Raw genomic sequence first — 127175 nt, forward strand, 5'->3', positions numbered from 1 at the left:
AGTGACCTTACCTTGGGAATGTTCTGAACCTCTCTGTGCCTCAGTTTCCCCCATGTACAAGATAAAGATGATAGCATTTCCTCCCTTAAGCATGGCTGTGAGAATTCACACATGCGTGCACACATGCGCACACACACACACGCACACACATGGCTTAAAACAATATTTGTCATTACCATAACAAAATCTTCTGTTATTTTCACAGCCACCCTCTGAAACAGGCAATGTTGACCTAATTTGACAGAAGAAACTGTAGTCCAAAAAATACAGAAATTCATCTAGGATCACAATTTAGTCCTGAGAATAATGATCAAAGGGACAAAAGGGGGACAAATGCCCCAGGCTCCCAGGTCTTCAAGCCCATGTCCCCCCCTCGGGGAACACTCTCCATAACCTCTCAGCTCATGCCCCTTAGATGGTCCCTAAAAATACTTCTGCCACGCAAGGATCTCCCCAAATCTGTACCCCAAGTTACCCTTTCATTCCTTGAAATTTATTTTCCATTAAGTCCCATAGTGTTTTTTTTACAACTTCTCTTTCTAGTTATAGATTGTAAATTTTTCCTTTGCTGAGTCTTGGAGCTGACCAACTGTTTTTTATTATATTTGTAGGGCTCAGAGGGAAAAAGAAGGCAATTCCTTTATTTGAGAATCCTGACATTTATTAGCATAATAAAACTCTCAAGATGAAATTGCAGTTTTTCAGACAGTAATTTCATTTGCAGGACAACTTACAAGGGATTTATTTTAAAGCCAGGTAAAAAGGTAAAACCTAAAATATATGAGACATGCAGAAATTGCAGGCCCCAAATAAAATGAAATAAATGTGTTAGGGATGGAAAACCCAGCTGTTGTCTCTCACATATTAATTAGGGGTGACAGGAACAACAGCCCAGGGATTCAGGGCCTCAACCCATCTTGGTCTGCTTTCAAAGCTGCTGTTAGTTCTTGGAACAAAAGTTTCTTCCAACACCTTGAAAATCATCACATCGTATCCCCCAACACATCATGGCTAAGCACTAAATTGTTGTTGTTATTGTGGTTGTTGTTAGAAATACCTTTTTCATTTGGACAGAGCTTTCATGTTTATCATTTAACTGACCTGCAAAAAAACTTAGTGACGGCCATACAGAAAATTCCCTTTTCAGTCATACTGAGGTTTACTGAAGTTAAATGACTTGGACAAAGTCACATAGTTGGTAAATCAGAGAGCCAAAACTAAAACATCATTCCTCTGAGTCCATAGAAATAAGGCAATTTTAATGATAATTTTAATGATAATCAATTAAGGCATGTTAGAGTTCAGAAAGGAGGTTCCTTCCATCATTTCACTTTATGCATGCAGTGAGACAGGCAGACCTGGGAAAGCCACAGAGCTGAGTTGCAAAATTGGTATTATTGAACACTTCTCTATGATGGGTTCTTATCCTGGATTCCCCAAAAGGTAGAGCCTGTGGCAAAAGCTTACAAGCTGCTACTTCATTCAGAAGTGCAATCCCAGAGCAACAGGAGACAGCAGGGCAAGGCAGAGAAGAAGGAACAAACAGGAGCAGGGGGGTGTCATACTGATCCAGCCACCACATGGTTTCATCGTGACTGGTTGCCCAATCTTGCAGGACTATCTTCTAAAAGACCATTCAAACAGATGCCTCTCAGAATAGTTACTACAGGAGGAAGAAGGGGGAAAAAGCGATCTACCAGCCTGTGACTCCCATTCATCCCAGATTCACCTCATGGGGCATTCACTTCCCATCTCTTCTGTCTTATGCCTCTGCAGCAACGGGAGACAGGATATGTGGCAAGCTACCACTGGCTTATGCTCACATGACACTGATCAACATAGGGAGGAAGAGCAGAACCCACGCAAAACTGGTTACAGTGCTGGTGGCTTGTGGTAGAGAAGTGACCAAGAATCTAAGGAACAGGTGAGGCAAGAGAAGAAGAGGGGCATAGGAGATGTTTGATACAGCCACCAAGTAAAGTAAATTGTTCCCTAGCATCCCTAGAGTCCCTTCATTATTTCCCTCTCACCAAACACAATGCTGCAAGCATTATAATGCTAATAAGTCCAGGGTGAGGATCTGAACCCAAGTTTTCTTGACTGTAAAGACTGTAATCTTCTCTTCATCATATACTACCTCTGTATATATGGCCATAACTGTGGAACACAAGTATGCACCAATAGACACCATCACTGAGAGGTATTGAGGAGTTATTGGGTGAGTCTTCTTGTTAATATAAGGAACATACTGAGATTAAGTTGACAAGGGAATTAAAAGGACAATGAGGACAGAGCTAATCATTGGAGTTACCTGCATAAAGAGGACCACATCCCAGAGAGCAGAGCCACATCAGATTTCTCAAAATCATTCTTGCATTTATAACTCACCCCAGGTCTTGAAGACATCTGTAGGATTACATAAAACCATTGCAAAAGCAGGGCCAAGATATGATTCAAAGATAGAGGAGAGTGACAAAAGAAGAGGTTAAATAAGGAAGGCAGGACAGTGTCAATCAGCTGCCCTGGAAACTGGGGCTCGCCTTAGATAATTCCAATGATAACATCAATAGGGTAATAATGGAGATTATGAAAGATGCAGCATTTATGTCCTCCATAGAAATCCTTCATAATCTTCCATTATTGCCATGATTTTATAGAGTGGCAAGTAGGAAATAATTTACGAGAAACCACTGCCAATTTGTGTTGGAAAACTTTTAGAAGATGTGCATTCATTAACAAACATTTACTGAATGTCTACCATATGTTAAATTTAGGGTTCGGCACTGGAATTATTTTGGATTATTAAAACATGGTCCACGCACTGTAAAAGCTCAGTTTCTGGAAGCCATGACAAACAGGCTTTGTCTTGTAAGGTCATATAGCTAAGCTCCTCATGAAAGAGTTGCATGAGCTATTAGCAATTTCTGTCCTGATCACTGGGATGAGACCAGTAGCCCTATGCCATAGATGTCATATCCCTTGAGACATATTAATCTACTTTTTCCTCTGGATAGTGGTGGATCTTCCAGAAGGCCATAGAATTTGAGTTGAGAAGTTCTTAAGCTCAGTTCAAAACAGTATGCCCAAAGGAATCCAACTGATAAGGAAAAAAATATTATTCAAACAATGGATGGTAATCTGGTGGGCTGTCCCTCTGTCCGCAGGGTTCCTGAAGTAACTCTCCTCCTGAAACAGTGATAATTTCCTCCTAAAAGAGAAAAAAAGGAAAATCCATTTATCATCAAGACAGGGAAATACACATCTATGGGAGAGAGAGAGTGGTTCAAGACAGAGAAACTAAGAATATGCATCTGTCTCCCCTCATTCAGATTGCTAGAAATGACATTTAAAAAATTTGCCTTTAAAAAGAAATGAATTCATAAAAAGTACTAGAAAATAAAAAGAAATGCCATTGACAAAGTGAAACATATTGAAGAATCCTTGAAAAACAAAAGACATGCAGGAGGGGCTTGTCAGAGGAGTCAATGTGGGACACCAGTTACAGCAAGTTGAGGAAGGGTCGAGGGACTCCAGTAGGTGTTTGCCTCAAGCAAGTCGGGGAATGAGGAAATGCACACAGTTCCTTGGAAGCCCCAAGAGACCCAAAAAGTTCAGACAGTCCCATGCCCAAAAGATGAGCCACTCACAGTCAGCTCCAACCCCTACAGCATGAAGACACTGGATTTGAGGAAACAAAACTATATTCACTCATGATAGACAGAAAATTCAAAGTTGGAATATCGCTTCATAGCCTAAAATGTATAGGCATTCAAGCAAAATTATAACCATAAAAGAAAGATGCTGAACTCAACAATAGAAATGATTTCCAGGAAAATATCAAGTCTATAAAGCAAACAGAAGAGGCTTTAAGAGATGTACATTAATCTCTCCTCGGCGGAATAAGAAATAAGTCATCCATGAAACGAGAATGGGCATTATTAAAAAAAAAAGAACCAATTAAAGAACCTGGAAACCAAAAGCATGACCATTTAAATTAAAAGGAAAAAATTTCAGAAGAACTGAATAGCAGAATGCTCATAACTAAAGAGCAATTCAGCAGCTGAGAGAAATGTCACATCAAAAAGAAAGAGACATCCTAATAGAAAAATGGACAAAGGATATGAAAGGGCGACTCACAGAAGAAATCCAAGTGGCCATGAAACGTGTGAAAAGATCCTCAGCATCAGTGGTAATCAGACAAATGCAAACTAAACCACAGTAGATTCAGTGTCTGCCCATCTGATGGAGAAAAATGAAATGACTGATAGGCCCCAGTGTTGGCAGCAGTGCAGGGAAACAGCCTCACATAGTTTTGGCAGGAGACTGAACTGGCGCCACACTTTTGGAGGGCAATCTGGCAGATCTTTCCTACTTAAAATGTGCATACTCTTCTCTCCAGCAATTCCAGTTCCAGGACCCATCCTAGAGAAATACTGCACATGTATCCATAGTGACACACACAGGGAAGTCTCTGCGGCACTGTTCAAGATCACAAAAAATCGGAAGCCAGATAAGAGTGGCCATCAAAAGGAGAATGGGTAATTAAACTGTAATATGCATCCATATCATGGAATACCACACAGCATTTACAAGGTTTGGTATACGGATTAACATAGGAAGAGCTCATAGAAATATTTGAATGACAGTCAGCATGTCCTGAAATTACAAGTGTCAGATATATTGTTTCAGCACTTCACACAGTGATGTTTCATTAAAACCTTACAGTGACCTGAAGAGTTGAGTGCTACTATTAAACCCACTTTACTAAGATGGAAACTAAGGTGCAAAAGCTAAATAGTCGTCCAAAGTCAAACACATAAGTTAGAATTTAAAACTCAGCAGCCTCATTTTAGGGACCATGCTTTTTAAAACTGCATTCAATTATTTAGTAAGCATGTTAAAAAATCAAGTCACTCATTTATATGTAAGGAAATATACAACTCGGGCTGGGTGTGGTGGTGCGTGCCTGTAGTCCCAGCTACTAGGGAAGCTGAGGTGGGAGGATCACTTGAGCCCAGGATATTGGGGTTACAGTGAGCTATGATCACACCACTGCACTCCAGCCTAAGCAACAGAGTAAGACCTTGTCTCAAAAAAAACTACACAACTTATGTGAAAAATAACAAAACTATATATTTCCTTATGTACATAAGTTTTTATGTTACTGCTCAGGAGATATTTAGATAAGATACATGGCAAACTGATAAAGTGGAGGACAGAGATAGAGATTTGAAATGAATGAGGATTTCACTTTGTATTGTGCTTGATTTTTCTTAGAATGTAATCATGAATTAATTGTATAATTGAAATTTTAATTTGTAGATGTTGGCCACCAGATCTCCACATTGGCATAAATGATATTTCTCCTTACTGTTAGAAATGAAATTGCGAGTCTCAAAGGTTTGATTTGGAAGAGAATAAAGATCTTCAGACATCTCTGGTTTAGCCTTTCTCTGGAACCTGTCCTGAGTGAGGGGCAGTTATCCTTTGCTTGAAACACTTCCAGGGACAAGGAGCTCATCATTGCTAAAGCAGCTCCTATTATACAGGAAAAGCACACAATGTGGTTTAGTGGAAAAAGTACATCCTTTTTTTTTTTTTTTTTTTTTTTTTTTTTTTTGAGGCGGAGTCTCGCTCTGTCGCCCGGACTGGAGTGCAGTGGCCAGATCTCAGCTCACTACAAGCTCCGCCTCCTGGGTTTACGCCATTCTCCTGCCTCAGCCTCCCGAGTAGCTGGGACTACAGGCGCCCGCCACCTCGCCCGGCTAGTTTTTGTATTTTTGGTAGAGATGGGGTTTCACCGTGTTAGCCAGGATGGTCTCGATCTCCTGACCTCGTGATCCGCCCGTCTCGGCCTCCCAAAGTGCTGGGATTACAGGCTTGAGCCACCGCGCCCGGCCGGAAAAAGTACATTCTTTAGAGGCAAACAGTCTGAGGCTCAACTCCTGGTCCTAACCATGAAAACTTAGCCCTGGTTTCCTAATCTGTGGAATGGGGCTAAGATGCCTCCCTCAGGCATCTGCCACTGCGGAGGCTTGAGTAGGTAAACAAAGCGGATGGAAAAGCTGGAGCTGGGCAGAGCCCCCTGCAGCTCAGCAAGGCCTGGTGCCTCTGTAGAGTCCACCTCTGCGGGCAGGGCATAGCTGAACAAAAGGCAGCAGAAACTTCTGCAGACTTAAACATCCCTGTCTGACAGCTCTGAAGAGAGCAGTGGTTCTCCCAGCATGGTGTTTGAGCTCTGAGAATGGACAGACTGCCTCCTCAAGTGGATCCCTGACCCCCGTGTAGCCTAACTGGAAGACACCTCCCAGTAGGGGCCGACTGACACCTCATACAGGCGGGTGCCCCTCTGGGATGAAGCTTCCAGAGGAAGGATCATACAGCAATATTTACTGTTCTGCAATATTTGCTGTTCTGCAATATTTGCTGTTCTGCAATATTTGCTGTGCTGCAGCCTCCACTGGTGATATTTAGGTAAACAGGATCTGGAGTGGACCTCCAGCAAACTCCAACAGACCTGCAACTGAGGGACCCGACTGTCAGAAGAAAAACTAACAAACAGAAAGGAATAGCATCAACATCAACAAAAAGGACATCCACACCAAAACCCCATCTGTAGGTCACCAACATCAAAGACCAAAGGTAGATAAAACCACAAAGATGGGGAGAAACCAGAGCAGAAAAGCTGAAAATTCTAAAAACCAGAGCACTTCTTCTCCTCCAAAGGACTGCAGCCCCTTACCAGCAACAGAACAAAGCTGGACAGACAATGATTTTGACGATCTGACAGAAGTAGGCTTCAGAAGGTCGGTAATAACAAACTTCTCCAAGCTAAAGGAGGATGTTTGAACCCATCGCAAGGAAGCAAAAAACCTTGAAACAAGATTAGATGAATGGCTAAGTAGAATAAATAGTGTAGAGAAAACCTTAAATGACCTGATGGAGCTGAGACCCATGGCAGGAGAACTATGTGACACGTGTGCAAGTTTTCAATAGCCAGTTTGATCAAGTGGAAGAAAGTGTATCAGTGATTGAAGATCAAATTAATGAAATAAAGTGAGAAGAGAAGTTTAGAGAAAAAAAGAGTAAAAAGAAACAGAGCCTCCAAGAAATATGGGACTATATGAGAAGACCAAATCTACGTTTTATTGGTGTACCTGAAAGTGATGGGGAGAATGGAACCAAGTTGGAAAACACTCTGCAGGATATTACCCAGGAGAACTTCCCCAACCTAGCAAGGCAGGCCAACATTCAAATTCAGGAAATACAGAGGATGCCACAAAGACACTCCTCATGAAGAGCAACCCCAAGACACATAATTGTCAGATTCACCAAGGCTGAAATGAAGGAAAAAATGTTAAGGGCAGCCAGAGAGAAAGGTCAGGTTACCCACAAAGGGAAGCCCATCAGACTAATAGCAGATCTCTCAGCAGAAACTCTTTACAAGCCAGGAGAGAGTGAGGACCAATATTCAACATTCTTAAAGAAAAGAATTTTCAACCCAGAATCTCATATCCAGACAAACTAAGCTTCATAAGTGAAGGAGAAATAAACTCCTTTACAGACAAGCAAATGCTGAGAGATTTTGTCACCACCAGGCCTGCCCTACAAGAGCTCCTGAAGGAAGCACTAAACATGGAAAGGAACAACCGGTACCAGTCACTGCAAAAACATGCCAAATTTTAAAGACCATCAATGCTAGGAAGAAACTCATCAACTAACGAGCAAAATAACCAGCAAACATCATAATGACAGGATCAAATTCAAACATAACAGTATTAATCTTAAATGTAAATGGGCTAAATGCCCCAATTAAAAGACACAGACTGGCAAATTGGATAAAGAGTCAAGACCCATCCACGTGCTGTATTCAGGAGACCCATCTCATGTGCAGAGACACACATAGGCTCAAAATAAAGGGATGGAGGAAGATCTACCAAGCAAATGGAAAGCAAAAAAAAAAGCAGGAGTTGCAATCCTTGTCTCTGATAAAACAGACTTTAAACCATCAAAGATCAAAAGAGACAAAGAAGGCCATTACATAATAGTAAAGGGATCAATTCAACAGGAAGAGCTAACTCTCCTAAATATATATGCACCCAATATGGGAGCATGCAGATTCATAAGGCAAGTCCTTAGAGATCTACAAAGAACTTAGGCTCCCACACAATCATAATGGGAGACTTTAACACCCCACTGTAACATTAGACAGATCAACGAGACAGAAGGTTAACAAGGATATCCAGGATTTGAACTCAGCTCTGCACCAAGCAGACCTAACAGACATCTACAGAACTCTCCACCCCAAATCAACAGAGTATACATTCTTCTCAGCACCACATCGCACTTATTCCAAAATTGACCACATAGTTGGAAGTAAGCACTCATCAGCAAACATAAAAGAACAGAAATCACAACAAACTTTCTCTCAGACCACAGTGCAATCAAATTAGAACTCAAGACTAAGAAACTCACTCAAAACTGCACAACTACATGGAAACTGAACAACCTGCTCCTGAATGACTACTGGGTAAATAATGAAATGAAGGAAGAAATAAAGATGTTCTCTGAAACCAATGAGAACAAAGACACAACATACCAGAATCTCTGGGACACATTTAAAGCAGTGTGTAGAGGGAAATTTATAGCACTAAATGCCCACAAGAGAAAGCAGAAAAGATCTAAAACCAACACCCTAACATCACAACTAAAAGAACTAGAGAAGCAAGAGCAAATAAATTCTAAAGCTGGCAGAAGGCAAGAAATAACTAAGATCAGAGCAGAACTGATGGAGATAGAGACACAAAAATCCCTTCAAAAAATCAATGAATCCAGGAGCTGGTTTTCTGAAAAGATCAACAAAATCGATAGACCACTAGCAGGACTAATAAAGAAGAAAAGAGAAAAGAATCAAATAGATGCAATAAAAAATTATTAAGGGGGTATCAACACTGATCCCACAGAAACACAAACAACCATTAGAGAATACTATAAACACCTCTATGCAAATGAACTAGAAAACCTAGAAGAAATGGATAAACTCCTGGACACATACACCCTCCCAAGACTAAACCAGGAAGTAGTTGAATCTCTGAATAGACTAGTAACAGGTTCTGAAGTTGAGGCAATAATTAATAGCCTACCAACCAAAAAAAGTTCAGGACCAGACGGATTAACAGCCGAATTGTACCAGAGGTACAAAGAGGAGGAGCTGGTACCATTCCTTCTGAAACTATTCCAATCAACAAAAAAAGAGGGAATCCTCCCTAACTCATTTTATGAGGTCAACGTCATCCTGATACCAAAGCCTGGCACAGACACAACAAAAAAAGAGAATTTTAGACTAATATTTCTGATGAACATTGATGTGAAAATCCTCAATAAAATACTGGCAAACCGAATCCAGCAGCACATCAAAAAGCTTATTCACCATGATCAAGTCGGCTTCATCCCTGGGATGCAAGGCTTGTTCAACATATGTAAATCAATAAATGTAATCCATCACATAAACAGAACCAATGACAAAAACCACATGATTATCTCAATAGATGCAGAAAAGGCCTTCGACAAAATTCAGCAGCCCTTCATGCTGAAAACTCTCAATAAACTAGGTACTGATGGAACATATCTCAAAATAATAAGAGCTATTTATGACAAATCCACAGCCAGTATCATACTGAATGGGCAAAAACTGGAAGCATTCCCTTTGAAAACTGGCACAAGACAGGGATGCCCTCTCTCACCACTCCTATTCAACACAGTGTTGGAAGTTCTGGCCAGGGCAGTCAGGCAAGAGAAAGAAATAAAGGGTATTCAATTAGGAAAAAAGGAAGTCAAATTGTCCCTGTTTGCAGATGACATGATTGTATATTTAGAAAAAAAAACCCCATCGTCTCAGTTCAAAACCTCCTTAATTCGATAAGCAACTTCAGTAAAGTCTCAGGATACAAAATCAATGTGCAAAAATCACAAGCATTCCTACACACCAACAACAGACAAAACAGAGAGCCAAATCATGAGTGAACTCTCATTCACAATTGCTTCAAATAGAGTAAAATACCTAAGAATCCAAATTACAAGGGATGTGAAGGACCTCTTCAAGGAGACTACAAACCACTGCTCAACGAAATAAAAGAGGACACATATGGAAGAACATTCCATGCTTATGGATAGGAAAAATCAATATCATGAAAATGGCCAGACTGCCCAAGGTAATTTATAGATTCAATGCCATCCTCATCAAGCTACCAATGACTTTCTTCACAGAATTGGAAAAAAACTACTTTAAAGTTCATATGGAACCAAAAAAGAGCCTGCATTGCCAAGACAATCCTAAGCAAAAGAACAAAGCTGGAAGCATCACGCTACCTGACTTCAAACTATACTACAAAGCTACAGTAACCAAAACAGCATGGTACTGGTACCAAAACAGAGATATAGACCAACGGAACAGAACAAAGTCCTCAGAAATAACACAACACATCTACAACCATCTGATCTTTGACAAACCTGACAAAAACAAGAAATGGGGAAAGGATTCCCTATTTAATAAATGGTGCTGGGAAAACTGGCTAGCCATATGTAGAAAGCTAAAACTGGATCCCTTCCTTACACCTTACATAAAAATTAATTCAAGATGGATTAAAGACTTAAACGTTAGACCTAAAACCATAAAAACTCTAGAAGAAAAGCTAGGCAAAACCATTCAGGACATAGGCATGGGCAAGGACTTCATAACTAAAACACCAAAAGCAATGGCACCAAAAGCCGAAATAGACAAACGGGATCTAATTAAACTAAAGAGCGTCTGCATAGCAAAAAAAACTACCATCAGAGTGAACAGACAACCTACAGAATGGGAGAAAAATTTTGCAATCTACCCATCTGACAAATGGCTAATATCCAGAATCCACAAAGAACTTAAACAAATTTACAAGAAAACAACAACCCCATCAAAAAGTGGGCAAAGGATATGAACAGACACTTCTCAAAAGAAGACATTTATTTGGCCAGCAGACACATGAAAAAAATGCTCATCATCACTGGTCATCAGAGAAATGCAAATCAAAACCACAATGAGATACCATCTCACACCAGTTAGAATGGTGATCACTAAAAAGTCAGGAAACAACAGATGCTGGAGAGGATGTGGAGAAATAGGAACGCTTCTACACTGTTGGTGGTAGTGTAAACTAGTTCAACCATTGTGGAAGACAGTGTGCCAGTTCCTCTGGGATCTAGAACTAGAAATACCATTTGACCCAGCAATCCTATTACTGGGTATATACCCAAAGGACTATAAATCATGCTACTATAAAGACACATGCACATGTATGTTTATTGCAGCACTATTCAACAATAGCAAAGACTTGGAACCAACCCAAATGTACATCAATGATAGACTATATTAAGAAAATGTGGCACATATACACCATGGAATACTATGCAACCATAAAAAAGGATGAGTTCATTTACTTTGCAGGGATATGGATAAAGCTGGAAATCATCATTCTCAACAAACTATCACAAGGACAGAAAACCAAACACCGCATGTTCTCACTCATAGGTGGGAACTGAACAATGAGAACACTTGGACACAGGGTGGGGAACCTTACACACCGGAGCCTGTTGTGGGGTGGGGGGCAGGGGTAGGGATAGCATTAGGAGAAATATCTAATGTAAATGACGAGTTAATGGGTGCAGCAAACCTACATGGCACATGTATACCTATGTAACAAACCTGCATGTTCTGCACATGTATCCTAAAACTTAAAGTATAAGAAATAAAATAAATAAATAAAAAGATGCCTCCCTCACAGATCTATTGGTAAGATTAAATAAGAGCATGGATGCAGAGCAACAGGGTCAGTGCTTGACACAGAGAACGTGCCAATGTCCTCACATCCCCTCCCTTTCTCTTTCCTCTGTTTGTTAGAAGGCTCTTCCCAACACGTAGAAATCGACCTTGATCCTGGTTAGTCCAGTTTCCAGGCAGTACTCCACACCCAGTGCCCGAGTATCTATGAATGGGTGATTCTCCATGGGTATTATTCATAAGGTCCAGGGCTGTCCCTGAAGTTCTAGGGACCTCCATGAAGAGACGAAGAGAAAGCAATACAAACCTAAGAGTCCCTATTATAGCAAAACCCCAGTGAGACCGTCAAGTCATTCTGTGAAACGATCTACACCCGCAAAACTTGGTTAGATGTCGGACGCCTGAGCTACCACCACTCTGCCCCTCGGAATCCTTCGTCCTGCCCTTCCAGGTCACTGAATTCCACCTCTGGCTTTCTCCCAGTTACTAATAATGCCAACCGCCACACGAACATAAACGTTGCTTCTTACTACATACACTGCTTGGAAGACAACATCTTTCCCAGTATAGAGTCCATGGCGGGAGGACAAATAACAAAAAGAATGCTGAGAAACAACACTTTCCATAAGCACTTCACAGTCACAAAGTGCTGCTATGTACTTGACTTCATTTAATGTTCACAGGGTCTGAGCTAAAGTATTATTTACATCCATTTGACTGGCTAGGACACTTATGCTTGGTGAGCCTAAGGTGCTGGCTAAAGGTCACACATATACTAAGTAAGTGGTTAAGCTGGAGTCCAAATAAGGGACGCGGTAACTCCACCACTGGAAAAGCTTCTCTAATCACAGTGTTGCCTACTGCACTTCTGCTAACTCTCAGAAGCTGCTAAAGGCCTGGCTTGGAGGTCTTCATGAGAGACGTTCTAGGGAATGAGTTGGAGATGAGACCCAGGCTTCGAGAAAGGGATGATCATCCAGTCCTTGTGTTAATAGGAGGGAGCACTCAGGTAACCAAGGTGAGAAGAGGCCTGAGGACCAGGGTAAGAGGTGCCCGCATGCCCCAGAGAGTGAAGCAGAGAGCAGAACAGTGGGCCCTAGGGCCTGGTGGGAACAACCTCTGGTCTCTTCTGCCCTACTGCTCTACATCTCTGAGACCTTCCAGCCCCACAGCCCAGAGCCAGCAGCCTTGCTTCTCTTGCTCTAGCTCTCTCTTCAGCTCGAGTTTCCACCAGTTTCGCCCCCACCACCCGCCCGGATTAGTATCCCTATGAGGGATACCTTATGGAAATCAACGAGATCCGTGAGCGTTGCATGACGATTGGGATCCACACCCAGGAAGCTGTAAAAATCTCCAGAGGCATCCACAAGAAAGTGCTTGAACCCTTTCTGCAGGCGGTAGGAGAGGGTGTAACCCCAGATTTTCTCACTGACCCGGACCAGGAACGCTCCCTCAGTCATGTTCTCCAGGAGATCTTCTGCATCTTCTCGGCTAATAATTCCTGATTTAAAATAGGAAAAACAAAAAAAACAAAAAAAAAAAACACAGCAGGTTCTGCAACTGCCTCCCCATGATCCTCCACTCCTCCCTGCCCCTCACCCTGGGGCTCGGTGCACATGCCATCCACACAGTCCAGGGTGCCAGGAAGGAAACAGCCCCAAGGGCTGGCCAAGCACATGCCTCCTTCCAAAGAGAGGGCATCTTGGCCCAGCACCACCGCCATGAGCTTGGGGGCAGAGTTTCTACTAGGACCTGAATTAAGCGTGCTTTCCTCCACATTGAGCCATGCTGATTTGGATTAATTGGGTAAGCAACGAATTAGTAGTGAGCTGTGATTATAGCATTATTGATTATAAACGTAAGTCAACAGGCTTGTGAAAAGCCTTAAGAGGCCTGCTTTAAAGACTAGTCCAGAATGGCTGCTGATGACTAACTCACTTATTTCTCTAGCACCATAAATGAGCACCTAAAAACAGGGTTTTCCCTTAAAAACTAAAAAGACTTCTTCCAAATACCTGTGAACACCAGGCAAAAAGTTTTTTAATAGGGGTATAGAATCAAGCTTCACTTCAGCTCAAAGATCAAAACTTTCTAAGGACTTGCAGTCCTACACAATGTGGTTTCATCACAGTTTGGAAGTCTAGTTGGCCTTGGAGTCATTGATACGCTGGTAGCAATCCCCTGAAATGCTCTGAGGGAGCTGCTGTTATCGGGTGATGTAAGAGGGGTGATGTAGAGCAGGTTCCAGAGGCAGGTAGGTGGGAAGAGGAGGGGAAGCCATAAGACCTGGGTTACGCCCACCCCCGACCTCTGCCAACCTGGCTATGGAATTTTCAGCCAAGCCCTCAACATCTCCAATGTCCTTTGACATTTAGATGATCATAACCCAAATCCTTAAAAGGTATGTTATGACTTTCAAGTTGAATAAAGGACTCAAACTCATTTCATACATGGAGAATAGCTGTGGAGATGCTGAATCCTGTTATCACCTGTTATTCTGGAGGAGAGGTGAATTGCAACACATTGTCCCTTTGCTTACCTATGGACTTACCCTTTCCACACTGTCAGTGATAGGCATGGGGATAAAGTGGCCGAGCTGCCTATCTCCACGACCCTGAGAGGCTCTGTACACCTGTGACTTCTCCCCAGTACCCAATGCCACTCCCGAGCCAGTCACAGTCAGGCTCCCCTCCCATCAATCTCTGGCCTCACAGGGCACACTCGAGACTTCCCTTGGGCCCAAGGCAGAGGACACAGAGGCAACCACACTGCCAAATGATCTACCCTTTAAAGACAGTTGGTGCAATCAGGGGTCACCTATTTCCTCCTTGACCAGGACTTACAGCAAGAGGCATCTAAGCCACCCACCCCTTCCCAGTCAAGCTCTAGAAGCAGAAAAGGAGGAAGAGTAAGAGAAGGAGGGAAGTGAGAAGCCCTGTCACCACAGGGTGCCTGAAAAATAAACAGTGCCCCATGCAAGAAGGAGGATGCACCCCAGTGCTGCCCTCCAAAAGGCCTTGGGGGCTTCATACAGAAAAGCTGTGACAGCCAAAAGAGGACCAAAAGGGAAAGTCCAGGATCCTTCAAAACTTCCTTCACCTACCTCCCTGCACTGTCCTTCATCTACCTCCCTGCCCCAACACCAGAACACCTGGGCCCTAAAAGAGGCTGCAGCAGGGAGATAAGTAAGGGGAGCTAGAGGCAGGGCCAGGGCCTCTGAGGAAGAAGGACCAGAAGACGTCACCCTCATCCCCACCCCAAGCACCTCAAGCTGAGGCACAGATAGGGCTAGGGTTGGAGAGGAGGGGAGTGTTACTAGGGTGAAAGACTACAGTCAAATTAAATACAATTCAACTTTTTTTTTCTTTTAAACGAGTGTCTTTATTGCAATGTTTATTACTTTCTCATTGATAAATAAAAATTGTACATATTTATGGTATACATGACATTTTGATATATGTATGCACTGTGGGATGGCTAAATCAATCTACTTAAGATTAACATATGCATTACCTCACATACTTACTTTTTGTGGTGAAGACACTTAAAAATCTACCCTCTTGGCTGGGTACAATGGCTCATGCCTATAATCTCAGCACTTTGGGAGACCGAGGTGGAAGGATCAATTGAGCCCAGTGTTCAAGACCAGCCTGGGCAACATAGTCATAGTTGTTGTCTCCACACTTTTTGTGGAGACAACCATCTCCACAGAAAATTTAAAAATAATTTGGGCATGATGATGCACACCCACTTGGGAGGCTGAGGCAAGAGGACCATTTACACTCAGGAGTTCAAGGCTGCAGTGATCTGTGATCATACCACTGCACTCTAGATTGGGTGACAGAGCAAGATCCTGCCTCAAACAAACAAACAAAAACTGTCTTGGCGATTTTCAAGTATACAATATATCATTAATTGTAGTTACCATGCTGTACAATAGATCTCTTGAACTTATTCCTTCTGTCTAAATGAAATTTTATGTCCTTTGACCAACATCTCCCCAGTGCCTGCCTCTCCCAGCCCCTGGTAACCACCATTCCACTTTCTGCTTCTGGAAGTTCAATGTTTTTAGATTCCACATATAAGTGAGATCATGAGGTAGTTGTCTTTCTTTCTTTTTTTTTGAGACGGAGTCTCGCTCTGTCGCCCAGGCTGGAGTGTAGTGGCCGGATCTCAGCTCACTGCAAGCTCTGCCTCCCGGGTTTACACCATTCTCCTGCCTCAGCCTCCCGAGTAAGCTGGGACTACAGGTGCCTGCCACCTCGCCCGGCTAGTTTTTTGTATTTTTTAGTAGAGACGGGGTTTCACCATGTTAGCCAGGATGGTCTCAATCTCCTGACCTCGTGATCCGCCCGTCTCAGCCTCCCAAAGTGCTGGAATTACAGGCTTGAGCCACCGCGCTGGGCCGAGGTAGTTGTCTTTCTGTGCCTGACTTACTTCACTTAGCATAATGTCCTCTAGGTTCATCCATGTCGTCACAAATGACAGGATTTCATTCTTTTTAAAGGCCAAATACTATTCCATTGTGCACATATACCACATCTCTTTACCCATTCAACTATTAATAGACACTTAGGTTGGGCCTGGTGTGGTGGTTCATGCCTATAATACCAGCACTTTAGGAGGCCAAGGTGGGAGGATCGCTTGAGCCCAGGAATTAAAAACCAGCCTGCGCAACATAGCAAGGCCCTGAATCTACAAAAATTTTAAAAATTAGCTGGGCATGGTGGCACATGCCTGTGGTCCCAGCTACTCAGGAGGCTGAGGTGAGAGAATCACATGAGCCTGGGAATTCAAGGCTACAGTGAGCTACGATCATGTCCACTTAGTGGACAACAGAGTAAGGCCCTATTTCAAAATAAATAAATAAATAAACAAATACTTCCCTTGATTCCCTATCTTGGCTATTATGAATAATGCTTCAATCAACATGGCAGTATAGATATGTCTTTGACATACTGATCTCATATCCTTTGGATAAATATCCAGTAATGGGGTTGCTGAGATGATGGGGTACTTCTATTTTAATTTTTTTTTTTTTTTTTTTTTTTGAGACAGAGTCTCGCTCTGTCACCCAGGCTGGACTGCAGTGGCCGGATCTCAGCCCACTGTAAGCTCCGCCTCCCGGGTTCCCGCCATTCTCCTGCCTCAGCCTCCCGAGTTGCTGGGACTACAGGCGCCGCCACCTCGCCCAGCTAGTTTTTTGTATTTTTTAGTAGAGACAGGGTTTCACCATGTTAGCCAGGATGGTCTCGATCTCCTGACCTCGTGATCCACCCGTCTCGGCCTCGCAAACTGCTAGGATTACAGGCTTGAGCCACCACCCCCGGCCTCTATTTTAATTTTTAATTTTTAAGTATTTTCATACTTTAAGAGAATGTGCAAAGGGTCTCTTTCCTCCAACACTTGCCAACACATGTTATTTTGGAGACTTGACTTTTTAACATGCCAAAATGACCAGTAACACCAAAGTGACAATGTCATGTGTCTCACCCACCTAATACCCTTGAGCAGCTTCCCCCGACTTCCAGCAGAGCCCAGGCTCAGGCACAGCAGACAGCAGGCTCTATGCCCCGCCTGAACCTACCCCTCTGGGCTCATCGCACTGTTCGGTACTGGCTGCTCCCCACAAGCCAACTTTGGACTGAGGCCACATCCCAGCCCCCTACACTCCAGCTGACCCTGATTCCTCACCGAAAGCCCCATCCTCTTCTCTCCCCAGAATCATGGGCTATGGGCAGCCTACACTCTACCCTTTGTGCAAGTTAGGAAAAGATGACCTTCTGAGTAATTGAATTAGAAAAACATGCTTCTCTGGGCCAAACCCACAAAGCCTACAGCTTGACTGAGAAAGGCAGTGCCTGCACATCAATCCTCTGCTCTCCCCAACTATCCCCAACCCTCAGGTCCCCCTGCTCAGTGTGCAGCCTGCTCAGCTGACCAGGAAATCCTTTATCTCCCAGGAGATTCTCTTGGATATCCCATATTTGGGTTTTTGTAACATCCTGCCAAAACCTTACAGTAGATTAGTAAATAGGCTGTGAGCAGCTCAAGGCTGGGGCCTGTGGCTGCCATGGGAGCAAGCTGCCCAGGCCTCCCTCCAAGACAGAGACCTGTTGCTGGGAGCAGCATCGTGCCCTTCAGGATCCTCCATGGGTTCATGCTCTCCGCAGGGTGCTTCCAGCCAAGGGCAGGGCACAGGGGTGCTAGAGCCACCATTCCTACCCAAGGCAGGACTCCTCGAGCAGGCAGTCTTTGCTCTGGGGCTCTCAATCAGCCTGGCCAAGATTGTTCTCTGAGCTGCACTCCAGGAGCAGGCTCCCTCACCAGTCATCCTTCTTCCCTCTCTCCCTCCACAGGTGTCAGATGTGTACCATGTTCTGAAGACTCTCCCTACCTTCTCCCACACCCTCCCCCTCTTTGTCTTTCACAGGCATTTCCTCCAATCAATCTCTTCCTCTTCTGCTTCAAGGAAGACCTGACAGACACAGACACCTCATCTTTACATCCTCCATGCCTGGGACATTGGCAGGGATTCTGGAACAGTGATCAAGAGCACGGACACAAATCATAGCCCAGGGACTTATTCCATGGGTGGTCTTAAGAGCAGGTGACTTCAACCTCTCTGAAACCAAGTTTGATGTCCCATCTATTAAGTGGTAGTGATATAACAGCTACATCTTAAGGCTGTTTGAGAATTAATAAGTTAATGCATGAACATGTTTAGTACAGTGCTTAAAAATCACAAAAAATAAATAATACAATATAACTAGCTGCACTGGATGCACTAACTATTCTACACATGTGTTAGTGTTGCAGACTGCCTGGTGCTGGTAGCTGCAGTGGTCATAGGACTGTCAGGCTGTGTCCTCCACGCCCCACAACCCAACACACACACAGTCAATTCTCTCAAACATGGGCTGCTGAAGGTGACTTCCTCCTAGGGGGCCCCAGCCTGTGCCATAAACTTAGCCGGGCCATTTCTGGGAGACTGTCCAGGTCTCTGTGAATTCTGCCTCCTCTTTGATATTGCTGATATAGTTTGGATGTGTGTCCTCTCTAAATCTCATGTTGAATTGTAATCTGCAGTGTTGGAGGTGGGGCTAGTGGGAGATGATTTCTCATAAATGGTTTAGCACCATCCCCTTGATGCTATCCTCAGGATAGTGAGTGACTTCTTGTGAGATCTGGTTGTTTAAAAGTCTATAGGATCTTCCCCCTCACTCTCTCTCTCTCTCTTGCTCCCCCTCTCGCCATGTGATATGCCGGCTTCTCCTTTGCCTTCCACCATGGATTGGAAGCTTCCTGAGGCTTCACTGGAAGCCAAGCTGATGCTAGGGCCATACTTCCTGTACAGCCTATAGAACTGGGAGCCTATTAAAACTCTTTTCTATATATTAATAAATTACCCAGTCTTGGGTATTTCTTTTTTTTGTTTTTTTTTTTTTTTTTTTGAGACAGAGTCTCTCTCCGTCATCCAGGCTGGGGTGTAGTGGCGCGATCTCGACTCACTGCAACCTCCGCCTCCCAGGTTCAAGCAATTCTCCTGCCTTAGGCTCCTGAGTAGCTGGGATTACAGGCGTGCACCACCATGCCTGGCTAATTTTTGTATTTTTTGTAGAGACCGAGTTTCACCATGTTGGTCAAGCTGGTCTCAAACTCCTGACCTCATGATCCACCTGCCTCAGCCTCCCAAAGTGCTGGGATTACAGGCATGAGCCACCGTGCCCGGCCGAGTATTTATTTATAGCAATGCAAGAATGGCCTAACACATTTGCCTAGAAATCAAAATTGCAATTTGGCACAAAGCCAAAGGTAATATAACCTCATAGTTCAGGATAGCAAACAGCATTCCACAGAAAACCCAACCCCTCAAGAGAATTAGTGTAGGATGCTTGCAAGGAGAAGCTATGTTTTCCTTCCCCATTCACTTTGCCCTCTGTATGAGTCCGTTTTCACACCCCCGATAAAGACATATCTGAGACTAGTCAAACTAAAAAAGCTTATCGAACTTACAGTTCCACATGGCTGGGGAGGCCTCACAATCATGGCGGAAGGCAAGGAGGAACTCACATCTTACGTGGACAGCAGCAGGCAAAGAGAGGAGCTTCTGTAGGGAACCTCCCCCTTATAATACCGTCAGATCTCATAAGACTTATTTGCTATCACGAGAATAGCACAGGAAAGACCTGCTTCCATTATTCAGTTACCTCCCACTGGGTCCCTCCTGAACACGTGGCAATTCAAGATGAAATTTGGGTGGGGACACAGCCAAACCATATCACCCTCTCATCTCTCTCTCCCCCTGGATTGCCTCTCAGCCAACTGCAGAGTGTCTGGGAAATAAGCATGAATCATCACCCACCTCTGCTTCTTCTGAGCACTCTACAACCTCCTAGCTGAGGAAACAGGGGAGGGCCCCACCTCACCCCTTCCAGCTAGGGAGCTAGCATACTGTCAGAGTCCTTGAAACTTTCTCACTCTACTAATGAGTGGGCCTGGCTAAGGGATGCAGCCTAACCAGCCAACACTCCAGGGTGACAATTTTAGAATGAATATTGGAGAATGCAACTGAAGATTGATTCTGAGCCAGTTCTCATTCCCAGACAATGGTAAACATTGTTTCTCCTATAGTTTTCAGGAACATTTTCTCTCCCCACTTCCTTCCTTTTCTTCCTTTTCTCCTTCCTCCCTTTAATAAATATGTATGAAGTGTCATCTAGAAGCCGGGCCCCAAGCTGGGCACCTGGGAGTCAGCAGTGAATGAGAAACAGTTCTTGCCTTCCAGAAGCTCTGACTATGGACAGAAATGAAGACTGATGGGAATTTTTTAATATAAACATAAAAGGCTTACCTGTGAGCAATGGTGATAAAGGCCACATAAGCTGTTGAATCAGGCACTGTGGCTGTACCTAGGGGAGGCACACCACCCAGTTCTGGAGCCCAGGGGCAGAAGTGATGGTTTAGACTGAGTCCAGAAAGGGACAAGAGTGAGCAAGGCAAGGAGGGAAGATTGCAAAAGTCATTAGCACATGGCTCTTTGTGGCTGGAGCGGGGGGTTAGGTGGGAGCTGGGCAGTGGCCAGAGGTGTAGGAGAGACAGCAGTCAAGCTCCAAAGGGCTCTCCATACTACTGAAAGGATTAATTCTGAAGGCAGTGGACAGCCACTGATGTTTCCTATACAGAAGAAAGACACAAGAATGTTCAAGTGTAGAATATGGATTTAAGGATTATGGTTCAGAGCCAAGGATTTCAGCTCAGTGAGGGCTTCCTCACTTAAGAATTGCTTCATGGCTACATTTCACAGTGTACCATTGATATCTGGCTCTCTGACCCCTACCCTCCCAGAAATGGCTTCCATTTTGAGGCATAGAGGTAAAAGGACACACTGAAGCTCCTGTGAGATGCTTATGTCACAGCCAGCACTGGGCACCATCTGGGGCCTCTGTGACCCTTCTCCTTTGGTCTTCCTACCAACCCTCATCACCAGTTCACAACTGAGGACACTGAATGTCAGGAAAAGAAGGGATTCACCCAAAATCACAGAGCTTAATAGTCACAGAGAATCTATTGAGTGGTGGAGGCAGATTTGAACACAGGTCCTCGGACTCCAAGTCCAGTGCTGTCTCTGTTCTATACCATGTTGTCTCATGCAAAGGATGGTAAATGCTGTGAAATAAACAAGGAAGAGGTTGAGAAATCAGGGAAGGCTCTGTGGAGGCACTGAACGGGAATGTGAGGTGGGCCTTGAAGGTCGGATAGATTCTGTGTAAGCAGTGAGGAGTGGTAATGAGATGTGAGGGAGAAGAAGGGACAAGATGAGTGAAGAGTCAGAGTGAAGACCAGAAATGACACATCCATGGGGCATTTATATAAATCTAACATGAGAGAAGCTTAATCTAAATCTCAGGAGGTTAAGACACATGGCAGATGGAATGGAAACTCTGTAGAATCCAAACCCCACAGGAGAGGAGAGGAGGCAATATTTTAAGAGTGACTAGTTAACAATTACCACAGACACATACTATAAAACTAGTCAAAGATATTCAATTCTTCTTTTGTCAACCAGAGAGAAAATGCAAATCACTACAAAGAATAAATAATTAGCCTTACAGCAGACTTCTCAGTTGCAACCATAAAAGCCAGAGAACAATGGAATAAAAGTTTCAGTATGCTGAGAGAAAAATAACTGTGTTTAATGAAACTACCTTTCAAAGAAAAGGAAAAAATAAAAAAACTTCAGAAAATAATTTGAGCTGGTTGATTTCTAAAGGAAATTCTAAAGGATGTACTTCAGGAAGAAAAAAAATTATCCTGGATAGAAAATCTGAGATACCAGAACAAATGATGAGCACAGATACTGTAGGTCAATCTAAAAAAGTTGACTTACAAAACAATAATAATAATGGATAATTTGAGGTTTTGAAAAAGATGGAACCATAATACTAGATGATATCTTAGCAGTAGGGAGTAGGAGTTTCAAAATTCTGTTTAGGGAGAGGGTAAAGATATATAGAGTCAGCCCTCCCTTTCTGTGGGCTCTGCATCTGCAGATTCAACCAAGTGCAGATCAAAAATACTCAAAAACAGGCTGGGCGCGGTGGCTCACACCTGTAATCCCATCACTTTGGGAGGCTGAGGTGGGCAGATCACTTGAGGTCAGGAGATTGAGACCAGCCTGGCCAACATGGTGAAACCCTGTCTTTGCTAAAAAAATACAAAAATTAGCCAGGCATGGTGGTGCAGGCCTGTTGTCCCAGCTACTCAGGAGACTGAGACAGGAGAATCGCTTGAACCCAGGAGGTGGAGATTGCAGTGAGCCAAGATCACACCACTGCACTCCAGCCTGGGTGTCAGAGTGAGACTCTGTCTCAAAAAAAAAAAAAAAAAAAAAAAAACAATTCAAAACCAAAAATGAATAAAAAACAAGAAAACAATTTTAAAAATACAAGTAAAAAGAATACATTACAACAACTATTTACATAGCATTTACATCATATTAGGTATTATAAGTCATCTATAAATAATTTAAAGTGTAGGAGGATGCACCTACGCTATATGCAAATGTTATGCCATTTTACATAAAGAACTTAAGCATCTGCATATCTTGGTATCCACAGGGGTTCCTGGAACCAATCCCCCAAAGAAACCAAGGGACAACCACATTAACTTTAGAATCTACTAAGTGTACATATTAAATCGTCTAAATTAACTACTGGAAGATAGACATTGAGAGTGGTAAAATCTCCAAATAACAGAGGTGGAAAAATGGAAGGAGAAAAAAATGTTTTCAATGAAGCATGAGAAAAGCAAATAACTGAAAAATAAATACATTGTTACTCCATTTATATTAGGTTGAAAAGCTCACAATGCTAAACATTTGGAGATTACTATATAGCAATAAATGAAGCAAAGAAATAATGGACAAAATATTCAGCATAGGGATCATATCTGTTAAAGAGAGAAGGTTACAATGGAGAGAAGCACACAGGTGAGTGATTTAGGATTTGGTGCTATTCCCACTTAAGCTTTATTTATGCCCTTCACATATGTATATATATATGGTAAATATTCAATAGTTAATATTAAAAATAATTTAATATTGTTGGTCTGCAGCTTCTCACACATTACTGCTATGGCATTCATTCAAAATTGGTCAATGTCCTTTGGAGGCAGGGCAGGTTACCACCTAGAACAACAACAGAGTCACTAATGAGTTTTCAGTTTCCATGCTGGCTGTCTTGTGTCCCTGAAGTATGGTTCTCAGCCTTGGCTGATGCCCAGGTCCCACCTAGAGTGAGTTTGGTTAATTCATTTGGGCTACATCAAGCAGTGGTATGGTTGAAAATATTCTCAGTTGATTCTAATACGTAGCCAGATTTGAGACTTTGGGCTAGAAAGTCAGTAGTCTTGCAAGCCAGGAATGGCAGAGATATAAAAAGTGACTCTCACATTCTAGAAACTCCCTCTATATTCAGAGCAATACTTGGAGACCTGAACATAGAGTTTTATAGACCTATTCTAGAGGGGATATAGGATAGGTCCTGTGAAAGTCCCTGCCAGACAGGAAAGAGAAGGAAAGACCTTTTTCTAGACTACAGCTGGGAAGAGGTACAGAAGAACTGGAGGAGCTGTCCTTAATCCCTCTTCAGCAACTCACACGCCAGAGAGTCTGAGAAGGTCGCTGAAAGCAGGAAGTCCTGTACCCCAGTTTCTGTTGGAGAGTCTATCAGTTACTCTGTGCCTGCATAATGTAGCCACAGCTAAACAGAAATGGTATGTGTAGAGAGGTCTAAGGATGGTGATTCCCAGCCTCACGAAGTTCCAGTGAGGAATGGTAGGGATCAGGAGTTCTACCACATTCTAGTGTGGGATATGGAGCATACAGGTAGAGTAACCCTCATCTATGGCTGGAGGAGTGGAAACTAGATCAGCCTTCCAGAGAGCCATTAGCCCCGCCTAGTTAAATAAAGTGCACATGCACCCTCCAGCCCAACAGCTCCACTGCTGAAAGACACTGCGCAAGTTCATAAGGATCCCGTGAAAGGAACTCAATGATTAATTGTAGGCAATCTGGGTATCTATGACTTGGGGAGTAGATCAGTGAAATTAGGCCGATACACCCAGTGGAGTACTGTGCAGCAGTTGGAAATAACAGAGCCACACACAGCATGCATCTAACTGTATGGTGCTCAGTGAGATAAAGGAAACACAAATGATATTTAAAGCACCTCACACTATTCATGTAAATATAGGTAAGTATGGGGTAAGGGGAGTAGATTCTGCGAAGATGTCTGCAGGGGCAGCAACATCATTTTAAAATCTCTCCAAATCTCCAAATAAGATCAGGCAGTGCAACTAAAGAACAAAAGCCAAAGTCCACGGACTAGGTTTACAACAAAACTAGTCATGTGGTATCCTCATGAGCCTTGCTATGGTCTGTGTCCATCAAAATTCGTATGTTGACATTTAATCACCAATGCGATGGTATTAACAGAAGGGGTCTTTAGGAGATGATTAAGTGGTGAGGGTGGAGGCCTCATAGATGGAATTAGACCCCTTATGAAGAAGGAGGTTCATTCTCTTCTACCTTTATGTGGTAAGGGAACACAGCATTCAAGGTGCCATCTTTGAAGTGGGGACTGAGCCCTCAGAGATACCAAACCTGCCTATGCCTTGATCTTAGACTTTCTAGCCTCCAGAACTGTAAGGCAATAAATTTCTGTTCTTTATAAAGTATCCAGTCAGCGCAGTGGCTCACGCCTATAATCCCAGCACTCTGGGAGGCTGAGGCAGGCGGATTTCCTGAGGTCAGGAATTCGAGACCAGCCTGGCCAACATGGCAAAAACCCGTCTCTACTAAAAATACAAAAATTAGCTGGGTGTGGTGGCACACGCCTGTAATCCCAGCTACTCGAGAGGCTGAGGCAGGACAATCACTTGAACCCAGGAGATGGAGGTTGCAGTGACATGAGATCACGCCACTGCACTCCAACCTGGGCGACAGAGTGAGACTCCATCTCAAAAATAAATAAATAAAATAAATTATCCAGTCTCAGGTATTTTGCTATAACAGCTCAAATGGGCTGAGAAAACCCCAAATAATAATGGTGGTGGGAATAAACCACTAACACAAGACCTTCATGATACCAGTGTCTACCCAGGAGAAAGAAGAAATAAACAACAAGGGTGGCTAATGGATCCAAGAGCAGTCAACAGAATTCACTGGAAAGCAGGAGACCAACTGAGAGTAGCTGCGAAAACTCGGAAGAGTTCTGCCCTCCCCAACACTGGGTGAGCGCAAGGGGCCCACCGTGAGACCCCCCAGGGCCACCTGCCACCACTGTGAGTGAAATCAAAATTGAGCAAAATACAGGCAAATAGAGGAAAGAAAGAGAAAGTTTAGACCCATGGGGAAGGGACAGAGCCTGGAGACCCCAGAAAGCAAGCTGCCCTATTTGTGAATACCACATAAAAACAACAGAAGCAGCAGCACCATGGAGTTAGAAATGCTTCCCTGGCCCTCGTTTTACTGGAAAAATTCAAGAAAACTAATTTCATGTAAAAATTAGACACAGAAAACATCAAGGTCAAATCACATACAACATCATCATGTGAAAAAGAAAGGAGCAGAACAACTTCCCTGTGGGTGATATATACACAATGTATATGTAAGAACCCTTTCAACGGATACACATGAAGCCTATCGGAATGGCTGCTTATTACAGAGGAAAGGGAATGAAAATGAAGGAGAATAAGTAAATTAATAAGGAACAGCCTGTGTCTTCTGACGATAATAAGCCATGGGTGTGGGCAGGAGAGAGATGGCCAATAAACTCAACTCGCAGCACTTAGGACTTCTTAAGAGGTAGAAATAATTAAAACGGTCCAGCTCTCCAAAGGGCCACCAAGAAAAGAGGCAAGACTTGGCTGGTGCAGTGGCTCACACCTGTGATCCCAGCACTTTGGGAGGCTGAGGTGGGCAGATTACGAGGTCAGGAGATTGAGACCAGCCTGATCAACATGGTGAAACCCCATCTCTACTAAAAATACAAAAATTAGCCAGGCCTCGTGGTGCGTGCCTGTAATCCCAGCTATATAGCAAAGAGACCCCAGGAGGAGTCAAGGAAGGGTCAGGTAATGTTTAGGGAATGATCAGTGCAGAGAAGGGGACCCTCAGACCCCCGCTGTACTGGAGATCAGACCATCCTTCCACCAGCTGTGGACCATCAGCAGTAGATGTGCTAAAACAGGACTGGGCTTAGAGATAAGCCACTGACCAGGGCCTTTCTTTGGCATCCTCCCAAGGCTGTGAGCTTTCCCTGTACCCAGACAACATTTGACGAAGGGAAATGACACTGGAGAGACCCATCAAGCAAGGAGAAGCAGGACGCTGAGCTCAAAATGATTGAATACTTGCTAGAAAACCACAGTTAAACTGAGACTCTTACACCAGACATAGGATTATCTTTAATTGGAAATTTTAAGTTATTTATTTTTAGTCATCAACAGGAAGTGTAGGTACAAAGTAAGATGAGATCACTTATAAAAACAAGTAAATAAGAAGCTCCATCTGTTGCACTTCCTCCTAGAAAGAAATTTATGTCTGAAGGAGATGTAGATAAAAATACAGACATAGTTTCCCAACACTGCTGACATTTTGCCTGTCCCGGGGGCTGCCTTGTGCACTGCACGATGTTTAGCAGCATTTCTGGCCTTTACCCACTAGATGCCAAAAGCATGTCCTGGTTATGATAATCAAATGTGTCCTCAGGTACTGTCAAATGTCCCCTGGTAGCACAGTCACCCTGTTGAGAATCACTTACATGGACATGACCAGAAATCTCTTTAATACATTGACAACTGAATAAAAAGAAAAGTTGTAGAACAAGAAAACTATAGTGTGTGGTATAATTTATGCAAGAAACATGGCTTCCATAAGAGTTTATTTTAAAATTATCAAAATTTTGCAAACATAGGATCTATGAGAACAAGAATTTTGTGGGTTTTTCCCCTACTACATTTTCATGTCTAGAACAGTGTCTGGAATGTAGACCTTCAATAAAGAGTGTTGAATAAATCACTGAGTAATTAAAATTACAACCCAATAACTAGCATTTATGGAATCCTAGCATTATGTTAACCACTGTGCTGAGAGTGTGATAAGCACCAGCTCATCTGATCCTCATAACAATCCTTTGAGATAGATACTTTTATTCTCCCCATTTTTGTAAAGTGGAAAATCAGGCTGAGAGAGATTGAGTTACTTGCCAAGGTCTCGTAGCTAATAAATGCAGCATTTTTTTTAAGTCAGTCATATTCGCAAGGCTTGTACTCTTATTAGACTGTAAGCAACCTGTCCTCCTCAGGTACAACCCACATCCAGATTCCACATCCAGAGCCTTTGTATTGATCCATTCTCGTGCTACTATAAAGACTGCCTGAGAATGGGTAACTTATGAAGAAAAGAGGTTTAATTGACTCACAATTCCGCAGGCTGTACAGGAAGCATGGCCATTTTCCAAGACTTTCATGGCTGGAGGCATCAAGAAACTTACAACCATGGCGGAAGGGTGAAGGGGAAGCAAGCACATCTCACATGGGGGCAGGAGAGAGTGAAAAGGAAGGTGCCACACATTTTTAAATAACCAGATCTCATGAGAACTCACTCATTATCATAAGAACAGCAAGGGGGAACCGTCCCCATGATCCAATCACCTTCTACCAGGTCCCTCTCCCAACACTGGGAATTACAATTCAACATGAGGTTTGGGTGGGAACACAGAGCCCAACGATATCAGCCTTCCACGCACGATGTCCTGGAGAATGTGTGGGCAAGGTGTGGATTTGTATAACCGGCTCCTGCTACAAAGCCTACTGAAGTCTCTCAGCAGACTGCTGTTTTGGATGAGCCAAGATAGCACTTCTAAGCCCTGACCGATTTTAAGGCTGACCACAGTTCAAGAAGCAACGCCCAAAGAAGCCTGATGTGGAGGGTAAGGAGTGGCTGCAAACATCTGCAAAACAGAAGTGTGCCCAGACTCCAGGACAGGGTCTTTTCAGTTTGGGTAAATCCATCCCCAAGGACTAAGAGATTAAGTATACTATCCTGTTGAAAGCTGGTGCTAAAGCCAAACAAAGCAGTTTCCAATCATCTCACTGCCACTATGGCCTGATCTTGAACATGTAAACCTCTCTTAAGTGGTCAGATGGAATTGCATTAGTATCACCCACAGTTACTGGCCATATTAAGTGAAACAATACCAGGTGGATAATGGATGATAGGACCACAGTGGCTGCTGCAGCCAGGCCTTGGCCTAAGCCACAAAGTCCAAGGGTCAATGGCAGAAGTGAACAGAGTTATAATTAAGGGAACTGAGGCAGAAGCCCAGCATTTAGATTGGGGGCCTTGATGGAGACTTCAGAAGAGACGCATTTGGGCCCATCTGCAGGTGTCCGAGCGCCTCTGGGCCCAAGCACCGGAGGCTGCATACTGACCATAGCACTCCCAGTTGGGCCTCTACAGAATAGGACAGGGCTGTGACACAGGGACCGAGATCCTTCAGGGTAGCTATCCTCTCTCCCATGGTTACAGGTTGCAGTAAGTAAAGATGAGAAGGCAGTGAATGCAGAAGAGCAGAGGAACACTGGCCCGACAAGTCCAGGCTTGCTTTCACCCTTCCTGTGCCAGCACTGACTATCACAGGCAGGCCACTGCAGCCCCAATGGCCCCACCTCAGTGGGGCCATCAGCGCCTAACTCCTCTTTTACTGTGCCCTGAGCACAAATCCCGGTGCATCTTTCCTGACACCTCCCCTATTCGTCTCCCTGGATTCCATACAGATGTTCTCAGATAGCGCCAACAACTTCACGTTCACTATTACAATATTTACTCCATCAGCACTAATCAGCAGCACCCTGGGAAAGGAAAGGCATTGTAAGCATACTTTCAGAAAACACTCTGCAATAATAGAGCCATAAATCCGTAAGTTAGCAAATCCTCAAAGCCAACCCGGAATTCTGTCCCCAGCCCCTCCACCTCCATTCCATTCCCTGAAATTATTAGCTCAGAATTGAACCTGAGTAACCAAATGAGCTCTTTTTCTTTCTCAGTTAGGACTTCACCCTCAAAAGAAAGAAACGCAAGCAGGCCAGCCATGATGTTTCACTTTTTATGGATCTCAATTTATCTCACGTGCATATTTCCTAAAGCTTTCACCGCAGCTACACCTCAATGGCTGACAACACCTCCATTACCATTTAGCTATTTCTCATTCATTTTTGTGACTTTCCTTTCTTACCGCCATACTTTCCAGACGATATCATTAAGGAGGCTGGAATTATTAAGCTCTTCATTCTCAACAGTATCTCAAAACGTCCTAAAGCCACAGAGATTATGATGAATGAGCTCAAATGCCTTCATTTTTTTTATAATGCCAAATGAAATTTAACCATGGCTAACTGCTGAGACAACGGTTTCACTAGACAAGCTTCTTGGTCCCAGATATATTTATGCACAAGAGGCAATATCCATGCCTATGAATGTCTGCTCCAAGCTGACCTTCCAGGTTCTAATCACCAATGCTGCTGTTCATGAGAGAATGGTATCACCCAGTAAAATGACTTCTGAAATTGGCTACAGCAAGATCTTGTATAATACTGACCTCCATTGGATGTATAAATTTATAGCATGATTGTTTAATGTCAGTCTCACTGACTAGACTGACAGCTTCGCTAGAACAGAAGCCAGGTAATTTTTCCCTCTGTGGTGGACATAGATTGGTCTTGCCTGCCCAGTATCATTCAGTGGCTGTCTTCTGGCAAGGGAACCTTTCAGGAAGCCACATACTCTCAGTCTATGCAGTTCCAATAGGGTGTTCTCCACCTACCTACTCTAGGCATGACCATACAACCCAGGGCTAGCTAATCAAGGCAGATCACCTGCCTGACCACAGTGATTGGTCCAGAAGTGAACATGTGACCAACCCAGACCCAACAAAGCAGACTATTGGGACTAGTACTGGGGCTATTGAGAGAGAGGCAGGCCCTTTCTTCTGCTGGATTTGAGCCAGGGAGAATGCAGGGATGCAACCTCAGGCTGATGCATTGCTTGGGAATGAAAACAACATAGAAAACAACAGAGCTGAGAGATGGGGAGAGGCTGGTTGCTGAAAAGCCTAAGCTCCCTGGATCAAGCAAAGCCTGAAGCTAGACCTATCTGTAGGTTTTTCCATCTTATGAGCTGAAAATTCCCTTTTAGGTTACATCAGTTTGAATTTTTTGTTGTTGTTTCTCACAAGTGAATGTAAGTTCCGTGGGGGTAGGGAAGGCATCAGTTTTGTTCATTACCATACACCCTGTACTTTGCACTCAACACAAGCTTGACAGTAATAATCAACAAATTATCTACATGCCTTTACTCAGGGAGTCTGCTTTCTCTTGCCCCTGTCTAGGTAACTCAACAATCTGAAACACACCATTCCCTGTTTTACCCTCATTATTGCATAAGGACTTTGCAGACTGTATGGGAACTCAGATGGCACTCTTCAGGAATTCTATGAGGGTGGCACTGGCCTCGGGAGGAGCAGACACTTTCCTGGTTAGCAGTAAGGCAGGGCAGTGTTGGCTCCATAGCCCAGAGACAGCTGGACACCTCCTAAAGAAAATGGCCACCTCTCCATCCTCAAGGAGACCACCTGGACTAGAAAGAAACTGATTCCCCAGAGCACCGTGTGCCCTGGAGCAGCTACTGAACCTTCCCCTCAGCTGTGAGATGGTAGCAAGGCTGCACTGCATCACAGCTAAGAGCATGGATTCTGAACCCAGATCACCTGGGTTTGAATCCCACCTCCCCCACTTACTAAAAACATAACCATGGGCAACTGACTTCATCTCTCTGTGCCTCAGCTTCCTCATTTGTGAAATGGGGCTAATGCTAGTAGCAAGTGCGTGGTGATGTCACATAGGATTAAATAAATGAACATATGAGAAATGTTTAGAAGAGTGTCAGCATACTGTAAGCACTATGTACATAATGGCTACCATTGTTACCCAGTCCAGAGAGTTGTTTGGGAAGTAAGTGAAATACTGGATGTTTAAGGTTTACTTGACACAATGCCAGTGCAAAGTAAGTGTTCCCAAATTACTAGTTAAAACACAAAAAGCTCGTGTGATCCCACAGGTGAGGCTAACCACCACATCCCATAGATACCAGTGAATGTACACCTGACAAAAAGTAAAAAGTCAGATGTCCTCTGCCCAGGGATGCCACTGATCCAAAAGTTACTTTCATGCACCAGACAGATACAGCCCCCTACAGGATGCGGGGCTTGGAAGCAGAGTGGACACTGGAACTACAGACAGCTGATAGGAAAGGGTTAAAATCTCAGGAACGCCATTACTATCTATGCTTTCCTAAAGCAAAAATGGTTTCATTCTTCTTTGTAGTCTCTTCTTGCGACTAGATAGCCAGCGCACACTTGAAAAAAAAAGGAAGGAAAATATTCCTTTATTTTTTAGGTGGAACCGCTAAAGCAAGAACTTAACAGGAAAGTGGGTCAGCTGACCTACTTTTTTTTCTCCTCTAGAAAGTTTTGCATTTGAGATCAGAGTTGGTAGAAAATTTCCATTCTAAATTCTGCCCAAGAGAGGAAAATTAGCAATCTTGCTTGCCATGATGGATTGTGACATGCTAACCAACCTTCCAAATGGCCCCTGCGTTACACCTAATGACTTTTAAAAAATGTTTCAAGATGGGTATCATACTCATAATAGAAGAAAATTCAGACTTGCACTTTTTTTTGGAAGGCTAAATCACTGTCATCTTTCTTTTGTGCACAGGTCTTTTTCTTTGTTTCTAAGTTTTAGTAGTGACATAACTTTGCATGCCATAAAGAGATGAACGACCTTGCACGTGCCTCGGTTCCTGATGTGCCACCATGTTTGTCTATTCCATATAACAAACCAAAGCATTTATTGCATGACACCATGTTCTAAACACTTTAAAATGTTGATACATTTAATCCTCACAACACCACTATGTACTGGGTGTTATTATTTTCTCCACTCCTGCTTTCTTCAGCAATTCCTTGCTAAACGTGAATTTTAGTGCCTGAGTCCACACTGCCAAGATCCTGAAAACTCTATCTTAACTCCCACCTCTCAAGAGATTCCAAATCTTCACCAGCATTTCCTGTCTTCCCACTAATCCTAGAAGCCAAGAACAGGGGTTTGGACTGGCACACTCTCTCCCTCTTAGCTCCAGAAATTCTAGTTCCTGGGAGTAATCCCAAAGACCAAACAGGACATTCCCAGATTTTCCCTCAAGCTGGGTCAGGAAACCAGTGCCAGCTCTGATTGCCAAGGTCAGGAATGAGGGGAGGTGAGATTTAAAATAAAGAACCCAGGCCAAGCCTAAAAGAAGTTCACCGAATATATAGTAAGGGATTGTAAATGCAGAGAGGGCACTTTTCTGTCCCAGTTTCCATCCCTGGATGGCAGTATATGCAAAGAGACAGCCAGAATGGAATAGGTAAAACTAAGAGCCAGAAACCCTGTTTCTCATCCCAGCTCCCCTGCTGACTGCTGGACAAATGTGGGATAGTTTCTCAGGCTCTCTGGTCCTCAGTGGGGTCACCTGTGAACGGCTAACCATGACCAGATCATGCAGTAATTGGCAGTGCCATGGGATGCAGGACTGCGTGGCAGCATCATGCCCGAGGATGGCAAAGGTCAGCAGCAGCCAGCCTGTCCAACCCCTTCCTGCTCCGTGCAGCTCAGAAAGGTGACCTCCCTCCCAGTGCATGCAGTCAGAGGGGCCAAGCCCCCAACTCCATTCCCACTCAGCTGCTGCTTCCCAGGGCACAGTCCTTTCCACCTCTCTGGGGGCTGCCTCCCTGCAGGACAGCCAGTGGGTTTGCCCCTCATCCACAGGGCTCCCCGGGAGGGTTACCCAGGAGGGGATCACCATTGCTTACACCTCAGTTTCTACACCATGAACACAACATCAACAGAGAAATGAGCAAGGTGAAGTCCGACAGTCACAGGGTGGAGAACATCCTCAGTCCTCAGTCCACAGACTCCCAGGCACCCACCCTGTGGCCAGCCCCAGGCCCTGGCCAACCTTTCCAATGTTCATGACAACCTGAGCAAACTTCAGTGGCTTGGCAGGGGCAGGGCCAGCAGTCGTGGAGCAATGTCAGCAGTGTTTGCCCTCAGAACCATACTGCACGGCAGAGGTCAGGAGCAGAGAGTATAAAGGCCCTCCACTCCCCATTCTGGGGGCAGTCCCCATCAAGAGTGCCCAATAGCAAGCTGCAGCCATCAAAAATGTTCTTTCTTCTATTAAAGTGAAACGTGTTTCTTCAGAATCCCCATCCATCCCCAGTGATATGGTTTGGATATCTGTCCCCCTCAAATCTCATGTTGAAACATGATCCCCAGTGTTGGAGGTGGGGCCTGTTGAGAGATGTTTGGGTCATGGGGACAGATTCCTCATGGCCTGGTGGAGTCCTGACCACAGTGAGTGAGTTCTCATGAGATGCGGTTGTTTAAAAGTGTGTGGCCCCTGCCACTACCCACCTTCCTCCCACTCTTGTCACGTGACGTGCCTGCTCCAGCTTCGCCTTCTGCCATGAGTAAAAGCTCCCTGAGGCCTCCCCGGAAGCCAAGCAGATGCTGGTGCTACTTCCTGTGCAGCCTGCAGAACTGTGAGTCCATTAAACCACCTTTCTTTATAAATTACCCAGCCTCGGGTATTTGTTTACAGCAACACAAAAACAGCTGGAGCCCAGTTCTGACCTTCTTAGTAATCCCCCTTTCTCAAGACAGAGCTCCAGAGACTGAGGGGGTGGTTCTGTTCCTCTACCCATTCCTCCCCACAGCTTCTCCTTTCCAAGATAAACATTCCCGAAGTAATCATTAAAATGACTTCTGTGATTTATATTTCCTTCCCTTCCCTCAAACACTGCAATGTTTTGTTTGTGTGCTGTCATCCGAACAGCAATCCGGAGGAGTCTGAAGATGTGGGGCCCGTTCTAGACCCTAGCAGCTCTGTGACCTTCAGCATTCTTCTCTGAATAGATTCTGAGGTCGCAGTGGAAGCAGGTGGGAAGAAGTGTCCATTCTACTTTGGAACTCTCGCATCTCACAGGAAAGCTGCCCCTCACTGCTGGGATCCCTGAACTGTCTACATGGCTAGGGAGTGCCTCCTCCCAGGTGGGGTCCCCCCTTTGTGCTTGCTCACGAAGAAGCATGCCACTAACACCCCACAGAGGATAGCCAAAGGCCCACCCAAGCCCAGGTGAGGCCACACGTGAGATCTACTCCCAGCACCTGAGCAGGGTCACATGGAGATAATTTACCAACGCCAACGACATCACCCACCGGGTAGTCCCATTCTGTGCCAAGCCTCCCTAAGGGCAAGCAGCAAGGCAGCCAGTAGGTTGTCGCCCAGACAATAAATCATAGACCACATTGTGACTGTTTTTGTAGAAGTAAAGCTCAGGAAGAGAAATGGGTTCTGACTGAGCCAATGTTCTGACAGAGAACATTCTTAATAATTTTAGATACATGTCGAATTTTGAAAATAGATTCTTTTCCCCCAAAGCCAAGGTTGTATGTACTGGCCCTTCTCACAAGTAGTTATAACTACAAATCTCTCTCACAATTCCTGGAACATAACAATGAACAAAGGAGAAACAAGCAATTACTATCACTCTTTGTAACCCAGGAGACTTTACCTAGAACCCTGTGGTCCCAGAGAAAAGCCTGTTCCCGGTGCCCTCTCACTCTGCCCTCTGAGCCCATTTCCCCAAACCTGATTTCCCAAAGGAGGTAGAGCCTCTGGTGGTTGACCCCAGACCCCAGGAAACATCAGGAAACACACTGGCGTGGCTTTTTTGGTGGACAAAGCACTCCTGTTGGCTCAGTCTTCCTAAGTGTCCTGTGAAGTAGATGTTACAATGCCAGTTTCACAGATGGGGAATTTAAAGGACACATCCAAGGTCACAGAGCTGCTTAGTTCCAGAATGGACCCCATATCTTCAGATTCTCTGTCTACTTGCTGCTTGGATAACACTGGCACAAATCCACGTGTTTGAGGAAAGGGAAGGAAATCATCCAAGTAGTCATGTTTAACCTGCATCTGAAATCTAACTAAATTAACTAAGACTCTTCTATCCAGGAAAGAAAAGATTTGTATTGGGATTCTGACAGATTACATTATTGGCTCAAATTCTTCTTCTCTCCCTGTTGCCACACCCTTTGACATAGGACTCTGCAGTTCCTTGTAAGAAAAAGACAGAATATATTTTCCCATTCCTCAGTTCTGTGAGGTATTAAGGCAAAGTGACAAGGTTCTGGCTCTAAGACTAAGGCTCAAGAGCCTGGCATGCTTCCAATTGCTCTCTGATGTCTGTCCTGTCACCATGAGAAGAGCACGCCTGAGCCGCCCACTGGTCCCAGGAAGAGTGTAAGAGTTCCATGGTACAGAGATGCCCCAGCTGAGACACCCAACCAAGCCCAGCGAGAGCCAGGTCCCCTGCCAACCTGCAGCAAAAACTCCTTAACAATTAGACTAGTGCAGTCCACCTGCCCCTGTAAGAATTGGTACAGAGGAACTCCTAACCCCTCCATCAGGGAATTCCTATACTGAAAGAGAAGCTGGAACACACTCACTGTTCCAGACTTTGGGATTTTACAAGTGAGTAAAGTTGGGAAAAAAAAAAAAAAAAGCAGGGGTGGGGGAGGTCCTGGGTTGCTAACTTTTTGCTTTTTCAAGCAAAGGCAATATATAAAATTAACCATGACTTACTATCACCATCAATTCATAAAAGATAGGGCATTTTAACACTAAAACTGAGGAAAGGATATAATCTTAGAATATGACACCATCCTTTCTAAGCAAAGTTACTTGGCCACCCTCCATATGTGAGCCTTTTTCTTTCCTTCTGTCACAGATCAATGAAAATTCTGTCACCAAATAGCTCCAGCCTGTGTAACAGCAACTTTTCTGCACGCTTTATGGTAGAACTGTCAGAAGAACATGAAATTAGCTACATAAATTATGAGACTTAAATCTTGGTTCTGTTGGTTCTGTGACAACATAAAAGTTACCTTAGAAAAAAAAAAAGTCAAAGAAGAAAACAAAGCTAAAAATAAATTTGAGCACCTCGGTCGTACCTTCTCCACTGGCTACCAAAGGCAGTTGGAGCACCCAGCACAGCTGCCCACCCTCACCCACGTGCCACTCCTGAGTTACACTCCGCAGCTCCCTAAGATGTCAGTGCTGCACTTCCGTGACCACAGTAACGTCTGAATAAAAAGCAGTGGTGACTTAAATGGAAGCTCTACTGGGGCTACAGGGACACATAACTGGGACAGAAGGGAGAGGCAGAGAATCCTCAGCACCAGCTCCAGGGACACATGGCTCAGTCAGCCATGAGTGCTGTCTTCTCTCTGAGCCCTATAGAGCCAGTGCAACCTTCTGCCAGATGTGTGGTGACCTGGGAGAAGAAAGAGGTCTGAAAGTGGATGGTGGTCACAATAGACTAGATTATCCTTCAAAACTATCCACTGTAACGTGGACGCCACATTGGCTCTGGCTAACAGAATGTGAGCAACAACCTCACGTCAGTGCCCTGCAAAAGCTTTAGGAGCCAATGTGTGGTTCTCCAAGTCTTTCATTTCCCTCTGTCGTGAGATCATCAGTGTTTTCTTTTTTCCTTTTTTTTTTTGAGACAGAGTCTCACTCTTATTGTCCAGGCTGGAGTGCAATGTTGCAATCTCGGCTCACTGCAACCTCTGCCTCTCAGATTCAAGCAATTCTCCTGCCTCAGCCTCCTGAGTACATGGGATTACAGGGGTCTGCCATCACGCCCGGCTAATTTTTTTTATATTTTAGTAGAGACAAAGTTTCACCACGTTACCTAGGCTGGTTTAGAACTCCTGACCTCAAGTGATCCTCCCGCCTCAGCCTCCCAAAGTGCTAGGATTACAGGCATGAGCCACCGCACCCAACCGACCACCAGCATTTTCAATAGAGGCAGCTCCTTCAGGCTGAGGCCCAGACTAAAGTCTGTAACCAACTCCCAAAGGGCACATAACATGGGTAAGAAATAAACCTTGACTGGTGGGGGTCACTGAGACTTCAGAAGCATTTGTGACCGAGGCATATCCAATCTGACCTACGTGACATGGATGCTATTCACTGGGTTGGAGAGCTCAACAGCAGTGGCAACAGGGGAAGGTGGCGAGCTCGTCTTGGAGGTATTTCTGTACTTGGTCCCTGGGTGAGAGGCAGGGGTGAGGGTTGAATACAGAGAAGCCTAAGACATAGGTCCCTGACCTCACCAAGCCTAAGACCGGCTGGGAAGGCTAGCCTGACCCTCACATGTGTGGCTCTAGATTTTCAATGCAGAGAAGCAAGGGCTGTTCTTTGGAACTGGAAAGCCTGGGATCTAATCCCAACCCAGACATTTTCTTCCCACCTTCATCCATTCTTCCCGTGGATACTTACTAAGCCAGGGATGGGGAAAACAAACAAGGTCCTTAACCTCACAGGCTCACATTCAGGTGGGAGGATAGACAATAAGAAAATCTGATAAATACCAACTGGGCACACTCTCTCCAGGAAATGAGCAGGGTGAGCTGAGGGACACTGGGGAAGGCTGTTGTAGGTGAGGAGTTCAGGAAAGGCCTTTCTGAGGAGGGGACGTTTGAGATGGAAAATGAGAATGTGTCAGCCATGCAAAGAGCTGCTGAATAACAGAAAACATGAGTAGAGCCACGGCAAGCACGAAGGGTCTGAGATGGGAAAGAGAACGGCTTGTTGGAAACAAGGTGGGCAAGGAGGGGCTTTCAGGGAGCCACCCTGCCCTAACAGTCTGTGTTTAGGTGATGCTGACCTCTTCATTCAGCCATCTGTCATCTAATCAACAAGCATGTATCCAGAGCCTATAGTGTGACAGGCTGTGGCCAGGATCCGGGGATAGGGGTCCTGCCTACCAGGAACTCGTGCAATTCTCAGGGCTCACTGTCTTATGACCACAAAGAAGATGCCTCTGAGGAGCCCTTGATGGCTACGGAGGCTGCGAGGTGACAGCAGTGGGCAAGAGCCATGGTCATCCCTTCCCGGAAGAGTTGGGAGCACCCGTTCAGCATCCCTGGGGCCTGCAGCCTCCTGGACTCCCACTGGGAGATATCGGGGGCAGAATGGAGATTGCATAAAGTCCTCTGCCCCCTGATTGTAACAGTCCTTCAGCACCCCTCCCCAACCCCAGAGAGAGGCAAAATGTGGAAATCATCTGGCACAGGGCCCAGAAAAATGGTCCTACCATGGAACCAGGGGGCGATGAACTTGGTGTTCCTCTCAAAGCCAGCTCGGCGAGGCAGCTGCTCCTCCTTAAACCAGCGGACGATGACATCTCTGGAGACTGGGCGCAGCGGGCGCTCCCAGGTCCTGCTGAAGAGAAAGCAAGCGGGGAGGGCAGAAGATTAAGGAGGGAGAAAGGGCAGAGGGAGAGGAAAGAAGAGGGGAAGGAAGGAAAGAGGAAGGTAAAAGGAGGAGGAGGAAGGGGGGTGGAAAAAGGGGCAGGAGAGAGCCATGAGAGAATGAATAAGCACGGTGCCCACATCCATGCCTACAAAGAGGATTAAAACAGCCCAAGTACTTGAAGGCATTTCACAGATTATAATGTACCACCTGTTATTGTTTATTTAAAAGAAAACTGTTACCAATTGCTTCAAAAAACAGCCACACAGGTGGGAATGAAAAGAGGCTAGGAGGGGGTGTCTGAGGAAAAGAAAAGGCGCATTTTCCCTCGAGCATGGCCAGGGCATAAATACCAGCATCGATGAAGGAGGCTCCTGATGGAAAGTAACTGAGTGTGTCTCATCTCCTTCTCTCCCTCAGAAAGAATTCTGGGTCTTATCCCCTCCTTACCTCTCCCTCCCTGCCCTCTGAGGGGATGCCTGCCTTTGCCAGAACTCCTGCAGTTTTGTAAGGCACAACCAGGACAGTGAACAGAGAGAGAAACCGGAGAACCTCAATTTGCTCTGGAAATGGCTGAGATTCCCTGCCTAGAAAATAAAAAGTATATGACAGAGGAAACGGAGGCAGAAGGAAACAAAACTGCACATTGGTTACTATGGATGGAATGGATGAGGGACTGAAGGCATGGAGGGCAGGAGGAGGGGCACGGGAAGAGTTCAGACGAGGGAGTAGATACGTTTTAAAGTTTTCTCACAGGTGAGCCAAGATCGTCATTGTTTTCGTGTCTGGACTGTGGTTCCCAGATGCGTACACAGACTGGGCGAAGTGAGACCCCACTGCACTCGGGCTACACTGAAAGCACAGTAAGAGCTGGCAGCACACGACATGTGACAGGCACCCACAACTATGCGGTGAAGTACAATGCAGTAACACCACGGTGCATGAAATCATGGCACTAAAGTACAGCATCTGGGCCAGGCGCGGTAGCTCACACCTGTAACCTCAGCACTTTGAGAGGTCGAGACCAGTCTGGCCTGGTCTACTCCCTCGTCTGAACTCTTCCCATGCCCCTCCTCCTCCTGCCCTCCATGCCTTCAGTCCCTCATCCATTCCATCCATAGTAACCAATGTGCAGTTTTGTTTCCTTCCGCCTCCGTTTCCTGTGTCATACTTTTTATTTTCTGGGCAGGGAATCTCAGCCATTTCCAGAGCAAACTGAGGTTCTCCGGTTTCTCTCTCTGTTCACTGTCCTGGTGCTGCCTTACAAAAGCGCAGGAGTTGTGGTGAAACCCCATCTCTACTAAAAATACAAAAATTAGCCGGGCATGGTGGGAGACACCTGTAATCCCAGCTACTCAAGAGGCTGAAGCAGGAGAATCGCTTGAACCCAGGAGGCAGTGAGCTGAGATCGTGCCACTGCACTCCAGCCTGGGCAACAGAGTGAGACTCTGTCTCAAAATAATAATAATAATAATAATAATAATAATAGTAATACAGCATCTGAGGAACAAAGGAACAGCCCACCTTGAACAACCACAGCCTCTTCGCCATTTTCAACTGAGTGACAGGAGCCTGGTAAATTCTTATTTTGTTGTTGTTATCCACCTGATAGTACTGGCATTTAGAATTCACGGTTATCCTTGTTTTTTATAAAATCAATGTCAGCTGTCCTCTCATGTGGTCTCCATATTTGCCCTGTACCCACACTTTGACACTGTGCTCAGCGTACCTCCTTACAAGCCCAGAATAAATCCACAGGGCATTTCTTTACTTGCCCTAAACTGAATACACTCACACATGTACACGCATGCACACACACAGTAGCAGACACTATAGATTTGAGAAAAGATGTCAGAAGGACAGAGGGTGAGGTTACATTGCACAGCTTACAGCCGTCATCGGTAGAGTTGGCCTCCACACCCTGTCTTCCCACTCACTGCCACTCTGGACTTTCCTTTACCCCCTACAGCCCTATAGCCAGCGGGCCTATGTTCCCAGTCCTCACACTCTTCCTTCTCAGTAAGCTCAGATGTCTTTCTTCTTCATTAAGCAGTGCAAAGCAGCCTGCTTCACCCAGCCTCTTCCTCCACATTTGCATCCCCCAAAAAATAGCTGTGCTCGGTGGGGAAAAACTCCTCCAGTTTCTAGGACTCGCTTTCCTTAGAAGGCAATAGGAAGTTATATATAACAACAAAAAATAAATTCACACACTCTTGTCCCTCTGTTTCTAAGCAGTCGATTTGAATTCGTTTCTAAGCAGGGAATCTGACTCCTCCAGAACATAAATGCTACATTTATATACCTTAAAATTTTGATCATTCTATATAAATTAGATAGTTTGCACTTCTTCTTTTTTTTTTTTCAGCTAATCTATGGCATTTTCCCCTGTTACAAAGCCTTCAAAGAAGTCCCTTTCAGTTCCACAAAACATTCCAATGAATTGACTTAACCAAAATTCACTTTAAACAATTACATTGCTTCTGACTTTTTGCCATTATTAATAATGCTATGATAATCATCTTTGCACTTTTTCCAATTTGCAGATAATTTCCTTAGCATAGATTCTAGCAGTGAAATTACTAGCCAAAGTCATACCAGCAGTAAAGAGTAGGGCCTGGGTAAAAAGATATGTGAGCAGCTTGTGTACTGGTCCACAAGAGCTGACTTAAATTTTCAGGAATTTTCTAAGCCAGTTAAACATAGCCATCATTAAAAGTTAAATGTAATAGGCCAGGCACAGTGACTCATGCCTGTAATCCCAGCACTTTGGAAGGCTAAGGTGGGCAGATCACCTGAGGTCAGGAGTTCGAGACCAGCCTGGTCAACATGGTCAAACCCTGTCTCTACTAAAAATACAAAAAATTAGCCAGGTGTGATGGTGCGCACCTGTAATCCCAGCTACTAGGGAGGCTGACGCAGGAGAATCACTTGAACCTGGGAGGCAGAGATTGCAGTGAGCCGGGATCGGACCACCACTGCACTCCAGCCTAGGTGACAGAGCAAGACTCGGTCTCAAATTTTGTTTAAAAAAATTTAAATCTAATAAATATACAATTAAATAAATTTTATTAAAATAAGGATAATAAATACTCAAAACTCAAAACAAAAAAACATATAAATACTAGATGTGTATTCTAGGAGGCCACTTGGCCCAAAGCCTCACTCCTGAACCTCTCCTCCCATCAGCCGCATGCTTCTGCCCTCAGCACAGACAGACAAGGTGTGCTGGCAGGCACCAGAGAGGTGAGAGCAGTGAGGCCATAGGGACCCATCCCATGGGGCCGCCACAGGAGAGAGGCTGGTAGGAGGGCCTTCTCACTGCCTGGGCCTGCTGCCCTGTGTGCACAGCTGCTTGCCCCCTTTCAGGCTCACTCGGGAGTGAGGCCACTGCTCCCCTATTGGCTGCACACAGCCAGCCCAGAGCCAGGCTGCACCATGGTCCATGTGGCTCCTTGATCAAATGGGCCTGAGGGAAAATTTCTAGGTTTGTTTTAAAAAGCATAGATGGGGAGAAGGCTTTTCTAACTATGCCCTCAAATTTAGAAAATATAAAAGAGGCCAGGAGCAGTGGCTCACACCTATAATCCTAGCACTTTGGGAGGCCAAGGCAGGTGGGTCACCTGAGGTCAGGAGTTTGAGACCAGCCTGACCAATATGGTGAAACCCTGTCTCTACTAAAAATACAAAAATTAGCCAAGCATGGTGGCGCGTGCCTGTAATCCCAGCTACTCAGGAGGCTGAGGCAGGAGAATCGCTTGAACCTGGTAGGCAGAGGTTGCAGTGACCCAAGATGGCGCCATTGCACTCCAGTCTGGGAGACAGAGTGAGACTCTATCTCAAAAAAACAAAAAAAAGAAAATATACAAGAAAGTTTGACCTTGTAACAATCAAGAATTCCTGCATGACAAAAAATTTCATCATGAAAATCAAAAAATAAGTGCCAAACTGAGAAAAAATGTTTATCACAGACAAAAGAAAGGAAAGGGTGAGAAGGTGGGAGGGAAGAAATGAAGACATCATCAACTGTCCCTACACTGTAGGCAGAGGGAGAATAAAGTTATGAGTAATCCCAAACCCCAACTAAAGCAAAACTCAGACACCCCTTCATTATCTGGGGGTGACTGGACTCTTCTGCAGATTACCTGAGGTTAAGGGAGCCGGCAGGTGCTCACCACCCAGCCTCTGGCCCTCCTGGGGACAGTCGTTGTTCAGCAATGATCCGGGCACGGGAGCACCCAAGCTGAGAGAGGCCAAACCTTGGGGCTGGCCTAAGGTGGGGGCGGGTAGAAGAAAGAGAGGCTCCCTGCAACCTCTTAACCTTTGGTCCTGGCAATTTCGGACAGTCATCTAAGTGCCCTTGCAAACCCTTAGGGGACACAAATGTGTGTGAGGACCCGCCTGCATCCAACCATGCTAAACTGCAAACCTACTATTCCAATTAGAGAAAAACCGGCTTGCCTGGGACTCTGAGAGTCCTCAAGCCCTGTGTCCAGGCTGCCCGGCCATGCTTCACCCATCTGAGGGCTCATTACAAGTTCTTAGCCTGGGGCCCTTAGAGTCTCAAATTGTATCCAAACATTCTAGGTCTTTATATCGCAAATTTGAGGGGGAAGAAGGTACACAGCTTTCTTCAGATTCTCAAAGGAATCCTTGACCTTAAAAAGGTCAAAGCTCGTAGGGGCGCGATGGCTCAGGCCTGTAATCCCAGTACTTTGGGAGGCCGAGGCGGGCGGATCACGAGGTCAGGAGATCGAGACCATCCCAGTTAACACGGTGAAACCCTGTCTCCACCAAAAAATACAAAAAAATTAGCCGGGCGTGGTGGCGGACGCCTGTAGTCCCAGCTACTCGGTAGGCTGAGGCAGGAGAATGGCGTGAACCTGGGAGGCGGAGCTTGCAGTGGGCCGAGATCGCGCCACTGCACTCCAGCCTGGGCGACAGAGCAAGACTCCGTCTCAAAAAAAAAAAAAAAAAAAGGTCAAAGCTCCCAGAACTCCAAAGTTATTACAAATCTCCAACTCCCACACCTCTCCTCCCTCTCCTACCCCAGACTAGGGCTGAGGTCCAGAGGGGAAATGCTAGCCCCAAACCACACAGCAAATCTGGGGCAGAACCGGGACTGGGACCCCAGTGTCCCATGCCCTAATCCAAGGCCCTTGCCCCAACCACGCCAACGCGGAGCCTCGACCCACCTGACCGGCAGGGCGAGGGGCTGCGGCGGACCCGGGCCGGGGAGGTGGTGGTAGAGTCTTGGCTCCTGCTCATGGCTCTGGCCGAGCTCCCGGAACATGGAGCTGAGGCCGGCGACCGTGCCCTTCTGGATAGCACGGAGCGAGTGGCGTCGGTACTCGTCTCGGGCGCGCTGGGCTCGGCGGCTCCTCTCCTCATCAGCCGCCTTTGACCGGCGCACTGGAAACAGGAAGACAGCGCGTTAGCCCAGATCCGCAGCCCAGGCAGTGCACTGCGCCAGCTGGGACAGGATGTATTCGGTTGGTGCAAAAGTAATTGCAATGTAGTGGCAAAAAATCGCGATGACTTTTGCACCAACCTAATAGTCCAAGAACCTCAGGATTCACCTGGCTGCAAGGAAGCTCAGAACCCAGAATGACAGGCAGGCCCCGCCCAGCCCTAGTAGCAGCCCTAGGGCAAGCCTGTCCCTACAAAGGTAAAGATACCCTGACAGTTTAGGGTTGTCTAGTTGTTCCTGTGACGCCATTCCAGAATGGCCAAGCCACTTTGGAGTGGAAATTTCCATCTCCCTATGTATTTCTTCCTGGGAGTGTCCTGCTCAGAGCAGCTCCTCAAATCCTCTGCCCACTCAGCTCACCTGTCAAAGTGGCCAGCATCTACAGACACCACCACCGTCACCCTCATTGACAGTGCCAAGCCCTGGGTTTGGTGCCTTCCCTGCATTATCTAAGGGACTTCCCCCAACCACCCAGGGAGGGCACATGACTATTTCTGCTTTATGGGTGAGGAAACCAGCCTCTGAGAGGTTAAGTAACTTGCCCAAAGTAAATCAGCTAATAAGGAGCAGAACCTGGACAGAAAACCAGGTGTGCCCGGCTCTAAAACCCACACAGTTCTTTCCACCCCATGGCCCCATCACTCAAGCAGCTACCTTTGATTTAAAACCCTGTGTATCTGACACCAGAGCTCTTTCCTACTAAAAAACAAAGAAGCATTTAAAGACCATCTGGCCCAACCTCCTCATGTTATTCATGTGGAAACTGAGGCCCAAGGAAGGACAGCAATTTGCCCAACTGGGTAAGTGGGCCAGGCCAGGAACCATCCTTCCTCCTACTGCAAGATGAGTTGTTGGAAACACTAGTGTCCCAGTTCTGGAGCCCTTTCTTGGTTTCCTATGACCTTGACAGCTGGTAGGTGAGTGTATGTATGGGCGGGGAGGGGGAAAAGGATCTTTTGATAACACCAACAGCTTACAAGACTCCAAGACACCCAGCTCTCTAGCCCTCTGTATTCACATATACATATATTAATATATGTATATATATTCATTTTCTTGAGATAAGGTCTCGTTCTGTCACCTAGGCTGGAGTGCAGTGCTGCGATCACAGCTCACTGTAACCTTGACCTCCTAGGCTCAAGCAATCCTCCCACCTCAGCCTCCTGAGTAGCTGAGACTACAGGTGTGCACCACCATGCCCAGCTAATTTTTTAAATTTTTTGTAGAGACAGGGCTTCACTATATTACCCAGCCTGGTCTTGAACTCTTGTGCTAAAGCAATCCTCCCACCTCGGCCTTCCCAAAGTACTGGGGTTATAAGAGTGAACCACCATGCACGACCTCTTCCATCTTTTTGTGCTCCTCAAAGAAGGGTCCTGTCTCAGTCAAGTGGCCTTGAAAAGATACCTGTGCTTCTAAACCTCAAAAGGGAGGTCTGGGACCAGGAAAGTGTGGGAAAGGGAACAAAACCCATTAGAGGCAAATTCTGGAATTAAAACCAATTATTTTGTAGTCTCATTGCATCTTGGCAGGCCCCTATCTGCCTCTAAAATCCAACTATTTTGCAAAAAAAAAAAAAAAACTCTTGCTGGCTTTGTTCTTCTAATTGTACCAGGCTAATGCCCCAGCGCCAGTGGGTCACCTTCTCTTCTCAGAGTAAAATCTTAGTCTGTTTCTACTCCAATACCACTCAACACATGCATAGCAAGCACCTACCAAGAACTGCGCTGTTAGTATTCGCAGGATAAAGGTCAGTTGCCATGTTCCTGAAAGAAAGCATTTCTACTTCACAAGTTGTCAAAGAACGCTTTCTGGGAACAGAACATCTCCCAGATCTGAGGAAGGCAGCATGAAGTCTGTCCCTCAGAAGGTATTTATGGAAGTGGCCCCATGGGTGTCCCATGCAGAATATCCACTAGGCTGTGAACTCCACAAGGGCAAGTGGAGAGTTTGCTTTGGTCTATTCATTGCTGTATTCTAGTGCCAAGAACACGGTCGGCAGGCGATACATATTTTTGTATGACTGATGGAACTCAATTAAGTATTTAGCACTGCACTAGGTCCTGAGTTGGATACAGAGATAATAGAGAAGGAAATCCTTCTTTCAAGGCACTCAGAGGCAAGCTGGGAAAATAAGACCAACAAATATCTCTAGCATAATGAGGAAAGTAGTGAGCATCATTTAAAAAAGAGACCAATGAAGTACTGTCAAAGTTTAGGGGCAGCAGCAGCCTCGCATGCTGCTAGGGAGCCAGCAGTCATCACAGGAAATAATTTGACTGAGTGTGGGAAGATCAATAAGAGTTTTCCAGTGAAAGAAAAGGGAAGAGGCCATTCCAGAGAGAAAACTGAGGTTTCAGTGGTTTGTCACTCCTTATGTTGCAAGACTCCAAGACATCCCTCCCTCTGGCCTTCCACCTTCTTGTGTTCTTCAAGGAAGGGTCTTGTGTCTGCCAAGTGGCCCTGAGAAGACATCCATATGTTGTGGCTTCTGAAACTCAAAAGGGAGGTCTGTAAGTTCCAGACCCTAAGAACACCATGATACCTGCCTTGTATTGGGACGAAAGGCTCCAACAAGGTCAGGATGCCCCGGGATGGGCTTTGCAGACATTTGACTGCAAACTAAAAACTAGAAGCTCGTGCCCTACAAGGACCGTGACTTTTGGAAGATTACAGCCCCTGAGAGACAGTGACATTCAGTGACAGACAGGCAGACAGGTTGCAGAAGGAAATTATATGCAGATTAGGGAGCTGGGTTTTTGGAATTCAGACAGGTGGGGCCCTGAGCCATTTGTCACACAAAGACTAAACCCATTCTCCTAAAGCCCAGCTCTAATCTTACCACTTGCTTCCTCAAAAGCCTTCAGTGGCTCCCGCTGCACAGAGAATAAAATACAAACACCTGGCCGGGCGCGGTGGCTCAAGCCTGTAATCCCAGCACTTTGGGAGGCCGAGGCGGGCGGATCACAAGGTCAGGAGATCGAGACCATCCTGGCTAACACGGTGAAACCCCGTCTCTACTAAAAAATACAAAAAACTAGCCGGGCGAGGTGGCGGTCGCCTGTAGTCCCAGCTACTCGGGGAGGCTGAGGCAGGAGAATGGCGTGAACCTGGGAGGCGGAGCTTGCAGTGAGCTGAGATCTGGCCAGTGCACTCCAGCTTGGGTGACAGAGCGAGACTCCGTCTCAAAAAAAAAAAAAAAAAATACAAACACCTTGGCCTGCCAGGTAAGACCCTGAGAAGTGCCCTGCCTACTTTCCTTACTTTCTCAGCTCAGTGGGCTCCTTCCCCAGCACACACAAACACACACACACACACACACACACACACATCATTCTGCACTGTAGCTCCGCCACACTCCCACCAAGCTACAAACCTGCCTCTGTGCAGCTGTGTTCACCAACTCAGACCAACTGGGTCAGCTCAGAGATCTCAGGCCCACCCTACTCCCCTGCCCAGACGGAAAAAGTTCAGTGTCCTATAGAATTCAGATGACCCGGTTACATCCTGCAGAGAAACTCCATGCTTCAAAGCAACATTAATTTGTAGTAATCCCTTGTGTGAATAGAACGATGTCCCTGAAAATTAATGAATAATCCTATAATATGGGGGAAGGCATCAGTAAAGATTTGAATTGTATGTGAATGTGGATGTATTTAAATTCTGCTCCGTGTGATCTTGGGCAACCTGAATTACCTTATCTACACCTTCTTTCCTTGCCTATGAAGTGGGGGCTTGACTGAGTTGCTTTGAGACGTAAATGGGACAGTACATAGCAGGCTTGAAAAGCCCTGGCATGGGCTAGGTTTATTAAATATTATCTGTTATTGTAGTGTTTGCTGTGAGATAAAGAGGCTGAAATGGCGCCTTTAGAAAGAGTCCGTCCCTGGGTGGAGGTGGGGAAGTGATGTGAGAGCGGAGGGGATGTGTGGAGTCAGGGGCTCCTGTCAGAGAATGGAAAAAACAAGTATGAGTAGGAAAAGCTTTTGACCCCGGGGAGGGAAAACAGGCAGCCGAGATGCTGAAGGAAATCACACAGGCCTTTTGTGACTCGGCCTGCTGGAGCCATGGTCCCTTGGTGGAAGAATGGGCTTGGGACTCAAGATGAGGTAAGCAAAGTTCGACCACAGCTAAACTTGGGCCTAGAGAAAGGGCTCTCTCAACCCTTATCTGAGGCTTCTGAGGTCGGCAGCCAACCACTCCCGTGGTCCTGAACCCTGCTGAGCAACGCCTGATGGCTGCCAACAGTGACCCCCTGTGGCCTCCAGGAGCCACTGCAGGAGTTCCTTAAGACCAGAGCACTTCACACCCCTATGAATGTTGTAATGACTCAGCTTGGGGAACCATAAAGCCCCCAGGGATTCCTGAGCAATTCAAGAGAAAAGATGACCCTAAGCAGGACACGAATCGGGCACATGGGCACTCAGGCTAGCATTATTCCGAGTTATAATACCAAAAATATGTGCCACCTAGAGTTTAAGGAGCGCTTCAAGCCAGTTATGTCCAAGGAGAAACTGCACAATGTCCCATCCCATCAAGGGATAGAGAAAGCCTTTCATCTGTCTTCTCCTTCAGCTGTCCTCCCAGCCCAAAATTCTGCTGTGCCCACTCCACTCCCAGTCCAGACTCTACCCCTACAAGCACCTTCCGGCTCTACCTGTCTCAAGCCTACAGCAGTTTAGTATCACTGACCCCGACTCTGGTGCACACTCTAAGAGAAAAGGGAATGGAACCCACATCACTGGACCCCAAGCTGGGCCTGAGCCCACATTTCCCACTGCGCTCTGTCAACAACCTGGCAAGAAGTGAGACAACCAGTGTGCAGATTGTTGGTTAAAGGCCACAACCAGAATGACACAGGTCAAGGAGCCAGAGGTGAACACAAGTCCCTCTGATGACTCCAAAATCCTGCTCACATTTCTAACCTAGTAACTGCAGCAATGATAAATGTCCAGTTTTTACAAATAATATCATTTCTCAAGTCAGGCTAGCTCATCTCTAAATCTCTGGGCAACTAGATGTTATCTAACTCCACACTCCTACAAGTTCACAGTTGAAAAACTATGAAATGAATTTCTCTGCCTGATGTATTCAGAGTCTCAGGAGCCAGAGCTCTGCTGAATAACTGACTGAATTCTCTGTTGAACTGAATAACTAACGGTATTCAAGTGATACTAAATGGGATAATTTCCTTTTTTTCTAACTTGGAGAATTTAATTTGGGTGTTTTATCAAAAACTGCTGCTCCCCCATAGATTAATGGCCCACTATATCTTTCATATTAAATTAATTGAGTGCAGAATGGGTTTGTTGGATTTGAATGACAGGCTCTGGAGTTTAACTCATCATTCTTTAAGAAAGGCTAAGATGAGGAACTAAAACCACGGGGCCTGAATTATCACATCTTCTTTGTTTTTCAGAGGCTTCCCCATTTTCAGTTGCCACACAGAACATTAATGAGCAATCAAGCAGCTCCTGGGCCAGACGATTTCCATTCTCCATCCCTAATGGGAAACCAGCCCCGCTCTTAACTTTCCATCCCATCGTGTAGCTAAAAAAGAAGAGCACTTCATGAACACAGACGTTTACAACTTAGAAAGCACCGTTATTTCCTCTCTCTCATTTCACCCTCCCAAAAGGCCTCAGCTCAACATGATTAACCCCATTTTACAAATGAGGAAACTGAGCAACTGAGCAAGAGTTTGCTCAAGGTCACACTAGTAAGTGGGCAGAGCTATGACAGGACTCCCAGTCCAGTGCTCCTTCCCACACACCGCAATAGCCTCTGGTGACCACTTTGTAATGGTTCATGGTTTTTTGTCAGTATAAACCTTTGCTCTGCCTCCTCTTTCCATCTGCCTCTTCTTTTGTCCCGAATTTAAATTAATGAATTCTTTTTTAACTCTTTCTCATCTTATCTTTCTAGCCTCATTTTTCATCACTGGAACCCCAGGATGCCACCACACTGCAACACATACCATGACCTATGCACACAATGACCTTGCTTTGCTCTGCTATGACACCCTGTCCCACCTTCTTTGCCCACCCATTTTCTCTGAACCAAATGCCATTTCCTCTGCAGAGCCTTTCCAAATGCTCTCCCTTCTGAAAGGGATTCACTCTCTCCCCATGTATTTTATTTTATTTTATTTTATTTTATTTTATTTTATTTTATTTTATTTTATTTTTGAGATGGAGTCTCACTCTGTTGCCCAGGTTGGGGTACGATGGCACAATCTCAGCTCACCGCAGCCTCCACCTCCCGGGCTCAAGCAATTCTCCTGCCTCAGCCTCCCGAGTAGCTGGGATTGCAAGTGCACACAGCCACACCTGACTAATTTTTGTATTTTTAGTACAGATGGAGTTTCACCATGTTGGCCAGGCTGGTCTCCAACTCCTGACCTCAGGTGATCTGCCTGCCTCAACCTCCCAAAGTCGTGGCATTACAGGCATGAGTCATTGTGCCCAGCCTCCCCATGTATTTTATACAAACCTATGTTGGCACATCTACCTATTGAACTGTAACTCGGGCATGTAAGCCTCTTCTTCCAGGCTGAGATTTCTGAGGGGAGGAAATATGTCTAACACAATGGTTGGCATACAGTAGGAGCTCAGCTGATGTACAGTTGTCCCTCGGCATCCTCAGGGGATTGGTTCAAGGAAACCCCTCCTCCACTCCCCATCTCTCATGAATACCAAAATTTGTGAGTGCTCGAGCCCCTTTTATAAAATGGTGTAGTGTTTGCGTGTAGCCTATGCACACCCTCCCATATACTTTAAATCAGCTCTGGATTACTTATCATACTTAATACAATATGAATGCTATGTAAATAGTTTCTATACTGTATTTTTGTTCTTGTTTTTATTGTCATGTTATTTTTGGTTTTTTCCAAATATTTGCTGTCAGAGGTTGAGTGAATCTGCAGATGCAGTACCCAAGGATACCCAAGGCCAAGCGTATACTTTTGCTCCTCAGTCTTACTGGGTGCAAATGACAAGCATATCCCCCAAGCGGCAGGAGGAAGCATTGCTGGGAAACGTTCGGTGGTAAGATCAATGTTGAGCTACCACCAGCACTGAGCTTCAGTAAAGATAGAGCCTCCATCTGCCTTTATTCTGTCATTTCAAACAAACTTGTTATAGAATGTAATGTCTGCTTAGTGTTCCGGCAACCTCAGCCACCCCTCGGCAGTCCTGGGAATGCCCAGCAGTATGTTTAAGAGACTTCCACAGGACGGAACCCATGAGGAACTTCCTGTGCATGGACCACTGGAGGCCTGTGAGGCCAATGACTAAAGACATCCCTCCTACAGGCTGCTTTTCAAGATACCTAACCTGCAGGCCAGAACACTAGGCCAAAAGTAAGGAAAAAGAAAAGCCTTCATTTGTGCCTGATGCCCCGACCTCCCTACTGAGTCTGAGCCTGAATTTCTTTATCAATACAATAGGAATGCCAATGCTCTGCTGTGAGGCTGTTCCTGGCTCATGAGAATGAATGTCCTAGGGCTTTGTGAACTCTCAGGGTTTGGGGCATTCAGATGAATTTAGTGAGGGCACAGTTTTTAGCAATATTTGGCAATTCTTAAAACAACTCCAACCTACGTGTGAATGGGCATGAAACAGTTCAACAGCAGCTGCCTAGTCGTTATCAATGAGCAAGGGGAACATTCTCTCCTGAGCATATGCCCCTGAAGCATCGCCTAGGAGCCTGCCCCAGATAAAAAATGAGCTTTGACCACAATGTTGCATTTGTATAATTTTAACTCTGAAAGGAAGAAGTAACAGTGAAACAGGTCCCAAGGCTGGAAGTGGTCAACAGAGAAAAGGAGGCACGGTCCTGAATACAAGCAGACCCCACCCACATTTCACTCCCCAGCCCAAGGGCACGCCAATACCCAAGTAACAAGGAATTGAGACTTAAAAGCAAAATCCCACTGTAATTTCAACTGCATACACATGCATTCCATAGTGTGATTCCATTCTTGTTCCAAATAGAGGGAACCAATCATTTTCCACCTCCCACAAACCAACGACAGTACTACTCCCTGAACACGCTATTAAGCAGAAATTGAAGAACTGGGTGGACTCGCCACTCTGGTGCTCCAGGAGGAGAGGACAGAGGAGTCTGGCCCCCACTTACACTGCTGGGGTGGGCCTGAGATTTGGCTCTATGTGGATAGCACAATCTCTTAGGCTTTCATTGATTCAAAGAGCTTCTGAGTGCATCGGTCACTCAGGTAGGAAGGGAACTGTCCCTAATAGAAAAAAAATTCTCAAGCTAAAGGCAGCCACTAGGCCAGGGCAATAGTGTTGAAAATATATTACACACAGCCCAAAGGGTTTCACAGAGGGGTCCCTGAAGCCACAGGATGCGGGGAGGATTCAGGGGGCCAGGGACCATGGGCCCCTCACTCTCCTCACCCGAGCCAGCTGCTCGCACCTTCCTTACCCGATGGGCTTCAGCATAAACATGTGTGAAAACAGCGGCCATAAGGGAGCTTGGAGAGCAAAGACAGCCCAGTTTTCAAGCTCTTTTGTAAATACAACAGTAAGTCCCTAGGAGAGAGAAACAGAAGGCCTGGTTGAGAGATGAAGTTTGCACTGCACTGTGCTGGCATTGCTACTCTGAGACATCTGCATACAGGATAATCTCTGCTCTGGGCCTGGGCACACAGCCTTCTGTCTGCCAGGGCCCGAGAGACCTAGGAAAATCTGACTGAGGACATCAATGCTGAGAAGCAAAAGGAACACTGGTGTCTTAAAATTTGCAACTGCCTCATGGTGCAAAAATTGTACAAAATAAAAATTAAATTTTAAATTTTAATTTTTTTTTAGATTCTGTTTGGTTTATTCCTTTTCCAGCATTTGATTACATGCTAGGTCACTTGGAATAAAAAAAGATTCAACAGAAAATTAAATACTTTCCACCCATCCACCTTCCCAACTGCCCAGTTATGGCCCCAAATTTGTCCCAGAAGTTCTGGGTGTTTTAGGACTGGCACCAAATTAATTATATGTCAACTTAAAAATGTATCAGTGGAAAAGGTGAATTAAGGACCTCTGAAAATCCTCTCCGCCATAAAACAATGAAAACACTGGAAAATCCTCAGAACCAACTTTCTCGGGTTGTTAGAAATTAACCAAAGGCTTACAGGAATTCAAGAAGCATTTATTCAAGAGAAAAAGGTTCATAACAAGTGAAGAGACTAAATTCGTAATCAAAAAAATTTCCCACAAAGAAACCCGAGGCCTAAGATGTCTTCACTAGTGAGTTATACTAAATGTTTCAAGGAAAATTAATTCCTCTTTACAAGTTCATCATGAGAAATAGAAGAGGAATGAACATTTTCCAACTTGTGCTTTCCAACTTGCGCTTTCCAACTTGTGCTAGTATTACCCTGATACCACAACCAGACAAAAACATCAAAGAAAATAAAACTGCAGACCAATATCCCTTATGAATACAGATGCAAAAATCCTTAACAAAATAGTAGCAAATGGAATCTAGCAACATATAAACAGGACTATATGCTATAAAGAAGTGGGATTTATCCCAGGAATGTGAGACTAGCTCAGTATATGAAACTCAGCCATGGCATGCACCATGTTAATAGAATAAAGAACAAAAAACATATGATCATCTCAACAGATGCAGAACAAGCATTTGACAAAATCCAACACCTTTCATCATGAAAACACCCAACAATCTAAGAAAGCATAGAACTCCCTCAACCCAAGGTTCTGTATGAAAACCCACAGCTAACATCATATTAAATGGTGGCTAACATCTGTAATCCCAGAACTTTGTGAGGTCGAGGTGGACAGACTTCCTGAGCTCAGGAGTTTAAGACCAGCCTGGGCAACATGGCAAACCCCCGTCACTAAAAAAATATAAAAATTAGCCAGATGTGGTGGTGTGCATCTATAGTTCCAGCTACTCAGGAGACTGAGGTAGGAGGATCACTTGAGCCCAGGCAGTTGAGGCTGCACTAAGCTAAGATAATGCCACTGCACTCCAGCCTGAGTGACAAAGTGAGATCTTGTCTCAAAAAAAACAAAACAAAACAAAATAATGAAAGACTAAAAATTTACTTCTAAGATCAGAAACAAGAGAGGGGTGCCTTTTGCCACTTCCATTCAACATAGTATTGGAAGTTCTAGCCAGAGCAATTAGGTAAGAAAACAAAATAAAAGGAATCCAGACTAGAAAGGAAGAACTATCTCTATCTGCACATGAAATTGTCCTGTATGTAGAAAATCATAAGGAATACATAAAAAATATACATTCCAGCTAATAAACAAGGTTAGTAAGGTTACAGAATACAAGATCAATATACAAAAGTCAATTGCATTTCTATGCACTAGCAATAAACAACCCAAGAATGAAACTAAGAAAACTATTCTATTTACAATAGCATCAGAAAGAATATGCAATTAGGAATAAACTTAGCAAAACAAGGGCAAGGCTGCTACACTGAAAACCATTAAATATTATTGAAAACAATTTTTACACTGGGCATGGTGGCTCACGCCTGTAATCCCAGCACTTTGGGAGGCCGAGGTGGGTGGATCATGAGGTCAGGAGATCGAGACCATCCTGGCTAACACAGTGAAACCCAGTCTCTACTAAAAATGCAAAAAAATTAACTGGACGTGGTGGTGGGCGCCTGTAGTCCCAGCTACTTGGGAGGCTGAGGCAGGAGAATGGCCGGAACCCAGGAGGCAGAGCTTGCAGTGAGTTGAGATTGCAGCACTGGACTCCAGCCTGTGCGACAAAGCGAGAGTCGGTCTCAAAATAAATAAATAAATAAATAGATTTTTAAAGACTTGGATAAATGGAAAGACATTCTGTGATCACGAATTGGAAGACTGCATATTGTTAAGATGGCAATATTCTCCAAATTGGTCTACAGATTTAATGTAATCACTATCAAAATTCCAGCTACCTTTATTGCAACAATTGACAAGCTGATTCTAAAATGGAAATGGAAATATAAAGGACTCAGAATAACCAAAATAATCGTGAAAAAGAAGAACAAACACGGAGGTCTCATACTGCCCAATTTCAAAATGTACAACAAAGCTACAGTAATCAAGACTATGTCATACTGGCATAAAAAACAGACATATAAATCAATGGAACAGAATTGAGAGTACAGAAACAGGCCAGGCACGGTGGCTGACGCCTGTAATACCAGCACTTAGAGAGGCCAAGGCAGACAGATTGCTTGAGCTCAGGAGTTTGAGACCAGACTGGGCAACATGGCAAGACCCTATCTCTAATAAAAATAGGAAAAAAAAAAAAAAAAACCCCAGGCGTGGTGGTGCATGCCTGTGGTCCAGCTACTCAGGAGGCTGAAGTGGGAGGATAGACATTTGAGCCCGTGGGGCAGAGGTTGCAGTAAGCTGAGATCACACTACTGTACTACAGCCTGGGTGACAGAGTGAGACCCCGTCTCAAAAAAAATAAAATAAAATAAAAGAAAGAGAGAGACAGAGAGTACAGAAACAGACATATTTTTGGTGAATTGATTTTCAACAAGAGTTCCAATACCATCCAATGGAGAAAGAATAGTATTTTCAACAAATGGTGCTTGGACAACTTGGATGGCCATATGAAAAAAAATTAAGTAGGAACCCTACCTCACACAAAAATTAACTCAAAATGGATCAAAGACCTAAATGTAAGGGCTAGAACTATAAATGTCTTAGAACAAAGAGAGGTGTAAGCCAGTGTGACCTTCCTTGGATTAGGCAATGGTTTCTTAGATAAGACACAAATCATAAACAACCAAAAAAATGGATAAATTGAACTTCATCAAAATTAAAATTTTTTGTGCTTCAAAGGGTTATCAAGAAAGTGAAAAGACAACCCAAAAAATAGGAGAAAATATTTGTAAACCATATCTCTGATAAGAAATTAATATCCAAAATATACAATGAACTCTTGCAACTCAACAACAAAAATTCAAAAATGGGTAAAGAATTAGAATAGACATTTATCCAAAGATGATATATAAACAGCCATAAAGCACATTTTTTAAATGTTCAACATCATTAGTCATTAGGGAAATGCAAATCAAAACCACGATGAGATGTCACTTCACACACGCTAGGAAGGCTTTCATAATAAAAAACATGAAAGATTACAAGGGTTGCCAAGGATGCCGAGGAATTAGATCCCTCATACATTGCTGGTAAGGATATAAAACGGTGCAGCCACTTTGGAAAACAGTGTGGCAGTTAAGAGGTGAGACCTTTAAGAGATGATTGGATCATGAGGACTCTGCCTTCAAGAATGGATTAATCCTTTCATGGATTAATGTATTAATGGGTTAATGGGTTATCATGGGAGTTGGTTAGCTATCAAGAGAGCAGGCCTGTATAAAAGCCGGTTTGGGCCAGGCATGGTGGCTTACACCTGTAATCCCAGCACTTTAGGGAGGCCGAGGCAGGTGGATCACCTGAGGTCTGGAGTTCCAGACCAGCCTGACCAACATGATGAAACCCTGTCTCTACTAAAATTACATAAATTAGCCAGGTGTGGTGGCACCCACCTGTAATCCCAGCTACTAGGGAGGCTGAGGCAGGAGAATCGCTTGAGCCTGGGAGAGAGAGGTTGCAGTGAGTTGAGATCACGCCACTGCACTCCAGTCTGGCCGACAGAGCAAAACTCTGACTCGAAAAAAAAAAAAAGCCAGTTCGGCTGTTAGTGTACCTTCCATCTTCATGTGATGCCCTCCACTGCCTCAGGACTCTGAAGAGTCGCCACTAGCAAGAAGGCCCTTACCTCGGACTTCCCAGCCTCCAGAACCATAAGAAATAAATGTATTTTCTTTGTAAGTCACTCAGTCTCAGATACTCAGTTATAGAAATAGAAGACTAAGATACCATATGACCCAGAAATTCCACTCCTAGGCATATAGGTAATACTTAAGAGAACTGAAAATATATGTTCACACAAAAATTTGTACACAAATGTTCATAGCAACATTATTCAAAATAGCCAAAAAGTGAAAACAACCCAAATGTTCATCGACTGTTAAGTGGATGAACAACAATGTGGTATATGCGTACATTAGAATATTATTAACCATAAAACGGAAGGAAGGAATGATATCTGCTATAACATGAATGGACCTTGAAAACATTGCACTAAGTGAAGTCAGACATCAAAAGCCACATAATGTAGGATGCTATTTATATAAAATGTCCATCATAGGCAAATCTAGAGACAGAAATTGATGAGTAACTTCCAGGGATATGGTGGGGGGAGGAGTAACTGCTAATCAATACAGAGTTTCTTTTTGAAGTGATAGAAATATTCTGGAATTAGATAGTGGCAATGATTGCACAACTTTTTGAGCATACTAAAAACCACTAAATTGTGCACTTAAAAGGCTAAATTTTATGGTATCTAAGCTGTATCTCCATTTTCAAGTCTATTTAATGAATCTGGCATAAGATAGGACCAGAAGGCTGGCCAGTAGAAGACACCTAACATCTCTGCTCTCCCCGTATGGCCCCAGTTGCAATCATCACTCAAGTGTACCATCACAACAGCCTCCTTGCTCTCTTCCCAAAACCCTGCCAGATCATGTCACTCGCCTTTGGAAGTTTCCCACTGTCCACGTGTATTAATCATGCCTTTTCATTTTCTGTATTTTCTGATTTTTTGACATCTGAGAACTTTTTGATTCTGGAGATTGCCCCTCCCAGGAATAGCCAATTCCTAGGGACAGTAAAGGGCTTGCCTGCAAGTGCACCTTCATATCCAAACCATTCAATCGGAAACCCATCCCACAACTACCTCCCTTGTTGGGCTTTCACATTCTGAGCCACTGTCTCCCTGCCTTAATCACCCCGCAGCCAAATGATGCAAAACTAGAGATAGCTCCTACACCTAAGAGCTCACTTTAGTTATTTACACTGGCCAATCCTAGGCCTGCCTAGCCTGCCTCTCCTTACCCTTCCCCAGGAAATCACAATAAACACTCTTGCCCATGTTTTTGCCCATGTTTTCCCCCACTCCCTCTGCCTCCTTACCCACCCTGGGGCTTCCCCATGTGGCCCTGCATGGCCTGCCATGTCTCCTGTCTCTAGGGACCTGTGAGTAAAAACGTCTTCCTTTACAAGCCTCATTTCTGGGCCTGCCTGTCTTACCATACCCAAATAAAACAACTCCCAGGCACGTAAGCACCGCCCTCCAAACTTAGCTCCACCTCCCCTTTCCCACCTAACTTCTTACCAACCTGACACTCCCCAAACTCTCACCACCCCACACTTCCTAGGCATGACATGTTCCTTTGTCACCAAGCCTTTGCCCATGCTGGAGCTTCCACCTAAGTCCCCTTCCCATTCTTTTTGACTTGCTTATTCCGGTGTCACCAGCAAGCCTCACTTCATGACACCCCTTCTGGAGACCCACTAGGACAACCACGTTGTATGTGCCACATCCTCCCTCCAAGCCCTTAGTCTATGTATCTGTCTGCTGCTCTTCTTGATGAGTTTCTACGGGATGAGGACTGTGATTCATCAGTAAAGGTAGAATATGAGACAAGGTCACACCCTGTTACCCAGGCTGCAGTGCTGTGGCACAATCATGGCTCACTGCAGCCTTGACCTCCTGGGCTCAAGCAATCCTCCCACCTCAGCCTCCCGAGTAGCCAGGACTACAGGTGCATGCCACCACCAGGCCCAGCTAATACTTTTTATTTTTTTGTAGTGACAGGGTCTCATATTGCCCAGGCTAGGCTTTTATTTTTTTAATACAAGAAATATCCCTGGCCGGGCGCGGTGGCTCATGCTTATAATCCCAATACTTTGGGAGGCCAAGGTGGGTAGATCACCTGAGGTCAGGAGTTTGAGATCAGCCTGGTCACCAGTAGAGAATGGTGGAACTCCGTCTCTGCTAAAAATACGAAAATTAGCTGGGCATAGTGGCGGGCGCCTGGAATCCCAGCTACTCGGGAGGCTGAGGCAAGAGAATCACTTGAACCTGGGAGGCGGAACTTGCGGTGAGCCAAGATCCCACCATTGCACTCCAGCCTGGGTGACAGGGCAAGACTCTGTCTCAAAAAAGAACAATAACAACAAAAAAAGAAATATCCCCAACAGGCAGGTAAGCTCTTCAAGGATGAAGCCTAACTTACCCTCTAAATTCTTAGCAGGACTGAACACACAGCTGGGCCCGAGTAAAGGCTGATGGGGTGGCTGAGTGAACAGAAATGACGACTGAGCAAATCAGCAGTGGGAGGAGGTGGGTGGGGAGGCACGACTGGTCTCCCTGCCTGAGGCACAAGCTCTACTCACACTGTTCTTCCCACTCTTGCTCCTCTTTCTCACTGGCTTGGCAATGCAGCTGAGCCTGCTTCAGGGTCCAGTAGAGCTCCTTTGCCCTCTGCTCTTCCTGGAGGCGAATCTGCTCTTCTCCTCGCTTCCTCTCCTCTTCCTCTTTCCTCTGAAATGTCATGGGGACAGAACAACATGAGATGACCACAAAATTTCAGAAAAACAAGAAAGAAATACCTCTGGGATTCTGCAGTGGGTGAGGCTGAGAGTGCTGCAGTCGCCTCTCCAGCCTCAGTCCCTACATGTATGAAATTGAAATTACCCAGTAGTCCCACAGACAGTTGTTTTGGATAAACACATAAATTATATTTGTTTTATTTGAATTGCTTCCTCAGGAAAGGATCCCTCCGGCCTCTCAAAAAGTATCAAATTACTGAAACTCACCAGATCACCACAACCAGACTATGAGATGCCTGACCCCACAATGAGATGATTGCTTCCTAGCTCCTCCCTAGTTCCTGTTTTCATACACATTGTTACATTTCTTACCTGCTACATAAACCCCTAGTTATAGTCAGTTAGGGAGACAGAGATGGATTTGAGGCTGAGCTCCCATTTCCTGTGCTGCAGCACCTGATTAAAGCCTTCTTCCTGGGCAATACTCATCATCTAGATGATTGACTTTCTGTGCTGCAGGCAGCAGGACCTGGATGGAACCCTGTTGTTTTAGTAATAAAGTGGTGGTGATCATGCCACCTAACTGACAAGGTGGTGGTGAGGAGAAAATGGGTTGAAACAGGTGGAATGCCACAGAATACTACACAGCCATGAAACAGAATGAAGTCACATCCTCTGCAGTAACATAGATGCATCTGGAGGCCGTTATAGTAAGTGAAAGAACACAGAAACAGAAAGCCAAACACTGCATGTTCTCACTTCGTGAGAAGCTAAACACTGGGTACTCATGGACATAAAGATGGGAATGACAGACACTGGGGACTCTAAGTGGGAGAGAGGGAGACAGGGAATGACTGAAAAAGTGCCTATTGGGTACTATGCTCACTACCTGGGTCATGGGTTCAATCATAACCCATACTTCAGCATCACACAACATACCATTGTAACAAACCTGCACATGCACCTCTGGAATCTAAAATAAAAGTTAAAAAAGAAAAAAAAAGACTGAGCGCGGTGGCTCATGCCTGTAATCCCAGCACTTTGGGAGGCTGAGGCGGGCAGATCACCTGAAGTCAGGAGTTCGAGACCAGCCTGACCAACATGGAGAAACCCCATCTCTACTAAAAATACAAAATTAGCCGGGCGTAGTGGCGCTTGCTTGTAATCCCAGCTACTAGGGAGGCTGAGGTGGGAGAATCGCTTGAACCCAGGAGGAGGAGGTTGCGGTGAGCTGAGATCGTACCATTGAACTCCAGCCTGAGCAACAAGAGCAAAACTCCATCTCAAAAAAACAAACAAACAAAAAAACAAGACCCAGTCAACTCAGGAGGCACAAGAATGGCTTGAACCCAGGAGGCAGAGGTTGCAGTGAGCCGAAATCTTGCCACTGCACTCCAGCCTGGGAAGGAAGGAAAGGAAGGAAAGGAAGGGAAGGAAGGGAAGGAAGGAAGGAAGGGAGGAAGGGAGGAAGGGAGGAAGGGAGGAAGGGAGGAAGGGAGGAAGGGAGGAAAGAAAGGAAGGAAGGAAGAAAGAAGGAAAGAAGGAACGAAAGGAAGGAAGAAGAGAGAGAGAGAAAGAGAGAGAAACAGAAAGAAAGAAGGAAGGAAGGAAGGAAAGAGAAAGAAAGAGAAAGAAAGAAAGAGAGAGAGAGAGAAAGGGAAGGGAAAGGGGAAGGGGAAGGGGAAGGGAAGGGAGAGAAATGTGGAACAATGTGTTAACTCCACATCTTACTGCAGAGATAAGAGGACTCTGTGCCATCCTAGCTGGGCGTGGTGGCTCACGCCTGTAACCCCAGCACTTTGGGAGGCCAAGGTGGGCAGAGCAACTGAGGTCAGGAGTTTGAGACCAGCTGGCCAACATGGTGAAACCCCGTCTCTACTAAGAAATACAAAAATACAAAAAATACAAAAATACAAAAATTAGCCGGGCATGGTGGCGTGCACCTGTAATCTGAGCTACTCAGGAGGCTGAGGCAGGAGAATCGCTTGAACCGAGAGGTGGAGGTTGCAGTGAGCTAAGAATGCACCATTGCACTCCAGCCTGGGTGACAGTGCGAGACTCCATCTTGTAAAAAAAAAAAAAAAAAAAAAAAAAAAAAAGAAGAAGAAAGAAAGAAAGAAAAAGAGGACTCCGTGCCATCTTTAGGTGTACTTTCATTTTGGAGGAAGAGGGAGGAAGGACACGGTGAGGGGCACCTGGTCTCTTCCTGAAAGCCAGTGAAGCAGAGTATGATTATGTCTTAACCTTAAGTCTGGATAAAGTATCTTAAAGAGAGAATAGATTTGGGGGCCCTAAATCTCCCATTTCTGTCCCACTCCTGAGCTCTAAAAAGGTTGTGTCTGTGTGTATTTTCTTCTGCTTTTGTTTACATCAAAGTAATATATATGTGCTAAATGTGCATTATGGACCACAGGCTGCTAATGAAAATCAGCAGTCTCTAAATAACTTCACCAGAACCCAATCCAACCAACCTTAAACCAATGCCTGGAGGCCACCATTTTCAACTATGTTAGCTGTTCCTTTGTTGGGTTACGTCCGTATGTCTGATTAATGCTGCTAATCCTTGATTTATCAATTTATCAATCTAGATGTTAAATCTTGCCTTTCTTTTTTGGCACATGCATATTTAGCACTTACATTTCCCACAGGTGAACACCCATACTCCATACTTTTTCTCTCCTCAGCCTCACAATAAATTAGCCTCATAATTTGTGGTTAAATCAATAATCAGCATCAAAATAGTTTGCCGCAAAGCCAAATAGCACGCTATGTTCATCAATTCCAAAAAGTACTTTTTTTTAACTTTGTAACATCTCTGAAATTTGGATGTGTTTTACAACTTACAGCTTGCTTTTTAATAAGCAACAATTTTTTCCTCTTAAATAATGATATGTTTTGCTATTAATGGTAACTTAAATTCAGTAAAATATGCTAGGTATGGAAGCCTTTTCTTTCCAGTCCTTTTTTCTGGTTTTTCCTGGGTTAATATATCTCGAAGCTGAATACTGAATTTTCCCAAATTTTTCCCACATGTAGTAAGTCATTCTCTGTGTTTAAACAAGTGCTTTTTCTTATAACAGACAATACAAAAGTTATTTTTCCAAGGGACACACCACCCCGGGTGCCATCTTTTCTTCTCCCATCTGCACTGGTTACCACCTAAGCCTCCTCTCCATCCACCCACCAATGACACACCTCTCAGCCTTCCTTGAGTTGAAGCTCCTGTTTCTTTCTTGAACACTCTGCCATTTTGCAGCAACATTTAACACTTCTCAGCTAAGAATGCATAGAGACACTTTCTGAGTCTTGTCTGAAAATGTCTATATGCCACATTTACATGTAACTGCCAATTTAGCTAAGCACAGAATTTGATTAAAAATAATTTTCCTGCAGAATTTTAAAGACTTCTTTGTCTTCTATCATCCAGAACTACCACTCTGATTCTCATTCTTCCGCACAAGGCATTTATTTTTCTCTCTGGAAGCCCCTGGGGTCTCTTTAACACCGACGTTCTGAACTTTTTAATATGATGTGCCTTGGTGTGGATTTTCTTGCACCGATTGTGTTGGACACTTGGGGGTACTTTCAGTCTGTAGCTTCTTATCTTTCCAGTCTAATTTATCTTTGCTTAGGATTTCTTTGATAATTTCTTCTCTTCTCATTTCTTGTTTTTCCTTATAGAGCTCCTATTTGTCAAATAATGGTCTTCTTGAGTTGATCTTCTAACTGCCTTATCGTTTTCCTCTCTTGCTTTCCATCTGTTGTCTTTTTTTTTCCTTCTTTTTTTGAGACGGAGTCTCACTGTCGCCCAGGCTGGAGTGCAGTGGCACAATTTTGGCTCACTGTACTCCACCTCCCAGGTTCAAGCAATTCTCATGCCTTAACCTCCCGAGTAGCTGGAATTATAGGAACATAACACCACACCTGGCTAATTTTTGTATTTTTAGGGAGACGGGGTTTCACCACATTGGCCAGGCTGCTCTCGAACTCCTGAACTCAAATGATCCGCCCGCCTCAGCCTCCTAAAGTGCTGGGATTACAGGCGTGAGCCACTGTGTCCAGCTCCATCTGCTGTCTTTTTTGTTCTACTTCCTGGTTGATTTCATTGACCTTATCTTCCAAACCTTCTACTGAGTTTTTTATTTCAGCTATCACATGTGTAATTTCCAAGCTCTCATTCCTATTCTTAGGTTGTTCTTTTCTCTTCATTGCATCTTGCACTTGTTTTATGAATGCGATAACTCATTTCTCTGAGGATTTTAGAGCTTTTTTTTCCCCACGTACTCTGATTTAGGTCTGTTTCCTCTGTGTGCGTGTGTGGTTAAGTTTGTTTGATTTGGTGCCTGTCATACATGTGAAAGGTTTTCCTCAGCTGTCTGATGTTCCCTGACTATTCATATTCAAGAGAGAAGTAAATATCTGAATAGGAAACTCAGAGAGCATGCTCCAGGCTTCACTGAGAGGAGGACTTTGCTCTAGGGCAATTGGAGGAGGAACCAGCCATGTTGCACTCTCAGATGTAAGTATCTAGAGGCCCCTTCTCTGAGATTATTCAGTAACTTCTCCTCTGTCCTTCCTGGGTGGTATCATCCGCAGCATTCCAGGAATTGGAGGGGAGCAGGCTGCAGGCAGGACTACCCGCAGCAAGCAGGACTGCCTGCAGCAAGCAGGGCTCCTGGCCTAAGCCCCATGCTTCACAGAAACCCATGCTTTAAAGCACCTTCTTGTAAATTTCCTCCTCAAGTCTCCCCTCAGGACTGGCCAGAAATAGTCAGCCCCCAGGAATGCTAAGGGCAGGTGGTGGTGTCCAGCTAAAGTGCCCTAGGCCCAGAATAGGTTCTACATGAGCCTGACTCCCTGTTTCTTTCCTTCAGGGTGCTCTCTGATCATCTCCCTTATCAAGGGATTGAGCAGATGTCCCAAAGAACTCCAGGATTCCTATTTATGAAGTCATCCTGGGCCCCAGTGTGGGGGTCCTGGTTCCAGAAGGGTAGCCTAGCAAACAGATGAATCCTGCTGGCCAGCACAGTATTTTTAGCACAGGATCACATGAGATTGGGTCACCAGAATAGTGCTAAAAGGCTGGTTTTATGTGACTCCGATTTTTAATATAAACAAAGACTGTAAAGGGAAATATTTGCCAGCTCTGTACACCCTAGGGGCAACCCTGGCTGCAGGTCCCACCATTCAGAGTTCAGACCTCTCCTTAATCTCCCCATTTCCCTCCTGCTCCCTTTATTCTGCTTGATACCCCAACACCCCAACGTTTCCCTTTCAACTTTCCCTCTTCTTCTGGCCAGAGGGAGGGAGGTGGTAGCCTGGAAAAAACATGAAAAAGTATTTGGTGAACAATTAGAAGAAGTCACTTACCTTCTTTAGCCCTTAATTCCCAGCTCTTAGAGAGTGGGTCATAAGGAAGTCAGAATTTTGTCTATTTTTAGCATTAAAAAATTAATCGTTGAATTGGAGAAAAGTCCCCAGTCTATGTCATGTCAGAAGGAACAAAAATCTTGTCATTTTTGAAACAACGGAGTAAAAATGCACAGTTATCTCTTTTTATCTGCTTGTTGATCCATTGAAATATACCAAAGGACCCACCCTTGACCCACTGGGGTCTTCCAGGCAGAAGCAGGTCTCAGGGAAAATACAGTCAAGGCCTGTCAGAGCCAGAGGGACGTCAACTGCGTGCTGCCACTGCCTTGTGCAGATAAGGAACGTATCCATTTGCTCAGGCCGCCATAACGAAGTACCACAGATTGAGGGGGCTTAAAAACGACAGAACTCTGTTTCCTCAATCATGGCAGCTACAATCCAAAGTCAAGGTGTGGCAGGATTGGCTTCATGCTGAGGACCTTTTCCTTGGCTGGCTGCCTTCTTGCTGCGTCACTCACAGCCTTCCCTCTGAGTGTGTGCCCGTCTGTGTCCAAATCTCCCTTTTTATAAGGACAGCAGTCATATTGGAGTAGGGTCTAACCCACTCAATCTCATTTTAACTTAATTACCTGTGTACATAACTTACCTCCAAATATAGTTACATTCTGAGGTCCCAGGCATTAGGACTTCAACATACGGATTTTAGCGGGGACATAACTCAGCCCATAACAAGCAGATAGGAGCCCAGGAAATGACTGGCATACAGTGGAAAAGTATATGACTGGTATATGGCAGATAAGTGGCCCTTAGCTACCTCAGATTACAATGCAATGGTCCTACTTCAACTGGCTGTGACTAACAGGAAGCAGCAAGTTAAATGGAAGGGCCACATTCAATCAGTTCTTCTTCACCTGGAGAGTAGGACACCACCCAGGGAACCAGAGGCCTACAGCAACCACCCATCTCAGAGGAAAATGACTGGTCATTTACTGTGATAAAGGCAAGCTCTTCACAAGGATGGGGATGACAAAGGAAAACATTTTGCAACTACAAATAAACAGCATTACATGTGGTCTTGCTAAAATAACGCTCAAAGCTGAAATTGCCTAAAAATTCTCATTGTTGTTGCAACTGTCAGAATTATCTGACCCATCAGATACCACTGAAAGAAAAGTCCATTTTTCTGAGGTTTAGCAGCCAGAAGGCCAGATACGAAAACACTCCCCTTCTGCCTAGGAATTAATCGCCTTGCTCTGGCTGCCCAAAGCCCTCTGAGCTGTCCAGCTTATTGAATCTCCCTTCTCTTCATAACCCATCAGTAACAGCACACCACAGGAACCCACAGAGGCCAGGGTCTGCCACAGTCCTGTGGAAAATGTCATCAAGACAAATGCCTTTTCTGGAAGATGAAAAAAATTTTACAAATCCCAAGCCCCCTAAGCAACTGAACAGACCTTTTCTTGGCCAAGGGGACCCCCGAGAAACTTTAAAAATTGAGTTCACAGCCATGATGGGAGAGGAGGTCAGACTTGCCTCTGTAACCACCCATTAGGCTTTCTTCCCTAAGGATTAAACAGAAACCAGCCCTTTTGAAAGACTGATCTCAACCAACAGCCTGATGCTGCCCCTCCCTTTTCATGGTTTTGACACAACTGACCAGCCTTCCTTCCTGATAAGAGACCACCAACCAGAGTGGTTCTGGCCAGTCTACAGAGGATGCACCCTAAGGGTCTTCATGCCCTCTGCTTTGCCTTTCGATGTACAGGGCCTAATTGTAATATGTAGACTCAGCTAACCTGGTCAGCATAAACTCCTGTCTCATTCTTCCCTGCCTCAAAGTGCCTGCTACCAGCTTCTGACCAGAAGCTGTGCTTCCCAGCCTCTCTGAATAGCCACCTGCAGGCTGCAGCCCTTTATGAGAAGTAAAGCTCCCCTTTCCAAATTTATGAACCTCATCATTTTTCAGGTGATAAAGGCATCCTCATTTTGTTGTTAGTCTGGCCCCAGTAACACCACAGTGTTATCATAGGCAGAACCAAGCCTATGCTGTTCATTCCTCCATTGCCAGCTCACAGCACAGGACATAGCAGATATTAGGTGCTCCATAAATGCTGACCAGACAAGTGCATGAGTTATCAATCAGGTAAAGAGAAGACAGCGTTTGCGATGATCCCCAGGAGGGACTGGGTATACCACATCGTGTTGTTTTGTTGGCGTCAGCCTTGCCTGGAGAAGTTTTGGTAAAGTTTAAACTTTTCAAGAGAAAATTGAGCAGTAGAAAATTTTCCCACCACTTCTAATCTTATTGGAAATAAAGCAGTAATCGATTCTAAAGTTGTATAGGAGTTCATTAAGTGGCCAAAATGAACTCCAAACTTAAAGGAGAAAAAAAAAAAGAGCGTGGCCTTGAATAGAAAATGGAAAAAAAAAATGAACAACTGAACAGTATCAACCACGTCTGTTCCTTAAGAATAAAACCGGGAAGAGGTAGGGGTGGGAGGAGGGAGGGAGATTGCAAGCAGAGAAGGAAGGTCACAGGACCCCGGGTGGAAGGAGAGCACAGGATGTTTATTGAGCCCTGTGCTGTGGTCTTGAACAGAAGGAGAAATGTCCAGAAGCAATTTTAGGAGTTAAGAAAGCATGGGGGAAAGAAATGCAAATTTTATCTGGCCTCAGGATCTCCTTTGTTCTAAAGGAACACTTTTATACGCACGTAAATTACATTCAAATGGCACCAGCCACAGCAGAATGGTTTTTAAAAACTGGTTTCCAGCTGTCTCCATCTTCAGAGTTCCCTGTGTAACCCAATACAAAGATTCCGGGATTTTTTTTTTTCCATTTTCAGAATGCAGTTGTCATTATTACCTTTTGCATGACCTGGAGAATTAGCAGAACCTGCCTACATCCTCAACATGAGCTGCCGAAAGTGAGCCCAGCCCATCTCTCTCCATCACCCAGCTTCTCACCCAAGCTGTCACCTCTCCTCAAGCCTCCACCTATCTCCCTTCTCTGTGGGGTAAAAATCCCTCAGTGGAGCCAGTCTAAGCACTTTCTCCTTCCTGCAAACCTCATGGTTTTGCAGGAAGCTCCCCATGGTGGGAGGGTACTGCCATCTCCCCATCTCCCAGCCTGGGACTTGGATGTCTTTGCTCTTTGCTTTCCCTCATCCCAACATCTAATTGATGCCAAGCCCTATTGATTTCACCACCACCATTTTGCTATATCCATCCCCTTCTCTCCTTCCTCATTGTCATAGATTTTGTCCAGACCCTCGCTCATTGGCCTTGACCATTGCAAAAATCTCCTAACTAGTCTCCTTGCCTGAAAACTCATCACTTGAATCACATCATTGCCATCAGTTGTGCTCCTAAAACTTGATCTGACCACACCCTTCTTTGTATCAAGATCTTGCTTTGCCCACAGAGTAAAGTCCACCCCCTTAAAGTAGCATTTAAGAGCTCCACACCCTACCTCCTTTCCAGGCTTATGTCTGGCTCCATCCATCATGAAATTTTTATCTCTCCCTCCAGCAGACTGTTCATCATTCTACAGCTCTCCTTTCTGTCTCTTGTGCTTGCTCATGCCCAGACCTCTAAAGTTACTCCTTTGCCCTCCATTATACCCCCCGGGGTGTGGTTGGGACTAAGCGTTGCTCATGGAGTTGTCTCTCTCTCCCCTGGCACCCTGTAAGCTTTTGAGAGCCGGTAGTTTATTTCTCCCCTCCTCCCCCACAGCAAACAGCCTCCCCTTACATTCTCAGGAAAAAAGAAAGTATTAAATGAAGGTTGTTGGTACATTCCTACAAGCAAAACTCAGAATGTTAGAACCTTACTGTTGAAAGACACAATAAAAATCTCACTTTGGGAAGTTGAGATGGGTGGATTGCTTGAGCTCAGAAATTCCAGATGAGCCTGGGCAACATGGTGAAACCCCATCACTACAAAAATTACAAAAATTAGCCAGGCATGGTGGTGCATGCCTGTACTCCCAGCTACTTGGGAGGCTGAAGTGGGAGGATGGCTTGAGTCCAAGAGACGGAGGTTGCAGTGAGCTGAGATTGCGTCACTGCACTCTGGCCAGGGTGACAGAGTCGGACTCTATGTGGAAAAAAAAAAAAAAAAAAAAAGGGAAGGAAGGAAGGAAGGGAGGGAGGGAGGAAGGGAGGAGGGAAGGAAGGTTGGTTATCTAAGCCAATCTCTAACCCATGCATAAATTGCTTGGTGAAGCTGTTTTTGGTTGTCTACTGCTGAATAACAAATACCAGAAAATTCAGTGGTCTAAGGCCGGGCATGGTGGCTCACGCCTGTAATCTCAGCACTTTGGGAGGCTGAGGCAGACAGATCAAGACTATCCTGGCTAACACGGTGAAATCCCATCTCTACTAAAAATACAAAAAATTAGCCGGGCATGGTGGCAGGTGCCTGTAGTCCCCAGCTACTCAGGAGGCTGAGGCAGGAGAATGGCATGAACCCAGGAAGCGGAGTGTCTGCAGTGAGCGGAGATTGCGCCACTGCACTCCAGCCTGGGCAACAGAGCAAGACTCAGTCTCAAAAAAAAAAAAAAAAATTAGCTGGGCATGGTGGCAGGCACCTGTAGTCCCAGCTACTCGAGAGGCTGAGGCAGGAGAATGGCATGAACCCGGGAGGTGGAGCTTGCAGTGAGCCAAGATTGCATCACTGCACTCCAGCCTGGGTGACAGAGTGAAACTCCGTCTCAAAAAAAAAGAAAATTCAGTGGTCTAAAACAACTACCATTTATTTGTGTATGATTCTGCAGGTTAATAATTCAGGAAGGGCTTGGTTGGATGGCTCTTCTGCACCATGTGGTATCAGTTGAGGTCAATCACTTGGTTGGGGTCATTCACTGGAATGGGCTGGCAGAACCAAGGCTTCGCTCATGTGTCTGGTGCATCAGTGCCCCTCCATGTAGCCTCTTCCTCTCTGCATGGCTAGCTTGGGTTTCCCTACGTTATGTAGCCTAGGGTAGTAAGGATTCTTATAGGACAGCTTCCAAAAGTGAGCATCACAAGAGAGGGAAAAGTAGAAACTGCAGCTCTCTTATAGTCTTTCCTCAAAAGTTATATCAGTCCGGGCACAGTGGCTCATGCCTATAATCCCAACTCTTTGGGAGGCTGAGGCAGGCAGATCACTTGAGGTCAGGAGTTTGAGACCAACTTGGCTAACATGGTGAAACCTGTCTCTACTAAAAATACAAAAAATAGCTGGTGTGTGGGTGTGCACCTGTAATCACAGCTACCTGGGAGGCTGAAGCAGGAGAATCACTTGAACCCAGGAGGCAGAGGTTTCAGTGAGCCGAGATCATGCCACTGCACTCCAGCCTGGGCAACAGAGTGAGACTCCATCTCGGATTAAAAAATAAAAAAGTTTTATCAGTCATTACTACTGCATTCTACACATCACAGCTAGTCATAAGGCTGGCGCAGCCAAAAGGGGAGGGGGACTAGATCCCACCTCTCAAAGGGAGGAAGGGCAAACAATTTGCCACAAATCCCACTTAACCTACCACAGAAACCTTTCAGATCATGTTTCAGCCTAGGCTTAACTATTTCCTGTGATGAAGAGTTCCACACTGCAAAAGGGCAGTGCACTTACAGGCAGAGCGAACAGAAAATACCTCCACTCATGAACCTGGATGATTCAACTGCACAGTGCTTGTTCAATTGTTGCTAACACTGCCCTAATGAGCCTCTCCAAGGCATTTCTGAGGCTCTTCAAAATGAAGACATACCAAATCAGGATCACTATTTCTAATAAAGTTTAAACATTCACATTTAGCAAATTAATATTTGAACCAAAATAAACATAATAGTCATAACCTTCCTTGGCAATAACATCCACAGCCTATAGTTGAGACCCTCAGTGAACCTAAGAGTCTGGCCAGATGGTCCTAGTGATCCTTCATGAGCCCCAGCATAGAACATCCCACAATTTCTCACCCACTCTGTCTCTGAGGTTCTCAAGGAGACCACTGAGCAGAAAACCTCCACTCATACCTTAATCCCTTCATGATCTCCTCATGAGCTGAGCCCCAGGACTCCAGCTCCACAGAGCCACTCTTCCAGTATTTGGAGCTCAGCCCCCATCTGGGGAAGAGAAAGGCCAGAAATTAGAGCAGGTGCTCTCATGGTTAGGAAAGAGATAAAAATAATTGCTTTTCTTCCCCAGCAGACTTAAATAATCATATGCAAAACCCAGCAACATAAACTAAGTATCTCTCCACTGTGGGTTGGATTTGAAACACTATCATGGAGTTATTGTTCATTTCAATAGGTGTGATAATGACTTTTGTGGCTGTGGAGGAAAATGTCCTTCTTCATAGGAGATGCATGCTGAACTTCTTAGGTTTTGATCAGGAATCTGCAAACTAAGGCTCCCAGGGCTGGAGTGCAGTGACTTAGTCTCCACTCACTGCAACCTCTGCTTCCCGGGTTCAAGCGATTCTCCTGCCTCAGCCTCATGAGTAGCTGGGATTACAGGCCTGGCTAATTTTTGTATTTTTAGTATTTTGTATTTTTAGTAGTTTCACCATGTCAACTCCTGACCTCAAGTGATCCACCCGCCTCAGCCTCCCAAAGTGCTGGGATTACAGGTGTGAACCACCGTGCCCAGCCCACATCCTTTTGTTTCTATATTGTCGGTAGCTGCTATTGTGCTACAACAGCAGAGTTGAGTAGTTGTGTGACAGAGACAGCTGGCTCCCAAAGCCTAAAATATTTACTATCTGGGCCTTTACAGAAAATAGTTTGCCAACCCCTGGGTTAGAGTATCATCATCCATGACTTCCATTAAAATTGTTTAGTAAAACAATAGCAACAACAAAGTGTATATGAGTGTGAGTATATAAATATTCTCCATTTAAATTCACTAATTATTAACATTTTACCACACTTGCCCGAGAGAGAAGGCAAATGTGTTAAAATGTTAATATTGGTGAATTTAAACGGAGAATATGTGAGTATTCATTTTATTTTTTCTTTCAACTTTTCTTCATGTTTGAAATTTTAAAAAAATAAAATGTGTGGAGGGTAAATACTGTTTCCAAATACTGTTTTCCACATTATACTCCATTTAAAAAACTCACAAGAGGCCAGGCTCGGTGGCTCATGCCTGTAATCCCAGCACTTTGGGAGGCCAAGGTAGGTGGATCACTTGGGGTCTGGAGTTCGAGACCAGCCTGACCAACATGGTGAAAGCCCATCTCTACAAAAGATACAAAAATTAACTGGGCGTGGTGGTGGGTGCCTGCAATCCCAGCTACTTGAGAGGCTGAGGCAGGAGAATCACTTGAACCTGGGAGGTGGAGGTTGCAGCAAGCCAAGATTGCACCACTGTACTCTAGCCTGGGCGACAAGAGAGAAACTCCATCTCAAACAAATTAATTAATTAATTAATAATAAAAACTCAGGAAAATCTGCTAAAAAATTTACAACTCATGGGAAAATAAAACAAAGAGAATAATAACACTCATGGTGGATCACTAGGGCCATCTGGCCAGACTCTCAGGTTCACTGAGGGTCTCAACCACAGGCTGTGGATCCAAATATATAACTAGCAAGTGCAATCGGTTTAAAAATAATGGGTACAATCTCATTCACAATAGCAACAACGAATATCAAACCTAAAGTTTAACTAAAAAAGAAATGTGTAGCTAGGCATGGTGGCTCACACCTATAATCCCAGCACTTTGGGAGGCCAAGGTAGGTGGTTGGCTTGAGCTCAGGAGTTCAAGACCAGCTGGGCAACATGGTGAAATCCTGTCTCTACAAAAAATACAAAAAATAGTTGAGTGTGATGGTGGTGCATGCCTGCAGTTCCAGCTACTTGGGAGACTGAGGTGAGAGGATCACTTGAGCCCAGACAGGGGTTACAGTGAGCTGAGATTGTGCCACTGCACTCCAGCCTGGGCAACAGAGTGAGACCCCATCTCAAAGAAAAATAGCATTTAAAGAAAATAAATTTTACCAAGGTCCAAAAAGTAGAAGCATATAGGTATATAGATAAAAGTTACTGAAAAAGTTTGGGATTAGATGGTCAGCACCTTTAAAGGTGTTTTTAAAAATTAGCAAAGACAAAAAGAAGCTTTGAATAACATATCATACTTCTGAACAAGAAGATTCAATGATTCAGTAGTGTAAAAATGTCCATTTTTCACAAAGACAGCTATAAATTGATGCAATTCTAATGAAAGTCACCGAGGTCTTTGTTGTTAAGAGGGTGGGAGATAATGACAAAATAATTCAAGTTTCCCTGGCAGAAAAAAAAAAATGGGTGAGATTAGCCAAGGACATTTTGGAAATGAAGAGTAATGGTAGGGTTCTTACCTTAACAGATGTTAAAATTTATTTTAAAGCTACAATAATTAAACAATTAAGTCTGGCTCAGGAATAATAAATCAGAGAAGAAAAATCCACAAAAAGGCCCACAAGTAAGTAAAAAGTAAGAATCCAATCAAGGCAGCAAGTCAAATGAGAAGGGAAAAGACAGATTACATAATAAATAATATGGGAACTACTGGCTCACCATTTGGAAGAAAATAAAGTAAGAGCCCTCTATTACAACACCCTCCAAAGTGAAGGAAAACTAGTTGGAGAGAAATAAAATCAGGAAAGATATATAAACAATGTAGATTTTTAAAAGCTTGTGATGTCACAGATCCTTCTAAGCATGAAGCAAATAATGAAAAAAAAAACTAGACTGATAGATTTAGCCAATTAAAAGTTTAATCCTATGTACATCTGAAAATAATGAAACCAAATTTAAGAAAAAAACACACTGATGAAAATATTTGCAACATACATGATTTGAAAAGGCCAACGTTGGCCAGGCATGGTGGCTCATGCCTGTAATCCCAGCACTTTGGGAGGCTGAGGCAGGCAGATCACAAGGTCAGGAGTTTGAGAACAGCCTGGCCAACCTGGTGAAATCCCGTCTCTACTAAAAATACAAAAATTAGCTGGGCGTGGTGGCACACGCCTGTGCTCCCAGTTACTCGGGAGGCTGAGGCAGAATAATCACTTGAAACCGGGAGGCAGAGGTTGCAGTGAGCCAAGATTGTGCCATTGCACTCCAGCCTGGGCAACAAAGCAAGACTCCGTCTCAAAAAAAAAAAAGAAGAAAGAAAGAAAAGGCCAATGTCCTCACTATCTAATTAGTATGGGGGCAAAACAAAGTTTTAAAATTTTTTAAATGGGAAAATGCAATGAGTATATTGACAACTGCATGACTCTTTGCACACAGGTAACAACTCCATCAAACTCTGGCCATGGCTTCTAGCAGTATAAGGTCATGTCCCTAGGATGACTATAGACCTCCATTAAAAAACTCAATGTTGACCGGGGCGTGGTGGCTCACACCTGTAATCAAGCACTTTGGGAGGCTGAGGTGGGTGGATCATGAGGTCAGGAGATCGAGACCATCCTGGCTAACACGGTGAAACCCCGTCTCTACTAAAAATACAAAAAATTAGCTGGGTGTGATGGCGGGCGCCTGTAGTCCCAGCTACTGGGGAGGCTGAGGTGGGAGAATGGCGTGAACCTGGTAGGCAGAGCTTGCAGTGCTGCGAGTGGAGATCGGGCCACTGCACTCCAGCCTGGGTGACAGAACGAGACTCCGTCTCAAAAAAAACAAAAAAACTCAATGTTACCAGAAAACCTACTATTTGCTCTAACCAGCACCTGTCAATAGACCAATAACTCCTTATCCTAGACCACAAAATGTGACTATATCATCTCCTTGAATCCTCATAAATATTTCCAGAAGAGTGTTGTTATTACCTGAATATTACGAACAAGGCCTCATTTCTGGACCAGTGGCTTGGGATGCAAAAGTCCCCAGTTCTGATCCTGACTCTATCCGTAACCACTACTACCTGTGAACTTGGCCAAATCTCTTCTGTCTGACCCTCAGTTTCCTCATCTGTAAAATAAGAAGTGGATTGGTCCAAATGGTGTGTCAAGGTCCTTCCTGCTCAGACATGACAGATTTCTATTCTCATAAAATACCCAGTACCAACCAATGGCCAAGGATTGATCCAAACCAGAGGCCAGTCCCAGTGATCTCGGGGCTAATCCAGTTGGCCACACACAGGGGCCCTATGCGCTGGCCCACCTTGAATTCCTCCTGGATGCGTTCCTCCAAGACTTTGGCCGCCTTGCGGTCTTCCATCTCCACTTTCCACTTCTCCGCCAAGATCCGGGCTTTCTCGTTGGCCAGAGCATCCCGGAACTTCTTGGTGATCTCTGCCTCCTTCTGTCTCCTACCAAGAGAGCACCACAGGTATGAGCTTGTGTGAAAAACTGAAGGACCACATGACAATAGAACTTGAAATGAAAACAATGAGCAATTTTTCCTTGGTCTATCAGAATTCAATGTTGGCAAAGACGGGGAGAAACAGGCAGTCTCAACCATGGGAGTGTAAATCAGCACAATTGTTCTGGAAGCCAGGAAAACTATGCTAGAAACCCCATTTCCTAGATTTTCTACACTCACTCAAGTGTACAAGGATGCATGTACGTCAGGCATGGTAGTGCGTGCCTGTAATCCCAACATTTTGGGAGGCAGTGGCAGGAGGATCACTTGAAGCCAGTTCAAGCCCAGCCTGGGCAACATAGTGAGACACCATCTCTACTAAAAATTTTAAAAATTAGCCATGTCTGGTGGCATGCACCTGTGTCCCAGATACTCAAGAGGCTGAGGAGGGAGGATCACTTGAGCCCAGGAGATCAAGGTTGCAGTGAGCCTTGATCATGACACTGCACTCCAGCCTGGGAAACAAAGTGAGACCCTGTCTCAAAAAAACAAAACAAAATGATAAATAAATAATAAATTTATAAGTAAATAAAACAAAGATGCATGTAAAAGATGCTTGTCAGAGGACTTTTATAATATAAAAAATGGTAAACAATCCAAATGTCCATCAATAAGACCAATTAGTTAGGTTTCTTATATCATATAATAAATACCTGTACCATATAGTAATCTTAAGTTGCATTTTGGATCTATAATTCAATTTGTCAAGGTGTGAATAGAACAATTTACAAAGCATGTATTAACTAAACATTCACTGTGGTTACCTTGGGGGGGTGGGTGTGAATTGTTCTTTATTTTGTATAGTTTTCAGTGTTGTTTACATGATTTTAGAATTTCTCAATTAAAATACCATCATTAAGGCCAGGCGTGGTGGCTCACGCCTGTAATCCCAGCACTTTGGGAGGCCAAGGCAGGTGGATCACCTGAGGTCAGGAGTTTGAGACCAGCCTGGCCAACATGATGAAACTCTGTCTCTACTAAAATACAAGAATTAGCCGTGTATGGGGCTAAGCATAGCTTCCATGCCCAGGCCCCACCCAACACCCCATAGCACCTCTCACCAGAGCTCCTCAGCTTCCCTCTGTGCCTGCAGCCGCGCCCTCTCTGCAATCAGCTCCTCAGAGATCGCTTCGTAGGGCTTGTCACCAGGGCCTTCTCCCATGATCCAGACCCAGACCTCGCCATCTGCCCCTAGGAGCCATTGGATGTGCTTGTCACTCGCTGCTTCACAATAGAAGGAAGAAGAAACAGGTTTGATTTCCAATCAGTAAGGAATGACCTAAGCTGCCAAGTGGTACACAACCATCACATCATGCTACAGAACACTGTCATCTACAAAAAGAATGCCAGTGAGACACTGGCCTGCTGGCAGGTCCACAACCATCTCCCACTCCCTATTCCTCTAGAGAGAAATGCAACAGCCACACCAGCCTGCAGGGGTGGGCGTCCAAGACTGAGCTCTCTTTCTATTTCCAGCAGAGAGAATGTACAGTGAAAAGGAGGCCGAGGATGACTAGCTCCAATTTACTCCTAACCTCCCAGCCCCGGCAGTGATATCTTTTAGGTTAACTGCTTTTGCTTACCTCCGCACATAGGCCGAGCTAACAATGGGAGGAATTTAGTGTATAGTTTAAAGCATGGATGATAATAGCCCCTCCCCAAAACGAAGCCCTCAGGAGACAAAGAGAGTGTACACACAAGTAACAATGTCATGTTAAAAATTTATAAGAGCATTGTGACCTGATTAAGGACAAAGAAGTTTACTGCTGCCACCCAGATGCCCATAGTCATTACTCACCCTTCCATCTCAACCCCCCACCTCTTCCCCCTTCCCTTAACATAAAAGAAACCCAAAATTCATATTAGCTTAGGAGGTTCTTTAGGACACTAGTTGCCATCTTCTCGGTTTGCTGGGTCTCCGAAATAAAGTTGCTTTCCTTGCCCCACACCTTGTCTCTCAACTTATTGGCTGTGTGTTGTGAGCAGTACAAGCTTTGGACTTTGCTACAAGAACATCAAGGGACATTGCAGCACTCTCTGAAGGAAGAAACTTGTGTCACTCCCTGGCCAAGGCAGTTAGGAGATAGTGGGCCCGCTCTGCACTCTCTCCTTCATGTCCACTGGCTAGAAACAAGGAATCAGGTGGTGGAGTGAGATGACGCAGCCTGGGGCCCTGAGTCTCCCTGGCCCACAAGAGACTGTAACACTAGCAAGAAATAAGCATGTGTTAAATTCAGCCACTGAGATTTCTCAGTTTGCCTATTGCAGCAGATTCCACTGATTACAGGACTAAAACGAAAATATATCCCAGAAGCAGGGTGCTGCTGAAACAGAAATATAAACTGTGTTACTGCCTTAGCAGTTGGGTGGTGAGCGATATTTAACAGGCTAGAGATCCATGTTATGCAGCAGCAAAACATTCAGTTAAAAAGCTAGACACTGTAACTTAAAAGGCAGACGCCATGCTTTCTGAACTTTTCATTCTAAGGGAGGAGGTTGAAAAATAGAACATGAGGAATAAGTGTTGGTTGCTAGTGACTGTGTTTGGCAAGATGTTAAGAGAAAGAAACGAATTCAAGAAAGAACTGAGTGCTTTGCAAGCTGAAATGAAAAGGGAATAGAGCAAATACAGAAATTTGAGATGTTGTAGGATTGGAAAAAGCATCTCATCATATAGCAGGACCCACATTGCAAGAGATGGGATTTTTAAAGGTTTTGCATGACAGAGCACAGGAAAATTCTAAAGTGAATAAAGTGATGAAGGGCACACAGTACCTGCAGGTCAGGCTCTGTGAAGTTCTTGTGGTGACCACGAGGATGTTCTCCATCCACCTTCAACCACAGGGAGCATCACTGACCAAGCCCCGCAACTCCTGTGCCCTTGTGTTTGCCCAAGGCCCTGCTTCCCAGAGGCTGCTCAGCCTTTTATTGAAGATGCCAGGCTCATTCCCAAGAGACACCCATCTCCTTGCCGAAAGACCGCTTTCCCTGGACTGCACAACTGCCTATAACACCTCCACCCACTCTCCCTTGCCCTCTCCTTCGCTCAAGGTCAAGCTTGCAATGACTCCTTCAGCCTCCTCCAGCTCCCTGCCCTTTTTCTCTCCCAGACATTTCCCTTAATAAAACCTTGCATGATTAATCCCATCCTGTCTCTACTCCTCAGAGAAACCAGACTGACACAGCCACATTAAGAATGTGATCTCTCATTGCACCACTGCACTCCAGCCTGGGTGACAGAGCGAGACTCTGTCTCAAAAAAAAAAAAACAAAAAAGTGTGATCTCTCACACTTATTTTTAGAAAAAGCTTCAAGGAAGATGTCCTCCAGGTGAAACTGAGAGGCACAAAGGTGAAGGCGCAAAGGAAGAACGTCAAGTTGAGAAATATGTCTAGAAAAGAATTTTAGATGCCATTACTGGGACATGGAAGCAAACAGAAGCCACCTAAGTTTTTGAGCCTGGATTAAAAAATCTTTGGTTGGTCATGTCTTAAATGGCCCTTGGGCATCCAAGTCTGATGACCAGCAGGCAAGTTTCAAAGGCTTCACTGGTCTAGAGGGTGTGATCCTCAACACTCACTTCAGAGGAGGCCAAGGGGAATTATAGACAAAAAGCCTCATCCAAGCTGGAGTCAATGTTCACTCAAGGAGTTATCTTCACTGCAAGGCAGGGAAACTTCATGGTCCTGACCTGTAGGACTTCAGAAATGCTATAGACTGGAGACTGTGACTTTCACGTTCTCCACTTCTCCAGGTGGCATTTCCTTAGTGGGTATTCTGACCCTGCTCCAGCACTGTGTACAGTGCCTTAGGGGTGACAGGTGTTTAAATGATGTCTCCTCAGCACATTCAGACCTGATGGAGACGAGTGCAGAACCCCAAAGACAGTGAACTTTGAGCTGGACTGCAGTGACTCGCTGGGACCTGAAGGCGTCCCCTGTAAGAAGTGGTGAGTGTATTTTAGATGCAGGAGAAGAATGAAATGTGTGGATGGCCAGAATGACAATTTAGGACAGTGACAATGCAATGTCCACCACCCCATGTCTCTTCCTCAGCCCACAGATGACTGACTACATTCCTCAGCTTCCCTTCAGTTCTGTCGGGCCACATGATTGAATTCTAGTCTACGGAATGTCAGGGAAGGGATTTGTTGTGCCATTTTCAGGCTAAGACAGTTAGCAGCTGGTGTGCCTTTTCCATATTCTCACTCTTGTCCACCCAGCTGGAAATAAATGGTGGAATTTCAAGGAAAAAAGCAGCCTGATCCATGAGCCAATGTTTGAAAGCAAGTCACACAGAAGAAATACCCAACCCACATCAAACCGTGAAATAGTTAAATAATAAACCCTCATCACATTAATCTACTGAAATTTCAGGTTTTTCTATATGCGCATGGCAGCAGTAATTCTCCAGATATATATAGGAGTACATTGCTATTTTTAAGTATGTTACAAGCAATATGGTAGTAAAGAAACAGCGATTTAATTGTGACTGATAGAAACAGAGAGGTAATCACTACTTAGAATTATAAAACTTTCAAATTAATAGTGGGTAAAAACAAATGATAAGAGGATTACCAATCCTGCTAAGCAAGGGGAAAAGGTAAAGCAACAAAAAATGAGTAGCTATTACAGCAGATACTGCCAATTAACTACCCACCCTCCACGCTTGCCTCACCACAGAACCCCAAGTGGTTCAGGGAGCAGCAGAGATCCCCCGCTCTTTTAGGAAAGGTGAGTTTTGACCCCAGCCTCAAAGGACAAATAACAATTGATCTGGCAGGGCACAGTGGCTCACGTCTGTAAACCCAGCACTTTGGGAGGCTAAAGTGGGCAGATCACCTGAGGTCAGGAGTTCGAGACCAGCTTGGCCAATATGATGAAACCCCATCTCTACTAAAACTACAAAAATTAGCTGGGCATGGTGGTGCATGCCTGTAATCCCAGCTACTTGGGAGGCTGAGATGGGAGAATCGCTTCAACCTAGGAGGCAGAGGTTGCAGTGAGCCAAGATCATGCCACTGCACTCCGGCCTGGACGATAGAGTGAGACTCCATCTCAAAAAATATATATATTTTTTTGATCTAATCCCATCAGGTAATATTATTCTCATTGGCAAGTGATTCATCTATGAGTGACAAGATGTCCCCATTTCTGACAAAGAAGATATAGGCAGATGTTCCAGTGAAGGGTTCTTCTTCTCCAAACAAATGGATAAGTCTTAGGAGAAACCTCTTCACTCTTCACTCTTTTTTTTTGTTTGTTTGTTTTTGTTTTTTTTTTTTTTGAGACGGAGTCTGGCTCTGTCGCCCAGGCTGGAGTACAGTGGCATGATCTTGGCTTACTGCAAGCTCTGCTTCCCGGGTTCACACCATTCTCCTGCCTCAGCCTCCCGAGCAGCTGCGACTACAGGCGCCACTACCAGGCTGGGCTAATTTTTTTGTATTTTTAGTAGACACAGGGTTTCACCGTGTTAGCCAGGATGGTCTTGATCTCTTGACATCATGATCCACCCACCTCGGCCTCCCAAAGTGCTAGGATTACAGGCATGAGCCACCGCGCCTGGCCCACTCTTCACTCTTTTACCCCACCTTCTTCTTTCTGCCAGTAATGAAGCAACGGTTCCTGGAGCCCCTGGAAAACTTTTGCAAGATCACCAAGTATCCCTGAGGATAAAAGCAACATGCTAAGGATGGGGAGGCAAAAGATAGAAGGGAAGGGATACTTGGGGATCTTATCGAGCAGCTAAACTAATATTACCCATTGCAGCACATCTCATCTCCAGATTTCTTGTCATCTGAGAAAAATAAGGAACTTTAAGAAATAAAGTTCTTCAGTTGGGCGTGGTAGTGCATGCCTCTAGTCCCAGCTAATAGGGAGGGTGAAGCAGGAAGATGCCTTGAGCCCAGGAGCTGGAGACTGCAGTGAGCTGTAATTGCACCACTGCACTCACTCCAGCCTGGGTAAGAGGGCAAGAACATGTCTCTTTAAAAGAAAAAAAAAAAAAAAAAAGGAAAAGAAATAAAGTTCTTCATGGAGATAGAGGATAGAATGATGGTTACCAGAGGCTGGGAAGGGTAGTGGGGCTGGTTAATGGGTACAAAAATATAGTTAGATAGTGTGAAAGCGAACTAAAAATGGTCTGAGAAGGACTCTGTTGCTCTCTATTTGAGTCCTTGTGGACGAACCATAACCTAACTTAATAGGTATACAAGATTGAAACCCTAACTTAAGAGTATGAGCTTGTAACAACAGGGGAGTCATGGCCAATCGCAGCACCCATACTTCAGCCACTCATAGACTGCTGAGTGTTCAAACTGTGCTCAAATAAGGCAAACGCCAACCTGTGACCAATCCACCTGTTTCTGCACCTCACTTCCAATTTCCCTTTTTTTGTCTATAAATTTGGTCTGACCACGAGACATCCCTGGAGTCTCTCTATATTTGCTGTGATTCTGAGTGCTGCCAAATTGGCAAATCATTCATTCCTCAATTAAATTCCTTTAATTTAATTCAGCTGAAGTTTTCTTTTTAACAACAGAACGAATGTTTTTGGTTTAAGACACAAAATTAATGGTTATGTTACTGAAATGGAGAACATGGGAAAAAGAGGCTGGAGATATCAATATCCTGTTTTGGCCAAATTAAGTTTGACATGCTTATTAGACATTCAACAGGCAGTTGAATAAAATAGGATTCAGGGGAAAGGATGAGACTAAGAAATAAACTTTTTGAGTCATCAGTGTACAGATGATATTTAAAGCCAAGGAAATGGATGGGATCAGCTAGAGAGTGAGAAGTGGTAGAAAACAGAAGATGCCCAAGGACATTGTCCCAGCAGAGACACCCCAATACTTAAAGAGGAGGAAGACCCAAAGGAGATCTGGAGAGAGAGGCCTGTGAGGCAGGAGAACAAACTGTGAGTGCAGTATCCCAAGCCAGGTGTAGAAACAATTTCAGGAAGCAAGAAGAAAGGAAACTTGCAAGTGCAGCTAAAACCCCATCAGTACGTCACCATCATCAAAGACCAGAGACAGATAAAACCACAAAGATGGGGAAAAAGCAGGGCAGAAAAGCTGGAAATTCAAAAAATAAGAGCGCATCTCCCCCTGCAAAGGAGCGCAGCCCATTGCCAGCAACGGATCGAAGCTGGTCAGAGAATGACTTTGACGAGATGAGAGAAGAAGGCTTCAGTCCATCAAACTTCTCAGAGCTAAAGGAGGAATTACGTACCCAGCACAAAGAAACTAAAAATCTTGAAAAAAGAGTGGAAGAATTGACAGCTAGACTAATTAATGCAGAGAAGGTCATAAACGAAATGACAGAGATGAAAACCATGACACGAGAAATACGTGACAAATGCACAACTTCAGTAACCGACTCGATCAACTGGAAGAAAGAGTATCAGCGATTGAGGATCAAATGAATGAAATGAAGTGAGAAGAGAAACCAAAAGAAAAAAGAAGAAAAAGAAATGAACAAAGCCGGCAAGAAGTATGGGATTATGTAAAAAGACCAAATCTACGTCTGACTGGGGTGCCTGAAAGTGAGGGGGAAAATGGAACCAAGTTGGAAAACACTCTTCAGGATATAATCCAGGAGAACTTCCCCAACCTAGTAGGGCAGGCCAACATGCAAATTCAGGAAATACAGAGAACGCCACAAAGATACTCCTCCAGAAGAGCAACTCCAAGACACATAATTGCCAGATTCACCAAAGTTGAAATGAAGGAAAAAATCGTAAGGGCAGCCAGAGAGAAAGGTCGGGTTACCCACAAAGGGAAGCCCATCAGACTAAGAGCAGATCTCTCAGCAGAAACTCTACAAGCCAGAAGAGAGTGGGGGCCAATATTCAACGTTCTTAAAGAAAAGAATTTTAAACCCAGAATTTCATATCCAGCCAAACTAAGTTTCATAAGGGAAAGAGAAATAAAATCCTTTACAGAAAAGGAAATGCTTAGAGATTTTGTCACCACCAGGCCTGCCTTACAAGAGACCCTGAAGGAAGCCCTAAACATGGAAAGGAACAACCGGTACCAGCCATTGCAAAAACATGCCAAAATGTAAAGACCATTGAGGCAAGGAAGAAACTGCATCAACTAACGAGGAAAATAACCAGTTAATATCATAATGGCAGGATCAAGTTCACACATAACAATATTAACCTTAAATGTAAATGGAATAAATGCTCCAAGTAAAAGACACAGACTGGCAAACTGGATAAAGAGTCAAGACCCATCAGTCTGCTGTATTCAGGAGACCCATCTCACATGCAGAGACATACATAGGCTCAAAATAAAGGGATGGAGGAAGATCTACCAAGCAAACGGAAAACAAAAAAAAGCAGGGGTTGCAATCCTAGTCTCTGATAAAACAGACTTTAAACCATCAAAGATCAAAAGAGACAAAGAAGGCCATTACATAATGGTAAAGAGATCAATTCAACAGGAAGAGCTAACTATCCTAAATATATATGCACCCAATACAGGAGCACCCAGATTCATAAAGCAAGTCCTTAGAGACTTACAAAGACACTCAGACTCCCATACAATAATAATGGGAGACTTCAACACTCCACTGTCAACATTAGACAGATCAACGAGACAGAAAGTTAACAAGGATATCCAGGAATTGAACCCATCTCTGCACCAAGCAGACCTAATAGACATCTATAGAACTCTCCACCCCAAATCAACAGAATATACATTCTTCTCAGCACCACATCGCACTTATTCCAAAATTGACCACATAATTGGAAGTAAAGCACTCCTTAGCAAATGTAAAAGAACAGAAATTATAACAAACTGTCTCTCAGACCACAGTGCAATCAAACTAGAACTCAGGACTAAGAAACTCAATCAAAACCGCTCAACTACATGGAAACTGAACAACCTGCTCCTGAATGACTACTGGGTACATAACGAAATGAAAGCAGAAATAAAGATGTTCTTTGAAACCAATAAGAACAAAGATACAACATACCAGAATCTCTGGGACACATTTAAAGCAGTATGTAGAGGGAAATTTATAGCACTAAATGCCCACAAGAGAAAGCAGGAAAGATCTAAAATGGACACTCTAACATCACAATTAAAAGAACTAGAGAGGCAAGAGCAAGCACATTCAAAAGCTAGCAGAAGGCAAGAAATAACTAAGATCAGAGCAGAACTGAAGGAGATAGAGACACAAAAAACCCTCCAAAAAATCAATGAATCCAGGAGTTGGTTTTTTGAAAAGATCAACAAAATTGACAGACCGCTAGTAAGACTAATAAAGAAGAAAAGAGAGAGGAATCAAACAGACACAATAAAAAATGATAAAGGGGATATCACCACCGACCCCACAGAAATACAAACTACCATCAGAGAATACTATAAACACCTCTACGCAAATCAACTAGAAAATCTAGAAGAAATGGATAATTTCCTGGACACTTACACTCTCCCAAGACTAAACCAGGAAGAAGTTGAATCCCTGAATAGACCAATAGCAGGCTCTGAAATTGAGGCAACAATTAATAGCCTACCCACCAAAAAAAGTCCAGGACCAGATGGATTCACAGCTGAATTCTACCAGAGGTACAAGGAGGAGCTGGTACGATTCCTTCTGAAACTATTCCAATCAATAGAAAAAGAGGGAATCCTCCCTAACTCATTTTATGAGGCCAACATCATCCTGATACCAAAGCCTGGCAGAGACACAACAAAAAAAGAGAATTTTAGACCAATATCCCTGATGAACATCGATGCAAAAATCCTCAATAAAATACTGGCAAACCGGATTCAGCAGCATATCAAAAAGCTTATCCACCATGATCAAGTGGGCTTCATCCCTGGGATGCAAGGCTGGTTCAACATTCGCAAATCAATAAACGTAATCCAGCATATAAACAGAACCAAAGACAAGAACCACATGATTATCTCAATAGATGCAGAAAAGCCTTTTGACAAAATTCAACAGCCCTTCATGCTAAAAACGCTCAATAAATTCGGTATTGATGGAACGTACCTCAAAATAATAAGAGCTATTTATGACAAACCCACAGCTAATATCATACTGAATGGGCAAAAACTGGAAAAATTCCCTTTGAAAACTGGCACAAGACAGGGATGCCCTCTCTCACCACTCCTATTCAACATAGTGTTGGAAGTTCTGGCCAGGGCAATCAGGCAAGAGAAAGAAATCAAGGGTATTCAGTTAGGAAAAGAAGAAGTCAAATTGTCCCTGTTTGCAGATGACATGATTGTATATCTAGAAAACCCCATCATCTCAGCCCCAAATCTCCTTAAGCTGATAAGCAACTTCAGCAAAGTCTCAGGATACAAAATTAATGTGCAAAAATCACAAGCATTCTTATACACCAGTAACAGACAAACAGAGAGCCAAATCATGAATGAACTTCCATTCACAATTGCTTCAAAGAGAATAAAATACCTAGGAATCCAACTTACAAGGGATGTAAAGGACCTCTTCAAGGAGAACTACAAACCACTGCTCAGTGAAATCAAAGAGGACACAAACAAATGGAAGAATATACCATGCTCATGGATAGGAAGAATCAATATCGTGAAAATGGCCATACTGCCCAAGGTTATTTATAGATTCAATGCCATCCCCATCAAGCTACCAATGACTTTCTTCACAGAATTGGAAAAAACTGCTTTAAAGTTCATATGGAACCAAAAAAGAGCCCGCATTGCCAAGACAATGCCTAAGTCAAAAGGACAAAGCTGGAGGCGTCACGCTACCTGACTTCAAACTATACTACAAGGCTACAGTAACCAAAACAGCATGGTACTGGTACCAAAACAGAGATATAGACCAATGGAACAGAACAGAGTCCTCAGAAATAATACCACACATCTACAGCCATCTGATCTTTGACAAACCTGAGAGAAACAAGAAATGGGGAAAGGATTCCCTATTTAATAAATGGTGCTGAGAAAATTGGCTAGCCATAAGTAGAAAGCTGAAACTGGATCCTTTCCTTACTCCTTATACGAAGATTAATTCAAGGTGGATTAGAGACTTAAATGTTAGACCTAATACCATAAAAACCCTAGAAGAAAATCTAGGTAGTACCATTCAGGACATAGGCATGGGCAAGGACTTCATGTCTAAAACACCAAAAGCAACGGCAGCAAAAGCAAAAATTGACAAATGGGATCTAATTAAACTAAAGAGCTTCTGCACAGCAAAAGAAACTACCGCCAGAGTGAACAGGCAACCTACAGAATGGGAGAAAATTTTTGCAATCTACTCATCTGACAAAGGGCTAATATCCAGAGTCTACAAAGAACTCAAACAAATATACAAGAAAAAAAACAAACAACCCCATCAAAAAGTGGGCAAAGGATATGAACAGACATTTCTGAAAAGAAGACATTCATACAGCCAACAGACACATGAAAAAATGCTCATCATCACTCGCCATCAGAGAAATGCAAATCAAAACCACAATGAGATACCATCTCACACCAGTTAGAACGGCAATCATTAAAAAGTCAGGAAACAACAGATGTTGGAGAGGATGTGGAGAAATAGGAACACTTTTACACTGTTGGTGGGATTGTAAACTAGTTCAACCATTATGGAAAACAGTATGGCAATTCCTCAAGGATCTAGAACTAGATGTACCATATGACCCAGCCATCCCACTACTGGGTATATACCCAAAGGATTATAAATTATTCTACTACAAAGACACATGCACACGTATGTTTATTATGGCACTATTCACAATAGCAAAGACTTGGAATCAACCCAAATGTCCATCTGTGACAGACTGGATTAAGAAAATGTGGCACATATACACCATGGAATACTATGCAGCCATAAAAAAAGATGAGTTTGCGTCCTTTGTAGGGACATGGATGCAGCTGGAAACCATCATTCTTAGCAAACTATCACAAGAACAGAAAACCAAACACCGCATGTTCTCACTCATAGGTGGGAACTGAACAATGAGATCACTTGGACTCGGGAAGGGGAACATCACACACCGGGGCCTATCATGGGGAGGGGGGAGGGGGGAGGGATTGCATTGGGAGTTATACATGATATAAATGATGAATTGATGGGTGCTGACGAGTTGATGGGTGCAGCACACCAACATGGCACAAGTATACATATGTAACAAACCTGCACATTATGCACATGTACCCTAGAACTTAAAGTATAATAATAAAAAAAAAAAAGACAATTAAAAATCAAAACACCAAGGGAGGGGCACCAAGATAGCTGAAAAGGAACAGCTCCAGCCTCCAGCTCCCAGCGTGAGTGACACAGAAGACGGTTGATTTCTGCATTTCCAACTGAGGTACCAGGTTCATCTCACTGGGGCGTGCCAGACAGTCAGTGCAGGACAGTGGGTGCAGCCCAATGAGTGAGAGCTGAAGCAGGGCGAGGCATCACCTCACCCGGGAAGTGCAAGGGGGAAGAGAATTACTTTTCCTAGCCAAGGGAAACCACGACACACAACACCTGGAAAATCGGGTCACTCCCAACCTAACACTGAGCTTTACCAAGGGTCTTAGCAAATGGCACGCCAGGAGATTATATCCCATGCCTGGCTCAGAGGGTCCCACGCCCACAGAGCCTCCCTCATTGCTAGCACAGCAGTCTGAGATCTAACTGCAAGGCGGCAGCAAGGCTGGGAGAGGGACGCCCGCCATTGCTGAGGCTTAAGTAGGTAAACAAAGCTGCCAGGAAGTCTGAACCAGGTGGAGCCCACCATGGCACAAGGAGGCCTGCCTCCCTCTGTAGACTCCACCTCTGGGGACAGGGCATAGCTAAACAAAAAGCAGCAGAAACCTCTGCAGATGTAAATGTCCCCATCTGACAGCTTTGAAGAGAGTAGTGATTCTCCCAGCAACAGAGGTTGAGATCTGAGAACGGACAGACTGCCTGCTCAAGTGGGTCCCTGACCCCCGAGTAGCCTAACTGGGAGAGCCTAACTGGGAGTAGCCTAACTGGAGTGGATCTCAAGCAAACTCCAACAGACCTGCAGCGGAGGGCCCTGACTGTTAGAAAGAAAACTAACAAACAGAAAGGACATCCACACCAAAATCCCATCTGTACATCACCATTATCAAAGACCAAAGGTAGATAAAACCACAAAGATGGGGAAAAAGCAGTGCAGAAAAGCACAAAATTCAAAAAATCAGAGCGCCTCTCCCCCTCCAAAGGAACGCAGCTTCTCGCCAGCAATGGAACAAAGCTGGATGGAGAATGACTTTGATGAGTTAAGAGAAGAAGGCTTCAGTCGATCAAACTTCTCAGAGCTAAAGGAGGAACAATGAACCCAGCGCAAAGAAACTAAAAACCTTGAAAAAAGATTTGACGAATGGATAACTAGAATAACCAATGCAGAGAAGTCCATAAACGAACTGACAGAGACGAAAACCATGACATGAGCACTACGTGACAAATGCACAAGCTTCAGTAATCGACTCGATCAACTGGAAGAAAGAGTATCAGAGACTGAAAATCAAAGGAAAGAAATGAAGTGAGAAGAAAAGCTTAGAGAAAAAAGTAAAAAGAAATGAACAAAGCGTCCAAGAAATATGGGATTATGTGAAAAGACCAAATCTACATCTGTTTGGTGTACCTGAAAGTGACGGGGAGAATGGAACCAAGTTGGAAAACACTCTGCAGGATATTATCCAGGAGAACTTCCCCAACCTAGCAAGGCAGGCCAACATTCAAATTCAGGAAATACAGAGGACACCACAAAGATAATCCTCGAGAAGAGCAACTCCAAGACACATAATTGTCAGATTCACCAAAGTTGAAATAAAGGAAAAAATGTTAAGGGCAGCCAGAGAGAAAGGTCAGGTTACCCACAAAGGGAAGCCCATCAGACTAACAGCGGATCTCTCAGCAGAAAAATTACAAACCAGAAGACAGTGGGGGCCAATATTCAACATTCTTAAAGAAAAGAATTTTCAATCCAGAATTTCATATCCAGACAAACTAAGCTTCATAAGTGAAGAAGAAATAGAATCCTTTACAGACAAGCAAATGCTGAGAGATTTTGTCACCACCAGGCCTGCCCTACAAGAGCTCCTGAAGGAAGCACTAAACATGGAAAGGAACAACCGGTACCAGTCATTGCAAAAACATGCCAAAATGTAAAGATTATCGATGCTAGGAAGAAACTGCACCAACTAATGAGCAAAATAACCAGCTAACATCATAATGACAGGATCAAATTCACACATAACAATATTAACCTTAAATGTAAATGGGCTAAGTGGTCCAGTTAAAAGACACAGACTGGCAAATTGGATAAAGAGTCAAGACCCATCAGTTTGCTGTATTCAGGAGACCCATCTCACGTGCAGACACACATAGGCTCAAAATAAAGGGATGGAGGAAGATCTACTAAGCAAATGGAAAACAAAAAAGCAGGGGTTGCAATCCTAGTCTCTGATAAAACAGACTTTAAACCATCAAAGATCAAAAGAGACAAAGAAGGCCATTACATAATGGTAAAGGGATCAATTCAACAAGAAGAGCTAACTATCCTAAATATATATGCACCCAATACAGGAGCACCCAGATTCATAAAGCAAGTCCTTAGAGGCTTACAAAGAGACTTAGACTCCCACACAATAATAATGGGAGACTTTAACACCCCACTGTCAACATTAGATGGATCAATGAGACAGAAAGTTGACAAGGATATCCAGGAATTGAACTCAACTCTGCACCAAGTAGACCTAATAGACATCTACAGAACTCTCCACCCAAATCAACAGAATATACATTCTTCTCAGCACCACATCGCACTTACTTCCAAAATTGACCACGTAGTTGGAAGTAAAGCACTCCTCAGCAAATGTAAAAGAACAGAAATTATAACAAACTGTCTCTCAGACCACAGTGCAATCAAACTAGAACTCAGGACTAAGAAACTCAATCAAAACCACTCAATTACATGGAAACTGAACAACCTGCTCCTGAATGAGTACTGGGTACATAACGAAATGAAGGCAGAAATAAAGATGTTCTTTGAAACCAATGAGAACAAAGATACAACATACCAGACACATTTAAAACAGTGTGTAGAGGGAAATTTATAGCACTAAATGCCCACAAGAGAAAGCTGGAAAGATCTGAAATTGACACCCTAACATCACAACTAAAAGAACTAGAGAAGCAAGAGCAAACACATTCAAAAGCTAGCAGAAGGCAAGAAATAACTAAGATCAGAGCAGAACTGAAGGAGATAGAGACACAAAAATCCCTTCAAAAAATCAATGAATCCAGGAGCTGGTTTTTAGAGAAGATCAACAAAATTGATAGACCGCTAGTAAGACTAATAGAGAAGAAAAGACAGAAGAATCAAATAGACGCAATAAAAAATGATAAAGGGGATATCACCACCGACCCCACAGAAATACAAACTACCATCAGAGAATACTATAAACACCTCTACGCAAATAAGCTAGAAAACCTAAAAGCAATGGATAAATTCCTGGACACGTACACTCTCCCAAGACTAAACCAGGAAGAAGTTGCATCCCTGAATAGACCAATAACAGGCTCTGAAATTGAGGCAATAATTAATAGCCTACCAACCAAAAAAAGTCCAGGACCAGATGGATTCACAGCTGAATTCTACCAGAGGTACAAGGAGAAGCTGGTACATTCCTTCTGAAACTATTGCAATCAATAGAAAAAGAGTGAATCCTCCCTAACTCATTTTATGAGGCCAACATCATCCTAATACCAAAGGCTGGCAGAGACACAACAAAAAAAGATAATTTTAGACCAATATCCCTGATGAACATCGATGCAAAAATCCTCAATAAAATACTGGCAAACCGAATCCAGCAGCATATCAAAAAGCTTATCCACCATGATCAAGTGGGCTTCATCCCTGGGATGCAAGGCTGGTTCAACATACGCAAATCAATAAACATAATCCAGCATATAAACAGAACCAAAGACAAAACCCACATGATTATCTCAATAGACGCAGAAAAGGCCTTTGACAAAATTCAACCACCTTCATGCTAAAAATTCTCAATAAATTTGGTATTGATGGAACATATCTCAAAATAATAAGAACTATTTATGACAAACCCACAGCTAATATCATACTGAATGGGCAAAAACTGAAGTATTCCCCTTAAAAACTGGCACAAGACAAGGATGCCCTCTCTCACCACTCCTATTCAACATAGTGTTGGAAGTTCTGGCCAGGGCAATCAGGCAAGAGAAAGAAATCAAGGGTATTCAATTAGGAAAAGAAGTAGTCAAATTGTCCCTGTTTGCAGATGACATGATTGTCTATTTAGAAAACCCCATCATCTCAGCCCAAAATCTCCTCAAGCTGATAAGCAACTTCAGCAAAGTCTCAGCATACAAAATCAATGTGCAAAAATCACAAGCATTCTTATACACCAATAACAGAAAAACAGAGAGCCAAATAATGAATGAACTTCCATTCACAATTGCTTCAAAGAGAATAAAATACCTAGGAATCCAACTTATGAGGGATGTGAAGGACCTCTTCAAGGAGAACTACAAACCACTGCTCAGTGAAATAAAAGAGGACACAAACAAATGGAAGAATGGAAGAATATTCCATGCTTATGGATAGGAAGAATCAATATTGTGAAAATGGCCATACTGCCTAAGGTAATTTATAGATTCAATGCCATCCCCATCAAGCTACCAGTGACTTTCTTCACAGAATTGGAAAAAACTACTTTAAAGTTCATATGGAACCAAAAAAGAGCCCACATTGCCAAAACAATCCTAAGTCAAAAGAACAAAGCTGGATTTCAAACTATACTACATGGTTGCAGTAACCAAAACAGCATGATACTGGTACCAAAACAGAGATATAAACCAATGGAATAGAACAGAGCCCTCAGAAATAATACTACACATCTACAGCCATCTGATCTTTGACAAACCTGACAAAAACAAGAAATGGGGAAAGGATTCCCTATTTAATAAGTGGTGCTGGGAAAACCGGCTAGCCATAAGTAGAAAGCTGAAATTGGATCCCTTCCTTACTCCTTACACAAAAATTAATTCAAGATGGATTAGAGACTTAAATGTTAGACCTAATACCATAAAAACCCTAGAAGAAAACTTAGGCAATACCATTCAGGACATAGGCATGGGCAAGGACTTCATGTCTAAAACACCAAAAGCAACTGGCAACAAAAGCCAAAATAGACAAATGGGATCTAATTAAACTAAAGAGCTTCTGCACAGCAAAAGAAACTACCAACACAGTGAACAGGCAACCTACAGAATGGGAGAAAATTTTTGCAATTTACTCATCTGTCAAAGGGCTAATATCCAGAACCTACAGAGAACTCAAACAAATTTACAAGAAAAAACAAACAACCCCATCAAAAAGTGGGCAAAGGATATGAACAGACACTTCTCAAAAGAAGACATTTATGCAGACAACAGACACATGAAAAATGCTCATCATCACTCGCCATCAGAGAAATGCAAATCAAAACCACAATGAGATACCATCTCACACCAGTTAGAATGGCAATCATTAAAAATTCAGGACACAACAGGTGCTGGAGAGGATGTGGAGAAATAGGAACACTTTTACACTGTTGGTGGGACTGTAAACTAGTTCAACCATTGTGGAAGACAGTGTGGCGATTCCTCAAGGATCTAGAACTAGAAATACCATTTGACCCAGCCATCCCATTACTGGGTATGTACCCAAAGGATTATAAATCATGCTGCTATAAAGACACATGCACACGTATGTTTATTGCAGCACTATTCACAATAGCAAAGACTTGGAACTAACCCAAATGTCCATCAATGACAGACCAGATTAAGAAAATGTGGCACATATACACCATGCAATACTATGCAGCCATAAAAAAGGATGAGTTCGTGTCCTTTGTAGGGACATGGATGAAGCTGGAAACCATCATTCTCAGCAAACTATCACAAGAACAGAAAACCAAATACCGCATGTTCTCACTCATAGGTGGGAACTGAACAATGAGATCATTTGGACACAGGAAGGGGAACATCACACACCGGGGCTTGTTGTGGGGTGGAGGGAGGGGGAAGGACAGCATTAGGAGATATACATAATGTAAATGACAAGTTAATGGGTGCAGCACACCAACACGGCACGTGTATACATATGTAACAAACCTGCACGTTTTGCACATGTACCCTAGGACATAAAGTATAATAAAATAAATTTTTAAAAAAATCAAAACACCAAATGAGAGAAAATATTTAAATACCTGTAACCATCAAATGATCACAACTATTAATAAAACTAATAATAACAGCTAACATCTATAGAGGGCTTAGCTACTAATTGCAGTTCAACATATTTTATATGTACCAGCATATGGAAATCCAGTACAATTTTTCTCGACTGGGGTTCTGTAAGAGAAATAAGCCCTGTGAAACATAATTTGGATGATGACTTTTCTCAGTTTTCCTAAGGATGATATATAGATAGTACCAACCTATATGCCTTGTGGAAGAGTTAACTCAGCACATATAATGCATCCTTTAGGACAAGAGCTATCAAATAATTAGCTCTTAGAGCCCCTGTACATTCTTTAAAAATACTGAGTATCACAAAGAGCTTCTGTTGTTGTGGGTTATATCTATCAATATTTCCCCTAATTAAAACTGAGAAATTTTTAAATATTTATTTATTTCAAATAATGGTAAATCATCATATATTAACATATACTGCATAATATTTAATGAAAAATAATGATGCATTCTAAAACAAATATGTAATTGAAAAACAGGGTAAAAACACCATGGCATTGATCTGAGCAATTATTTTTTGGATATAACCCCAAAAGCACATGCAACAACAGCAAAAATAGACAAATGGGATAATGTCAAACTACAAAGCTTCTGCACAGTCAAGGAAACAATTAACAGAGTAAAGAGATACTCTACAGAATGGAAGAAAATACGTGCAAACCATACATCTGATAAAGGGTTAATATCCAAAATATATAAGGACTCTAACAACTCAACAGAAGAAAACAAATAACCCAATTTTTTAAAATGGGCAAAAGACTAGAATAGATATTTCTCCAAGGAAGGCATACAAATAGTCAACAGGTATATGAAAAAGTGTTCAGCATCACAGATCATCAGAGAAATGCAAATTAAAACCACATTGAGGTATCACCTCATACCTGTAAGAATGGCTATGATCAAAAAGATAAAAGGTAACAAATGTGGAAGAGGATGTTGAGAAAAGGGAGCCTTTTACACTGTTGGTGGGAGCATAAATTGTACAGCTATTGTGGAAAATAGTATGAAGTTTCCTGAAAAAAATTACAAATAGAAGCATCCTATGATCCAGTGATCCCACTACAAGATAAATATCCAGAGGAAATGAAATCCGTATGCTGAAGAGTTATCTGAACTCCCATGTTCACTGCAGCATTATGCACAATAGCCAAGATATGGAATCAACCTAAGTGATTATAAACAGATAACTAGAGAAAATGTGGCACATATTCAGTAAGTCCTCATGTAATGTCATTGATAGGTTCTTGGAAACTGCAACTGTAAGCAGAACAACAAAAAGCCAGTCTTTTAAATAATGTCATTTCGTTCAATGTCATTTTGTTAAAAAGTTCATGAGAAAAAATTGATTTTGTTATTCATCATTTCACTTAAAATCACAGTTTCCAAGAATCTATCAGTGATGTTAAGTGAGGTCTTACTTGTACACAGTGGAGTATTATTCAGCCTTAGAAGGTAATTCTGTCATTTGCAACAACATGGATGAACCTGGAGGATATTATGTTAAGTGAAATGAGCCAGGCACAGAAAGACAAATACCACTATCTCACATGTGGAATTTTTTAAAGTTGTTACTAGGGGATGGGGGCTGTGGGCAGGGAGGGGGATTAGGAGATTTTGGAATTTACGTGTGTGTGTGTGTGTGTGTGTGTGTGTGTGTGTGTAATTGGAAGAGTGGCCTTGCTTTACATTTTTGCAAATCTATTCAATGTCCAGCTTAATAGAACACAGGTGGACTACTCATATCTGCTCCTGCATTCAGTCTGTTGCAAAATGTAATTTTGATTGAAGTATATTTTGAAAAATTGGACTTCATCCAGTTATGTAGTTGGAAAAAAGAAAAGGGAATTAATCATTTTTTCAGATAATCTCTGATACTACATTAAAACTCAAACAAGTAGTAATTTCTTAAATGTTAGTTGCAATGCGGTATCTGAAACCATATCAATGAATTTATTGTATTTTATTGTATTAATATTTATTAGCCATGTTAATTTCTTAGTTTGATCAGGGTACCTTAGTGACATAATGTGTTACCATAAAAGGAAGCTGAGTATATGGGAATTCTTTGAACTACTTTGCAACTCTTCTGTAAGTCTAAAGTTAATTCAAAATAAAAAGTTTAATATTTAAAAAGCAAAATAAGTTGAAAATCCATTGATTTATTTTTCATTTTGAATGAATCTTTTACCCATGCATAATTTTGCAACATTACTCATTGGTTCTTCAGAGAATATTGGTTCACTGAGTCAAGCAGATCTTCCAAACACTGACTTATTTTATTTTGCAACATCTGAAAAGTCACATTTGTAAATATCACCATGAATCTTATAAGAAAAGTCATTGTGTATTTGGAAACTAATAAGCCCATTGTGGCAGACACAAGTTTTCAAAAACTTTAATTTTTGCTTTAAAGCTGAATTTTTATCATTGGCATGAATTCTATCAGTTGTTTTCCTTGAAGTGACAGATTCACTTGATTTTCAAAAACCCAAGTCTGAAAAAAACATGTATCGCTCGTCTGTCAGTGTTCCTTCAAGTAAAAATGGTATTCCACAAATAAAGAGGCTAATTCAGCAAGTAACTTGAACAATCACACGTGCTTTTCTCAAGACACTCATCGTACGTCAGTTTGCAACAGAAACGGTTCATGCATACTTCCCATTTTGTCACACAACACGAAATTTACTGTTTCACCAAGGAGTGAAACCATCATTGATTTTATTGTGAGTGTGTGATGGTGAAAAATACAATGACTACCACCAAAGAGTCACTCACTATTGATTTTCCATTATTAGTACAAATGTAAAAAAACAAAAAAAGGTAAGTAAATAACCTCGTAGTGTTATTGTGAAAATAATGTTGACCTTGAAGACCTCCAGGAAAAGCGTCACAGACCCCAGGAATTCATGAACAACACTTTGAGAATCACCGCCAGTGTATCGGAGCTTAATTTTCTTACAAAATCCAAAATTCAAAAATAAAAAAAAAAGTAAACTTGGCCAGGAATGGTAGTTCAGGCCTATAATTCCAGCATTTTGAGAGGCTAAGGCAGGAGAATTGCTCAAAGCCAGGAGTTTGAGACGAGCCTGGGTCACAAAGCAAGACCCCCTGTCTCTACAAAAAGTAAAAAAAATTAGCCAGATGTGGTGGTGTGCACCTGTAGTCCCAGCTACTTGGAAGGCTGAGGCTGGAGAATGGCTTGAGCTCAGGAGTTCAAGGCTGCAGTGGGCTATAATCATGCCATTGTACCCCAGCCTGGGTGACCAAACGAGACTCTGTCTCAAAAAAAAAAAAAAAAAATCTGAGAATAAATAAATAATTCCTATACATCAATTGAAAAACGAATAGCCTTATTTAAAAAAATAAAAAATAAATTAAAAATTTTAAAAAGCTGCAGCCGGGCACGGTGACTCACGCCTGTAATCCTAGCACTTTGGGAAGCCAAGGCAGGCAGATCATGAGGTCAGAAGATTGAGACCATCCTGGCGAACACAGTGAAAACCTGTCTCTACTAAAAATAGAAAAAAATTAGCTGGGCATGGTGGCGGGCGCTGGTAGTCCCAGCTACTCAGAAGGCTGAGTTAGGAGAATGGAGTGAACTCGGGAGGCAGAGCTTGCAGTGAGCTGAGATCCCGCCACTGCACTCCAGCCTGGACGACAGTGCAAGACTCTGTCTGAAAAAAAAAAAAAAAAGGGCGCAACAGATATTGTGGCAAATGCTGTTAGTTACCTACCTGTTACCCCTCCCTCCACTGCCTCCTTGCTACTGGTACTCTGAGTTTAATCAAGACAGCAATATGCCTGGTTAAAATTCTAATTTTCTCAGTCAGCCAGATAAGGGTGGCCAATGAATGTAAATAGAAGGTTACCAGGGAGTTGTGGGAAACTTTTTGCTCTCCTGATATCGACACCACCCAGGCTTTCTTTTTCCTCATCTTCATACCAAAGAGAAGATGTGATGTCAGGAAGCACAATAGCCACTGCAGACCCAAAATGCTAAGCCAATCAGAGGATCATGAAAGAAGAGCCAGAGATATTAATATCATAGAACCACTAAGCTGGCCCAGGTCTGTCTATTTCCAGATTCTTTTTCTAGGTTGGGGAAAACAATCCTACTTATGGAAATCCCTGGTGATTCGATTTTCTGTTGTTTGCAGCATAACACATTCCTGTCAGATTGTTGATATAAGCAAGCATCACAGAAAAGAAAACATAGTTAATACGTTAAAAGATACTTAATGTCACCACTAATTAAAGATACGCATATTAAAACAAGTGTACACACTCCTACAAGATTGGAAAGAATGAATAAGTCTGATGGTCCTAAGTGTTAGAGAAGATCTAGAGCAACACTAATTCTTACAAACTGCTGATAAGGGAAGGTACTGATAAAACCACTTTGGTAATATTTGGCCATATCTAGTAGAGTTGAAAATGCTTTTAATTATTACTAAGGAATAGCAGTTTTAGGTGAATAATTTAATGACTCTTACAAATTTGCCTAGAGAAGCCTGAATAAGAAGGTTGATAAATACGCTGTTCAAAATATAAAAAACTGGAAACCAGATAAATATCCAACAAGTAAAAACAGAAAAATAAAGCATGGTATATTTTTTTATAGTACTATATAGCAAGAAAGTAGGTTTGAACAATATAGTTACATCTCTTTTACAAATATATCTCTTTTAAAAAATTTAATGGTATATTTTGGGTAGGGGCAAGGGGAGGGAGAGCATTAGGAAAAATACCTAATGTACTCAGGACTTAAAACATAGATAACGGGTTGATAGATGCAGCAAACCACCATGGCACATGTATACCTATGTAACAAACCTGCACGTTCTGCACATGTATCCCAGAACTTAGGGTAAAAATTTTAATTTTTTAAAAATTTTTTAAAAATAGAAAACCTGAGCTAAAGTGATGACTTTGAGTGTACCAGTCTATTTACGGTTGCTTGCAATGACTTCAAATAAATACTACATTGTGGTATTAAATACAATTTTTAAAATGGTATATTTCTGGGCCAGGGGCAGTGGCTCCCTCCTGTAATCCCAGCACTTTGGGAGGCTGAGGTGGGTGGATCACAAGGTCAGAAGATCGAGACCATCCTGGCTAACACGGTGAAACCCCATCTCTACTACAAATACAAAAAATTAGCCGGGCGGGCGCCTGTAGTCCCAGCTACTTGGGAGGCGGAGGCAGGAGAATGGCGTGAACCTGGGAGGTGGAGCTTGCAGTGAGCTGAGATGGCGTCATTGCACTCCAGCCTGGGTGACAGAGCCAGACTCTGTCTCAAAAAAAAAAAAAAAAAAAAAGGTATATTTTTTAAAATACAGTACTATATAGCAAGAAAATAGGTTTCAACAACAGTTACAACTCTTTTGAAAATGCAGAACCACTTTGGGGGAGCAAAGGTGGGAGGATGACTTGAGCCCAGGAGTTTGAGATCAGCCTAGGAACACAGTGAGACCCCATTCCTGCAAAATGTAGAAAAATTAGCCAGACGTGGTGGTGCATGCCTGTAGTTCCAACTACTCAGGAGGCTTAGGCAGGAGGATCCTTTGAGCCCAGGAGGTCGAGGCTACAGTGAGCCATGATCATACCACTACACTACAGCCTGGGTAACAGAGTGAGACCCTGTCACGAAAAAGAAAAAAATGCAGAACCACAAAATTAAATTCAGGTTATCATAGTACAATCATATAATGCCATTTATATAACAATTAAGCAACATATTACTTATGGACAAAGTCTATATTACAGTAAGAAACAGATATAAGTATGATAAACACTGAATTTGCAACAAAGATTGCATAAGAGATGGGGAGCAAGATTGTAGAAAGGCACCGAAGTAGCTCTCAACTGAATCTGAATTGTTTAAATAAAAACAAGGCACTAACGTTAACATTTGATAAATATACTATGGGCCCATGGGTATTTATAATATTATTTTCTATTGTGCCTGTTCATTAAATGTTTTATAATGAGAAATTTTAAAAGCATTGTAAAAAAGATATAATGTGAATAGACTAATTTTTAATCTAAGATATTAGAACAAGAACAATAAAATAAGATAAAAGAGAGTAGGAAGAAGAAACAAATGAAGGCAAAAGCTAAGATTAGTAAAATACAAAGCATATATAGTATAAATACAACTAAACATTTGTTCTTTGGAAAATGTAATAAAATAAGAAACTGCCTGGCATACCTAAGTAAAAATTAAATAAAACAAAAATATATACCATTAGAAATTAAAAGACAATATAAAAAAACAAGTGATTATAAAAGAATATTATGTGCTACTCTACCTTAATAACTTTGAAAATATATAGATATAAGCATAAATCTTCATGCTAAGGTTAGACCTTCATGACCTCAGAAACAAGGGTCTCTTAAATATGACAGTAAAAGTACAAGCAACAAATGGTTGCACACATCTATGAACATAATAAAAAGTGTTAAATTGTATGCTTTCAGTCCATGACTTAAGGCTAGGTGCAGCGGCTCACACCTGTAATCCTAGCACTTTGGGGAGCCAAGTTGGACAGATTGCTCGAGCCCAGGAGTTCAAGACCAGCCTTGACCACATGGCAAATCCCTGTCGCTACCAAAAAACAAACAAAAAAAATTAGCTGGGTGTGTGGTGGTACCCACCTGCAGTCCCAGCAATTGAAAGGCTGAGGTAGGAGAATCACTTGAGCCCAGAAGATGGAGGTTGCAGTAACCCAAGACTGAACCACTGCACTCTAGTCTGGGTGACAAAGTGAGACTCTGTCTCAATAAATAAATAAATAAATGCATGATTATTATATGGCATATTAATTACATCTCAATAAAGCTGCTTTTTTAAAAAAAAAGTTTCTTCTGGTGATTAATAGGATAAGTAGGAAAAATTAAGCTACAGAAGATCTAAACAGCGTTATCAACCAATTTAATTGACATTTACGGAACACTTCACATGACAGCCGAACACTTTCTGTTTCAAGTACATACAGAACATTCACCAAGATAGATAGGATTCTCAGCTATTGAAAAACAAATCAACAAGCGGCCGGGCGCGGTGGCTCAAGCCTGTAATCCCAGCACTTTGGGAGGCCGAGACGGGCGGATCACGAGGTCAGGAGATCAAGACCATCCTGGCTAACACGGTGAAACCCCGTCTCTACTAAAAAATACAAAAAACTAGCTGGGCGACGTGGCGGTGCCTGTAGTCCCAGCTACTCGGGAGGCTGAGGCAGGAGAATGGCGTGAACCCGGGAGGCGGAGCTTGCAGTGAGCTGAGATCCGGCCACAGCACTCCAGCCTGGGTGACAGAGCGAGACTCCGTCTCAAAAAAAAAAAAAAAAAAAAAAAAAAAAAAAAAAAAATCGACAAGCATAAAATATTTGAAATCATGTGTGTTATGTTCTCTGACCACAGTGGAATCAATGTAGAAATCAATGACAAAAAGATACTTGAAAAAATCTCTTTCAAACATTCAGAAACGAAACAACACAATTCTAAGTAGCCCATGGATTTTTAAAAAATCACAAGGTGAATTATGAAATATTTTAATTGAAGAAATATTTTAAATGACATGTAAAAATTCATGTGATGTAGTTAAAGCAGGGCTCTGACATTTATAGCATCAAATGCTTATATTCAGAAAGAAATGTTTCAAATCAGTGGTCTAAGCTTCCACACTAATAAACTTGAAAATAAGAACAAATTAAATCCAAAAGTAAAAGTAAGAAAGAAATAAAAAAGATAATGGTAGAAACTGATAAAATGGAAAACGGAGAAACAAAAAGAACCACAGTAAAACAAATGAAAATTAGTTTTTGAAGCCATTAGTGAAACTGAAAATTTTCTCAGCAGACCGATCAACATAGTAAGAGAGAAGACACAACTTTCAGGCATGAAAGAGAGGTCATCACTAAAGATCCTACAGACAAGGGAATTTTATGAGCAACTTTATGTCAATAAGTTGATAACTTAGATAACATGAGCAAATTATTTGAAAGATGCAAAATATACAACAGTTCACGAAAGAAGAAACATACTCCCTGAATAGTTCTATGTGCACTAAATAATTTAAATTTATATGTTAAAATCTGCCCACAATGAAAGACATTACTGGTACAGTCCATCAAACATTTAAGGAAGAAGTAATATCGAATGTATACAAACACAGAAAATGGAAGAGGAGAGAATATGTTCCAACATATTTCTTCAGGTTGACATAACCCTGATATTAAACTAAATATATTTCAAGAAAAGTACAGAACAATATCGATCACACAGATTTTTTAAAATCTTAATAAAGTATTAACAAATTAAATTCAGAAATATATAAAATGGATAAAGCATCATGACCATATATGATTTTATCACAGGAATTTAAGGTTGGTTCAACGTCCAAAAATCAATCCAAATAACCCTATCAGCAGACTGAAAAAGAAAAAAATATGATCATCTCAATAGTTACAGAAAAACATTTGACAAATTCAATATCCATTCCTAGTAAAGATGCTCAGCAAACTAGAAATAGAGGGTAGTTCCTCACTCTGATAAATGCATCTGTGAAAACCTACAGTTAATATCATACTTAATGACCAGAGAATCCTGCGAGGAAGTGGCTGCCCAACAGCAATGTGTTCTCTTAACACAAATGCCTTCGGTTCTAAGCTGTAAACTTTAATCTTCTGGAACTTCAGTCTTCTGGAAAAGTTCTTCTAGAACTCCACTAAGCACAGGAGGAATGTGCTCTGCTAATGTTTATCAAGTACTTACAACATACCCTGCTTCACTGGGACCATCATTTCGTCTTCCTCGCAAATCTGGGATGCAGAACTTACCATCATCATCTCCAGTTTAGGCAAGAGGAATCTGAGGCTCAGAGAGTCATAAGTATCTTACCAAAGTCAAATTAGTAAGTGGGAACCAGCCAGTTAGAAAGTGGGTAGCCAAATTTGGAACCCAGACACTCTTACCGTCATACATGCCTCTGGCACAAAGAAGGCAAAAGCCTAGCACTCTGTGGGCACAGGGGCTGCTGCCAATAGTGCCAGGCTGTTTGATGTTGCATTCAGCACCGCCCTTGCTGTGTATGAGCAACACAAACATGGGACTGGTCACACTAAGCCACCACCATCATGCCCTCCAACCTTGTAACTGTGGAAGGGCACCCCCCTACCCCAGCTCAAGGCCACACCTCCTATGAAGACTGGACCCTCTCTTGCTGGAACAACAACAAATCCAAAAACAGCTCTCACCGGGGCCTTGATGCGCCACGTGTAGTAGGACTTGCTGTAACTATCACTGGGAAATCCACAATGCCCCACCTCCAACCCCTACTCCCTGTCCGCAGTTCATTCAATACAGAGACATAGCAGAATCAATGTGTCAGTAAGGAGCCCAGACCCTGCTCTCAGTCCTGTTCCTTAAAAGCTCTGAGATCCAAATCACTTAATCTGTAAAATGAGGTAGCTGCACATGTCCTGGGGACAGGCACAGGACATCCTAAATCTTTAGCATCTCAGAGTTTGAGAAAGAACACCCTACCATGGTGCCCAGAAAAAAAGCACACCAGTGAAATAATAGGATAGAAATAAATGATGCCTGCCAGGCATGGTGGCTCACACCTGTAATCCCAACACTTTGGGAGGTCATGGTGGGTGGATCACCTGAGGTAAGGAGTTCAAGACCAGCCTGGCCAACAGGGTGAAACCCTGACTCTACTAAAAATACAAAAAATTAGCCAGGTATGGTGGCGAGCACCTGTAAGCCCAGCTACTCGGAAGGCTGAAGCAGGAAAATCACTTTAATCTGAGAGATAGAGGTTGCAGTGAGCCAAGATTGTGCCATTGTACTCCAGCCTGGGCAGCAAGAGTAAAACTCCGTCTCAAAAAATAAATAAATAATACCTAAGCCTTAAGCCTAGGATTATGTAATTCTAACAGGACATGGGGTAAATACACATGAAAATGAACCCAAAGAATTTAGACCCCAACATCTAAGCCAAAATCTGTTTCCAAACGGGAAAACCATAGGAAGCTTTGCTGATTCTTGGGTGAGAAAAACCTGGAAAGCAGTAATGCTAGCCACTCTGAGAGATAGCAGAGGGACAGGTAGTCTACAACCTGCTTCCACCCAGCTCCTCTGAGCTGGAGTGAGAGCTGGGGTTTGAGTTACAGGGAGTGCCAAGATAAGCAACTGGTGGCCTTTCTCAGGAGCTGCCCCTGCTGTCCTCCAGGCTGAAAGCGGAAGCAGGGAGGTGCAGAGATGGGGAAGCAGGGAGGGGACAGCATTAGCATCCTGAAATGAGGGGACAGAAAAGAATCCCAGGGAAGAGGGAGGAAGCTAGGGTAGCTCACGTCAGCATCCCCCAGCTGGAGCCCTGAAACAGTGCAGGAGAGGCACCTCCCTCCATGCAAAGTGGAGCAAAAGTCAGTCCTGTTCAAACAATCCCTGGGCTTTTGGCAGCAGCTGGGAGAAGGGAAGGAAAGGGAAACTGCACCGAAACTCAGGCTCCCTACTGGTCCACTGATCACTGACCAGCTGTGTGACCCTGGGCATGAGCCTCTGCTAACAATGGTCTGAAAGTCTGAATGTCTGTGTACCCCTGCAATTCACACATTGAAACCCTAGTCCCAATGTAATGGCATTAGGAGGTATGGCCTTTGGGAGGTAATTAGGGCAAGAGGTAATTAGGTCAACAGAATGGAACTTTCATGAATGGGATTAGTGCCTTTATAAGAAGAGGCCAGAGAGCTAGCACACTTTCTTTCCACCATGTAAGGATACAGGAGAAGTCAGCCATCCGCATCCAGGAAGAGGGCTCTCACCAGACCCCTGACCGTGCTGGCTCCCTGACCTCAGATATCCAGAGTCCAGGGCTGTGAGAAGCGTTTGTTGTTTAAACTACTCAGTGTGTGGTAATTTCTTATAGTAGCCTGGACTAAGACACTGCCACCCCATCCTCATCTACCCAAGCTCTTCGGGAACCTGCAGAAGCAGTGGAAAGGGACAGGCACTTGCTGTGTGTCTCACCCCTTGAAGTGTGGGAAAGAATCTCTTTCCCTGGGTCCTCATTAACATGGCTACTCTTAGACTCTTCTAACTCTTGCTAATCTGATTGCTTTAATTTGCATGGAGGTGGTTTATTAGTGAAGTTGAATGTCTTTTTGCATCTTCATTGTGATTTGAAATTTCCCTCCTGTGAATTGCTTGTTCATTTATTTCTTCATTTTTCTATTGGCTATTTGTCTTTTGCTAATTGATTTGGAGCACTTCATTATGTTTTCCGGACACTAATTCTTTGCCTGTTATGTATGTGGCAAATATTTTTCTATTTAAATCCAGTTTCATTCTTTTTTTAAGTTTGGCATCTGTTATTAAGATTTTAAAAAATCAAGTCATGTTGGCCAGGAGCGGTGGCTCACACCTGCAATCCCAGCACTTTGGGAGGGTGAGGCAGGTGGATCATGAGGTTAGGAGATGGAGACCATCCTAGCTAACACGGTGAAACCCCCGTCTACTAAAAATACAAAAAATATTAGCCGGGCGTAATGGTGGGCACCTGTAGTCTCAGCTACTCGGGAGGCTGAGGCAGGAGAATGACGTGAGCCCGGGAGGCAGAGCTTACAGTGAGCCAAAATCGTGCCACTGCACTCCAGCCTGGGTGACAGAGTGAGACTCTGTCTCCAATAAAATAAAATAAAATAAAATAAAATAAAATAAAATAAAGTAAAATAAAATAAAATAAAAATCAAGTCATGTTTCTTTTACTTTTTCTTTTCCTTGTTGTGCTTTATTCTTTCTTTTTTTATTTTTTCTTTTTTTTTTTTTTTGAGACGGAGTCTTGCTCTGTTGCCCAGGCTGGAGTACAGTGGTGCGATCTCGGCTCACTGCAAGCTCCACCTCCTGGGTTCACGCCATTCTCCTGCCTCAGCCTCCCAAGTAGATGGGACTACAGGAGCCCGCCACCACACCCGGCTAATTTTTTTGTATTTTTAGTAGAGACGGGGTTTCACTGTGTTAGCCAGGATGGTCTCGATCTCCTGACCTCGTGATCCACCCGCCTCAGCCTCCCAAAGTGCTGGGATTACAGGTGTGAGCCACCGTGCCCAGCCAATGGTGCGTCTTTCAATCAAGCACTCTTAGGTTTTATGAAATGCATAGGGGTGCATCTTCCAGGTCACTGAGGGGTAAGATAAGCTGAGGCCCTTAAAGGGCCTAGCACAGGCCTGACAGGCCCTCCATCTGGAGGAGTTCGCCTTCATATTACAGCATGCAGCTGCCTTTAGGTCTTGCTCTGCCACCCGACCCATCCTCCTTAGCTTCCAGGGTCCCCTCTGCCCCCCAGCTCCCCACCAAAAGCCCTTAGCTGACTAAGGCTGCAAGTTCTTTCCTTGTGGACACAAATTACTCAAAGCTGACAATTAAGGGCTCCACATATTAATCTTTCTCTACAGCCACGAAAACCACCCTCACCCCCAGGGATGCCCAAGCCTGCCAGGTGCCAAGTGCCGTCGCCACCGGTGACTATGGGTGACTCCATGCCTGCTCACAGCAGTCTCTGCTCTGGCTCCTCTCACTGCCCACCTGGTAAGTTGAGGTTTTGCAGCTTCAGAAAGCACTGGTGTTAAAGACGGGGAGCGGTGGGCCCTGGTAGCCTTTGCAGGTGGAGCTGCGTCACTAAGAACCTCACTGCTGGGCCTGAGGAAGGCAGAAAGGAAACAAGAGCAAGGTGGCAGGCTGCAAAGGAACCAGAAGCCCTCGGCAGGTGCTGTGCACGCCGGGTGGACTTCAGGCACTTTGCACATGGCTCACTCAATCCCCACAACCTCCCCTGGAGGGAGGTGGTCTCAGTAAAGCCCGTGCCCATTACAGATGAAGGGTCTGAGCTCCAAGGGGGATACTGAGACTACACCCCTGAGGAGCTCACTCATCTATGCAGCTGTCTCACCTTTCTGGCTGCTATCTGGAGGCAGAACAGGAGGCTGGGAGCCAGAAAGTGAGGCCCCACCAATGTCAAGGCCACAAACCTGGGTGGGGCACCCACTGCACGGCAGGGCCATACTGGATCTCATGGTTCAGGCAAATGGAACAGAAAGGTCTGGCCCCAGCATCCCTCTCCATGCCCCAAATGCCAGCAGAACACAAGCCAAACTCACACATACACACACACACACACACACCCCAAGTCCCATCACAGCTCTCAGAGATCCCTAGCCTTTGTTCCACCGGCTGGCTCAGGAGGGAGCCCTGTGTTTAGCCACACAATCACAATCAGAGAGTCCCAGGCCACAGGCTGTGCCGACAGTTACCAGCAGATCACAGCAATTCTCCGTGGGCTCTTCCTGCACCCACCATGATGCCTCATCTCTACGTCATTCATCTGAAAAGCTTATTAGCATCCCAAGAATCAAGAGTGACCCTTCATTGGAAAAACCGAATTTCTTCCAATATATCCTAAAAAGTAAAAGTACATTTGTAAAGTACACAAGGGTTGATGATCTGAGACTCACAGGAAAGACCTCACTTCCTAAGTCACCCCCCGTTGCTGAGACTCCAGAAAAACTGAGTTTGGCTAGGCAGGGATGTGGCTGGTGCCATAGACTAGGGCAAGTGATGGAGCACTCAGGAAGAGGCCCAGACTAATTCCAAGGGGATCTGCCAGCAGAGCCAAGAAAGGAAGGAGACGAGCACATCCTGGCTCTTAGGTGCCTACACGGTGGCAGAAGCTGCCCCCTTGTTGAAGAAGCATTTTTAATTCTCCCAAAAACTGTTGGGAAAGAGTTGTTATTCTCATTGCATGGGTGACTTTCCAAAGCCACCCCAGTGGAATCAGGATGAAATTGAGTTGCCTGGATCCATCCACCATGCTATAGGCATTTTGAAAGCAGCATCAAGCCCACCCAAGGGTGGACAAATGAGGCCGGACGCGGTGGCTCACACCTGTAATCCCAGCACTTTGGGAGGCCGAGGTGGGCGGATTACGTGAGGTCAGGAGTTTCAGACCAGCCTGGGCAACATAGTGAAACTCCATCTCTGCTAAAAATACAAAAATCAGCTGGGCATGGTGGCGTGCACCTTAATCTCAGCTACGAGGAGGCTGAGGCAGGAGAATCACTTGAACCTGGGAGGCAGAGGTTGCAGTGAGCTGAGATCACATCAGTGCACTCCAGCCTGGGCGACAGAGTGAGACTCTGTCTAAGAAAAAAGAAAAATGATCCATGACACTATTTCCTACCGTAGAATCCCTCAGAAAATGAGCTAAGGGAGCATCCCTTGGGTGGGAAGTCTGGAAGAGTGTCAGGGTCTGCTTGCCTTCCAAATGCCCCCCCGAGCTTCAAGGGGTACCTACCTACAGGTGACAGGTGATAGGACATCTCTCTGGAGTCAGGTGGACGGCCCCATGTCACCATAAATCCACTTCTAATGATTTTCTTCTTGTTTGATTTTGGGGCTCCCCTTCAGAAACTGGCAATATCTCATTCACCACCTGCTGCCTTAACTGGTCCCTCAGACCCACACTCAGCCCCACCTTCCCAACTCTCATGGCACAAGAGGCTTCTTACTTCTTGTCTTCCTGGAAATAATTAGTGTCCTCCATAGGGCTCTGGACACTGTCCCTCACCTCTAGACACCTAATTTTCTCTCCTTATACACACGTGATCAAGTATTTCCTCCAGAGAATTGTTCCTTGAATATTTGCATGGTGACAGGAAATGTTTTCTTAACAAAAGAAATGGGGCACTAATGGTAAACAAACATCACTAAGAGACACCAGGGAGGAGATTCTGTCAGTCACCTCCCTACCCCTTCCTCCCCCTCCCAGCGCTGTCCTAGAATCACTGTCCCCAGTGTCCAGGAAAGGGGTTGTGAACAACAGCTACAAAGAGCTACGGTCCAGATATCCAGGGCATGTGCTCCACTGACTTTCCAGTGATCCTGTGCAGCATGGCTCCCTAGATAGTCCAAGGGAATCAACCAAAAATCTGTTGGAACTAACAAAAAAAGCTGAAGAAGGAGGTTGAGGAAAATCAGCATGCAAAAATCAATGGTGCCCCGAGAACATATTATGACAGCAAGAATAGGGTTGGGGCGCAAGGCAGCTTTAAGCAAGAATTTCTCATGGTGTTTAGTGACTTCAGTGTAATGTGCTAAGAATCCCAACAGTGAGGGGTGCACTGCTTGATTGGACAAATCACTTGTACAGTGGGGCAAAGGGGAAATAAAGCATTTATCACTGCCCCTCAGAGAGAAAACATATAAGGAGCAACAAAATCAGACAAAGTGGAGTTAACATCCAAATAACTATTGTTATTGGGATTTCATTATAAAACCTCTACTATGAGCATAAAAAATAAATCTTGAGAGATGAAATACATAATGTAAACAAAATCAACTAAAACCTGATTTACCATCCTTGATTACACCAACAAAATCATGGGGAAGAATATAAAAATAGGGTTATGTTTCTCATCTTCAGTGGATCATGTTTCATTCCTGATAAAGATAATGGGCTTGAATACATTTACAAAAGTAAGTTTTAAAATACCGTATGCTATTTAATATACATTTTCCAAGAGAGTCTCCTAAAACAAAATGGCATCAAAAGGCTGTGGTGGGAGATACAGGCAAATATGCACCAAGTAAATGCAAAGAAAAAAAGGAGCATTGGTCAGGCTAAAATCCAAGTTCAAATCCTGAAACAAGAAATGTAAATTGAATGAGTAGCCAGCGCAGTAGCTCACGCCTATAATCCCAGCACTTTAGGAGGCCCAGGCTGGTGGATTGCTTGAGCCCAGGAGTTTGACAGCAGTCTAGGCAACATGCTGGAACCCTATCTCTACAAAAACCACAAAAATTAGCCGTGCATGGTGGCACATGCCTGTAGTCCCAGCTACTCGGGAGGCTGAGGTGTGAGGATTACTTGAACCTGGGAAGCAGAGGTTGCAGTGAGCTGAGATTGTGTCACTGCACTGCAGCCTGGATGACACAGCAAGATCTTGTCTCAAGAAAAAATGAAAATATATATATATATTTCTTTTTAAAAAATATTTCTTTTTAAAATTTCTTTTTAAAAAAAGAAAAGAAAAAAGAAAAAGAAAATGGAATGAGTGATAAGTAAAAGTGAAAAGGTGGCAGATTTGTCATTACTTATACATATATTATTATATATCAGCCTCTACAACAAATCCCAAAGCACACATATATTCTGATTTCTCTACTTTTAGAGAGGATTTTTGATGTGTAGTGGGGTTGAGGGGTCACAATGCGCAGCACACAGCCTTTCACTCAAAAAAGCAATCCTTTAGCATCTGTGTCCCCAGTCAAACCCCTGTCACAGCACACATGTAAGCACCTTAGCCGCTACTCACCCACGCACACTCCAACTCTGCCCCAGGCCTTGTTCTCGATGCTGGGATAGAAACTGAACAATGCAAGCAATATCCATGGTCTCATGGCACTTTCAGGCTAATGGAGGAGACGGACCGTAAACAAGCAAACAGATACATGGAGCAAGAGGAGGAAGAAGAAGAAAGGGAGAAGTGGAGGAGAAAAGAAAGGAGGAGAGGAAGAAGAAGAAGAAAAGGGAGAAGAGAGGGAGGAGAAAAATGAGAAGAAAAAAAGGGAGAGGAGGAGAGAAAGGAGAAGAAAGAGGGGAGAAAGTAAGAGAAAGAGGAGAGGAGGAGGAGGAGCAAAAGAAGGAGAAGAAGGAGAGGAACAAGAGGAAGAAAGAGAAGGAGAAGGAAGAGGAGGAAGAGATAAATTCTTAGAGACAGAAAGCAGATCAGTGGTGGCCAGGGCCTGAGCAGAGGAGGGGATAGGAAACGACCATTCATGGCTATGGGGTTTTTTTTGAAGTGAGAAAAATGTTCTGGAACTAGACAGTGGTGATAGTTGGACAACATTCTGAATGTACTAAATGTCACTGGATTACACACTTTAAATGGCTAAAATGGTAAATTTCATGTTATGTGTATTTTACCATAATTTTTTAAAGACACTTGCAGACATGCTAAGTGCTAGGAAGAAAAGTAGGCAGGTGTTCAAAGAGAGAGATTGGGATGCGGCTCATTGAGAGTGGGTGGCCAGTGAAGAACTCTGCATTCAACCGAGAGATGAACAATGATCCAGAAGAGCCTCATGAGGATCTGGGGAAACAGCATTCCATGCAGTGGGATGCACATGGTGGAAATTAGCTTGAAGAGGTGGGCAGGTGCCAGCAAAGACCTGTGCCTTTCATGAGTGCCATGAAAGCCACCGAGGCAGGGGGACAAGTGAGCTAACTCGTGTGTCCAATGGTCTGCGGCTGCTGTGGGAAGGAAATGTAGGGATGAGCTTGAGGCAGGGACTGCACTGAGATCAAGGCCACCATGGGAATGCTAGCAGGCAGGTGCAGGGCTCCGTGCAGGGGTCTAAGCAGGGCTGGCATGCAAGGTCGGGACTTCCATGCCTGGGACGAGGACACATGGAGGCCAGGAGAGCCCAAGCCCAGCAGGCAAGGTTGCTGTGGTTACCAGATGGGCCCAGGAAACAGGGAAGCCAGATGCCCAGTGAGAAGGACTGTGTCACACACCTCCCATGAGGGCAGTGGGAGTGACGTGATGCTGAGGAATAACGAGGATGCTAAAGAGGGTGAGCCCTTTAGGCCCCAGGTCAGGACTGCATCTGGGAGCACATCATGAGCTCAGCTGTGGAGAATGGAGGCAGTGGAGGCTGGAGCCCCACTGGGCTCAGAGCACTCCACTGGCTGGAATGAGGGCAAGCCAGGGAGCAGGCATAAGAAAGCTGGCTGCCTGGTAGGAAACCCAAAGGAAAGAAGCAGCTTCCTGAGTGTGCAGACTTGGTTCACAAACAGGAGAGTGGGAAGAGTAGGAGGGAAAGACGTCTGGCTCCCAGGCAAAAGCATTCAGAAGGATGAGGAGGCGGCCACAGAGGAACCAATTTAACAGTGGCAGAAACTGTCAATCAAGATAAAACTGACAGGGCCAGGCACAGTGGCTCGTGCCTGTAATTCCAGCATTTTGGGAGGCCCAGGAGGGTGGATCACCTGAGGTCAAGGATTTAAGACCAGCCTGGCCAACATGATGAAATCATGTCTCTACTAAAGGCAAAAATTAGCTGGGTGTGGTTGTGGGCACCTGTAATCCCAGCTACTTGGGAGACTGAGACAGGAGAATCTCTTGAACCTGGGAGGCAGAGGTAGCAGTGAGCCAAGATCACACCACTGCACTCCAGCCTGGGCAACAGAGCAAGACTCTGTCTAAAAAAAAAAAAAAAGATAGAACTGACAGGTCCAAACAGGGAAGCTTCCTTGGTCAGTAATGTGGACATGTGTCCTGAGTCATGTGTCCCCAGGTCACATCCAGCTCTGGCCCCAAGAACCTAGGATGACTGAGTAAGCAGAGAGGAGTCCACAGGATTGTGAAGTTCATAATTCCTAACACAGGGTATGCGTTCCTGCGGTGGCCACGCAGAATGAGGAGAGGATGAGATTGCACAGGTCGTGGCCATGCTAGAGGGGTTTGACTTAAGTCTTGCTGGGACATAATGTGATAACATGCCTTCTCTGAGTCTTAATGTACTCAACATACTGGACAACAAACTTTGTCAGAAATGCGATAGAGCAATAAACATGATGTTAGATTTAAAAAAACCTACCAAGCTGAGGGGTCCACAACATCCACAACAGTATAGAACATCAGAGGGTTCTTGCCAAAGCATAAAGTGAAAACAGAAAAGAAATGCCATGTGCTCAGAGGAGTAACATGTCCAGCCATGCCCTCGTCTCGTCTCCTTCCTACCTTTCACAGTCCACCTCTAAGCTTTCACCCCAGCTTACTTCTGTGGGTTCCAAATGTGGATCCCAGAATCAAGAAAACCTCCTAGGTTCTGTAAACGAGAATGATTCACATCACCAGCGTTTACTGGCGCCCTTACCAGGCACAACTCCGGGGCTGTGAGGTCCTCGGGCACAAGGCACACCTTGTCCTGCCTGCCTGTCTGTAGGGCCACGGGGAGTGTTACTTGAGCCCAATGGATGGCAAAGCCAGGCTTGCCAGGAGCGAGGAATATTCCCAGAAAAGAGGGGAGAAGGGAGGCTTTAGAGCACTGGGGACAATGGCCCAGAGGAGGCCCGGTGTCACTCTAGGCTGACCAGGACTGAGCCAGGTTGTGCTCAGGGATCCCAAGGGGCCGGCAAACAGCTCAGCAGGGCCACAGCAGGTGCTTCCTTCAGAACAAATGTGTGGGGAGGGGACCAGGAAAGAGGGTGCCTGTGAGTGAGACAAGAATAGCACTGGGTGGTCACAGGAGCATGGAAAACCCAAACAACAGCGAAAACAAGAACAAGACAAAGAAACAAGAGAGCAGAAAACCAAACGGAAGAGAGCAAAAACGGCTGAAATCCCACTCAGGGTGACTTGTCCATGGCTCTTCTGGGCAAACCCAAAGAAGGGAGAAAGGAGACAGTAACCCAAAGGGTTCCCTGAAATCTCCTCCTCTTCCAGAACACCGAATAATTGTTCCATCCCCTAATTAACGAAACGCCCGTAAAATTAGAAACCCAGACTCTGCTGGGCGTGAGCAGCATGAGCATTCTCATGCATTCTCACGAGCATGCCCGCACTTCTCTTTCAAATGTGTACTTTCGCTTCTCACTAACAGTTTCTTGCCCTTCCTATCATTCTGACTCATTCCTGAGTTATTTCTCAAGACAGTGTCAAGAGCCTGGACATCAGCTGGGGATTGGGGTCTCACAAGCATCTGGAGAACCTTCTGAGTCCTCTGGCAACATCAAGGGAAGGAAGAGAAGATTCCTCTGTGGAGCCCGTCCCCACACACTTCCCGCCCTGGGACACGGCACAGCTGCTTTGCACCAAGCCTCACCCTTGGCACTCGAGTCGGCTGTGTTCCCTATGATCCATCTACCCACTGTCTCCAGGACAAGCACTGTCCCATTCACAGAAGTCAGCACATAGTAATGCTGGATAAGTGAATGAATTAGTGAATGAGTGAACAAGTGAATGTGTACACAGCTCATTTGTTTAATTGGAGTCCCGAGATTGGAAGTGAATGAATGGAAAAAAAATCAGTCACCAGACCCCAGGTCCAAGTCATGAGATGTAGCAGCTGGGTGACCTTGGATGTAGCGCATCACTTCTCTGAGCCTCACCTTCCTTAACTGAAATGAAATCAGGGAGCTTGCCCTGCCACCCTGCAAGGATATGGGAGCAGCAAGGGCTGGGTAGGCACCCAGTCAATGTAAAGCTCACAGGCTGTTGCCACCCTTCATCACAACCCCAGGACATGAAGCAGATCTTGTACATCCTGGACCCTGCAGCTGAAAGCTCTTCAGGCTCCTGGGCGGGGCCAGTCCCCAGGCTCCGCAGTGGCATGCCCAGACAGTTCTAGAAGGCAGGACCAAAGCAGAAAGCCGGGATCCGAGTGGGATCCTGACCTGGGATACACACATTCCTCAGCGTGCTTCCCTGCTTTTCCATTCTTTATAAATCAGAAAATTAATTACCAGAAAAAGGATCTTCTGCACCAGAAACTCAAATGAGTTTAATGTATAATTTATACATGAAAATGTAGATGTCAATGTGTGACAAATCTCTGTACAAATATTTTTGCAGTTAAAATTTTAGGCATCTGTCTCCCTCCCAGAAGAGTCATCATGCAGGCAACGCAAGTCCCCAGGGCTCAGTCCAGGTGGGGCTGGCAAGGTGGCTTGTCATTCCACCAGTTAGTGATGCAGCTGCCAGCGCAGCCCAGCCTGGAAGGCCCCAGCCTTGGCACCAGCCACCTGCAGCCAAGTCACAGCTCTGACCCAACCTCCCCGGCAGGGTCCTGCTGTGTCTTTAACACCGTGTGCCAGCTCTGTGCTGGGCCCAGGGGAGGAAGACAGAGTGGAGTAAGGCCTCACACGCCAGTGCCTTTGAGCCTATTGGAGAGCAGGCAAGCAGATGAGGAATGACAATGACAGGGTGGCAAGTGCCAGGGGAGGGTGGGTCCTACATGCCAGGCAGCCACAGAGGAGCAAGTACTGCCCTATGCAAGAGCATCCGTGAACATTCCAGGGCAGGGGGCCAGTCCTGATGGAGTCTGTCAGGTGGATGAAGGCAGGACATTCCCAACACTAAGAGCCACTCACGTGAAAGACCAGAGACAAGAGCAAGCATGTCCAGATGGTGCGAGCATGGCCTGTGGTACCTGGTGGGGAATGGCCAGCAGTGAGTCTGGCATTGAGAAGAGCCAGATCACCAAGGGAGCTGTGCGCTGAGCCCTGAAACAGGACTTTGTCCTGGATTGAAAACTTCAAAAGGCGAAGCCTTGCAAACTGTAAAGTGCATGCAACATCCACAGAAACTACCATCCCCAGCAGGATTGAGTCCTGTGCCAAGCCAAGCCTCAGCAGCCTGCCAGTTTCTGGCCCAGGGGTCCCAAATGACTTCCTTCACCCCCAGGTGTACCAGTCCATAGGATTGACTGGCACAAGACTTTGCATACAAAACTCTTGAAATGTAGGCTAGGCCCTTGCTTCTCATCTGCAGCTGCCAGGACCATTTGGGGATGGTCATTCACTGTGTAGGATGTTCCCTGATGCCCTCTCTCCAGACGCCCAAGTGGGACTCCAGGGACATCCCACAGCATCCTCCAGCCGGAGGACCTGGAGGGAGAGGCACAGTCCACAGATGGGGCCCTAGCTGAGAACTGGTTTGCCATGCCTGCCAAGGAGAGAGGAACTGCATGTCTATACCACACCCTGGCCCAGAACCAATGGCAAGGGTCACAAATATGCCCTCGTTCACCCTACCATTGCCAACCACGTCAGAGCACAATCTGAAGTCTCAGTGGTGTCTTCCCAGAACTCGGGCCTTCCACAACAAGACAAAGCAAGTCCCAACTCCCCCACCCCAATAAGGGCCCCTGGGCAGCCTCTGCAGCAGCCTCGAAGCCCTAAGTTCCTGGCCAAAAGACAAAAGCACAGGCTCATGGGACCTGATGCCCACAGGACAAGGTTTCAAGCCCCCAGGCCTCATCACCCCAGTGCCCATCTTGAAGAAGGGCACAGCCTGGCCCTGCTAATTTTTCTACCTCCTGGGGGACTGGTGGCCCATCCTCCATGACTCCCAGCCACGTACCTCGCTTGGTCTTCGTAGGCCTGAGACCCTTGTCCTGAGCCAGGGACTCCCAAGTCTCCCGCTCCTTCCAGCGCCTCAGCTGCTCCTCCCGCATCTTGTAGAAGAGGATGTGCTTCTGCACATCACTGAGCTCGGCGAGGAGCTCAGGGTCGATGTACATGTCGTGCAGGATCTGCTGCAGCATGATGCCACCTGGGATGCACTCACCAGAAGGGCAGCCGGCCAGGGAAGCAGGGCCAGGCGGAAGGCCCCAGGGGCTGCTCTGCACTACAGGCTCCTCAATCCGAGGCCACTCTTGGTGCCCCTTCTCTGTGCAGCAGCGTCAGTTGGCCTCAGCTTGCAGCCAGTGACAAACTCATCTCCTCTACCCAGGACAGCAAAAGAGGCCAGGCAACAGGACCCAAAGGGGGAGCTGGGACTCTGCAGGGGGGAGCACCCACCAGGAGCAATCTAGTCCTTCTGCTGGGTCACCAAGGATGGCATCCCAGCAGAGCCCATGTCTTGGCCTCACCTAGGGTTCTGGGATAATGGGGAGGGCCCAAGCCTCCAGCTCAGCCAGGAAATGCCCAGTCCCAGCCGTGCCTGAGCTGGTAGGTGTCAAGTGATCTGTTAGTGGAAGGTAACAATGACACCAGCTGTATCAATGACACTGCCCCGGCCAGCTGGGAACCGATCTCTCCTCTGCAGATAAGAGGAGGAGAAGGAGGCACATTTGCCTACTAAATTCCATGTCTTTTCAGCCAATTTCAAACAGAGACCAGAGGAGCCTGCCAGGAGCTGCTGGGCCCTTCAGCCCTCTCAGTCCCTCTCTCTGCGGGTTCCTTCGCTGCCAACTTTCTTCCTTTCCAGAACATTTGGCATTCTGAGGTGATGCGTTTAAAACTCTGCCTTGAGGGAGGAAAGATTTTTCCTCCTATCTGTGTTATAGCCAAGAAAGAAAACAAAATGGAATCAGTAGAGACAACTGGAGGGGATTTTATCACGGAATTCCAGGACAGAAAGGAAGCAGACATCCTTTCCCTTTGGCCTATAATGAGATCCTGCAGCCATGCGTGCGCTGACAGATAAACTCTCCAGGGGCCAATTTTAATGGTTGTTGTTAATCTTCTTGTTTGTTGCAGATGTCTGGAGTTGACCAAAAAGAAAGAAGATGAAACTGGCTCTTCTCTGTGCCTTGATCAGAAGCACACTGGAAGGGCGGGATGTTGACTTCTGCTGGGAGGACTTCTGCTGGGAGGACTTCTGCTGGGAGGGAACCCACCCTCTCTTTGGTGTTTGAAGGTGAGTAGAAGCTGCTGTTGCTGAGATCTTTAGGGTGAAAGCTCACCCTAAATATGTGCTCAGAGCTAATCACAGATGCCCTTTTATTGGGACAAGGATATTGAAACTCAGAGAAAGTAAGTGACTTGCCTATGACTTCCTAATGGACAAGTCACCGTATTGGGACTCCCCTATTTTGAAATTTGACATCCACCAGCAACTATGAATCTGTTAATGGTTTGAAAACATACCCCAACCAGGGGAAAACAAACGAACCAACAGGATTTGGCACTGTGGCTTGGATTGGTGACCTTCCTGTCCCCTTCCTTACCCATGAGGGTGGAAGGTGGATCAGGTACCCAGGAGTGATGGAAGAGGGGTGGAGAGTTGGCACTCTTCCCCCTCTGCAAGGTTAACACAACAGGAAGATGGACTAAGCAGGTTCAGATGAGCTGTAAGCCCACAGGGTCAAAGCTCCTGCTCAGCTGGGCAATGTCCAGGTCACAGGAGTAGAGTCAGGCGCCCCACCGCTCTCCACCCAGGTCCAGCTGGCTGGTCCCAGTGTGACCCAGACCTTCCTAGAGCCGCCACAGGACTCGCCTGTCCCCTGCAGAGCTGTGGTCCTGAACTCCCATCCTCTCTCCTCTCCCACCTCAGGGCTTGCACCGACTCCCCCACCGGGAGTCCTGGCTCCCTTCAGTTTCTGAGACCGCGGGTCTTCCCCAGCCTCCGCCCAGCTATTATCTTTCTCGCTCTCGCCGTGGCTGGTGGGGGACCCCCAAGTCAGAGAGGAGACAAGGGGAGGAAGGCTCCCAGGGTCTGGGCTCCTGAGGGCAGCTTCTTTCTGTCTTTCCCGGGCCGCAAGATGCCTACCACCACAAGAGGGCACGGGGCAGGGACAACGCTGTACGGAGCAGCAGGAAGGGGCCGGCTGCAGGCGGGCGAGAATGGTGATGGTGCCACCCTGGAGGACCCTGGGGAGGGTGAGGCGGCCGGACTAGAATGAACCCAGCTAGCGCCCATTTTGTGCAACAGAGGGGACCTCGCTGGGGGCGGGGTGATTCCTGACACTCCCAGGTCAGTGGGGCAGGAGGCCAAGAGACACCGAATCGCGGAGACGTGAGCGTGACCGGGCCGCGGATGGCAGCCCGGGAGTGGGCGGGGTGCGATTTCTGGAAAGACCAGCTTCGGCGCCCGCGCGCCTGTCAATTCTCCTGGGCGGGGGCGGCGCTCGGCCCGGCCTGGGGCGCCCCCTGGCGGCCGCACGGGGAGGCACTCGGCTTCGCAACCCGAGTGTGTGGGGCCTGGGTGCGGGAGGACCCCAGAGGACCCCAGGAGCAGGGGTCGCGCCGAAGAGCAAGAGTCCGCGGCTGGAAACCAGCCAGGGGAGCCACGGAGTAGTCACACAGGTTTTCTGCCGGCTTTCAACTGTTCTTATTTTGCTTTCATTTTTCATCAGCCCATGTGGCGTGTTTAATGTTGCACGCGAACGCAGTTTCTTCCGGGCCCTGGAGGCCCACGCACGCAACAATGTTGTGCAAGTGACTGGAAACCACCTGAGTGTCCCTCTGTGGGGGTGGGTTGCCCAGCATGGAGCTCTACTCCTGTCACAATGAAGTCGACTGTCTGTTTTGGCGAGGGAAGTGACCACCATTGATAAAATGAAAAGACGCCATGCAGAATACTGTGCACAGGGTAATTTTTAAAATTCTGTATGTCTGATTGCTTTTGTGGAGACAAAGGGAAGAATACGGAAGATCACATTCCTAATTGTTTAGCATTGCTTCTTAGCTCCTTCTTGGAATGGGGAGAAAGATGACACTTTAGACAATTCTGTGTTGTTTTATACAATGAGTAGGATATACTCACATAATTCGTATGACTGAACTATAATGCATTTCAAAGGTTTTCAAATGTGGTATAAAAGAATGGACTTCTGGAGGCTCAGCATCTATGGAGCAGGGACCCACCCCAGAGAGGGACCTGCTGGCAAACCAGACCTGCCTATGCCAGGAAGGCTAGGAAGTGGCAATGGAGAAGTCATCCATGTCCCCTGGGGTTCCTGAGCTGGAAGCGGGCTTTGAGGCATCTCTTGGAAGCAGCTCTGGCACTGGTGTGGAGAGGGCACTGGTGTGGAGAGGGCACTGGTGTGGAGAGGGGAGGAGGCAGGGGGAACAGCCAGTGGACTCTGGCCAAAGTCCAGGAGAAGGTGATAGGAACTGAGTCAGCCTTGCCAGTGGGAGCCAAGGAGGGCAGAAATGGGGGTCCCAGAGAGTCATATCAGGCACTCTGCTTCTACATAAAATCCTTTCAATCTGAAGTCCATATGCCCAATGATGGCCAGACAGCTCCATCATCTCAGCGCAGCTGAGCCTGGCACAGCCACACGTAAGGATCGGTGATAGCAGGTGAGAGTCTGGAGTAGTGTCTGCCTTGTCTCCACTGAAAAATTATGGGTGTCAAAATCAACAGCATCTCCTATATGAGTGCAACAATGACTTAGAAAATGCGATGTGAAAAAAAGAAAAGATCCTTTAATTTGGAATGAATTTAACAGTGTGGGGACCTGTAATGAACAAAAGTAAAAATCTTCGCTGAGAGCATACCTAGAATTTAACTTAAGTCTAATAGAATTAAGTTCATACAGGAACACACCACACTGACACTCAGAAAGACCCCGTATTGTCAGATGTGCCATTAATCTGTGTATTAGCCAGTCTCCAATATGGTTCCAATGATGCTCTCCTCCTGGAACTCATACGCTTGCATAGTCACTCTCGCATGTATTAGGGTTGGGCTGAGTGGCCAGTCGAATATGCCAGAAGTGACATGTCCTAACAGATAGATGACTGGTTGCACACTCTGTCTGATAACTCACTCTGGGGGAAATTATATTGTGAGAGCCAGGTGGAGAACTGAGGCCTCCCACCAACAGTCATGGAGTGAGGTTGGAAGGGATCCTCCAGCCCTGGCCAGCAGCTTCACTGTAGCCTCGTGAGAGACCCAGAGCCACAGTCACCCAGCTAAGCTGCTCCTAGATTCCTGACCCTCAGAAGGGTATGAGATATATATGTGCTGCTTTAAGGTGTTAAACTTGGGGATAATGTATTATGCAGCAAAATGTAACTCAATATGTATTATGAGTAATACATAATACTCAAAATGTAACTCAGTATTATGCAGCAAAATGTAACTCAAGTTAATGTATACATTGAATATCATTTCAAGCCAAAACTGAAAGGAAATTGGGAAGTAGAGAGAGACTTGATAAAATGATTCCCAAGTTAACCAAAAGAATGAACAGGTAAGAAGCAGCCTTGAAAATATTGAGGAATAGTGAACTCTATATTGTGCCACTGTTCAAATTTGTAAAATTAAACATTTTAGTTCTGATACAAGAACAGGTAGGTTGAACCAAAAAAGAGCTCTACTAAATCATTATTATATGATCAAAATGGCAGTTCAAAATAGTGCAGAGAGGGTGAAAGCTCAGTCAATGAAGCTGGGACAATTTGCTAGATCCTCACCGGTGATCCTGCCAGCACACCCTTCAGTAGTCATGTCCTTTGGGGGTTCTGTGCATACATAAGAATAATTACTGCAACATCCATCATAACACTGAAAATTTCAGAGTAACTGATGTGTTCAATAAAAGGGGTTTAGATTATAAACGAGAGCACATCCGTAGGATAAAATGTAATACAGCCACTGAAATTGATGTTGAGAAATGTATTGGCCTAGATGGTGCTAGTGACGTGTTCGTTGGTAAGAGGGAAGACAGGTTTAAAATATTATGTGTAGCAATGTCCCAGTTTTACATATCTGCATCAGGAAAAAGAATCGTTCCACCCCCACTGCTATCTAAGGAGAGAAAGTAAGTTCTATTAAAAGGTGGAGCTCCAGATCTGGGCAGGATCCTTGCTAGGTTTGGAGATGAAGCTGTGTGGGGTGAGCTCAGTTCCTCCGCATAACACAGGCCAGGAAATTGGGGTTTCTGAGCTGCAGAGACAACAGGGGAAGAAGAGGGGGAGGTGGCCATACAACCCAAGCTTGTGGCCCACCTTGCCCCAAATCTCATCAAAACTCGTGCTGTGAGATTTTTTTATTACTTTTAAAAATGAATTTAATTTTTTTAAACAAATTTTCTCTAATTCTGCCAGAATAGAGGCAGGGCTCAACAGAGGTCCCTAAAGGACACAGGAGTTGGGGACACATGGGCTGCCAGGAGCAGGAGTCCCCAGACACTGGCAAAAATCATGGGGAGGGCTTGGGATTTTCCTCACCATGGGATCAGTGGCATGTGTCTCTAACAAACAAGCACACCCACACTGACATTGTAAACAACTGTACACACACACATTCATGATTACAACAGCAGAGCCCAGGGTTGCAGCCAACCGGACCTGTGTCACCCAACTTGCCAGCCCAGAGACCTCCCAGGAAAGTCCTCCCTCCCATGACTCCCTTTCCTCCTCTGTGCGGGGGTAACCACTGGGGGTAACCAGCAGGGTGCGCCACAGGGTTTTGGTTCACATTAGACAGACAAGGTATGCATGAGCCAGCCAGGCGCACAATAGGTGACAGTGTGAGTTCTGCTTCTTCTTTTTTTTTTTTTTTTTTTTTTTGAGACAGAGTCTCGCTCTGTCACCCAGGCTGGAGTGCAGTGGCCGGATCTCAGCTCATTGCAAGCTCCGCCTCCCGGGTTCACGCCATTCTCCTGCCTCAGCCTCCCGAGTAGCTGAGACTACAGGCGCCCGTCACCACGCCCGGCTAGTTTTTTGTATTTTTTAGTAGAGACGGGGTTTCACCGTGTTAGCCAGGATGGTCTCGATCTCCTGACCTCGTGATCCGCCCGTCTTGGCCTCCCAAAGTGCTGGGATTACAGGCTTGAGCCACCGCGCTCAGCAAGTTCTGCTTCTTAATCTGGGGCCTGGTTCCTCACTAACTTAGTGAGTCAAAGTAATACTGGCTGAGGGAGTGGGCTGTGGTGGCTGATTCTGTCTGACTAGAAAGCATCTCCGTACTCCAGGTTTAAAAGAAAAATTCTTGGCCAGGCGTGGTGGCTCATGCCTGTAATCCCAGCACTTTGGGAGGCCTAGGCGGGCGGGAGGTCAGGAGTTCGTGACCAGCCTGGCCAACATAGTGAAACTCCATCTCTACTAAAAATACAAAAATTAGCTGGATGTGGTGGCGTGCACCTGTAGTCCCAGCTACTCGGGAGGCTGAGGCAGGAGAATCACTTGCACCCAATATCGGGCCACTGCACTCCAGCCTGGGGGACAGAGTGATAATCTGTCTCAAAAAACAGAGAAAAGAAAAAGTCTTGAGTGCTGGACAGGCCTGTGACTCAGGTCTCAGAACGATAAACAAGAGAGAAATACACTGGGTTGCCTAGGATGCTGCGGAGATGGACAGGACCGGAGACTAAGGAGGTAAGAATCCTGGGCCACACCATCACTGAAGGCCCCTCCTGAGGTCTGCTTCCCACATGAAGTCCTCCCAGGGCCCCGAATCCAGCCATCCACCTCCTTGTTGGACATAGGCTCCATTAGAGAGATGCGGGGCTCCAGGCCCCCTTGTTCCACGCCTCCCTGTGAGAAGCTGCTGACAGTGAGGGAAAGGTCAGTGAGTCCTGCTAATTAGAAAACATTTTGCGCCATCCAATTTCCCCTGACACAAGGTCACTCAGCACTAGAACAATTAAGTCTCAGCCCAGGACTGACTTTTTTAACTCAAAGGGCAGGAGGAAACTCCAGGACCCCAGATGGCAAACTGGCTCACGCTGTGGACAGCCTCCCACAAGGCCCTCTGGGGTCTCCCAGGTACCCACTAAAGACCACACAGCCTGCCAGCTCTGCCTGCTGCCTCACTCACTGCAGACGAGTCCATCCACACCACAGGCCCTGCCCACTGGGCTTGAGACCACTCGGACCCGGAGCAAGAGAAGCAGGGTCCTTGCCCTGCAAGTGGCTGAGAACTTGAGTGAGCCAGACTCCCCCAGGCCAGGGGAGCCCTGTGCCCCCAATCTCTGTTCCCTCCCCAGTGGAACAACCAGGACCGAATTGTAAACCTTTCCTCATTCAGTTCTTAGAACAGTATTGTAAGGAAGGTAATTTCATTATCTCAAGTTCATATTTGAGGAAAGAGGCACAAGTTCACATAGCTGCTAATGATGGATCCAGGACTTAAACCCAGGTCTCATGGAACCCTGAGTAGCCCCTGCCCTCCCACCCCCATCCCTCCTCCCCTCCCCACACCCCAGGCTCTTGTTTTCAGCTGGACAATCCTTCCAGGGTCACACTGCTACAGACCCAAGAGCTACTGCTCAGCCTACCCCTCCCTAGTGACCAAATGTGGAGGGCACTGAAGGAATTCATGTGCCATCTGTCCCTTAATCTGAACATAGAGCACACGCATCTCTGACCCCGTGGAGCCTACATCCCCACCCAGTGTGACAAGGAGCCCACCATCTCCAGGCCGTCCTGTGGAGCATAAAGAAGGTTGAGCAGAGGCTGTGAACCAGGCAAATCCACCCACCACAGACTGGGCCCTAAGTTCCCTATAAAGGGAGATTTAGACAGCCAGGAAATCCAGTGCCAAGGTTCACTTCCCTAAACCATGGGACCTGGGGCACAGACCACTGCTGTCTTCCAATATCTGTACTCTCTTCTTTCTCCTACACACACAGCTAGACCTTTGTGTCATTTCAGGTGGCTTGTGAGTTCTGGCCAGCAGAATGTGAGCACAAGCGGGGTACTCCCATCCTCCCTCCCTGATCCTCACCTCTTCCCCAACCACCAGCTGACTAGAGATGCCTCCAACAGCTACAGGAGGCTGGACCCACAACAGGAAAGGAGCCTGGGTTCATGAAAGACTGTGTGGAGCAGAGAATTCCCCACCCTAGTTCCCAGCAACTACCAGAGACTGTGGCATGAGCAAAAAAATTAACATTTTTCTTTTTCTTTTCTTTTTCTTTTTTTTTTTTTGAGATGGAGTCTCACTCTGTCACCCAGGCTGGAGTGCAGTGGTGCAATCTCGGCTCACTGCAAGCTCAGCCTCCTGGGTTCAAGAAATTCTCCTGCCTCAGCCTCCAGAGTAGCTGGGACTACAGGCTCCTGCCACTAACCCCAGGTAATTTTTTGTATTTCTAGTAGAGACGGGGTTTCACTGTGTTAGCCAGGCTGGTCTTGATCTCCCGACCTCATTATCCGCCCACCTTGGCCTCCCAAAGTGTTGGGATTACAGGCGTGAGGCCACCGCGCCCGGCTAAATAAACATTTTTCAAAGCCTCCCAAGTGTAGGTGATGTTTGTTCTAGTGGTTAGTCTATTCTGGCTCCATCCTTCTGTAACCACCCAAGGGCTGGTTAAAACAGTTTGTTGGGGCCCACCCCAGTTTCTGGTCCCACAGGCCTGAAGGAAGGGGCATATAATTTGCATTTTTATTTATTTATTTATTGAGATGGAGTTTCCGCCTAGGAAACTCCATCTCAATAAATATTGAGTATTTATTTTTTATTACACTCCAGACGCCATCTCGGCTCACTGCAACCTCTGCCTCCCGTGTTCAAGTGATACTCCTGCTTCGATCTCCCGAGTACCTGGGATTACAGGCGCCCACCACCATGCCCGGGTAATTTTTTTGTATTTTTAGTAAAGACAGGGTTTCACTACATTGGCCAGGCTGGTCTCAAACTCCTGACCTCAGGTGACCCACCCGCCTTGGCTGCCCAAAGTACTGGGATTACAGGCGCGAACGACCGCACCTGGCCTGAATTTGCATTTTTAACAAGTGCTGGGGGTAATGCTGCAGCTGCTGCTGGTCTGGGGTGATGCTGTGGCTGCTGGCCTTGTGAACCACTGCCCAAGCGCGTAGCTGCAGTGTGGGAGTTACTATCCCATTTTGCTGAGGAAATGGTACCCAGTTCCTGGCCATCATGGGCACTGTGCTGCCTTCCTGCTGTGCCTCGTCAGTGCCTGCCCACATCGTTGCTCACTGATCATGGCCTGCAAGTTAGTGTCATCAGAGGGAGGGAGAAGAGTTCCTAGAGTGGAAACCCTGGGCTGTAAGCCTGGCTCTGCCACCTCCCAGCTGTCTGGCAGCAAGCAAGTTCCTTAGTCTGAGTCTGTTTCCTCTGATGTAAAAGGGGAAAAGGGTGTTCGTTTGCTCGCCACCCCCATCAGCCTGGCAGCTTTGTGCCCACAGTAGATTTTCTATGAGGACCTCTCACTGATGCACTTCAGTGGCAGAGACTTGGGACTAAAAGAGGACTTCTGGCCCCAGATGCCCCAGTGCCAGCCTCACCCCTGAGGGCCACAGTGAACACCCACGTCTCACCACCTCCAAGGCAGCTGACACCTCTCCTGGTACAGGCTTGCAGGGGGGAACGGGGAATTGTACAGGGAAAAAAAAACTCAGACTACAATCACAAATTTTAAATGCACACCTTTTCCAGTTATGAGAATTGTGTTGCAAAGAGGAAGGAGTGGAGAGTTTACTAGCCAGGGGATGGAGGACCCCAACACCCCAGTTTCTTAGAACATTCATTGCAGGTTCTCTTTTCATACTACCAAAGTCCTCCCACCCCATCCCCCACCAACCACAGCTTCCAGGAATCACTGAGATTCACAGAGAAGGGAAGTAAACACAAGAACACAGTTATGCTGAAAAGATACTTGAATGCACATGTTGCAAACAAGGTGAGTCCCAGGAGTCATTCTGAAGAAAAAGACAGAATGACACTGAAATCCATCCTGATAGTTATTCCAGGGAGTAAAGCCTTAAAGATCTCCTTGTCAGATGAGACTTTTAGAATAGACCCGACATTCTGTTGACTTAGAGGAGCTGATGTCATCCTCAGAGCCCAGGTGATACATACATTCCCCGATTTGGCCACAGAGTGGATGGCAGTACTCTCAGCTGAGATGGGAATAGGCAGCAGGGCAGTTTTGGGTGTGGGTGGAATTAGGGGTTAGAGAAAGAGAAGCAAAGTTCAGCGGTTTTGGATGCAGCCACTGAGGTGTCTGCAGGAGTGGATGGAGAGGCAGAGCTAACAAGCATTTGAGGACACTCAGGCTCTCTGGGTAGCAGACATGGCCTGAGTGATCCATTTACTACTGAGAGGACAGCGAGTGCCCTGGGCTGCCTCCCAGAGTGGCTGGCCCTTACCTAGGGCACCTGGCGGATGCTCTAGCACCTCAGGATTCACTTTTCACCATGAGATACTGACTCCTTTAAATTTCTGCCTGCATCCTATTTAAAAAATGGCTCTGCTGGATGGACAAGTGTTGGAAGGAAATTTGGAAAAAGAAACAGAGATTCTGGTTGTCTTCAGTGGAAAACTATGCATTGGGGCCGGGCATGGTGGCTGATGCCTGTAATCCCAACACTTTGGGAGGCTGAGGCAGTTGGCTCATGAGGTCAGGAGTATGAGACAAACCTAGCCAACACAGTGAAAACCTGTATCTACTAAAAATACAAAAAGTAGCCAGGCGTGGTGGCACATGCCTGTAATCCCAGCTACTTGGGAGGCTGAGTCAGGAAAATCACTTGAACCCGGGAGGCAGAGGTTGTAGTGAGCCAAGATTGCACCACTGCACTCCAGCCTGGGTGACAAGAGGGAAATTCTGTCTCAAAAAAAAAAAAAAAGAAAAAAGAAAACTATGCATTGCTTAGGGCGCATCCTTCCAGTTATCTGATTCTAGACTTTCATTGCCTTTGAGCTATTTTTACAACTAAGTTGTAGAGTTAATGCAAAATAATTCTTGTCTGTGGATGTGCATATAATATATACGAATGAGGTTCAATTGACCTTTCTCCTCCACAAAAAAAAACCCAGCCAGTTTCAACATTCCTTTACTCCATATAGATTTATGGTTCATTGTGATTTCTCTTTTGAATTGGCTGTTAATCTTAGCAGCACTCTCAATTACTGAGTTAAATAAAATATTTGGCATATGTACATGTAATATTTATGAGTCATGCCTTTTTAAAAAAAAATTATCTTTAACAGAAGGCACAGGAAGGA

General features: G+C 44.7%; 1 protein-coding gene across 4 annotated transcripts; it reads right to left on the reverse strand.

Annotated features, from left to right (window-relative positions):
* Positions 1-757: 757 nt before the first annotated feature.
* Positions 758-108379, reverse strand: SH2D4B (SH2 domain containing 4B). 4 transcript variants are annotated; one of them, XM_030940290.1, is made up of 8 exons: positions 108098-108379; positions 76504-76666; positions 75242-75389; positions 59586-59733; positions 44000-44216; positions 38650-38774; positions 13096-13316; positions 758-3208 (listed from the first exon to the last, which is right to left on the reverse strand). In XM_030940290.1, the coding sequence occupies exons 1-8, from the start codon at positions 108156-108158 to the stop codon at positions 3116-3118; spliced, it is 1176 nt and encodes a 391-aa protein (XP_030796150.1). In that variant the 5' UTR covers positions 108159-108379; the 3' UTR covers positions 758-3115. The 4 variants fall into 4 exon arrangements, with proteins under 4 accessions (XP_030796150.1, XP_030796149.1, XP_030796152.1 ...); XM_030940289.1 differs by having other exon boundaries at positions 38650-38777; XM_030940292.1 differs by lacking the exon at positions 13096-13316 and having other exon boundaries at positions 38650-38777.
* Positions 108380-127175: the final 18796 nt, after the last annotated feature.

The sequence above is a fragment of the Rhinopithecus roxellana genome, chromosome 11 (assembly GCF_007565055.1).
Source record: "Rhinopithecus roxellana isolate Shanxi Qingling chromosome 11, ASM756505v1, whole genome shotgun sequence".
NCBI classification, from domain to species: Eukaryota; Metazoa; Chordata; class Mammalia; order Primates; family Cercopithecidae; genus Rhinopithecus; species Rhinopithecus roxellana.

Coding starts and splice junctions, on each gene's coding strand:
- SH2D4B (XM_030940289.1), bottom strand. CDS start 108,158: ATGGTGACATGGGGCCGTCCACCTGACTCCAGAGAGATGTCCTATCAC. Junction 44,217..59,585: donor GCAAGAGTGGGAAGAACAGT/GTGAGTAGAGCT, acceptor TCCTGTTTCCAG/TGCGCCGGTCAAAGGCGGCT. Junction 38,778..43,999: donor CCCCTCGCCCTGCCGGTCAG/GTGGGTCGAGGC, acceptor CTTTCTCTTCAG/CAGGACCTGGGAGCGCCCGC.